General features: G+C 36.3%; 4 protein-coding genes across 8 annotated transcripts; 1 reads left to right on the forward strand and 3 right to left on the reverse strand.

Annotated features, from left to right (window-relative positions):
- Positions 1 to 13,377: 13,377 nt before the first annotated feature.
- On the reverse strand, positions 13,378 to 25,447 carry LOC121425010 (post-GPI attachment to proteins factor 2-like). The gene is made up of 7 exons (XM_041620980.1): positions 25,115 to 25,447; positions 21,212 to 21,444; positions 19,478 to 19,727; positions 19,101 to 19,213; positions 17,498 to 17,606; positions 14,747 to 14,885; positions 13,378 to 14,127 (listed from the first exon to the last, which is right to left on the reverse strand). Exons 2-6 carry the CDS (start codon positions 21,374 to 21,376, stop codon positions 14,752 to 14,754), a joined length of 771 nt encoding a protein of 256 aa, XP_041476914.1. The 5' UTR covers positions 21,377 to 21,444; positions 25,115 to 25,447; the 3' UTR covers positions 13,378 to 14,127; positions 14,747 to 14,751.
- A 2,927-nt stretch (positions 25,448 to 28,374) lies between these two features.
- On the forward strand, positions 28,375 to 48,523 carry LOC121425241 (WD repeat-containing protein 55-like). Of its 4 annotated transcripts, none has more exons than XM_041621352.1 (10): positions 28,375 to 28,506; positions 34,839 to 34,986; positions 35,767 to 35,934; positions 36,725 to 36,831; positions 37,028 to 37,125; positions 37,826 to 37,986; positions 38,373 to 38,479; positions 40,665 to 40,764; positions 41,830 to 41,999; positions 42,590 to 48,523. In XM_041621352.1, exons 2-10 carry the CDS (start codon positions 34,855 to 34,857, stop codon positions 42,840 to 42,842), a joined length of 1,296 nt encoding a protein of 431 aa, XP_041477286.1. In that variant the 5' UTR covers positions 28,375 to 28,506; positions 34,839 to 34,854; the 3' UTR covers positions 42,843 to 48,523. The 4 variants fall into 4 exon arrangements, with proteins under 4 accessions (XP_041477286.1, XP_041477431.1, XP_041477226.1 ...); XM_041621497.1 differs by having other exon boundaries at positions 34,839 to 34,977; XM_041621292.1 differs by lacking the exon at positions 28,375 to 28,506 and adding an exon at positions 30,495 to 30,512.
- LOC121425089 (cytoplasmic FMR1-interacting protein 2-like) lies at positions 43,825 to 97,605 on the reverse strand. 2 transcript variants are annotated; one of them, XM_041621102.1, is made up of 29 exons: positions 97,483 to 97,605; positions 93,590 to 93,854; positions 88,652 to 88,702; positions 78,445 to 78,522; positions 77,508 to 77,609; positions 76,949 to 77,130; positions 76,252 to 76,477; positions 75,470 to 75,574; positions 74,146 to 74,349; positions 65,003 to 65,122; positions 64,405 to 64,476; positions 63,636 to 63,850; positions 63,148 to 63,292; positions 62,427 to 62,586; positions 60,754 to 60,836; positions 59,602 to 59,675; positions 59,035 to 59,131; positions 58,486 to 58,562; positions 57,374 to 57,482; positions 57,019 to 57,138; positions 55,950 to 56,149; positions 55,501 to 55,588; positions 54,977 to 55,120; positions 54,523 to 54,613; positions 54,102 to 54,305; positions 53,677 to 53,771; positions 52,927 to 53,165; positions 49,615 to 49,762; positions 43,825 to 49,368 (listed from the first exon to the last, which is right to left on the reverse strand). In XM_041621102.1, exons 2-29 carry the CDS (start codon positions 93,803 to 93,805, stop codon positions 49,201 to 49,203), a joined length of 3,813 nt encoding a protein of 1,270 aa, XP_041477036.1. In that variant the 5' UTR covers positions 93,806 to 93,854; positions 97,483 to 97,605; the 3' UTR covers positions 43,825 to 49,200. The 2 variants fall into 2 exon arrangements, with proteins under 2 accessions (XP_041477036.1, XP_041477115.1); XM_041621181.1 differs by lacking the exon at positions 88,652 to 88,702.
- Positions 97,606 to 108,930: 11,325 nt separating this feature from the next.
- Positions 108,931 to 118,962, reverse strand: LOC121425503 (transcription factor AP-4-like). Its single transcript, XM_041621612.1, has 5 exons — positions 118,744 to 118,962; positions 113,228 to 113,381; positions 112,556 to 112,816; positions 111,500 to 111,643; positions 108,931 to 110,417 (listed from the first exon to the last, which is right to left on the reverse strand). The coding sequence occupies exons 1-5, from the start codon at positions 118,827 to 118,829 to the stop codon at positions 109,881 to 109,883; spliced, it is 1,182 nt and encodes a 393-aa protein (XP_041477546.1). The 5' UTR covers positions 118,830 to 118,962; the 3' UTR covers positions 108,931 to 109,880.
- Positions 118,963 to 136,530: the final 17,568 nt, after the last annotated feature.

Below are 136,530 nucleotides of genomic sequence, written 5' to 3' on the forward strand. Positions count from 1 at the left end.
TTGGGGTATGCTTTAGTGAAATACATGTGAATGTTGTGATACACACTACAAATTGGAGTGCAATTCACTACACTATGCACTCTAAATGATGTTGAGTGTTACCCTTTTTAAAAGAAAGTGTAAATTTGCAATTTTTGGATGTACAAAAAAAATGTTGAACCCTGAAAAATAAGGATGGTAATGAGCATTTCCAAGTGCAAACAAGAACAAAAAGTTATGTTTTTTTTCACTCAAGGTGCAAGATTGCACCTTATGTCACATGCTGCTGCATAGTGTGCAACTTAGGGTGCAAACTTAAACCTGTAAGTGGAGAGTATAAGATAATAACTTTATAATATTTCATTTTATACAAAGTAATACAATTAATTTCTAAGCACTTTTTTTATACACCTCTCTATCTTTCTTTCTTTTATTCTTTAGATCTATCAATAAATATGATTGTTTATTCTGGTGAGTTGTGGCAATTACAATCAATTCCTATAAAAGCCTCTTTTTGTTAATTTCAGAACATATAAGGATAATAAGCTATAAATTTCTTAGCCATGTTCCCTAATGCCTTTGATCAAGAACCTGTCTTCAGAAATTGGCAATACATGTATGAGTAATGTTTGCGTATGATAATAGTGAAACTTGCGTAGCAGATTGAATGCCTTGTATCATCTCAAAAATATATAATTGCATTTTGATCAGAACTTTAAATAAAAATAGACAGTTTATATAAAATGGCAAGCTAAAAAACAAAATGGATTGTATTGGTTTCTTATTACTCTAGATAAAATTTTGAAAGACTGGAACAGGAGATGAAATGGTCTAGATCATTATTTTTTTACTATAATTAGACCAAAGCTTTTGAAGACCTTTAACACGTTTTAATATTTTGCGTTTTCTTCACATCCTACATCCTCTTTTTTGTCATTGTTGCTACTTCTATAGCCGCCTTATCACCTATTCCTAGGAAAAATAAATAATTTTGAACTTTAAGCTCTAAGTAGGTAAATTCTATCTCAATGGAATTGGAAATTCCAATACTTCATTGCACTATCTATACAAATATTTACATAAATAGTCACTCAAAGCAGTGATAATGCATTCGTTGGGTAGTGCATTTCTTTCCTTCTTAAATATATGTATTTTTGTAACTTTGCATCTGAAACAAAAGGAACTACATAATGGGTGAAACAATGCACATCTTATCATCATGCAAATTTATATAAAAAGATAGTCAAGAATAAGAAGCATACTTTCAAACATGAATATATAGATAAAACTGTTTAAGAAATTAGATTGTCTGACTCTGTTAAACTGATTGTGCTACAACAGATTTGTAGAATGAAAAAGGATCTATAAGAGAAATATCCATAGATTAAAAAGGCATTGCACAGTGGAATATATTCCAATAGAAAAGTTCACATTTTCATCTAGTTCAAGCTTTATTTGTATATTAAAACAAAGTGCACCGTACACTCACCCAGCGCTGTGGCGCTGCCAATATAATTTACCGCGTAGTATACGCACATAAATGCGCACACGACAAACGCCTGTTCTTTGAGCAAACCTAATGTCAAAAAATAAACACCAACACCCATATAAAACATCATGAAAAATTCATTTAAAACGTGAGGTAGACCCGAGTTGGCTGTTAAAGCTTCACCATGGTAAGTTCTTTCCAACACAATAATATATCCGAAAAACAGTGAATTTTTTTTTATACAAGATGAGCGAAAAAATTTGTACGTGTTGTCACAGAACTTTATTCGAAGTAAATTATCGTTTGATTAAGTTTGTGTGGATGAATAATAAGACAAATTATTAAACTCCCTTTAAGAATGTTGAATAATCCATTCCTCTGAATGGTCAAAACTGAGGTCATGTCAACGACCATGCCTGCAAAACACAAACTAAAGTGGTAACCAAGGGCAATGGGCATAGTTGACAAGATTTCTGTCCGTTACCCCCTGTCCTGCCCCTTCACGATGGGCATAGCAAAATTTGGCTGAGATCCCCATTTGATTGCGTGCAAAATGTTGCTTTCTGCGGTGATTGCGGATACCATAAATGACCGCGCGATTTGATCGAAAGTTATCGTGTTTACACTTAAACCCCCATTCCACAGAGATCAAGACCGCTGAAAGACCTTTGAAAGACCGTGAATTTTGGTTGATCTTTCAGAGGTCTCTCAATGAACCTACAATGGTCTTTGAGGTCTTACTCGAGTCCTGACCAATCTTTCAGTGGTCTTTGTGGTCTTCATGGGCTCCAAAACTTTTTGAAATGGTCCAAAACAGTCTTACAACGGTCTTACAGGAAATGGGTCTTTCAGTGGTCTTTCAGCAATCTTTCAGCGGTCTTTCGATGAACTTTCAAAGGTCTTAATAATCTTTCAATGATCTTTCGGCAGTCTCTGAAGATTTTTGCGGAGATCACTGTAAGACTCATGAGAGATCATTCAAAGATCACTGAAAGACCAGGCAAAGTCCATGGAAAGAATTCAGAAAGATCACTTGTTGTATAAAAGATAAATGAAAGACCATTGAAAGATCTCTATAGGACTACTCTAGGACCAGTAAGATAATAAATATCCATCAGTCTTTCAAAGTTCTTTGAGGGGTCTTTCTGAGCCATTCCACAGAGATGACAAATTTCAGTGATCTTGAAGACCGCTCTAAGACTTCACACATTTTAAGTCTTTCAGTGGTCTTTCAAGTGTAAACACGGTGGCCCGTATTCTGATAGCAAGTTTAACTTAAACTCAGGTTTAGAGTTGTGGTTTAAGTATGGGAAGCCAAGAGTATCAAATTTTTCATTAAGTTGTATGTTTTTTATGTTTACTGTGCTCTTTCCTGATTCATCGATGGTGAAGACAATCATCTATTTATATACTTCCTATACAATTATGAATGATTTGAGAGCCAAATGAGCTGAAGAATGATATCTCTACTGTTCGTGATTTAGGAAACAATTGGCTTCCTATACTTAAACCACAACTTTAAACCTGGGTTTAAGTTAAACCTGCTATCAGAATACGGACCGGTAAGTTTTAGACAATTCGCGCATTTACGCGCTTATTTCACAAGTGCGCGCAACGGATATTACATATCGATGGAATGATGCCGATCTTTGACTTTTGGCATTATTGAAAAGAAGACTAACTTATTAAGGACATAACGGATGTATCAATCATCAAGTCTTGTAAAACAACTTGTCATTCTAACAAATGTAGGTCTATTTCAAATTTTAATTGAAATAATGTATCATGACAAATATCTACCCTTTGGTTGCAACTATCACCTATCTTCAACATTAATACAGTTACCATTCTACATTTACTGTGTTCTTTGCAGGCTGTGATGAAATTTCTGGACAAGAACGGATGCAAACTCCATTCATTGGAAACAGGCCAGGGGAAAAGTAATGGAGGGGATTTAAGAGGAGATAAAAAGATCTCGTCTTTAGAAGATCTCAGGTCATTGGAAAGGAAAGAGCCGTTGTGTCCAATTCTCGCATCACTAAATTGCTCGATGAATTTAAAAAAATATATAAACGAATCGATACTATTAGAGCTGAGTAGGATGTTCAACAGGGACGAAAGTGGTTTTGCTCTTGACGGCAGACAAAGAGATCGTGTCTTGGCAGAAAGAGGGAAGCAAAGAATTGATGAATGCAAAAACTCTGACAAGAATCAAGTAACAGTGTTGGCGGCAGTATCTACTGATGGTGCATATCTACCTCCAACGATAGTTCTGCCTGGAAAGGAAAGAGCCGTTGTGTCCAATTCTCGCATCACTAAATTGCTAGATGAATTTTAAAAATATATAAAGGAATCGATACTGTTAGAGCTGAGTAGGATGTTCAACAGGGACGAAAGTGGTTTCGCTCTTGACGGCAGACAAAGAGATCGTGTCTTGGCAGAAAGATGGAAGCAAAGAATTGATGAATGCAAAAACTCTGACAAGAATCAAGTAACAGTGTTGGCGGCAGTATCTACTGATGGTGCATATCTTCCTCCAACGATAGTTCTGCCTGGAAAGGAAAGAGCCGTTGTGTCCAATTCTCGCATCACTAAATTGCTAGATGAATTTTAAAAATATATAAAGGAATCGATACTGTTAGAGCTGAGTAGGATGTTCAACAGGGACGAAAGTGGTTTCGCTCTTGACAGCAGACAAGGAGATCGTGTCTTGGCAGAAAGAGGGAAGCAAAGAATTGATGAATGCAAAAACTCTGACAAGAATCAAGTAACAGTGTTGACGGCAGTATCTACTGATGGTGCATATCTACCTCCAACGATAGTTCTGCCTGGAAAGGAAAGAGCCGTTGTGTCCAATTCTCGCATCACTAAATTGCTTGATGAATTTTAAAAATATATAAAGGAATCGATACTGTTAGAGCTGAGTAGGATGTTCAACAGGGACGAAAGTGGTTTCGCTCTTGACGGCAGACAAAGAGATCGTGTCTTGGCAGAAAGATGGAAGCAAAGAATTGATGAATGCAAAAACTCTGACAAGAATCAAGTAACAGTGTTGGCGGCAGTATCTACTGATGGTGCATATCTACCTCCAACGATAGTTCTGCCTGGAAAGGAAAGAGCCGTTGTGTCCAATTCTCGCATCACTAAATTGCTAGATGAATTTTAAAAATATATAAAGGAATCGATACTGTTAGAGCTGAGTAGGATGTTCAACAGGGACGAAAGTGGTTTCGCTCTTGACAGCAGACAAGGAGATCGTGTCTTGGCAGAAAGAGGGAAGCAAAGAATTGATGAATGCAAAAACTCTGACAAGAATCAAGTAACAGTGTTGACGGCAGTATCTACTGATGGTGCATATCTACCTCCAACGATAGTTCTGCCTGGACGGCAACAAGTGGATAGCTATCAAGGAGCATCGATTCTTTAGTTTGCATTCTTTAACCTGTTTATCAATTCCGATAATCCTACGTACGGCCAAGTACACATCTATTACGATAATACTTTAGTATCATTAATAGTATTATCGTAGAAATCAGGTCAATAGGCCTATAAGTAGTTTTGAAATTTTAGTTTTATATTGTTATATTTTCTATTGTTTGTTGTACTGTTGTTTTTAACATGTACATGTTGTGATGATTTATAACTTTGCAGATACGTGTATATCTTTAGAGATTTGGCACTATTGGGTAAAACATTTCGGGACTTTATATGTTGCATTTTTTCTCAATTTTGGAAAGTTTTAATTGAAGAATGTGCATAGGATTGATGCGGAGTGTAAAGTATTTGAACTCCACCCATTATACATGTATTTCCTGGTTGACACGGTTCAATCATGACTAAAAAAAAAAAAAACAGTAATTTTTGTTTGAATATATAATCAAATTTAATTCAAACGTTTGAACAAGATGAAATTATCTCGGGCATATCATTTTGGTCTTTTATACTTTACATTAAAAGAAGTCAAATTATGAAAATATGGAAAAAAGAGTGATGATAACCAGTTGATCTTGAGCTCTATGTAGGCCTACTCAAGGAATGAGAGAGTGAGACAATTTTTTTTTCTTTTTTGAGTTGAGACAGTGTTTAAAAGAGTTTCGTGCTCATTTAATGGATACGGAATTAAAGGGGGGGGAGAATCAGGAAAGGGATTAGAATAAAGGAGTAGAAGGGAACAAAGAAAAGAAAAAAACAAAAAGGGAGGAAAACAAGAAAGTGGAAAGAAGTGCGCAACATTGAGAGTGGGGGAAATTAAAAAAGAAAAAAAAAGTGTCAAATTTACCCCAAACTGAACTGCATGGAAGAAATGCGAGTCAAATTGGCATTTAATTCAGGAGGATCTAATAAAAAACTAAGGAGGTGCTAAACAGAGAGTTATGAAAGAATTTTCCAGTATTTTTGCTTTCAGATGAAGTAAGGATAGATCGTAGCTAATTGAATGGAACATAAAGGAAAATAGGTAAACTGAGAGACGATTGGGCAGCGTACAGTAAATACATTTAGCAGAATAGACAGCTTATATATAAGGCTGTAAAATTATATATTTTGAATAATGACTTTATATCAGAGTCATAAGTAACCAGTTTTTATCACAATACTGTTTACACTTTGCACAAGCCATTTAAAGCCTCTTGTACATATATAAATAGGGGTTGCTAGATGCAATAAAGATTCTCTATTATTTTGCAAACAAAATACCTGAAGTTTGGCACATACATGTACATACATATGTGTAAAAAGTAATTTCTGCACTAAAATACTTGCTAATCTATTAAGTTTCACGGTCTCTGTTATAAGGAGCTCAACTATCGGTAAATAACATATGAACTGTTCGTGACAATGCGGATTTCCCCCTAATCATGCCTTTTTCTAGGGTTGTGGACAAGCAGTGTCCTTGTGCTTCACTGACTTTGATCAAAAAGAAGGATATTGTCACATCCATTAGTAGACATGCAAATCGAAAAGTCTCGAAAAGATCTTTTGATAATCAAAACGTGTAAATCTGTTGCAGATTTGTCAAGTTAACTTTTTTCTTTATTACTGAAAGATACCATAATTTTTGGTAAAGTTTTGTTTCGGCATATGATTTCAGCTTTGAAACATTTTAGAAAAGGCAGAGCCACAAATTTTGACCGATAACTTGAAGTTTCACCTTCATGATTCCAACTAGGAGGAAGATTGGTCAATTTGCATTACATAAAAGAAAGTTTATAGTTCCTGACTAAGAGAATGAATAGTATTGACTGGGTGCTGAGTGCATTAATTTGGCATTAAAAGAAATATCCAACGATGTAGCTCTGATTGGCTTCAACTAACGTAGTTTAATAGATTCTGTATGTGCTATCAGTGGTGAATCACCAACTGGACAGAGAGAGCAGTTAAAACAACATAAAAATGGCAACTACTGTTGGAACATCGCTACTGTCAATCCTAACTACAGACACCATCAGTAGTGAATTGAAGTAAATGTTCTCCAGCTAACAATAGTTTAATCATGGACCCGAGGTTCCATGGTTAAATCAAGATCAAACTATCAGAGAAAATCCACTAGAAGGGCACAAGATCCAAAATCACCATTAAAAAGCTTGGTGAAGTGGAAGCGGAGCTAGAGACATTCAACTATGGGGTGCTTATTCAACTTTCAAGATGCCAATTTGACAGAGAAGCACCAGATTATTAAAGATGCCAGTGCCTAAATCACAGATGAAGAAGCTGGTAGCGTGAAAGATCTCATAAAGCAGTTTTATATTCCTAACCTCAATAGAGAAAGTGGGCTAGCTGGAAATACCTGGTGAAGATAACCCACCAAGAGTGTCAAGAGGAGTCAAAGTGAACGAACTAATGGATGAATGGAATTAGAAGTATGGTTCTAGATTCTTGCACCTCAATGAAGCAGAATGGCAAGAAGACAAGGCTACATGTACTATCGACCAACCGCTTGGGAATCATAAGAAAAAAGACTTACCAGACGGACTAGGTTGCCAACATGAAAGTCACCCCAATCAAGAGTGAACATTCCTCATGTTGCCATAAGTATAGTAACAATGATTGCGTAAGTTTTAAGATTGGTTCCGATTATTTTCTACAGTCAAACCTCAAGAAAAAATTATATTCCAGGAGACTTGGTAACATTAGCCCCTACATGGTCAAAGAAAACTGGGCTATATGTTATCTTATTCCATATAATATCAAGTAGACAGCAATGGGGGTATAAGTCAGTATAATTTAGCCTAGAAGGTAACAAAACAAAAACAAGGTAAGGTAACAAAACTCAAATAATTGTTTGATTTCCTATGTGATACATAATTCATCTGTAAGGCGCATAGAGATCATATTGGAAAAAGGAAGCTCAGAAAGGTATGAAGAGCAGACATAAGGAAGTGGAATTCAAGACCCTCACTCCATTCCTCAACAAAGAAGCAGTATTCAGAGTAGATTCAATTTGGAGAAGATGGAAGAAGGAACAAGCAAATCAGTTTACAGTGCTAAATGATGAAAGAGATATGGAGGTAGATGTGGGTGATAACATATGGTTCAAAATCAGTGAGATTGTGAAGTTTGTGCTGACTGAACTTAAAAATTCATGTGCCACAACAGGAAAAAAAGAGAAAATTTACAGACCATTATGTATATCTCGAATCCCATTCTCATTCACTTTCCTATAACCAGTTCCCCTTAAACCGGTTCAGGAAACCAGTTTGCAAAATAGCTTCGCTAGCATTCCCATCTGATTTCCAAAAGTGGTTTTGAAAACCATTCGGTTATGGCAGATAACTCCTGATTCAAGGATAGGCTGGCCGTTGTAGTATGATTTGTGGACAAAGATGGTAAAGCAAATGAACGTATTCTTCAGGTGAAAAAAATGTGACAAAACAGATCCAAGAGCATTGGTTTTCAAGTCGTATGATGATACCTCGAATATGTCTAGATCAACAGCCGGTGCCCAGGCAGTGTTGTCAGAGGAACTTGGACGGGAATCCCTTACATTCCTTGCCAAGCACACCGATGTATTACGGTGGTAGAGCATGCTTGCGCGAGTAGTCCTCTCATCACAGAAATGTTCTCAATCAGAGAGGAACTCTTATGTTTTCTTCACAAGCAGCACTAGAGGAATGCTATGTTGAGGCAGAGTTTGGAAGGGATCACCAATGCATTACAACTACGGAATCTCTCAAAAACCTGTTGGACAGCAAAAGCAGTTTGGTCATCATATGATGGTACCATTAATGCACTGAAGGAGACAGTCTGGGAAGTCAAGTCCGATGGACATTCCATCAGTATTATAGGAAGGAGTGTAAGAATGTTCTTGATACTCTTGTAACTCTGCTGGATGATAAGAAGGCACCTACACTAAAATGAGGTTGCACCTATGGTACACTCGCTTCAACCACCTATCCCAGAAGAGCCGAGTGTATGTGCAAGCCTTATGCAGAATACTTCCAACTGAATTAGATCCCGGAGCAGTACAAGTAGAGTTGGAAGTATTTCATAAGCTGGTAGAGGAGGATGAGAAAGAACTGAAGAGTGATGAGGATGCTGCTACCCTGGCATTTGAAAATCATCATATGTTGCCTCTTGTCTGGGAATGCTACAAACTGATGCTTACAGCACCATTAAGTGTAGCTAAAAATGAAGGATCATTGAACTTCGTTAAACACTTCTACAGGTCAACAATGGGTGACAGCAGACTAGATGACCTCATGATCCTTAGTTGTGAGAAGGATCTTACTGATACCTTGAATCTGAGAGAGGTTTTTGAAGACTGGTCTTACGAGAAGCAGAGGCGCTAATTGAATCAAGGACGAGGATATTTTGTTCATCAGTATAACCACAGAATTGTTTCAACTCTCAAAGGGAATACTATGTACATTATAAATGCATGTTCGACCCCAAACTGCTCAAAAACGTGAATTCATGTACAAATCCAATGCAAACTGTGTATTTAGCCAAAATTCATAAATGTATCATTATTTCTAATTTTACTGATTAAAACTTAATTATTTTTGTCTTGTTTATGATCAGTCTGCAAAAATTTCCACTGAAACAATAAAAAACAAAGATATACATGTACATTAGAAATTAAAAAACAATAAAATACATAAGAAAAAATTGCGATACCAATTTTTTTTGAAGTACATTTGATTGGGATCCTACAAAGATTCTGTGAATCAAAAATTAGCAGTTTTGAGGTGATAGTTGATCAGAGCAAATGTTTCATTTCATAAGAAAATCAGTATAATTAATTCATTAAATGAAAAATCTTATCATTTTAAATCCAATTAACCATACAGCCTCGTAGATAATATTGCACACTACCACTATGCAAATTTTTGCAGCACTCACGCAATCGAAGGCCGAGATCTCAAATAACCCGACTCTTTTAGGATTAACTTACAGGAAGTATCAAGTGTGTGATTTAATGATTGGAATGCAATCATTGTTATACAGTATAATCATATAAAACTCAAGCAAGTGTAACCTTTTGGCCATATAGCCCCTCGATCCCCTTCCCATACTACGATCATTATTTTTTCTTTCTTATCCGTATAAAACTACAAATATGATGAAAACCCTGCTCAAAAGAAATATCCCCAAATTTAGCCAAAATAAGTGGTGAACAGATGTGGGGGAGGGGGGGTCTCTCGGAAAGAGAGAAGGGTAAAATATATTATTTTGTAATATTATGTCAAAATTTATCACAAGATTTGATTTTTGTAATGAAGGTGTTAAAATTTTTGTGTGCGAACGAATGCCAGATACGCCGTATCTGGCCCCTTCAATATTTTTTAATCATTAGGTCACTGCCTGAGATTGTAAATTTCTAAGAAATGTAGAGATTCCAGTCATACAAATATGAAATAAAAATATGCCCACTGACTTTGTTACGGTAGGGTCTATTGGTCCTCCAACGTCCGTACCATTATCTGACGTGAATCTAGGGTCTCCACATCCCCCCACCCCAACTGGAAAAGGGCTAGCGACGCCCCTGTTTACAGGACTCCTTCAATTCGAATAAACTCCCTGCGGACGCAATACATCATTATCATTGGACTCTTGACAAAACAAATTAAAGTTCATACAATACTGTGAGCCACTCCACACATAGCATGCTCTTCAAACTAAAGTTAGTGTGATTCCTGGTATTTAGCTGAATCAATGATTACAGATACAGATCTTACAGATTTTATAATGGTTATGATATTTGCTTATATATAATATTCTGTTTTGTTTTACTTATTCTTACAGATAAATATCATATACTGTACATGCCTGAATTTATTTTATCTGTATAAGTTCATTGTAATATTTTGATCACATTACTTTGTTCTTCTGTTGAAAATGAAAAAATAATTAATTGAAAATTGAAAAAAAATCTAAACATCTAGCTCTGCTTCCAGGTAGGCCTACCCTTCAAGTAATTCCTCTATACCAGCGCTTCTCAACCGGTGGGCCGCTTTCTCAGGTGGGCCACAAGAAGCTCCAGAGAAGAAAAAAAATAGGGGGAAAAATAGTATATTTAATGTCCGAAAATGGTTTGTTTGATCGGTCTCTGTGGGTCAAACAAAGCTAAAGGTACGCCTATAGATAGCATGTTACATGTATACACATTGTAAAATGGTTTCGATCTAACTTTGATGTAAACATCAGGCCTCATATGCATGCATATCGTTAATTATCGCCCATACAACGGACCTTTGCAAAATGCATTTATGCACTGATTGCTTCGAATGTGTTTAAGAGCTTTATGTTCAAATTTCACGAAACATACTTTCATCAAAATGGACCGTGTTTTGAAGCAAAAGGTTAGGAAGGAAACAACCTCAAAAGGTAACTGTAAGAAACTATGACCCTGAATACATTAAAATTTGGATTCATCTTAACTGCACACTGATGCAAAACCAAAAGCAATGTGTGTCGAATGTGCTGAAGTTATTGTCAAATATGGTGCTTATACCGTCAGAGCTTCAGAGACACCTAAACATAAAACACCTGAAAGACAAAATAGTCTTTCGAGAGGAAAAAGGCTGGATTTACTTCACAGCAGAACACTTGCGTACAGATGGGAGAGGGGGGGGGGGGCTCTTGGCCCCGCATATTTAGTGACAATGAAAAAAAAGAGAAAAGTAAAGAAAAGAAAAGAAAAGAAAAGGAAGGGAAAGGGATAAGGGTGAAATATGATACAATTTTTTTTAATATTGTGTCAAAATCTATCACAAACTTGGATTTTTTTAAATAAAAGTGTCAAAATGTTTGTCAAATATGGTTTAACCTTTATGTGTCGAAATATCCATGATGCAGTCTATCTTGATAATCTCAACTGATTGTTGAACAATCAAATTTCTTCAAGTTGTAAGGAAGTTCTTTGCAGTGGGAGGACAACCGGCTAAGATCCTTAGATAACGGGATGAAAGTTGATGGAACTAAATGTGCACTTCGCAAGATGATATCGGGTGCACAGTGGAAGTTCATTACCCCCAGTGCACCCCATCACAATGTGTGCACTAAATCAGTGCTCACAGCATTTTCTCAGCTTTATATTACGATTACTTTTCAGTATTACAGAGTCTCTTGATATGTGGAAAAGACTTCCTGATAATGTTGTTTAAGCACCATCTGTCAACTCACTCAAGAATTGCCTGGATAGACACTGGTCTAAGAGTAAGAATAATGACTTGCTCTGTGAGCCAGTACTGGCAGTATTATCTTTGTTTTCTTCAGTTTTGCAGACACACTTCTGACAATCCTTTCTCGAGTTGAGTCTAATTTTTTTTGTAAATATATGAATAGTGTACTACCAACAGAATATATTCTACGATCAATGAACAGGCACTCATGCCTGTAAAGTATTATATTTACTTGAAATAGCTAACCTTCTAAAACTAAAGAAATCTACTTTGTTTTAATATTCATACTGGGACAATTTCCACAAAATTTATGTAAAAAAAGATGAAGAAAGTTTTCACATGATTTCATATTTCTCTGACTCTGTTAAAATATGAAAATACAAATTTTCTGATATAAAAATACTATTTTTTAAAAGTTTTCTTTGAAAATTTCACTGTTCCTTGTTTGTACCTACCACTTGTACTGATAACCCCTCTTCTTCACCCCCATCCCTCCTCTCCCACCACTCCCCTTTTTATCTCCTCACCCCTATTCCTCCCCATTCCATCCCTCTTATCCCTTCCCTCACCCTAATCCCTCCTCTTCCTTCTCCCTTATACCCCCTCACCCCTATTCCTCTTTGTGCCATCACTCCTGTCCCCTACCCAAGAAGCCTCATAAAGCATTTCTCCCTTCCCTAATCCCTATAAGATCTAATTGCATGTTGCCTTTCAAGACCTAGATCCCATTTCATAAAACTTGTTATAATAACAAATTTTCAATAACAGTTTCAAGCTACTATAAAAAGCTTCAACCTTATACTGTAGACTGATAATAAATTTGTTATTGAAAATGAGCATGTGTTATTATAACAAGTCTGTATAAAATGGGAGCCATATATCTTTATTTTAAAAGCTAACTTTATTATATAAAAAAAACAGCTTTGCTTTCTTGAAACAACACAGATTGCTATTTACCCATACTGTATAAAATTACAATGTATAACAAGATGTTGCAAAAGATGAAGACATCCTATACTCTCCCAGAAGAAGAAATGTGATTTTTGTCACATTTTATCACATTTTTTGCAGATAAGTAGAGAAAATGTTGAATAGAGACAAGATTACTACGTGTACTTCATGAAACCATTAACAAACAAATATACACATTTCATAAATATACATTGAGCTGACTTTGGAAAAGATTTAAGTATTTTTCTTAAAAATTGTCTCTATTTACTCGCTTTTGCCATATCAACGAATCATTTCAATTCAACATCAAAGTTAAACCATCTTTTTCTTTTTTACAAAGCTATATGACATCATATAATATAATATGATTGAAAGACTAGCACAGCATGATCAAGTCTAATGTAGAGCCACAATAATCACAATATTATTACCTTTTGTTTTCTTATCATTGGTTTCATTTTATGAAGTCACAGAACAGTATTTAAAAGGTAAATGGATTCATATTACCTCATCAAATAATGGTCAATGCTTAGAGATGATTGTCTCCCTCTATTGTCAACAAACATATAATGATTCCAAGAGTTGAAGAGAAGAAAAAAGGAGATATTTAAAATTCTCATCACTTTTATGTGGTGTAAAGTAGTGGCAGTTGTGAGGGCAGTAAAAACTTGCATCCAACTATTAACCCTTTGGGCAAAGGAACAAATATTATCAACTTATTTGCTTTGTCCAACATTTACCTTCTGAAAAAAAAAATATCCATCTTCATGTCATCAACATTTGCTCCTGTCTTGCTACTGACAAGCTAAAAATGGAATAAGTTTCACTCTTTTATAAAACTATTTTTCTTTGAAAAGTTAATGTCTTAAATTTTACATCATGATTTTTTTGTTCTAGCTCTGCAAAGAAAGCCATACACAAGAGGCACATGTATTGCATTAGGTTATCTGGGTTCATAGAGTAATAAATATGGTATTGCTTACAGAGTTGAATGTCTCCCTCTAATGTCATGAACCATATTGTGAGTTAACACTTTTAGCAGAGATGAAAGAATCAGAGTTGGAAGCTAGAAGTGAAGCGAGTTGTCTGCGAAAGCAAATAAAAAAACACCAAGAATTTAGAAAAACAAACAGACTTAATAAAATTTGCTAAAGAGGGGTGACTATGCTTTCTAGTACCCAAGTGATGATGTAACAAAAAAGTTATTTTCAATTTCAGCGTTATTGATACCATATTTTGGTAGAACTTGATGAAAAACCCCCCACAACCCAAATTCGGTAGGAATCGGTCCATGGGGCCCACAGGACCTCATGTATACATGATTAGCCCCATTCAAGTCAATGTATTATTGGCCTGGGTCCAAGCATTTACAACCAGTCCAATTATAATACATTGATTTCAATGGGGCTAAAGATAATTGATGTCACACTTTGATATTCTATACAAGGCAAATGCACCATTTATGTTCCATGAAAGACTGCTTGGAAAGACGATTTCATTGATTATTCAACACTTACATACAACTACATGTATAATGAACACCAGCACAGAGTGTATAGCAATCACTAATCCTTCTCATTAGTACATTAAAATTGTTTTTTCATTTGTGGGTCTTTAAATTACTCAAAGTAATTGGTCAAAACCATTAAAAAGCAATCATTTCATCCCAAGAAAATAATTCAGCACAAGAGAGAAGAAACATTACCTTCATCAAAAATCTAATTTGCCGTGTATCCTGCTACCAAGTATAAGTTCTCTCTCTTGAAAGTTGAAAGTCACGATGTAGTGGAATGCTATGTTGCTAAGTACAACGATGTACTCGAAAAATGCGAATAGGGTGTACACTGTATAAAAAATAGAAGAAAATTCAATACAAGGTTTAGAGTTCTTATTCAGTAGTGGGAAAGGGATCAGGGTCCTGGACATTACATAACATTTATTATATTTGAGATCAAGCATTTATCCTCCTGTGATTGGTTGAAAGAGCTTCATGTGATTATGGGTATTTTCAACTAGTTTGTATGATTGACTCTTCATAGTATACCACTTCTAAAATGATGTCACTGTGAAAATTGACATTTCCAAAACAGATTCAAGTAGAATAAAATTTATTGAAAATAAACAGCATCATGCAATATTAAGTAAAAAAAAAATGTGGAGCATTCTGCAACTTGACTACAAACTTGCTAAATTTAACCCTTTCAAAAATCTGTTTTACCTAGTTTGTTATTTTGTGCCATTTTGAAGAACGTTTTAGTGCTGTAATCCATGGGAAACATCTGGTAGACATCATATACATTCTAAACCCCGGCCCCAGACATCAGAGACTACTACATGTACTTTCAGCAGCCATCAAACAATGGGAGCAGAAGTAACCAAGCTCAAACCCCCTGCAAGAAGACTACCCTTAACCCTAAACAGACTGGGCTATTTCGACGCCTAAGAAGACGGGGGGGGGGGGGGCTGGGCTGATTCAGCCCCCCTAATGATCTCGGCCATCGATCGCGACGAAAATTGACACGCACATTACCCATGGCATTATCTACAAAACTATAATATCAAAATCTACAAAAAATCTCATTGCTCATTAATTATGCTAACTTATGTGTAAAATCATAAGTTTGCTCTAATTAAGGGCAATTCCAAGCAAAAGTGGACATTTTTCAAAAATTCATATTGGCTCTATTCCAAATCAGGATCAAATTTTTCTATCAAAACTTATATGGAATTTCATAAATACAAAACTAAAGGGGAAAATAATTAGCCACAATTTTTTTCTTACGCATATCCTTATAGGAGAATCCGAACCATACAAGAAATTCTATATATGAGACTACATATATTGTTTTTTACTTAATTTCAATTTAACAGAAAACCATTGCTTGTTTTGTAAACTTTTCTTTTGGATAATCTGAAGGTCATCATTTTACATCATATCAAACAAAAATTTTTAAATTCAAGTTCATTTTATGTTGCCCGTGAGTGGATATTTTATCAAGTTCATATATTAATATGTCATTACTACAGTGGATCAAAAATAATGAATTTAATCATTTTGAAAAGTGGGTTTCAGCAACTACTGTCAGGTACCATTTCTTGGCAAATAACTATTCAAATATGGGTGATATCTTTGTTTGAATGCAAAAAAAGTTGTTTCTGAATGTCACTCCATAACTGTGGAACTGCCCTTAATAAAATAATGCCCCGAAAATGGTCATTTTTGTTTCACATACTCTAGATAGGCATCTGATCAAATTTATTTTTCAAAAATTTCAACATCACATTTATTTTTTATGCATTCTATTGTTTTTCTAAATTTCTCATGTACTTCTTTCTCTTTTGACTTTTTGTTTTGAATTGTTTTTTTAATGGAAATTTTTCGAGGATATTATTTTGACCATAAACAAGAAAAAAATAATTGATTTTAAGCAGTAAAAGGAAAAATAATGATACATTTTATGAATTTGGCTAAAAACGCTATTTGCATTGGATTTGTACAAAAATTCACGTTCTTGAGTAATTTTGGGTCTGCATGCATTTACGAAATGTTGCGTGATTTCAGGATCGCATACCCGGGGGTCACAATTTTGGTCTCAAAAATTGCGCGAGACTTGAAAGTAAATATTCTGTGAGCGACGCAGTCAAAAAATTTCGAGCGGCAAATTTATCAAGAAAAATGTCGCGGGGGGGGGGCTGAATCAGCCACCCCCCCATTCTTCTTTGGGTTGAAGACTCAATAGCCAACTGAGTACATAAAGCACAACAATACCCCAGTTGCTAGTTCGATAAGTCAACCCAAAGCTGGCAATAAATGCCTGTCATCGAGAAGATTGTGCTTACTGACACTCTCTGTACTATTTCATCTGAGGAGGTGATCACTACGAAACTGTCATCTTTAACAAAAACAAAATTGATTTCGGAAGTGGATAGAGCTATCAGTGAGTGCCTTTTTGATGGGGCAGAGAACAGGGAAAAAAATTGAAACTCAATGAATGTATCGTGGTATTGGTGTGCAAGATTGATGATGGGGAGCAGTATTCTCGTCGCAACTGTCAAGTTATCTTGGGCACTGATGTAACACTGAATGAGATTACTGAAGAAATTATCCACAATAATGTAATAATGAACTTGGTGTGAACACGAACGTCAGTGACATTGCCTGCTCACACTATCTTGGCCCTCGGAAAGCTAACTGAAAATTCACTGAATTGGTGAAGTATAGCAAAACATCAAAATTCTTGAAGGCAAAGTACTTTTAATTCCACCACTCCACTTTTTCTTTGAGTGTGTGTGCATGATTGAGTTTGTACAAATGCGTTTGGGACCCACCTATAATGTCACCATTCGAAAGACGTGACCAGGGCTAGATAGAATCTTTGAATCAATTAAAAACTTCCCCAAAAAGCTTGGATTGCAGGCGCACGGCACAATGCCTAGTTGTTTGTATTAGACTTACCTCCAGTCTCACAATGACTACTGTGTCTAAAGTAGAAGTAGATTGCAATAAAGAATGATGATATGTTGGTTGCACAGTATATATACAGCCAATTTAAAGTCTTTTTCTCCTGTAATACAATACAAAGATAGAAATGAAATTAGAAAGTGATCTATCTAGAGCTTCAATTTTGGGCAAAAAGTATTCATGCTATATCTGTATGATAAATTGAGGAAAAAAAGGGAATTGAGCATACCTAAAATTAATCATCCAATGTACTTCCATACATGTACATCTATAACCATTAATGACATCTTGTACATTCAATCACCAATAAACTTAAAGGTCAAGTCCATCTCATAAAATGTTGATTTGAATCAATAGAAAAAAATCAGACAAGCATAATGCTGAAAATTTCATCAAAATCGGATGTAAAATAAAAAAAGTTATGACATTTTAAAGTTTTGCTTATTTTCCACAAAATAGTTACATGTATATGCATAATCTAGTCACATCAAAACAAGAGAATCGATGATGTCCCTCACTCACTATTTCTTTTGTTTTTTATCGTTCGAACTGTACATTATTTCACTTTTTGCAGATTTGACAATAAGGACCAAATTGACTGAACCATAAAATGTTAAGCAATGGTAATTCAACAAGTTCAGGGAGAAATAAAACTTTGTTTCACATGACAATGAGGAGAAAATTAGAATATTTCATACAATAAAATACAAAAAAATAGAGTGAGTGATGTCATCAGTTCCCACATTTGCATAACAACTGGGATGTGCATATAACTGTTTTGTGAAATTAAGCGAAACTTCAGAATGTCATTTCTTTCTTATTTTACATCCGATTTTGATGAAATTTTCAGTGTTATACTTGTTGGATTTTTCTCTGTTTATTCAAATCAATTTTTTGTTGGGGTGGACTTGTCATTTAATATGCAACTGCTGGGCATATTCTTTTCTTAACCTCATTGTTTGGCAACATAATGAAAATTAAAAAAAAATCATTTGAAAATACATATTGGCAACTTTTCATTAAATTCATTAAAATTCGTATACAATGATTCATTCTATTACATTCAAATTTACTTTTTTTTGGAGATGAATAAATTTCAGAATTGTTGCCAATCTGAACAGCAAAGAAGATTTATCCTCTCATTATTATTACTATTATTGTTTGGAGTCACCTGTGCCTGGGGGGCGAAAAATAAACTGAATCGGGTGGACCTCTACACCGGGTTTCCCCCCTACTCATATACGAATAGTGTAGTGGGTTCTTAATGTGCAAAGGTGGTGACTCTCCTCTACGCAAGGCCTCCATTTAATGTCCTATCCGAAGTACAGAATGTTTTCCACTGTAACATCATGAAGCTATATACTTCTAGGGGCAGGAAGAAATAATCATATGCCAGCTTGGGGCAATTTCAACCACGAATTGCTGAAAAAAGCCCCGAAAATAAGAAACAGAGCCCAAGAAAATTCCCATTCACTGGAATGTTAAAAATAACCCGATGTAGTAATGTATTTCAATAGGTTGTGAAAAAATGCCCCAAAGATTAAAAAAAAAGAGAGAGATTAATATTTTGCCTGCTATTGGGTAACATGTCACTTACCGATCTTGATGGAGGAATCTCACTGCTTATCGCTAGTTTGTGTACCGTACACATCAAAAGCATGAAGACCATTGAACATACTTGGAAAAGAATGAACATGTTTTCATGTATAGCTGCAATACAAACAGAATGATATGTGAAGTTAATGGTTTTTAAAATTTGGTATATAAATAGAAGAAGTATAAATTAACATGTATTTCTTTTCTAAAAACTATCAACTTTCTATGGTTATAGAGCAAGGTATCCAGTTGTGTCTTCTCTCTTCTTTGTTTTTTTTTTAGCTGAAGAAGAAATTCTGATGATAAGCTACTACGTTCGGGAGATCTACTCAGTTCTATCGGATATTTTAATTGTAAAGAAGTATATATTATACTCACGAAAGTTTTCAGAGGACGACACACATGTCAACCCTATAAGGGCAAAGTTTTCCACCAGCTCACACCCAAAGCACACTTTACATAGGAGCGGATAGAATATATTGTCTGAGTTGACGCTCGCATACAAGCAGTAGTGGAATGCCACACAGAACAGCCTCTGTCCAGAGCATAAAACGATCACAAATCTCCAGACGTAGCTTGAGGGGGGCTCAGAGATGGCTGCACTGATCGACGGAAGGTAATTATTGACCTGATGTGAAAAATAATTTGAAATTTGTGTTAAAGATAAATGTCAGTTGTGGTAACGATCTCAAAATGAGTTCGAACAGAATCCAACAAAATGACCTCCCAGGTGTTTGTATTTATAAATAATAAAATATGTGGCAAATGGCTCTGGAGGAAAAAATGTGTAATTGCTAAGAAATGAGCAACATAAGCCCAGAATTCCATAAAATGTCCTGTATTTTTCCAAGCAATATTAATACATTGTCGCACATATGCCTTTTTGTGTCAGTTATCAATATCAATATCATCAGACTTATTGGTTTTTAGCCAAGATTTCACAATTTCAATGTACCAGATCTAGATCTATGTTAATATGACGGTAATTAACCTTGATTTTAAAGGTTTTCTCATAAAATAATGTCCACTGCAATTACTTTCTTTTACTTGTACCTTTATACTATTAAAAAAAAGTTTTTTTAGACCTATAATGAAGTTCACAATCAGCAATAATAGTGGAGGAATCACCAGAGAAAGTAATAGATTATGATAATATAGATGTATGCCTACTAGTGTCTGTTTCTCAGAAATATAGGAAAATAAACTTATATTGGTGCTACAAACATAGTCAAAGCTGGATCTATATGAATTAGCAATAACAAAAGAGATGTGCTATGTGCTATATAAAAACTGACTGTAATTATTATTATTAGCCTATTACTTGTTAGAGCAGATATGACCTAGAAGCCTTAATACCACAATCTCGAATACTCAATTACTTGAATCACAACAGGTTCCTCACCTATAATACATGATGAGCAGTGTAGTCTTGTATCAAAGACCTACTTGAATGGTAATACTGCAGTAATTATAGGGGGGGGGGGGGTAACCCAGAAGCAAAATCAGTACTTTTCTCTCAAAATAAATATATTTCTATATAGGCCCACATAGGCTAATTTATTCCTTTTTTTATTAGCAGATGTCTCAAAGGATTTTTGAACACTATAAATTCATAACCCACAGTCAATGACAGACCTGGGGCCCATTGCAGAAAGAGTTGCGTTTAAATGCAAGCCAAAAAATCAATCGCAAGTCCCAAATGCACGCTCTTGGTTGGTTGAAAAAAGTTGCGTGTGATTTTTAGAGTTGCGAATGATTGCAACTTTTTCTGCAATGGGCCCCATGGTAACAAGGCTCAGCAGCCAATCATTATCAAGGTTTCCATGGTAGTTGCCATAATGACAGCTTTATAACAGTTGCAAGTCCTTTATGAAGCGACCCCAGGTCTCCGTTTCATAAAACTTGTTGTAACATCAAAGTTGCAATAACAGTTAAAAGCTACTGAAATCCTTCTTTCTGATTGGCTGATAGTAAATTTGTTACAGAAATTGAGAATTTGTTACTACATGTATAAGAAGTCTTTATGAAACGGGACCCTGGAAGTTAAGTGTTGGTCCGTTCACTCCCTCTTTAAAACAACAAAGATAACATAAAATTTTACAAAGCCATTACATGGCAATGCGTAGATGTTGTCTTGTCGAAGCTGTAGATGAGGGCAAGAGCAATACTTGTGAAGAATCCGCCCACCATAATACTCATCAAGATGGTGATAAAACGAGATATTGTAAGGTGCATCCCTTTACTCGAAGAGAACCGTCCATCATTCAGCATCATCATCTTTCACACCAAAGTGTAGAATTTGAGTTGCTTCGTTGGCTTGAAAGGCTTGGTAGATCGAGTAGTACCTTGGGTAAAGCAAAAAGGAGGGGGTGAAATAATTAGGATAAATTAAACTATTAGGGCCTACCTTAAACTAAATTACACTACACTTAAACAAAGCCATGTAGAGATGACAGTATATAGGTCTACTTTTGGCAATGACAAGGATACAAAATTTGGCAAATCACAATGTGATAATTTCACACAAGGGGGGCAAGTGGGAGCAAAAGAACATTTTTTTTTGGGGGGGGGGCATAATGTATGCCACATTCCTATCAGACAAGTGCATTATCAAGAAAGCTATGCACTTTGTTTACAAACCATATAAAACTATATTTGAACAGATTGTCTTACCCTAATTTGCGATAAATATTCTAATGTCTTCATTGACCAAGAAGAATATATCACAAAACTCACTAAAACAAAAATCCTGCTGTGTTTTCCTAATAAACACCTCTTGATTTCACCGTTTAATGTAGAAGGGGGTCCTAAAACTACGCACTCCATTTATCATGCAAAGAAAAGGTATTTCCTGTGCCTCGATTTCTAAAATTGTTCATATTATTATAGGAATATATGAAGTTAAAGTGAATATAACTTTAATTTTCAAAATAGTTGTAGGTTTTCTATGAGTATGCATTTAGAGTGATTCATTGCGGCCTCCGTAGAAAAATTGTAAAGGAACCGTTCTTCACACTGCAGTCAGTTTTACACAAAGACTGCGCATTTCGCCATTTAAATTGCTATGCAAATGAGTGGTGCGTAGCTTTAGGAAACATAGATACTGTGGTCTTCCATGGCCTGGTCTGGGAGGCAGAGTTAGTATGATGGGGTGTCCAAACTTCGTGGACATTTCAAAAATATTCATCAGGCTTAAATTTGTTCACAAAACATTCACAATTTATCCAACGCAACGGAGTTCATTGAAACAACCAATGAATTATTGAGTTAACCCATACTGCCACGCACAGAAAAATCAAGCCATAGAAGTCGTGTGATGTGGACACCAGAAGTGGGGTCGCAGCACAAGCGACCCACTGGTTAAAAATCCACTGCCACACACGGTTCATGGTGCAAGGTTAGTATACTAATAGTGCTGCACATCTTTAGCCTCTTTGAGGTGTTCAAGTGCAGTATTGACGCGATAAGACAACCTCGCAATATGTGTGAGTGGTCGGAATAGCACTTCAAATAAAAGGGGGAAAAATAGTTTATTATGCACTTATGATGGTCTACATGTCACAGCTAATGAGCTATCCTGACATCAAGGCACAAACTGGACCCTCGAAAAACAAAAGGTCTGTCTCGTTTGTTTTCCTTCTGTCAAAATTAAAAATAAAATGGCTGATCAATACCAAAACGAACGTGGCATAGACGTCTAACTTTTCCTCTTTTTTTGAGTCTGTGTCACGATAGACCTTCATCGATATAATCGAGGTAAGTTCATAATTCATTTTTTCCACTTTTATTTGAAGTGCTATTCCGACCTAGTCTTGAGGACGCAATTCCGACCCCAATCTACCCCATTTTGGCGAGTATGGCAAGTTTCCCCAAATATATGCTGTCTCCCTTGTCTGCGCACACGTGTATCTGCGCGATTCTAGTAAAAGAAGATACGCAACGAACACCAACTTTACACATGCAATACATAGACTGATATTCATTAAAAAAATCTGACTCGAAATGGTGGAAAAATAACGAATTTTTGGCATTCCATGTGACGGCTTTGAAATGCAGCCTTTCTCATCAAAATCCCTGAATCGTGTGCAAAGTGAATGGGTGCGCAGACATGAGGTACCATTTTTTTTTCAATCTGAAAATGACTGAGTGCCCAAGGATTTTCCAAGAAAAATTCTAGGTTATATATTATATTTCTTTCAAATTTTTAGGAGATATTTGGTACAATGATAATAATATAATTAATAAGAAACATTATTATCTGAAAGATTTTGTGAAATAATAAAAAATATCATGTTAAATCTTAACTCAAATTGTTAGGTGTGCAGACTTTGGGACCACCATATGATATGTTTGACTAGAATATACCCAGTTGTTGTTGTGTGTCCGGACAGGTCATGTGTCCGGACGATCAATTTTAGAAAGTCATTTGGATTGGAAAAAAATACAAGCGAAGTTTCATCAATTTCTGGTTCAAAATATCAGGAAATATTATAAAGAACAAAATAGAAGATGATTACAACTATTGAATTTATATTTTTTGTGTAATCCAAAGACATAAAAGAAGGCTTCAAAAATATAAAGTGTCCGGACACCTGACCCCCATCCTACACAATCTCCTGCCTGGGCTCCGGTCCGCAGCTCCCTGGGGCTGGGTTACCAACCACTCACACAACATGCGAGGTTACCAACATGACCATGATGACCAATGATGATTGATAAACAGACTTAAAGGAGAATGAAACCATTGGAACAAGATAGCTTGTGTGAAAACAGAATAATCAAAGAAACAGATCAACAAAAGTTTAAAATCGGACAAATAATGAGAAAGTTATGAGCATTTGAATATCACGATCACTATTGCTATGGAGATAGCAAATTGGCAATGCGACAAAGATGTGTGATGTCACTGATGAACAACTCTCCCCATTACTACTAGTATATGTTTCACTTGAATTGCCTCTTTTATCACATCTATCCATAGATCGTGTGTTCTTTCTACATGAGGGCATGTAATACATATTTTTTAAGAATACATATTAATGGATAAAGAGTTTGTATCATCGTAAGAAAAAGCAAAATGAGACATTTTGAGGGTATTTTATAGTCCACCAAAGCCAAGGGAAAGTTGTTCAAGCCTATTTGTTCCAAAGGTTTTATTCCCCTTTAAAGTTTAAGAAGGGCAGTGTATACAGCCACACGCGTGTGTCTTTACCATCCAGCCACACGCGTGTGGTTATATCCAGAACACCTATTTGTGGATACCGCCACACGCCGCCAGTAATAACAGTAAAACGCGTATGTAGGTCTGACCGTCTATATCACGATCAAAATAACCTCATTTCTTCATTAAATTCTTACATTCTAAACCACTCTGATTTCTTTAAATCGTTTCAATTTCATTCTCACCGTCTTCTTTCCTTGCTTTTCTTGTCGTTACAAAAGGCCGCCTGTTAAATAGCAAATTTCCACACTTTTTCTACTTGTGTCAATTCTCTACTGACTCTAGGCTATGTGCGTGTACGTGCGTACATACGAAACTCGGGATTCGTGCATGCTTAACGCTTGGTACGAAAATTATTCGTACCAAACGTAAACGTAACCCAAACTGTGTATGTCTACTGCGCTGCGCTAACGCTGTATGGGTCTGCCACCGTACCGCGAAGGAAGCCAGAATCGACACAAGTAGAAAAAGAGAATTTGCTGTTAAACAGACGACCGTTTGTAACAAGACAAGAAAAGCAAGGAGAGAAGACGGTGAGAATGAAATTGAAACGATCTAAGGATATCAAAGGGGTTTAGAATCATGAGAATGTAAGAATTTAATGAAGAAATGAGGTTATTTTGATCGTGATATAGACGGTCAGACCTACATACGTGTTTTACTGTTATTACTGGCGGCGTGTGGCGGTATCCACAGATAGGTGTTCTGGATATAACCACACGCGTATGGCTGGATGGTAAAGACACACGCGTGTGGCTGTATACACTGCCTTTAAGAAGACTAGTTCAGTTTACCTCTCTAAAAGTCTGAGCCTCTATTGTCTTGATGACTGATGTCAATAAAATTTCAAGATTTTAAATAGCCTTTCTTATTATCTGAAAGAAAGAAGGATTGAGACAGACATTCATAACAGCGATGAGATGCAAATCCTGACCCTGACCGGCTCCGTCGAACTAACTCTTGCCCGATTGCTCCAATAAATAAGAACACAGTCGCCGGTAGTGATCCCCGCGGTATATACGGTTTGCGTTCGGTAAAGTTCCGGGTGCGGACACCGTGGGCTTTCGATCGTAGCTAGCGCCGCAGAAAGTTACGCACCGTGACATCTCGTCTGAATTAAATTCAGACACTGCCAGCTCGGAATTGAATTTTTGAATTGCCTGACTATACCACATGGGCAAATAGCCAGATAATCTCAAAGTACTGCTGGATATTCACTTAAATTTGCATTTTCGTTTATCATGAACAAGATATAACCGAATGCGCGTATTCTGGGAGGGGGGGGGGGGCTTCCGGGGCCCCGGGCCCCCGGGTAGGCGATCAAGGGGCGCCCGAAAAAAAGTAGGAAAAGAAAAAGGGGAAGAAAAAAATGAGGGAAAGAAGAAGAAAAAGGAGAAAAAACAAGGGGAAACTGAAAGAGAGAAGAAAAAAAGAAAGAGGGAAGGGCCAAGGGCGCCGAATCGATGATGTTCGAACTAGGAGGGGGGGGGGCGCCGAATTGATGTTCGACCCGGGGGCGCCGAATCCGTATTTCGACAGGCGGCGCCAAATAAAATTATGTTTTACTATAGGGGAGCCGAATTGAGGTTTGATGTAGGGGGGGGGGGGGTGCCGAATTGAAGTTCGACAAAGGGGCGCCTGAATTGATAGGCCTATTTAACCTAGGGGCGCCGAATTGATTTTCTAAAAAAAAGCTAGGGGCGCCGACTCTGATGTCGACCTATAGGGGCGCCGCAATCGATGTTCGACACTGTGGAAGTAATATGTTCGACATAGGGGGGCCGGCGCCGATTTGAGGTTTTACTTAGGGGCGCCGCAAATCGATGTTCGAAATATAGGTTACCAATTTGATGTTTGTCTTCATGAGCAAAATTCATTTCCAACCTATATAGGGAGGGGGCGCAAAATTCATATTCGACCTTTGGGGCGCCAATTTGATGTTTGACCGGGGTTGACCCAAAATTCATGTTTCACATGAGTTTGGCGCTCGCGCTGGCATCAAATGCATAGTTATGTATAGATGCCCATGTTCTTGATTACCAAAAGTGCTAGTATACTTTCCAAATTCATATCAATAATTTTCAGCTCGCGCTTCGCGCTCGAATCAATTTTAGATAGACATCCATCCTGTTTTTGGTTACAAAATGTACTATGTCCAGTTGGTGGGTCTGAAATTCAAAAGTTTTCAGCTGGCACTTCGCGCTCGCATAATGATTATTTTGTTAGACAACCATCCTGTTCATGATCACCAATAGTGCATTTTAGCAAGTCAAAAGTTTTAGGTCAGAATATCAAAAATATTCAGCTCGTGTTTCGCGCTCGCATTATTGTTTAGATATCATGTTCACGGCTACAAAATATAGTGTTTATAGAATGTCCGATTGGGACGCATCTTTTTTCGCCCCCCCCCCCCCCTCACTGCTGAATGCTGTATCCGTTCCTGGTAAAGAAATTACAGCTCCCGCTTACTTAAGGCCTATATAGCTAGTCTGAAGAGAAATTAAACTAAATTGAAACCCAATTGCTTAAAAATTGTATGCTTCAGCTGGGCGCATATTCTTTAATGGTATTACAACATAATATTTTTTTTGTCATGAACTCATTACAAAATAGTGATCTTCAATGGCCTTTTCATGCAGGTTCGATCAAGAGTGTTACTTATCATGATGTGAGTGGCGAAGCGATAGCCCAACTGAACAATTATTTTGATACTTCGATCTTAAAACGGACATTTAAGATTTTGTTTAAGGTAAAGAACCGTAGAACGAAAATGGTTTCAGAGTGCCCTATATGATATAGCAAAAGTTGTAAACATGAATGCGTTCAAAATAATGAATATGATGAAAAGTATCAAATTGAACTTGTGATAATATTCAAAAAAATTAATGGATTTAATTAAATTCTATATGATCTATCAGATGTGAGTAAATAGTTATAAAACATACCCATCTCAAAACGTGCGTTCCGTCAAACTGAATGCACACGACTTTCCCATTATGCTTGCTTTGTGGGATTGGGCGATCGAAAGCGTGAGTTGATTTTTTTTAAAAACATATATAAGTTTTTAAAAAATATTTTCCATTTCACATTTCACCTTATTTTTTTTTGGTTTACAGTCCTTTTCAGGACTATTCTCAAGAAAGAATACTCTATTCTCAAATCTCCACTTTCTCGCCTATCCACTTCCTCTCTTCTTCTATCCACTGCTTCTATAACACTCCACATGGTGTACCGTAAACCACATCAGCAATTGTACATGCCACCATGCAAACCTTCAAACAACATCCAAATACAGTTAAATTGAGAAGATCGAGAGAGGTGAGAAAAAGGGAGAAGTGAAAAGTTACTCTATATACCATTATCACTCCAATCTCTAGAAAAAAAAGGCATCTCCAACATTGGGCCTTCCCGGAAAAAGAAAATAAAATCGATCACTTTACCCGGGGGGCCACCTACATTGACGAGTGGATACCATGCGCGACCAAAAAAAAAAAAAAAAAAGGACGTCTTTTTCAAGTCTATATCGGGCACGTTACGTACGTAACGTGATAAGTGTGTCAAAAACACAAAAAAATAATGAAAAAGGGTATCTCTTTCGCTAGGAAAGGTACGTGTTTAGGGTCAGATTTGCGGGGATGATAAAACAATATTAAAATCTTTAATAAAGGATGTCTTTTGGGGCCAAGAGTAGCCTATGGTTTTGTTTCCAATACTTGTTAAGGGATAGGGTTTCACACGCTGAATACTTGTTAAGAGGTGCATTTTCAGAACTTATTAGGGTGCATTTCGAGACCCCATGGTCGCGCAGTGCCCGCCCCCAGTGGACACCCACTGATTTCGCTCTTTTTTTTTAAAACTGTAATCTGGTTGTATTATGAAACTTCTTCAACGGAGTCAAAATTTGCTAAAATTTCTAAATTTACCGACAAAGGAAAATGAACGGTGGCACCAGGCCATTTAACCCTTTGTACCGAGTTGGATGCATAATTCCGAGTCGATCTACGCTCGAAATATGAATGGCCGAATTGTCTAGTGATACCACAATATTTCAGTATACATGTACCATTTCAGTAAACATTGCATTGCGCAATATACACGTGCATTCGGATTGTGATGATGTGATTTGTTGTTCACCCATCTTTCTCGTTGCTGTTGGTGCTAAAACATTTCGAATTGTCAGTTTTCAGTAAGTTTAATTAAACATTTTTTTAAATTGGTTCTTGCCCTAACATCTCATTCAAAATGTCTGGTTAGTTTTTTTTATTTATGTGAGTGTAAAAAAGTGAAAAAAACCCCCTAAGTTCTGCCCAAAGAAAGTTTGACATGTTACTTCAAAGTCAAATGAATGTAAAAATAGTTAAAATAGCCAATCATCATTTTCTAGTTTTGATGGAAAGGTTAATTTGTGCATGTTTAATGTTGTGATGCAACAACTGATCATCTGATGCACTCATTTCAATGAACAAGGTTGGATCATAATCATTGTCATTATAGTTTACTTTCAAACTGTCAACATGGACTTACTCCAAATCGGTCCTGAAATGACACATTGAATGAGTTGAAATGAAATGCAAACTCGATGCTGGAATTCCTCCTATTGATGTTATTTATTTAGACTTTTGTAAATTATTTGACTCTGTTCCTCATGAGCAGTATTAGACCAAAAGCTTTGGTTTCTGTTAATGTTGGTCAGTAGAGGCGCACGGCCAATATTGGAGACTGTCTCCCATGAGAGAGATTATCTCCAATATCAGAGACTTTTGTAAAGAATTTGGGTATCCAATTTCAGAGACAGTCTCCAGTTTGGGAGACCAATTTCCTTTGTTTACATTTGCTGCAAAAGGATTACCTTGGCGGCAAATAAAAATGTGATAAGCAGATTCCTCATGAAAAATTACCCCTTTTCACCGTCTACTTTAAAAATTCACCGTCTACTTTTGTTTTGATAAGGATTTTTGTTGTCAATCACAAAGGTAAGCGATGAATTCCAATTACCAGAGTTAGAAATGAATATTCATTATGAATGACGTATTCTGTTGAATCCCGGGGGTGTTGAATTTCGGGAATTGAAGAGTCATAGCAGTGTCATAGCGCGTGTAATTTAATAGCGTTGTAGCTAGTAGAGACGTACAAACTATTATGTGGTGCCAAAGAGAACTCGTTTGGAGAACGGTGTAGAGAACTTATGTTGGTTACCAGACTTATTTTAATTTGTCTTCTCGATCTCGGTAGGTAGGTAAAATATTTTAATCTGGGTATACCCTTGAGCTGAGGGTCAAGTTTGAGAGATAGGCCTAAATAGCAGCTAGACTTAGCTGGCTAGCTAGACCTACTTAGTAGGCTACTGAGCCAGAACTAGTCTTAGCCTTAGGTATCAGAGCCTGAGCTGAGGTAGCTACCTAGACGGTATTCTAGTGAGCTACCTCAGCTCAGGCTCTGATAAGGCTAAGACTAGTTCTGGCTCAGTAGCCTACTAAGTAGGTCTAGCTAGCCAGCTAAGTCTAGCTGCTATTTAGGCCTATCTCTCAAACTTGACCCTCAGCTCAAGGGTATACCCAGATTAAAATATTTTACCTACCTACCGAGATCGAGAAGACAAATTAAAATAAGTCTGGTAACCTACATAAGTTCTCTACACCGTTCTCCAAACAAGTTCTCTTTGGCACCACATAATAGTTTGTACGTCTCTACAACGCTATCAAATTACGCGTGCTATGACACTGCTATGACTCTTAAATTCCCGAAATTCAACACCCCCGGGATTCAACAGAATACGTCATTCATAATGAATATTCATTTCTAACTCCGGTAATTGGAATTCATCGCTTACCCAAAACAAATGGGCTTCTGACCTCAGTGAGACAAAATTTGGGGTGGAAAAAAAATCATGCTTTTGTTGGTTTTGTTTCTTTTGTCCTTTTGCAAAGCAAGTCTCCAATATGGGAGATTGTCTCCCCTATTGGAGAGTCTCCCATATTGGAGAGTCTCCCCTATTGGAGAGTCTCCCCTATTGGAGAGTCTCCCATATTGGCTGTGCGCCTCTACTGTTGGTTGTTCCATAGAACTCCGTTGGCTCCACTCACCAAATACAGAGACCAAAGTTTTAGCTCGATCTGTACCTGGACTCAATGGCCATATGTTTTTGTATTAAGTTCAGATAAAACAGGGAAGTGAAGTTGCACGACAGCCAAAGTAAGTCACTGTTTTTCCCCTTTTTAAATTATTTTTACCCAATTTGGTGCATTTCAGGCCAAAATAGAATATTTATCTTTATTTTGATACAGTTCTTCTTACATATTTTTATGAAATAAAGATAAAAATCGATGAGCCCCGTCGGGGGCATTGCATTGTTGACCCCCTAATGTTGGCTGCACAATAGCAAGCCGTCTGTGTACGAGGAGATAAAAAAAATGTTACAAAACTCCTCGAAACAGACGGCTACCAGCTGTAGCTGTCTAGAGCAGTATAGGCGCTGGTCAGAAAATTGGGATCGTCCCATACTAACCTCGCAATACGTTTGAGTGGGATCGTTTACAGGGACTGTCTCAGTTTTCAAAGATTTCTCCACACAAGAAATCAATGAAAGTTCATTCACCTCACTCATTCAAATGAACAAGGTTACGATTCACCTGTCAAGTGCCGACATGAATTGAGTGCACGAGTCAATGTAAACATATCAGGTTTCATAACAAGATTATTGGAAGACAGCAAATCGTGAAAAATAGATGGTGAACTGGAGGGAATCGAGGTCGCTAAATTTATTTTGAGCACTCTCGATCCCCGTAATTGCCGTCTACATGTATGTCCCATAGGGTGAGCGAAAAGCAAACTCAATCCCAATTTTTGGACCAGCACCTCGATCTACTGATGAGAGGCTCCTTAATTATGCAGCCTTAAGAAATTAATGTTAGACCTACTAGGTGGAAAATTACTTGCTCGGATAAGAGCCTTTGTAAAACACTAACAGGAAGGGAACAGAGAGTGATTATCAATAGTGAAAGTTCAGAGATTGGAGTCAAGTAAGCAGCGGAATTCTGCAAGTGAGCGTGATAGTACCCATTCTCTTAATTGTCACCTTTATATATGATTCACCTAATATTTTGGATAATTATGTGTATATTTTTACAAAAATTCTCGGTGATGCTAGTTCTCGGGCCCGTTGCAGGAAGAGTTGCATTTAAAAGAAAGTCAAAAAATCAATTGCAAGTCCAAAATGCCCCCTGTTGATTGGTAGAAAATCAAATTACGCATGATTTTTAGAGTTGTGATTGATTGCAACTCTTTTTGCAACTGGCCCCTGTTAAGCAAAAGACTTTTCAAGCTGATCTTACTTGTGCTGCTGAATGGAGTGTAACCTGGCAACCATTGCAACTCAAGTGTAATAATAATAATAATAATAATAATAATAATAACTAGCATTTAGTACGCTCTCCATAGTTAACTATATCACAGTGTTTACAAACGAGTTTAAAACAAGAGTACATAATAATTACAATAAAAATACATTCAAAAGAAATTAATCGGAAAAGAGGTATGTTTTTAGAAGTTTCTTGAATTGATCTGAAGAGTTTGATGATTTAATACTTAAAAATGCAAGGTTCTACATATTGGAAAAAACCAATTGTTAAAAGAAATGAATTAGAACCATGTAACAGGAGAAAGATCTCGGTATCATGGATGAAGAGCTTAATTTTCACCAACATGTCTCAGCAGCTGTTATGAAAGCTGACCAAATAATGTACATACACTTGCACGCTGCACTTCACCAGACAGTGGACTGTACTGTTTCCAGAAGAAGAAATACTTGGAATAATACATGGGACTTTTTCTCAAATATTAACTTCTGGAATATTACAAATCTTGTTTGTAACTCTGGTTTAGACCTCATCTGGAATACAGGAGCATTTTATGGCATGTGAGATTAAAAATGGATGCAGACAAAGTATATAGAGAAGGTGCAAAAAGGAGAGCTACTGGCATGATTACAGAGAGTTGCGATTGATCCAATCAATCGCAACTATGTAAAGCCAGCAACGTCAAGACTTAAAATGCATGTTTGTTCAAAATATTTTCTAGAAATGATGTATATTCATACATTCAGCGTTTTCTTGACAATGAAGTTATGCTTCTCTTTGTTTTTGTCTCACCTGCAAAGCAGAGTGAGACTATAGGCGCCGCTTTTCCGGTGGCGGCGGCGTCAACATCAAATCTTAACCTGAGGTTAAGTTTTTTAAATGACGTCATAACTTAGAAAGTATATGGACCTAGTTAATAAAACTTGGCCATAAGGTTAATCAAGTATTACTGAACATCCTATTAGAGTTTCATGTCACATGACCAAGGTCAAAGGTCATTTAGGGTCAATGAACTTAGACCATGTTGGAGGAATCAACATCGAAATCTTAACCTGAGGTTAAGTTTTTGAAATGTCATCATAACTTAGAAATATATGGACCTAGTTCATGAAACTTGGACATAAGGTTAATCAAGTATCACTGAACACCCTGCATGAGTTTCACGTCACATGACCAAGGTCAAAGGTCATTTAGGGTCAATGAACTTTGGCCGAATTGGGGATATCTGTTGAATTCCCATCATAACTTTGAAAGTTTATGGATCTGATTCATGAAACTTGGACATAATAGTAATCAAGCATCACTTAACATTTTGTGCAAGTTTCAGGTCTCATGATTAAGGTCAAAGGTCATTTAGGGTCAATGAACTTTGGCCGAATTGGGTGTATCTGTTGAATTACCATCATAACTTTGAAAGTTTATGGATCTGATTCATGAAACTTGTACATAAGAGTAATCAAGTATCACTGAACATCCTGTGCGAGTTTCAGGTCACATGATCAAGGTCAAAGGTCATGTAAGGTCAATGAACTTTGGCCATGTTGGGTTTTTTTGTTGAATAACCATCATATCTCTGTAAGTTTATTGGTCTAGTTCATAAAAAGTGGACATAAGAGTAACCATGTATCACTGAACATCTTGTGCGAGTTTTTTTCGTGTCTTATTCGGAATACTTTTGCCTTGATATTGACATTAATGAAAAAATTATTATTATAGGATATGATATAGGCAACCGAAAAACAAAACTCGTCAATATCATCCTTAATTATGCCCAATATACTGTATATAAGAATTATGTCAAAGAATGTAATGATAAAAAGAAACATGTGTTACATGGTAACTATCTATTGAAAGATTTGAAAGCTGAAATAAGATTTCACCTAAGTTTAAAGTATAATCAGAAAAGATTTAATGAAACTGAGTTGCGGAAGATACGTTTTTACTTTGAGTGAATACACTACCAGTCACGGTTTTTATGGTCCGCTGTTAGCTGGCCTGTTGGAGCCGGAGAACAATGGATTCAGTCCACTGAATCTATTGTTCTCTGGTTCTCGACGGGTTAAAGCGGGCCGAGGAATAGTGACTGGTAGTGTAAGTAACTATTTTATTGTATTTTTTTTGTATTTCTTGTAAAATATTGTTGTGTGATATGTGAATTTTGTTAATGTAAAAACCTGTATCTTTTGATATTTTATGAATAATAAAGTACCTCAATTGAGGATAAATAGAAAAAAAAAATCTTGTGCGAGTTAGAGTAGTATTCAAAGTCAGCACTGCTGCTATATTGAACCGCGTGATGCAGGTGAGACGGCCAGAGGCATTCCACTTGTTAAAGGATATGTATCCTATAAAAGAAAAAAATTATGACTTTGATGGATTTCCATATACTTGAGGTTGATCGGAACAACTTTACACAGGACGATCTTGGTTGGAACTTACTCAACCTAGGAGTAAATTTGTCAGTCAAAGAGTAATTTCTGATTGGAACAGACTGCCTACAAAAGAAGTGAAAGCTAAATCAGTGGAAAGGTTTTTCTTAAAGATCTGTTGGAGAAGTTTTGGTGGGGGGAAGACTTAAAACCTCCATTTCTCAACGCACATAAAGTTTCACAAACTGTTCAAACTGTCTAAATAGTCATCAGTTACCAGAAGTAAAGACGGGGAAATCTACAGAAATCCTTCATTTCCGTACCTGATGTGATGTGATGAAAATCTGCTCATTAAGGCTGCATTTTTAAGTAGTAGATTTGCCGAGCCCACATTAAAAGCTTGATCTAGACTAATTCAGGTTTCTTGTTTTTATTTACCTCAGGTGATGGTTCATGTGCGCTCCATTAAGTACAAGTCACTACCGCTATGTACACTACATGTACCATCAGGACTTATCCAGGGAACTGACACTTTGATTCACAAAAGATGTGATTTTTTGTCAACTAATACTATAACTGATGCATAAACATGACCTCACCAAGGATCTTTGACATGTAATTCAGCATTTCACTCCTGTTTCACTCCTTAATTGTCCATGTTTCTATCTATTTGTTTAGCTGCATCGCTCTATTTGTGTTAAAATCCCAGGTAGGATTCTTGATAATTTGGTTTTGTCACAGTTCTGTGGGTATACATTCACTACATTATAAGATATTCATTATCTCTGAAACAGAACTTGAAAAAAGGACATGTCTTCAGAAGATCAAGATGTCTCAGGAGACTCCGACTTGGACTCAGAAAAGAAGTCCTCTTTGGACGAGGGTGAGGATGAGATGGAGAATCAGGCTGGACCGTCAACTTCCAATGGAGCAGTAAGTACGGTACTGCTGTTCTCTCTAAAGCATTTTTGCCCCCCGCCCCCGAAAAACCCATATTTTTATACAAAATGCTGTTTTTCTCCTTGGGCCAGGCTTAATTCTGGGAAAAAAACCAAAACTTTTTTACATTGCATGGTATGAATTGAAATACTGGCGTACAGAGGGGAGGGCTTGAGGGGCCATGGACTCCCAAATTTTTCAGGACTATGAAAAGGGGGGGGGGATTAATGATTAAGTATGATATTATTTCCTGAAATCTATGTCAAATTCTTTAAAAAAAAAAAATTTTGGCTTGCTCGCTCCGCTTTCTCACAGCTTTTGATTAATTTTGCCTCATACGCTATGTCTGGCTCCCTCAAAGTTTTTTGGCTCACTATGCCACTGAATATGAAAATAAACAAAGAAATATGAATTTATAGAAATCAATGTTGTTGGAATACAATCTATAATGATAATAATATGTCCATTAATATAGCGCAGCTACTATGCACTTGGTATCATATTATTACCATATTGATAGGCGCTAAAGCGTTCAAGGAAAAATCCTACTGGATACCCATTCCTCACCATACCTCACCTGGATCGAATGTAGCACAATGTAGACAAATTTCTTGCTGAAGGAAATTACGCCATGGCTGGGATTCAAACCCACGACCCTCTGTTTCAAAGTCTGGAGACTAATCCACTAGGCCACAATGCTCCACTATCTCCGCTCTAACTGTAGAAGGTTTGATAAAGTTTATTTGCTATTCTTGATTTTCGTCCCATTTGAATATATTATAGAATTTCAAAAATCCAGATGCATCGGCAAAAGATGAATCTAGTGAAGGCAGCGGTGACGATGACAGTGATGATGATGATGATGATGATGACAGCGATGACAGTGAAGACAGTGATGAGAGTGATGATGGAGAGGAAGAAAGGGATGATGAAAACAGATTTTTACCTGAGGTAAGTGTAACCTAGCTGGGCCCCATTATAAAAAGCTTAGCAATCGATAGTATATTTGCTGTTGTGGGCCTATCATTGATTACACTTAATAAATACAATTAGTGAAAATAAGCCCTAATCACTCGCCAAGTTTTGTATCTTTTGGCCCAGGCTCTCGTGCACAATTGTGGATAATATGAATTTTTGTTTAGTTTTATACTGTTTCAGCGGTGCCCTTGTGGATCTGGAAGCAACTGTTCTCATGTTGTCTGTCCATTCAAATTGTGAATGTTTTCTCAGGAATCAATTGATTTTACATTGGACTTCAGAGAAAGGCCTAATATTTTTCCTCCTTTGGGGGTCATAAGGTCAAAAGGAATAGATTGGAAAGTCTTTGAAATGCCATATCCTTAGAACTGATGACTGACTTTATATAGGTCAATAAAGCCATGAGGTAATGGCTTTCGAAGCACAATATCCTGGGGATGTCTGGATGATTATTGAATAGATTTCATGAAACTTTGAAGCTATAACATCATCCAAAATATTCATGAACTGTGAGCCAACAAAAAGAATGTTTCACTTTTTTTGTGCTTAATACATTGGGCAACATGTTAAATGCCTTATAGATACTATATAATATTACCTTTGCTATTCTGGCTCTTCCGCTGCTCTGCCGCTCACATTGTATGTACTTCCTACATAGTTGTGGGTTCCAGTATGTGCAATAGGCTACTTTAGAAGTGGAATACTAATTTTATTTTCTATTATTTAGATGTATACATGTATTGTATTTTCCCTTTTGCCGTAGGTCAAATTGCCAAAGACAATAACGTGTGATGAGAGTGTGATGTCCCTACAGTTTCACCCCAAGGGTAACATGTTAGCTGCTGGACTTATCGATGGGTCGATCACATTGTAAGTATGGATTATGATGGGGCCTTAAAAAGATTTTTGTCTCAGTAAAATGTTAAACTTTAAAAATTCATGACTCTGTTCTTCTTTGACAGACTTTCACCAAACCTTCAGCAATACTTTTATCAAATCTTTCTGCTTTTATTAAAACCAACTTTTTAACTGTCAGTTTTGTTTCTTTTTTTGGTACCATTCCTAGGTATTCTTACTCAGCAGAAGAACCCAACGAGGAGCTGATGTTTGAAGAAGTCCACAAGAAAGCTTGCCGGGCCATTGCATTCTCAGAAGATGGGAAATGTAAGTGAGAAATGAAAGGATGTTCAAGTTGCTGTTGATGTGGGATACATGTTTAGGTGTTTGAGCTCATGCTGGGCCATAAGAGTTGCTTGTGTAGACCTGGGGAGCATTTCATGAAAGGACTTATCTGACAAGTGACATTAAGTCCTGTGTTTCACAAAGATTTAATTATGACTTTGAGTCGTACTTAAATGCCGACGAGTACATGATATGCAATGCCCAATCTTATTGATTGATACGCAGTAGTGCACGTCCTCTTGGCAAGATCTGACCAATGCGGTCAAGCCTTTCATACTGCACGCAACTAGGTATTTAAGTGTGACTCTAAGTCATACTTAAATCTTTGTTAAACACCCCCTGTTTTATTTGACAGTTATCATAGTAACAGTGCTTCTCAGCCAATCAAAATTAAGGGAAACTGACAGATAAAACGCTCCCTAGGTCCCAGCATTCAGAGCTGCTCTGTCTGGACCGGATGGCATCTTTAAACTAAAAAATTATGAAAAATGGTTGAGATGTAACTAATTGACTGTTCTTATTGAAATGTCCTCATGATGTTAGATTTCAAACCTTAGATGAACATCAGCTGATATATGTACTATAATATACTTTAAATTAAATTCTCACTGAATTCAAAGTTAACTTCATTGTGAATGAGATCACCGTACAATATTTCTAAATCTCTTCTTCTAAATGGCAGCCGTCTTTTCCGTCTCCAAGGACAAGTCAATAAGCAAGCTTGACGTAGCCACTGCATCTGTAGAGCTGAGCTTGGAGAAGGCCCATGAAGATCCGATATACTGCTTGGCTGTGGTAGATGAGAACCTGGTCGCTACTGGCGATGATGACGGACATTTGAAGGTAAGAACTCAGAATTATAGGATATCTGGGGGAAGGGGGTACTCTCATTTGTATGCAGTGGATTAAAAACTAACCTCATACCAATTTCTAGGTTCAGTATTTTTCATCTCTCCATACAACAAAATCATCAAGCATCAGAATATTTTTGTAATGAAAATTATTGATTTTTAAAGTTTGATTTTGTGAAGTGTGAGCAACTCTACCCATTTGTATTCAATTTCCTAAATAAATAATTATGATATTTGTGGATTACTGTGGTACAGATTGAAATCAATTGTACCTGTTTGTAAGTAAGGCAGGGGCCCCGGTTCTTATTCAGAGATCTTTTAGTTGAACTATAGACTCATGCTAAGATATCTTTCTTTTAATTTGTTCTTGATCTCAAGGTTTGGGATCTCCGGACACAAAAAGCCATCATGGAGATGAAAGAAAATGAAGAATTTATCAGTAGTCTGATTGTTGGCAAGGACAAAAAGATACTCCTCTCAACAAGGTCAGTCAATATCATTCCTATTCTGAAAAATGGGATGGATAGGGAACAAAAAATCTTTTTCACCTGAATTCATCGTGTTGTTAATCAGTGTTTTATTCAATGGTGTCAGACCCAAGTCAACCCATGAGGACATACAATCATTTCTCACAACCAACTGTCACACCAAGTAACCCAAGAGGACATGAAATGAAATAATTACATCAACAATAAAACTTCAGTTCAAATAATTCAATAAAGCTGTATTCAGGTTCTTGTAGAATGATAATTCAATGGCTTTGTTTCAGAGTAACTATAAAATATAAGTTTTTGAAATAGCATACAAAGTAAGCCACTGTAAATGTTCGATAATGATGAATCATTAAGTAGTTACATCATTCGACGAATCTGTCTTCCCTCTCTGACTCTCTTTAGAAGTCTTGTTCATAGCGGGATGTGACAGTCAAAATCATATTAAAGCCGGAGCCGGGAATGGGACTGGAACGGCTACTGGAACGGCAATAGGAATGGCCATTGGAACAACAGTTGAACCAGACTTGGAATCCATCTAAAAACAAACATTATCCAAACTATAAATAATCTAAGGAATAATAATATCTTTAAATCTTCACAATATTCATATATCTACCTCCTTAGATAAATTCTGGTAAACTATATATAATTTAAGGAATGATATCTGTAAATCTTCACAATATTCATATATTATTTCCTAGATTGATTCCAGTATGCAAAGGAATACATTCTTCCAATCTTCAAAATACTCATATTTGTAATTTTACAACTGATTGATAAGCATGATCAGTCCTAAAAGTGTTTTACATATAAATAAGAAAATGACTTCTATCTAAAAACCATTTCTTTTAAAAGATCCTTTCCAATTTCTGAGATTCAAAAGTTAATAAATCTGTGTCCTCGCCTGGAGCAACTCAACTTCTTTATATTAATCATTAATTAACATGAAATTGATTAATTTTGAGATAGTTTATAACTCTTTTATATGAAATTCAATGGTCCTTTTATGACCTTGACTTTCTCAATGACACAATCAAAAATACAAAATGAACAGTAATCAAAATCATTTACAGTCTGACTTCTGTGACTAAAGGCAGAAAATCATTAGGAAGGCCTCAATTGTCAGCAGTAATGTTCTTGATGATTTGACATGGAAAATGTAGCACTATCTGCCCTAACTTCAAGTCTAAAAACTTCAATTTTCCAACAGCATTTCTGAACCAATAATTGACCCATAGGTCATCCCTGTTTGGCTTCTGAGCAGATAGTGAAGCCCAAGCGCTTGGTAAGGCAACACACCCAATGCAAAAATGTTCCACATGTTAAGCCAGAGAGACTGCACTGGAGCCTAACAATGGTTTATTCAGTCACAGGCCTTCATTGTGCAAGGGATAGCATAGGGGAAGAAGGTTGAATCCCCAACAGATGGTATTAAAAGAAGAGTCAAATCAAATGATTAGTCGTGTGCACATGGCCAGGCTTTAATTTTGCCTAATTTGTAAGCTTTCTTATGATCGGTGATGAGCAGTCAAGTGTAAAGTACATGTATAATGACCATCCATTGTTTTGAGATGAGGATAGTGTATCAATGAAAAATCGAAAATGAAAATCCATATTTTGTTGTCCGAAATAAACACTAGAAATGAAATACTCCCCAAAAATTTGTTTGCCCAATTGATCATGGGCCCAGCAGCCGATGTGCAGCTCCAGATCAACGAGGCTCTATCCCTTTAATCGTCTAACAGGGAAGCAGCAACTTCCATCTTTTAACTTCTTTTGGTCTGATGTGGCCGGGGTTTGAAACCGTGACTTCCCGGTTGTGAGACGGATGCTCTATCAACTGCGCCAACACACCGGTCAAACAACATATCACTACGATAAAAGAAAATACAGATCATTTTCTCAGTCATTTGCATTATTACCTGCACTCGTTACTTTTGAAATGTCCAAAAACCCTTGGTGTGTGTTAGTTAGGACAGTTTACCTGAGGCACCTTGTGCATATAATTATAGTAATGCCCTCACTAATGTTATATATTTGTATTTTTCCTCCTGATGGTACGAAGATTGCTCTGTATCGAGCAAAGCGATTGTTGTATTCATTTTATTCTCAATACCAAGAATTGGCCATGTGACACCTCACCAGATATTGCGTAATATTTTTGTTTTCATTACAGTGGTGATGGCACACTGTGTGCGTTCAACGTTCGGAGAAGACGTTTTGATCTCCAGTCTGAACATGTCAACAGTGAGCTTCTATGTGCGAATATTATAAAGGTAGGTTCAAACGTACAGTATGTAAAGACATAAGTATCAATACCTGAATGTGCTATTATATGTGTCCCTTCATACCCTGTTAAGACAAATTCACTTGATTCAAATTAATAGTTCAGAGTTGTATGTTGTGTCATGATAAATTTTATCAGTCCTCTATACACTAATCATTTTCCCTTGCCTTTATGAAGGGGGTACAGCGTATTGCTTTTTTGCAAGATCAGTGTTAGATTATTTTAAGCCCTAAGGTCTCTTGATATATTATTAAAAAAGACAAATATTTTCTAAACTTTACTGGCAAAATATGGAATTGTAAAATGTGTCTAAATGTTGTCTGGTTTTGCAAGATCAGTTTTCAGATTATTTTGAACCCTAAGATCTCTTGATATATTATTAAAAAAGACAAATATTTGTTAAACTTTACTGGCGAAATATGGAATTGTAAAATGTGTCTAAATGTTGTCCTGTATGCATACATAACGGAGTGTCAGGATTGATGACTTTGTTCAAGTGATATTTATGACCTGTGTTGGTGTTGACTAGAAAAGTACATCAAGAGAAACCCCATGTGTGCGTCCTGTATTATCACACTTTATGATTGATCATAGGACTGATTTTTCTAATGGATTGCATTGATAATTATGTGCAATCATACATTAAAATCAATCTGTGTTAAGTGACCCTGAATTATAGAGGGTCACGCATAGAGACCTGTAGGTGTTATGCGTATTTAAGAAATGTATTATTATTATTATTATTATTATGATAGGATTCCCAAAGCTTGAACTTTGCTTCAATGTCTTGTATGTTGAAGTCTGGTTTAACTTTGGCTATGGTGTACATGTAACTCTGTGCTATAATATGGAAAGCCAAATATGTCAGAATTTTATTTGAACTGTGAAGACAACTGTCATATTTATTATTCTCAGTCAGTTAAGAATAATTTTGGTGTCAAACAAGCTGACAAAATTCACCTCTACTGTTGGAGATTTGTGTCACAACTGGCTAACCATTGTTCTGAATAGGGGCCATTATATTTACATTTAATGTCATCTCTGTAATTTTTAGAAAGGACAGAAGGTTGTCTGCGGTGCCAGCGACGGCGCTTTGAATATCTTCAACTGGAACGAGTTTGGTAACATCAGTGATCGGTTCCCTGGTCACTCCTCCTCCATAGATTGCTGTGTACCCGTCACAGAGAATATCATCTGTACAGGATGTATAGATGGAACCATCAGGTAAAAAAAAATTTATTGCGGGGGGGGGGGGATCAAAAGGCAGCACCTAGGTGTTAGAACCCCCCACCCCCTTTTGGGGTCCACTCCTCCCAAGCTCCTGAATTATCAATTTGTGGTACATCATGCGTAATTTGTAATCCCAGCATTTTACTTTTGTCTATTACCCCCCCCCCCCTTCATAGTGCTAGTGCAGCATTAAAGGCTTTTGTAATCAGTAGTCTTAAGATTTGAGTTGGTGTTTTTTTTCAATATTCATTAAAAATTGTTTATTCCTTATTGGATTTAAATTTCAACCAATAAACTTTGAATTAGTAGTAGAGTAAGCAGGCTCGTATTGCATTATGTGGCTTGAATGGAAGTGCTGGGCAGAAGTGAATTATGCGTTGAGTGAGGCACATAAAAAGATGACTTTTAAAAAATAACACCTGAATTTTGTGAATTTAGAGGGGGGGGGGCAATGTCTCCAGAAATTCAGCTCAGGAGCTTGTCAAGAAAGGGTCAACATGTAGTGATGAGTACTTATGATATGTAAATTAATCTAAACTAGAAATTAAAATTCATGCTTCAAAATGTTGCTTTCATCCCTCCAGGGCAGTACACATGCTACCGAACCGTTTCTTAGGAATTGTTGGAGAACATGAGGAACTCCCAGTGGAGAGCATGACGGTTTCCTTTGACTCAAAGTACCTTGCGTCCTGCGCGCTCGAGGACAAGATCAGATTCTGGGGTGTGGAACATTTACAGAAAACAAACGTCGATCCCAGAGGCAAGGCAGGAAAGAATGACGCCTCGAAGAGACTTACGGGATCGGGAAAGGAGGACAATTTCTTTGCTGATTTATGACGAAAGCAAAGTAGTTATACGTTGCAAGGACAATATCTGACCGGTTTTGACGAGGAACAGTGCAACGTATTTATTCTTTCTGCACGTGGAAGTCCTTTGTATGACTACCAGATTTGTTTTTAATTCAGTCTCTCTATTTCTAAGGATCATATTGTAGGGAGCAATGCCATACACATATCATGAAAATCTTAGGGGGTGTTGCAAAAAAATATTTGTAATCAATTGCAATTTCAGTAGCAAATTTACAAGTGATAGATCGATTTTAATTTAAGTCAGTTTATTCTTGTTTAAGCAGACCAGTGATCAATAGTAAATTGGCAATTAATTGTGAGACTTACAATTGGTTTGGGGATCTAGTTTCAATTGCAATTTTCTCGCAGCTGACCACCATGCAATTTCAGCTGACACTGTCAAAAATATGGTGGCAGAGCCTGATTTCTCTTTTTTAACATTCATAGCTGCAGTACTTTATACATTTATATTCTTGTTTCAAACAAAAAGTGTAGAATTCCATGTCCTGGACCCACATTGCAAAAACCATCATGTTAACTTTGCCATCCAGTGGCAACTTCCATGGTTACAGGGTTATAGCTAATCAAAATTGGGGATTCCACTGAAATTACCATTGAATGATACAATTTCAATTATTGTATTAACTTTTGTGCAACAGGATCATGATCTTTCTTCTTGTCGATTGTTTTCCTGTGTTTTGATTTGACATTCATGACCAAGATATTTTTCTGTGTCAAAATCATGCATAACCTCATATTGTACTTCGAAAGAAAAACAATCCCCTTTATTGTAAAAATACTTTTTTTCCCCCTTCATTGCTATTATTGGAGTTTGGAACTACCACCATACACTGAAGATGAAACAGGAAAAACATGAGACATGAAAGGTTTGTAAAATCATATCACTCTACACACAACTTTCTTACACCCCTCTATGCCACAAAGATATAAATACTCAGTACAACACAATATATTTTGTGAAATTCATTCACTTTTAATATGAAAAACGGAAATGAATTGCTGTGTTGTTTACAAGTACATTTTATGATAAATGTTTACACTACATCAGAGTACATGATTATAAACAGTGAGTTTATTATTTTTTTACTTCATAATTGTACTCGGTGAAAAACTACAAAAATTTCATGCTTGCTTGCAAGTGAAGGCCATTGAAGCATATAAGAGCTCGACTTTTTTTACCTATGAAAAATCCAAATGTGTGGTTGTCAAATAGGCTAATCTGAATTCTTCTCCAAGCATATCCCAAGTTTCAAGTTTTTTTGTAGAAATTTTGCATAAAGATAGAAAACATACAAAAGGATTGGTTTGAAGAACAGAAAATTGCCGGATATTGATAATTTGAACGATTTGAATATGCATTGAAATATTTATTATAACTGTATAATGTGGCAGTAGGATGAATAAAATGATGTATGAATTTTCATATCTGTGATTTTATACTGATGTATGATTTTAATACATTATTACCAGCACAAAGTGCAAGTTGTATGTGTGATCTATTATCAAAGTGTAGTGCATTTATAAGTTATGCATTTTTTGTTATGCCTACATTTATCATGCAATTTCTATTCATCTTTGAAAAAAAATGAAACCCTTTATTTAATCCCTTTTGAGAGTGAGTGGGTTGTCAGCCTAGTTAAATGACCCCGGTGAAAAAAGGGAATTGGATAAGAAAATGAGAATTTTGCTGGTCTACATTGCATTAATCGCCTAGGAAATGTTGGCAAATGACCAATGATCAGTCTTACATTATAATAGCAATCCTTCACAGACCTAAATAAAAACAAATTAGGTTGTTTATGTATTAAAATACATGCCATCATAATCGACTAATGATACAACATGACATGGGATAAACCAAACATTCTTTTGAACAGCCTCACAAAGTAAATGTTAGCTACTGTTTATTTATACACATTCAAAGATTACTGAACTCACATAAATACTATTTCATTTAGATACACAATTCACACAGAGTAATACATTTACACAGAGCAAGATGGTGGATCAAGCAGAGACTTTTTTCCAATACACGTAGATATTGCAGTGATATTGATCCACATCAATTAAAAAGATGGAAGGGGGGGGGACTCAAATTAAAGGGACGAGTTAAGTTTGATGGAAGTACAAAAATTAACTTCTGACTGAATAATAGAAATAATATGCAATATGTATATAGTGCTGCATACTACTACCCCGGCTTTAGCACGGCTTCCCTGATCGAGTGCTCGAATACTCATGTAGTTCCTTCTTACCACATACTTACTTCACCTGGGTGGAGAGTGGCAATTGTAAATAATCGCCTTCTCTGTACTGTATCTTTTCCTGGTATTTGATCAACAATACCTGAACTTTTTAGACAAAATGGAAGTCATGAACTATTTAAAATGGCGAAAAATATTTGAGGTTCATCGTACATTATGCCTGATTATATTATGTAACTAGTAGGAGTAGTAACATTCGATGACACTCTTCAATTTCTCCAGATAGTAATAGACACCAGTCACTTTTGTAAGTTGGACTTTAGATGAGGCAGCCCATGCAACATCAAACTGGCCAAGATAAGGGTGCTGCGTACTCAAAAAGTATGCTGGGACAAAAATAATCCATAATTTGGCGCCCCTTGAAGCGTCAACTTGTGACCAAAAACTGCCCTCCTGTGTTCCAAACTTAGCAGCATGTTCATTTCACATTAAAATGTTAAGTTGCTTATAAGAAAATCCACTAAATCATAAGAACTTTGAACCTGATGTGTACTACTTCGCTCCTATACTTCACATTTCGTCTGCTGTGCAATACCCTGTGCAGCCTACAATGCTAGTCTTGTGCGAAGACCCACTTGTTGAGCAAAGTTTCAATCAGGGTCTGTGCTTGCAGACTAGTTCACAGTAGCACTCAAGGTCATTGTATGAAACTCTTCAAATATAGAAGGAACTCAGAAGTTACAAACGGATTCTATCAAGAAGAGATTGACACCTGGAACAGTCTCCCTTCTTTTGTGGTCTCGGAATCTACCTTGCATGTAGCTCTTAAAAAGAAGACTGGACAAAACACAGGTCCTCCTTACACCAAATCCTACATAGCCCAGCGAAAGTCAGGGTAATAATAATAACAGTGCCAAATGGGAGAACAGCTTTGGAACTGAAGTGGCTAACCTGGGTCCATATGCCATTATTACTGTTATTAATTCCTCCCATAAAGACCAACCTCCACACATGCGAGTTAGTCGTTTAAGGACTTACACAAGCTTTATTTCAATGGAGAGGCCAGAAGTGCGACGAGAGTCCTACTTCTTCCGTACAATGATGAGATTTTATATTACATGCATGTAGTTTAAAAATCTATTTCTTTATATAAACAAGTTATACCGTATCAAATGCATCCTTGCCTACGTAGTTTTCAACATTTCTTGATCCTGATGCAGGAAAAGCACTTCCCACTTCGCAACACCACCATACAGTACATACTAAACATAAACAATAAATATGTACATTATATACTTATACAATTGCAACAACATACAAACCATTGTTTGAAAATTTCACAAAGAACATGACCAAAAAATCCCACTCTCTCACTTCTGACAAAAATTCTGTAATAAATAAATTGTTTCATTTCTTTAAGCCACTCTAAAATCACAATTTAACATTTTGTGTAATACGTGTGTGCCACAGGGGAGCATTTGTTCTCTCTTCTTGCTTTTAATTTTAAAATCTGTTTGTGGGCAGCACACATGTAAGTTTTAGGTATATATACATTATATTTGGTTTTCAAACAACAATTTACAAATAATTCCCAGCCTTCATTCAAAGACTGACCAGTGAGTTCATTTCGTATCAAAATGATATCATCATAAAAAGCTATACTTTTCATCAATGGAATTCCACAATAAAGTCCCTAAAACACCCCTTTCTCTCCTATTCAATGCCTGTACATGTAAGTGGCTGAAAATTGCAAGTGACAAAAAAACATACATTTGTTTGATATGTAGTGATATTTTTACATATATTAATATATATCAATTAAAATCTCTAAGTGTTAAGGATCGAACATAAATAAAACAAAACTTTGACGAAACTAAGGGTGTAATTGTAAGGAAAAAAGGTAAACACTGCCACAGACAACTTCAAATAGGTACAGACTACAAAAGGATTGTACATCAAATACAAAGTATTTATGTGGGTGTGTACATACACTACATACCCTGTGCAATACCCGAATATAATCTGCATGCATATTGATCCCTTTGCATAACATCCTATTCTTTTTGGTGAACAATACCAGAAGTTGTACAAAATGTACCATGTACCATCGAACCCCTCTATTGAGTCATAGTGCTGAAATTGGAAAGTAAATTTTGAGTAGATCTCTTTAAAAGATTCGGGGATCACTATCAACCTCTTAAATCCACAAAGGTTGAATAAAATATAATGCCATAGGACAAAAAAAAACCCTAATAAAAAAATTAGAGAAATACTAATCTTTCCTCACTACCATCATCTACTTATGATATTGGCTGTTTTGGGGGATTTTATCAGCTCCCATGGTTATAAATCTGACAAATTGGTAGATATAAGCATCTTCGAGCACCATAAAGACTTATTTTACAAATTTAATCATCACATCTGTACATGGTGAATATCCCGCAATGTGCATAATATGCACATGTGGATGTTGTTTAGAAAGAAGTGCCTTTCTATGACTCACAGCTCAACACATCTCCCCTCATAGACATTTAATACAGGAAACACTACTGGGTCTGTATCCTAAGAATATATCCGCCGGGCATTTCTTGTGCATTCTCAGGGTTTCAGACGATATCCTTGCTTGCCTTTGGTGATTTGACTATCAGATTTGATGCCATATACAGCTTGTCCATTCAATAAAAAAGACTGAAGAACCTGAGTCAATCTCCTTTATCAGGTTGATAGGTCACATCCAAAATGCTCCCATGTCTTTTGGTCAAGAGACATTTCAATATGTAGGACTAGAGGCTCCATTTACATTTGTCAATGCATTTCAACTTGTCCACTTATCCCTTTTCAGAAAATGGTCAATTAAATTTGTTGAGCATCCTTCATGTTGACAGGTCTTTGAAGATTTTTTCCATGCCTCCTAGGCCTGACTGATTGGAGGGATGTTTAATTTTTTTTAAAGGGATGTTTCAATGTTCTCGCATCTATATGCAGTTCAAATTGTCCATTCAGTGAAAAATACCTTTGTAGGAAAACTTCACTTGAATTCCTTGAGCACCTGTCAGGTTGATCGGTCAATGAGGACATTCTTCCATGCCTTCAAATAGCCGACAAGTGGGGGGGGGGGGTGGTGTCAGTACCTATTCAGGAAATTTCTGGACTGGTATTCATGTTGAAAGGCCTTTGGAGACATTATTCCTTAACCTTCATAATGATTGGACTTTGGGGATATTCTTGATACTCATTCAGAAAATTACTGGAGTAGCTTTCAGGTTAAAAATCTTTGGGGATATCATTATCATTTATGGTGATAGGTCGTTGATGATATCCTTACATGCCTTTCATGACTGAGTGGTTTTGTGGATGGGAGCTTTTCAATAGTTTTCAGCTTGTCCATTCTTTGAACATACCTTCTCAAAAAATTCCTTTAGTGGCATTCATGTTGATAGGTCTTTAAGAATATCCTTACATGACTGTAAAACCTGGCTAATAGGAGGGAGGTTTCCATGTACATTTTTCAAGGATTTCAGTTGTCCAATCAATGCAGATGTACAAACACTGAAGAAATCCACTCTGGAAATTCCAAGAGGGAATTCAGGTTGTTGGACTTCAAGGATATCCTTACATGCCTTCAAGACCTGACTGGTTGATGGATGGGAGGTTTTCAATTTTTTTAAAGCTTGTCCATACATTGAAGATAACTATTCTGGAAATTCCTAGCGTAGCCTTCGGGTCTCTGATGATATCCAAGCTTTTCATGACAGGCTGGTTGATGGGAGGTGGTTTTCAATAGTTTTCAGCTTATTCTTAAATGTAAAGACATATTGGAATTTCCTTAAATAGCCTTCAGGCTGAAAGCTCACTAGAGATATCCTTACTTAGCTTTCATGACAGACTTCCTTGGTCGATGGGACATTATCAATAGATTTTAGTTTGTCTGTACAATGAACATGCATTTATCCAGGAATTTCCAAGAGTAGTCGATAGGTCTCTGAGGATATCCTTACATGCCTTCAAGGCCAGACTGGTTAATAAATTGGAGTTTTTATAACAGTTATTAGCTTGTCAAAATATAAAACAATCCTATCCAGGAATTTCCTAGACTAGCCTTCAGGTCTCTTCAGGATATCCTTACATGCCTTCCATGACAGACTGGTGGATGGGTGGCTTGTAGCATCGGATCTGCTCCACCGGAGGATTCTCACCTTCTCCAGCCTTCAGGTATTTACCAAGGACTGCAAAGATCTGTCCGTTGAGGATCTGGTACTTCCGGATACGGTCAACAAGTCGGCCAACGGGCTGTGAAATGGGAAGAAGAGATCAATTCAAAACTTGGCAAAGACTTTGTATGTACAATGGATCTGCATACGTCAACCTTCCATAAGTCAAAAATTGTCTAACTCAAAACATTATTTCAGACCGAAATATACATGTACAATATATGTGTTAATAACATCTTCTAAATCTAACAGATTTAATGGTGCAAAGAGATTTGACTTAGGCAGTGTCACCTGTATGCACAACATGATGAAGTGGTGAACTTACAATGCCATTGATGTCTTCATTCACATTGTCCACCTTATTGATTTTGAGGATATGGTAGCTGAAATCAAGAGCTTCAAACCGTCTCTTCTGATTCAACAAAGTGATCAGGGTACAGCCTGCCCAGTTAAGACCTTCTCCGTAACTCTCCCTGAAGAAAAATAAAGGTGAACATTGACATTATTATATTAATAGTGTCACGAGGAGCATTTCATTGAAGGACTTCCACATGTTTTAGCAGACAAAATCTGTTTTATCCAATAGTTAACATAGTAGCAGAAGGACACCTGTGCTTTTCAGCCAATCGACATCAAGAAAAGTTGTCAGATCTGACAACTTGTCAGACAACAGCATTGATAAGATGTTCTCCTGGTCGCACCTTTCCCCTAAGTTCTCCTTGGATATACATGTATCCACAAAATACCTTCCTCCCACACACATGTATAAATCTCAGATTTTCTACAATGAAAATCAAATTAGATTAGTTTACTAATACTACCCTGGCCACACCTTTCCCATTACTTGTATATATCATTGATAGAAATGACCTAAAAAACACATATTAAGTGGGTTTGCAGTATGACACTAAAAGCTGCTGTTATCCCCGAAGCTTTCAAGCGACATACCCCAATACATATTGATTTAAAGTAGAAATATATTGAAAATCGTAAAAATGGAGAATCATATATCACAATAAAGGAGAAAATAAGGAGAAACGATGGTGTACATCATTTATTGTGGAGACCGATGAAACTCAGTTAATTGATAGTTTAAAGTTCTCTCTCTGAATGCTTCAAACACGCAGAATTACGTCCGCGAAATTGGGGATTTTTTATGACGTCACTGTCTGTACGAGAGGCGTGATTGGCTCTCCCACGTGAAGCTCCACTTGCATGCAAAACCTGTTGCAAGGGTACATTTTCTCCACATTGTCACTGAATACTTCGATCCCGAAATGAAAGAAAACCCAGAATTTTATCTAGATTTGGATTTTCAAATTGATGATTTTGAGATGAAGAGAATGATGATGAAGTGAACAACACAGTGACGTAGTTGGAGGTAAATTGGGGGAATTACGCCGATGATGATGATGAAAATTCAACTTGCAACACGATCACAAGTGAAGTCATGTACATGCCGATTCGCTACCAATTCATGCTGCTGGAAGTGCTAGCTACACCGCGCGGGCCAAATTGAATTCATGCTGAACATGAATAACCACATCCAGACAGAGTCTATCATAAGAAGGAAAATAATGATATAACTGTACTTACAAACAAGTGAATAATCCGAACCTGAAGGCTAATCAACTCAACGAATAGTAGCAGACGATATGGCATATGCACTGACGATAAACTTCATGTGGCTGGGATAGATTGTCACTCATTCTGTTAGATGTAACTTTTATCTCATTAATTTGACAAAATTACGAAACTCGGGGAATTATTTATCTATATAAAAATATAGTAACATCTCTTATCATTTTTTGAATTACGATAAAACCTGTTTTGAAGGAAAACGTTGAGGTAAATTAAAATTAGATGTAAAAGATCATCCCCATCATTATGTGATCGTAAACAAACCATCACAACAACACATGCCGTATTGTTTGCTCGCCTTGGCTGAGACTGAGAGAATAGATCTATGCACGTGTTGCACAGCTCTCAATCAGCAAGGCGAGCAAGGAAGGAATACGTGCATGTTTGAGATGGTTTGTTTGCAATGACATACAAGCAACGCATGTTGGGGGATGATCTTTTACATGTAATTTTAGTTTACCTCAACGTTTTCCTTCAAAACAGGTTTTATCGTAATACAAAAAATAATAAGAGATGTTACTATATTTTTATATATATAAATAATTCCCCGAGTTTCGTAATTTTGTCAAATTAATGAGTTACAAATTACATCTAACAGAACGAGTGACAATCTATCCCAGCCACATGAAGTTTATCGTCGGTGCATATCGTCTGCTGCTATTCGTTGAGTTGATTTGCCTTCAGGTTCGGATTATTCACTTGTTTGTAAGTACAGTTATATCATTATTTTCCTTCTTATGATAGACTCTGTCTGGATGTGGTTATTCATTTTCATGGATTTAATTTGGCCCGCGCGGTGTAGCTAGCACTTGTAGCAGCAGCTGCATGAGTTGGTAGCGAATCGGCATGTACATGACTTGTGATCGTCAGGCAAGTTGAATTTTCATCATCATCATCATCGGCATAGTTCCCCCAATTTACCTCCAACTACGTCACTGTGTTGTTCACTTCATCATCATTCTCTTCATCTTTAAAATCATCAATTTGAAAATCCAAATCTAGATAAAATTCTGGGTTTTCTTTCATTTCGTGATAGAAGTATTCAGTGACAGTGTGGAGAAAACGTACCCACGCAACAGGTTTTGCATGCAAGTGGAGCTTCACGTGGGAGAGCCAATCACGCCTCTCGTACAGACAGTGACGTCATCAAATTCCAGTCAATTCAGAGACCAATGCGAGGCATATTTCGGAGGGGCATTTTAGCGTTTTTAATCGGCGATTTTCGCCTTTTTTGTATTATTTTCGGTATTTTTGAATGACCCACTGATGATCCCACATCACTACCTTTCCATTGATATATAATAAGACCACATTCATAATCAATATATTTCTCCGTTAAAGGTAAATTCCAGTTTTGGTAATGATATAAAAATGAGTTCGTACAAAATCCAATGAAATGACCACCAAAGTGTCTGTTTGTATAAATAAAGAATATGTGCCAAAGGATTCTGGAAGAAATTGTAGAAATGCTGAGAAATTAGCAAATAAGCACAGGATTCGGGTCAAGCGTTGTGCACGACACTCAAAGCAATAATAATACCCTGTCCCACGTGCGCTTATCTGTGTTGGTGATCTTCAGTGTGAATATTTTTCAGCGTAGATTTCAAGATTTCACAAAGCTCAGTTTATGTGACTGTACCAGATCTAGATCCTCGATGATATACTGACAATTAAGCCTGGTTTTTCAGACTTTCTGATGAAATCAGTGTTTACTGCAGCTACTGGCATTTCTCTTTAATGCAATTACAGGATTCCTGATTTACAGGTCCAGTTCTTCTCACATTTGTGATAATCTAAATAAATCATCTATAAATCGTGAACTTCTTTTTACCAGGTTGGACCTTAAAATGTCGGCTGTATTTTTTGCTTGACGAACTAACTAATTGATAACAAATATTCTCTTTAGCGGATAACGATTTAGTTATAATAAAAATTATCATAAGGATCATGCATATTTATGCTGGTATAGAGTGAGAGAGCAAAAAATAATCCTTACTCTGGTGTAAAGTTGTTCTCCTTGAGAGGTAGACAATAGACAAACTGAATAGCGCTCCAGAGCCGATGGAACTCGGTGCACTCGTCGATGTTCATCACTCCATTGATGGGTTCCTCACCGGACCAGACGGGATCGTCAAGGAAGCTACGGATCCGAGACAGCACCACCTCGAACATGCTCAACCCACAGCAGAGACGTTCACGCGTCAGCAGGTCTCCCTCTCGTGTGTCAGCAAGTTGCTAGAAGGAAAGGTTACAATGACACTTTAATTTCCTGGACATCACATTCAGACTTGCGATCCTCAAAAACTCCTAAAAGTTTTTCTAGGGACAGTCATCCCTTGTTGATAAGGTGACACAGCTTTGTATCTCAAATTTTTGGGAATATTGCTTTGTTATGCGGACTACACAATTCATCAAGTGATGTTCTGTTAAAATCACAAATTTCACTCAATACCTATAGGAATTACAGACTTCAGTAGTCAGTAGATTAATCCATTGCCTACTGGAACTGGGTGGTCTCTGTAAGAAGCCTATGGGAATTACAGAATTCAGTCATCAATGGGTTAACTAACCCATTGTCTATTGGAACAGGATGAAACCTGTAAAAGAACAATATAAATTACAGCATTAAGTAGTCAAATGATTAACTTATTGCCTACTGGAACCAAGTGGTTCCCAAAATGACTATGGGGATTACCAAACCTGGTGATCAACGGGTTAAGTAAAAAAATTGTGAGATGATACTTACCTCTTGTGATCCAAGTTTCTCTATAACAGGAACAACGTGGAGAGGAGCAAATCCAGCCTCCAATCTCTTCAGTTTTACCTCTAGCTTCTCACCGGCTGAAAAGAAACACACAATTTGAGTTTATCACAGGTGTTTTACAAACAAAACAGTGGAACCACTAAAACTTGTACCAGGGAGGCAAGAAGCGATTTGAATTATTGTGACCTGCGGGTCTCTTCTCCCCGATACAAACGGACATCAGACGAAATGAGTTAACATAAACTGGAAATTTAGAAAATGGTGAATGGGCTTCATGGCAATTAGACCAAATGGTTAGGTTGTAGATGAAGTAGACATAGACCAAACAGAAAGAAAACAAAGCGGTAGTAGACCAATTGGTACTGTACCTTTTACATGAAATTTTATAATGTAAATACAGTCTTTACCTTTGACATGCGGCTTTGGGATGATGTTCTGGAAGGGGGAGGCATGAAGAAGGTCACAGACCTCCTCTACGGCCAGACTCTGCTCAATCAGACGGAAGAAGATGATGGTGTTTCCGACCTCCTGGAAATTCCGGAAGAGGTTTACCTTGAGGTCCGGGTACTGGGCGATGTCCTGGAGATGCGCTGAGTAGTATGCTACCACACCTTGGGGTGTAACAAATACAGATACTATCACTCATATCTACAATTCATAGTAAACTTTCTGGACAAGGCTTGCCATGTTGACATAACATTTTATACTGCGACTATATAGTGGTTGCGCTATCTATAAAGTGCTATACAAATTTATCATGTCATTATTATTATTATTATTGTGTCTAATCCAGTTAGCTTCGCCTCTGATTCGACCGACATCACTTACCTTTGGTTCCGTATTCGTACTTCGGTAGCTTGCATTTCCTGGGCATCACTTCAATGAGTACCCTGGTGTACTGGAGGATTGTGTTCTGGAGCTGTGAAAAATAGAGAGAAAAAGTTACTGTTATTTCACATCCACAAGGAAAGTCAAGAAGAAAAAAACAATCACTATGAGTATTCATGTTTTTCTTCACATTATTTGGGAAATTTGGGAAAAATTACTCTTCTGAATGAACATTAAAAAATATTGACAAATGATTTGAAAGAGTTGCAAATGAACATCTTGCCAAAAGAGAATTTTGTTTGATGTGACTTACCAGACCCTTGATGATCTTGAGTTCTTTTCATGATGACAGCAATACCCTAATACTTTAAGAGCTTCACCATGCACCGTATATGAGGATCATCATCATCCTCATCATCATCATCATCATCCTTATCATCATCATCAGACTTACCAGACCCTTGACAATCTTGAGGAGTTCTTCCATGATGACGGCAATACCCTGATACTCTAAGAGCTTCACCATGCACCGTATATGAGGGATACCAACGAATGTGGTATAGAGACTGTTCACCCTGCTGTATGCACTGTTCAGAGCCTGTGGAAAATCATATGAATCAATTCTTATCATTATCATTATAATCACTACTAGCACCATCAACAATATCATCATTATCACTATTATCATCACCATCATTATCATCATCACTATTATCATCGACATTATTATCATCACCACCACCATAAAACTACCCAAACCATTCCACAGCTGCCATCATCATTCTAATCATCATCACCTTCATCATCATCACCATCTTCATCATAATAGCAGCAGTAGAACCAGCATCATCATCATTATCATCACCACTACCACCATCATCAGCACCATTATCATCACTACTATCATCATCTTCATCACCATCATCATTAGCCTTATCATCATCATCTTTTTCACCATCACCATCATCATCATGTTACCTTGGATCCAAACAGATAGGATGCCGCAGCCGTGGGTGGCTTGTCTCTGCTAGGGGGATCAATGAACGACAGCTTCGTCCTGACATACCTGTAAAACGAAAGATGCAAAAAGCATTTCAAATCATTATTGATAAGATATAACTGCATGATATATCCATTCCTTATTAGACATTTTCTAAGTGAACTGTAGAACAGCATAGTAGGTATACTGGGTGAGTAATATTTACAGTGCTTTACAAAAACATGGGCATAAATGATTACTGTTAGTTTCTTTTATAGTGGAATATTACAGCATAAGGGACATGAGATTCAGAGTTTCAAATCAGTTCTTGCCAAGTTTACCAGACACATTTAGCATTCAGTTGCATAAAAGTAATAATTTATTTGTGAATAATCAGACCTATAGAATAATCAGCAGTGAAATAAGAAACAATTTTTTATCAACCCACCTCTCTGTTGATCCATTGTAACAGAAGTTTGGTATAAAGTCATAATAGAGCTCCCAGAAGACATGAAGCGTGATACGGCCGTAGGGTGCCATCACGTTGTGGTTGGCCTCACGCAGCATGGAGTCAAACTCAGAAAGGGTCAGAAACTTGGACAGGAGTGAATGGGTCAAGCGATTGACCTCTACAAGTTGGTCAAGCTCCTGCGGGTCACAAATTTGTGATATATCATTAGCAGGTTAGGAAATATCTTTTTATTTCTAAGGGCTATTCATTCTGCATATTGGGGTATGGCTGAATATCTTGGGTTTTTCTTATTTTGTGTGCCACAAGCAATTATGTGGTAAATGCAAACAATTATTCTGCTGTACGTAGAATACTTATTTTTCTGAATTATCTGTGGTAGATCTTGGGGCAACACTAAGAAAAATGGTCCCCACAGGCAATTTAGGATGTGATAATGCCCTATGCTGACTATGACACCATTCTCATATTTTCTCAAACTAGTTTAGTTGAAACTGGTTCAGGAAACCAGTTTAGAAAAACGCTTTGCTAGCATTCTCATTTGATCATCCGAAAGTGGTTTCCAAAACCACTTCACGTAAAGAGATCTTGTTGCTACGGGAACAATCTCAGCGGGGTGACATGTTTCACGCGAAATTTGAAAATGAACTAGACATTCTGCACATAGTGTGGAGTAGCACGCTCTAAAATGTGCGTAAAATCCCTTCCCAAAGAATGGTTGTGTCCTCATCTTAATAGGCTAAAACAAGTTTAACGAGGAAAAGCGATCTTGAAAACTACATCGCAAGGTGGTTTTCTGAACATGTTTGGAAGATCGCTTCCAAGACTGCTTTGACCGTTCTTATTACAGGTTAAACTAGTTTCAAGTAAACTAGTTTTAGGATGGTCATAAGAACAGGGCCTATGAGGCAGTGACCATGACAAGTTTACACCTTTGGAATGGAAGAGAATCAGACAAAATACATGATAAAAAAAAGTTTTCCAGAATTTTTAGAGTTTAAAGACATACTAGGATGTACTGATAAGATAGGAAATGAAGATGTCTTACCACAATGGATGTGAAATCGCTGCTCTCAAAGCGGGCTATGGCAAGATCAAGACTACGTTGGAGTGAGGTTCGGATTCGCTGTGAGATCAGTCGGTTCAGGTCTATAGAACGACCAAGGAGCTATCAGAAAAGAAAAATACAATATTCATGAAGGCATCCATCCATTCCTTCATCTAATCCATCCATCCATTTATTCAACTATCCATTTATTTTTTAGGAATTTCAAATCAATTGAGTCATGGACATGAAATATGATCATTGTCGCTCTTAATACTTAAACATATTACAACTTGGTAAAAGTTGGTCAGAAGTATTTCTTTTAAACAGCACACCTAATCAGAAATGTGTACAATACCTGTAAATGCCTCTGTCTGAGTATTGTCTCGTACTTGTTTGGAGGTGGATAGAGTATGTGAATGCCAAAGTTCTGACACTCTGTCCTGAATCTCTTGTCCAGCAATATACTGTAGTAAAGAGAGTCAAAAGTAATAACAACACCCATGTTCATTCTGTCAATATTTAAGGAACATGAAATAATTTAATGATTCATAGCATTTGTATGTTGCCTTGTATCTGTTCAAAACGATCAAAGTACAGACTCCTAGAAAAAAAGATCATTTGAATGTCTGGGGTAAATTTTGAGTAATGAGGGAAAATTATAATATTATCTTGTAGATTATTATTTGGATTGAAAATGACAATTCCACATCGAAATATTGACATTTCATGCAGAGCACTACAATGCAGAGATTTTTTTTACATTTTTTTTTCAAATAAAGAAAGGTCAAAACTGCTTATATGACCACTTGTATAGAAGATTCATCTATCTGTACGACCAAAATTTAGTTTTCTCTTGAATGGCTTACACAATTGACACCGGTATTCCAGAACACGTTCATATTGGCCACTATTCTTGACTGCCTTAGGTAGTCTTTCTATATAGGTTGCACTGTTTTAAAGGAACCTGTCTGGAAAGACCACCTGCTCATAAAGATTGCTTTTCTGGTCTCCCTTGGTTGATCTTCATATACAGGTTTCACTGTAATTACCCCATTCATCAGTAACCTCTTCATAAAAACCACCTGGGGGGTGTTTCACAAAGATTTAAGTATGACTTAGTGTCACACTTAAATGCCAACGTGTACATGATTATGCAACGCGCAATCTTATTGATCAATACGCAATAGTACCTGTCCTTTTATGCCTTTTATACCGCGCGCAACTAGGCATTTAAGTGCAACTCTAAGTCATATTTAAATCTTTGTGAAACATCTCCCTGGCCATAGAGACCATTTATGACCCCTTGGGTGGTCATTCACTTCATGTCAACGAGACGGATTTAAAGCCTTTACCATTACCAGATCAGAATTTATAAATTAAACATCTAAATTCTACAATAAAGAATTTTTCTGATCCTTTAGGTGGTCTTTCGCTTTGATTGATAAACTATGATTAGTTACAGCATACCTTGCAGCAAGGGCCTTGTAGTAGGCAAAAATTTGCTCACTGAGTTTGTACACCAGCTGATCAAAGCACAGGTTCACCTATGAATAAATAAAAGTCAGAAAAGGACGAAAGATGTTTCAATTCAATTCACTCATTAAATTTTAAAATTCTAAAGAAAACTAGGATTCTCTAAGGAGTGCGATGAGCATTTACGCCTTCGCCATAACTGTCAAATAGAGACATCTGTTCCGTTTCATAAATACTTGTTATAATAACAAGTGCACAATTTTAATAACAAATTTACCATCAGCGAATCAGATTGAAGGATTTTTTTTCAGTAGCTTTTAACTGACATTTCAAATTTGTTTATAAAAAAGGCTACTGATCATTGTCATTCTGCTTACATGAGCCGAGTTTGAAAATGCTCCCTCAAACGGTTCTTCAGTTATCACAAGGAATATAAATAAAAGTATCATAAAATACAATCAAAATCACAGGAACATCAACTTCGTGAGTGTTTTATAAATGCCTCCTCTTGCACCGATAAGGCAGAATGAATGACTGACTGACCTCTGCTTCTATTTCATCGTAGAGAAACTGCTTCTTGAATTGCGTGAGTGCATACTGAGCACTGTCACTGTACAGATCAAGTGGATATAAGATGTACCTGGACAAATGGATGACAATGGGTACAAAAGAGTTAAATGTAAATGCCAGATGTGGTAATGATCTTCTAAAGAGTTTGCACAAAATCAAAAAGAATTAACACTCAAGTCTTTGTATGTACAAATAAAACAAATGTGCTAAATATTCTGTTAGAAAATACAAATATTGCTAAGAATTGAGCAAAATAACCATGATTTTCTTACTGAGTGAATGGTCTTCTTTATAGTGATCATAATATATACTGTTCCACATAAGAATTTATCTGTTTTAAAAATCTTGTGTTTGGTTGATTTTCAGCTTATAATTCACAATTTCACAGTTAGGTTCACATAAGCATACCAGATATATACTGCACAGGCAAATTATGCAGACTAAAAAGAATGCTTTTAATGCATCGTAAAAACACCCTTAACTAAAGAGACAACCTATATACATTCAGATAATAATAATCAAAATGATTATTTGACTTACTCCATCATTGAAGGTTCCTTTGTCTCTAAGATATGATCAGTCAGGATCCATGGCATTGACATTTCAATTGGAAACTATAGAAAAAAAGAAAGTATTTAAGGAATTAAAACCCAAGGTCACAGACACTAAGGTAAAAGAAAGGTAAAAGAAAGTATTTGCAGCAAACAATTATTTCATGAGAAAGTCTTTAAAATCAAGGTTTATTGTCACCATATTATCATATATCTAGATCAGGTACATTAATGTAAAATTATCTTTGTGTAATCATGACATCTTAGCTCATATCGATAACTCTGATGATCACTTACAGAGAAAAGCATATGTGGGACTGTGTATTAATGAGTGGAAAAATATCAGAAATTTGATGGAATTCCGTTCTTATTTTCTTCATTTCTCAGCAAACACGCATTTTCTTTCAGAGCCATTTGGCACATATTCTCTTTATTTATACATACAAACACTTGGGTGGTAATTATATTTCATTCTGTTTGAATTCAAAACTTTTGGGATGGTTACCTCAACTGGTATTTATCTTTAAAAAGTGCTATCACAAGACATAGAATACCTTATATGGAACCTTTCCCAGGATTCAGTATTCTCATCTGGGTTCGATTGCATAAAACTTATTTTGCCATCCAATGGTAACTTTTACAAAATCCTTGATTTTGATTGGTTGTTGAGCCATGTTACCATGGTAATCCCCATTGGATGGCAAAGTTAGCATTACAGAATCTCTTTATGCAACAGGGCACTGTAGTCTTAGAACATAATATTCAATACAATAAATAAAAAAAATCTTATCTTTACAACATTCATTCAACACTAATTTCCAAAAAATTAGATATTTTAAATATATTTTTAGTACACTCTTTCCATTATCAATTGACTATCATCTTCCAAAACGAAGATTGACAATAACATTATGTATGATTGCTCTACAAAAGGGTAAACATGTATACCGATATATCAAAATTATCCTAATATGCAAATGCCCATGGCAGGAAATATGAGTTTCGAGTTTGCTGCCCTATTAAAAAGTTTTAGCAGCCCAGCGAGTACATCCTGTATTGGAAACTATTTCCCATACAATACATGCACATATTTGATTTTAAAACTTCCAAGTTCTTTTAAAAACTTATTGTGTTAGTTTACCTGAATTCGTTCTCCCATTGTCATTTCAAGGAAGAACTCTCTATACCACAGTTGGGAGAGATCACAGCATGCTTGCAGTGTTTCTATTGAAAAACAAAAAATCATGATTAGATGAAAGTAATAAACAAGTGGAACACTTCTGGCATGTGTGGAAAAATTTAACTTGTATTGTTAGAGATACCTGTCACAATTCAGCTATCCATAGTTAACCCTATATAGTGTGGGCTATTTTGAAATTGCATAGTGCATAGGGGGGGATGCTTTGCCCCCCGCCCCCCCCCCCCCCCCCCGATCTTGGCCACTGATCGCACGATTGCGAAGAAAATTGGCTCGCACGTCACCTATGACGTAATTGCAGAGCTACCAAGTCTCACGCATTATGCGTGAGACTCACGCATTTTGGACTCTTGTTCATCCCCTCAAATCTCTGTCTCACGCAACTATCACAGCCTGTTCCCATATACATTGTACACAATGTCTATGATCTCACTCAGATTCACAGAAAATCTCACGCATAGCCGGCCTTTGAACTTGGTATCTCTGTAATTGCCAACAATTTGATTGTCAGTTGTACCAAAATCATTCAAATTTATTTATAATTGATTAACCCTAAATCTCCCGGGGTATTTTGATTCTTGTCATTCCCGGGGGGGGGGGGGCCATTATGGCCCCCCCTTAAGATCTCGGCCGCCGATCGCGCGAGCGATGCAAAAATTTGCACGCTGGTAGTGTGCGATGTAATCTACAAGGCTGTATGGTAAAATTTTCCAAAATAATGAGATTTTATTTTATATGAATTAATTATGCTAATTTATGCATAAATCATACTTTTTGCTCTAATTCACTAAATAAAGCTCCTAGAATGCTAATTTTTGGTAAAATTTTCTTTGTAGCATTCTTAACAATCGTAATTCAAAAAAACTTTGGTTTGGAAATAAATTTCTTATGTATTTTATTGTTTTATTAATTTCTTATGTATTTCTTTGTTTTTTTACTTTTTGTTTTTTATTGTTTTTTCAATGGAAATTGTTCCAGACATAATTCTGATCATAAACAAGGCAAAATTAATTAAGTTTAATCAGTAAAAGTAGAAATAATGATACATTTATGAATTTTTTGCTAAATACGCAATTTGCATTGGATTTGTACATGAAATCACATTTATGAGCAATTTTGGGTCTGACATGCACTTGCATAATGTTGCGTAATGTCGTAACCGCGTACCCGGGCGTCACAACTTTGGTCTCAAAATTTGCGCGAGACTTGAATGTAAAGTCAGTGAGCTGCGAGGTGAAAAAATTTCGCGCAGCAGATATATCGCGAAAATTGTTGAGGGGGGGCCATTATGGCCCCCCCTGGGAGAATTAGGGTTAAAGGACAAGTCCACCCCAACAAAAACTTGATTTGAATAAAAAGAGAAAAATTCAACAAGCACAACACTGAAAATTTCATCCAAATCAGATGTAAAATAGGAAAGTTATGGCATTTTAAAGTTTCGCTTATTTTCAACAACGATACTCTTCTTAGGATTTTTATTTTTTTCAATTCTAATTTGACCTGAGTTAGGAAGCATCCACAGTACATGAGTGAATCTAATCTCGAAACTTCAGACTCTGCATTATGAACTTTGCAAAAACTTAAGGTTTGTACCAGCAATATAACTTTCAACTGACCTGAGAAATTGAGCATACAGGTGAAGAAGAACGTCCTCTTGTGGAACTTCTCCAGGGGCTCCACCGTGAAGATGCTCTCTAGCTCCTTGCGTAAGGTCTTCCTGCCGGTGCCTCCCTTGTCAGCGGTCAGAGACTCCAGCATGGTTCGCATCATGTAGAGCTACGGTATAATACGTTCAGAAATACCATAACTACACATATATGAGGGGGTCTCCAAACGTTTAATGAATTCTATAATTTGCATAAGCTGTGTAAAGGAACTCCAAGGTGGGGGCTGTTTTATAAATCAACTGGTGACGCTTTCCTGTGGTAAAATGATATACCCCACATAATTTCCATTGGGGTTGACTCAGCTTTTAATAAAGTGTCATCAGTCGTGTGTTAATTCATTTGAAACTTACCAATATCTTTATGAATTTTATACAGTTGCATGCAGATTTTTTCAACAGAAACGGTATTAATGAGAATGTACATTTGCAATATTTTTCTAGTTTTCGTTCTTTATGGAATGCATCACTTGTGTAACACATTAAACTACTTACATATCTAATTGCTTTCAATAAGTATTTTAGTCTACGAAGATTGAATTGCAAACGATTCTCCTTCTATCACCACAGACAGGTCATTAGTCATGAATTAAATGTGCGGCACCTACAGACAGCTTATGAAACACCACTAAAGGCTTAAATTCTGGCTTTTGCCCCTATATGGCTTTCCATACCTGTGTACTTGATGGACCGACTGTTCTCCTGGGCACATCAAATGAAAATCCATTCTTGGGATCCTTCTCTCCTTTCAGGGCCGGGTCGTTGGGTTCTACCCCTCTAAGCCAATCAGCACAGGTCTCTCGAACGGCTCGGATAATACTGTGAATGTAAAGATGACAGATGTATGATCAATCTTAAATTGGCAGCCTACAACTTCTTTGATTTAATTTAACTAAGTTGAAGTTCAATCTTTGTGGCTAGGCGGACTTCCCCTTTAAAATTCAAGTCTCATCATTTCACACAACCAGTCAATCTTGGACATCTTCCTGACCACAAACATCTTTTTCTTCTTGGTGGCGACCGTGAGCGGATGCGTGAGTGAGATGAACAAAGTCTTGTATCTCTGCATACAACGTCTTGAAGATCCCCTCATAGAATATACACCAAAACACAATACTTATGTCTCCATTTTTCACCCAACCAATCCCGCTTTGACATATACCTGACTACAAGTGTCTTCTTCTTCTTAGTTGCCACCCTGAGCGGCTCTCGTAGAGTGAGTTGAACAAAGTCTTGCATCTCTGCATACACCGTCCTGAGGATGGCCTCACAGAACACACTTTCCATCCTGTTCATCAGGACCTGAAGGCCTTTGATCATAGCGATCACCTCGATCAGTGCAAACTTCTCCTGGCTCGTGTAGTTGTACCTCGTAGCCTGTAAAAGAGGAATGGGGATATCATTCAGATGCGATAATACCTTTTATTGCAATTTTGGTGAAAACTGTTGATTATTTTGTGGCCAGGGACACTCTGTACATGAGGTTGTTTTTTGTGATGGTTCTATATAAGGGTAGATAATATAAAAGGATGACAGTTGATTTTGACCTACTGACAGCACTAATCGCTCCTAGAATTCACAATGGAATGCTCTGGGGCAACCATCTTTTCTAGAGTCATCCCAAGAGTCTGCTAACGCAGTATTCAAGAGAATTTAGAACATCAATATTCTATATAATGGCAGGATAATATGCTTTGCTTTAATAGCCTAATTGCTCATTACGTGAAAAAAATAACCCACAAAAGTTCAGCAATCGCCCAAGTGTGGAAAAAAACAACAACCTAAATTTTAAAAAATCCTACCTTGTTCTAGTGACACAAATTTTGCGAGTCAATTCTATATTTAGAGAGAGAGAAAAAAGGAAATTATAAATCGAAAACCCAGTACTTTAACAACTAAAGAAATAAATACATGAACCAAAGAAAACTTACCCTCTCATACTCCTCGGCTTCTTGAGCTTTGATGTCCCTAGTCTCAGCAGGATGAAACAGTTTCCAAGAAAACTGAAAAACCAAACAAAAATGCAGTGTGTAAAATCACTTGAAGTTCAACTGGCTGGCTGTGATGATTATTATCATTTGACTATTTGAAAAATGTCATTACTCTTATCATCATCATCATCATTATCATTAGAAATGCTCTCTTTTTCCTACGTGGTTGGGGTAAAGAAATATCAAAATGAACTAATAAGAAGTATGAAAACTAATTTGTGGAAATTCGGATATTTACAAAACATCATAGGGAATGTTTCCGGAAGAATCTTTTCAATGAGTTTCACCGAGTATAAAGTTATTGTAAGTCAATTAGATGCAAAGATTTCAGTAGCTTATAACAATTGTTTTTATGACATGCTTACCAGTTATGTGAAGACGGACATCCACCATGACAATAAACCTATTTTCAAAATGTATAGGAAATATTTCACAAAGCATCTTGACAGTGATTTTCATTGACTAACTTGTTCTAAACCAATCAGGTGTGAGGATTTCAGTAGCTTATAACAAAAGTCTTTAAAAAACCTTGGCTTACCAGTTCTGTGACAAGGGACGTCCACCGCGACAATAACCTCAGTCCACGCAGAGCTATCTCATACAGTACACGATTCTCATCCTCAGTCCGACCTGTGTCTTTCTGTGCTGTGGTAACCTCCTGTAAAAGCATCAATACATGTACATGATACATCCATCCATTCTGAGTTACATGTATAAAATCAATGAGCTTACACTCTTAAGCAATACACACTTCAGGTATCTTGGACAAAATGGTCCATATTCTGAACATATTTTTAATTCAAACTCTAATCTTCAGTTGTTGTTTACTTGGGTACAGACCAATGTGACACTATTCTCTAACAGAAGAGGTTCGATTCATCAGGATGTTTAGTGCCCCACATAATTCATAACTATCCTGACACATTTTGCTATTACAGAACAGTCAAAAAAAAAAAAACATACATCAACAAAGCTTGACACTTTCAGCTTACCGTAATGTTAGCATAATGCTACAGTCTCACCAATGGAGCCGACTCTAGACCGATAAAAGTTATTGCATAATTTTTAATGGCATACCATCGGATGGTGTGTAGTCAGTTTCATTGGTGTGACTACATGAAATTAATGAAGTTTGTGCTACTCCCTTGTCAACAATTACTCAAACACAAGTATTTATATTCATCTGATCAAAAGGCAGTAGACCTACTTCTCAGATAGTCATATACTGGTGAAACAACATCTGCTTCTGTACCATTTGCTCCAGTCTTAATATCTCAGAGGCCATAGGATTAGCGTTAGGATTGTCATAGAGTTTTTTGTTCAGAATAATGCGAATAGTAGAGCGGATTAGCCGAACAATTGTGCAAAATTTGACTAAAGCATGAAACTTTCACAAGTATTAGTATATGCCGCAAGATTTATTTCAAAGATGGGAGGTAAATTTAAAAATGCCATTTTCGGCCGTTGCCATGGCAACGCAATAATTTCTCAAAAATGACATACATTTCCATGTAAATGGTAAATAAACATGATATAGATGAATAAAATGATAATTTTCAAGCTTCTAATTAAATATATATAAAATTTAGAAACATTCAAAATCAACAAGAAAGTTCCATTTGGTACGTTGCCATGGCAACGGCTTGTTTTTCCCCAGAAAAATAAAATTTTGATTAGAAAAACGTTGTAGAATATGATTAATCCTTAATTTCCCCTAATTTTACAGTGTTAAACAAAGATATTTTGGTTGCTAGATGTATAAATTATATCTCAAGCCATTGCCATGGCAACCAAATAACAACTGATTTACAAAAATAACATGGTTGACAAGACAATGGGCAGGTGGAAAAATCAACTGGAATTGACTTTTTATGTATGCTTTAGTTTTGACCCCCTCATTTGAACCAAAAATACAGAAAGTGTTCTGCAGGAGTTCTTTATAAAGATAAAACTTTATGTTGCATTGGTAATGCTTGAATTAAATTAAAAAAACAATATTGCAAAGATCCCGTTGCCATGGCAACAGCTTATTTCCCTTTAGAAAAGTAAAAATATTGATAAAAATGTAGAATACATGTATGATCATCAGTCCATTTTCAATCATTTTTGAGGTACTAATCGGGATATGCTTGTGACTAAATTTATAAATATAACATCTTAAGTCATTGCCATGGCAACCAGATAACATCTAATTTTAAAAAAAGAAACAACAGGGATTACAAGGTTATGGATAGGTGAAAAGTACAATAAAAATTAACTTATATATACATGCGTAAGGTTTGACCTCATCAATTAATTTAGGGGAAATGATACAGTGAGTGTTCTGCATGAACTAATTGGAATGATTCAGATTGATGTTGCCTTGGTAATACTTGAATTCAAGGATAAAAATCAATGTTGCAAATGGCCTGTTGCCATAGCAACGGATCATTTAGTACCAATTTTTATTAAAAAAGGACTATAGAATCTTATTTTTCTTGCATTTCCCCTAATCTTAGTGTGTTAAACATCGATATGTTTGGTGCAAAATGTTTAAATAACATCTAAAGCTATTGACATGACAACCAAATAATATCTAATTTACAAAAATATTAATTTGGATGACAATATCATGGACAGGTGGAAAATACAATATAACTCAATGTGTGAAAGGTTTGGCCAGTCATTTAATTTTGGACAAAAAATTTACTAAGTATTCTGCATGAGTTCATTAGAATAATAAATTGATGTTGCCTTGGTAATACTTGAATTTAATAATAAATATTAGTAAATCAAATGTTAGTAATTCAAATGTTCCCCTTCCCCCAGAAAAGTATAAGCAACTTTGATAAACAAAAACATGGTAAAATTTGATTTTTCTTTCATTTCACCTAATTTTAGGGTGCTAAGCATATATATGCTTGTTGTTAATATGTAGATAACATCTTCAGCCATTGAGATTAAGATGTAAATTATAAATACAAAAAAATTACACTGTTGAAATGATAATGGTCAGGTGGAATGTAAAATAAAATTTTACTTAATCTACATAATGTTTGAACAGTCATTAAGTTTTGAACAAAAATTACAGTGAGTGTTCTGCATGAGTACAATAGCATGATAAAACTGATGCTGCCTTGGTAACGGTTGAACTTAATGATATCAATGTTTGCAAATGTGTGTTCGGTTGCCATGGCAACGGATCATTTTTCCTCCAGAAAAGACCATCTTTGATTAAAAAAATACCTAGTAGAATCTTATATTTCATTTATTTTTACTAAAGTTAGGGTGCCAAAGATACGCGTACATTTTTGTTGTTTATAAAAAACATATTGAGGCATTAATATTGCAATAACATAACATTTAATTTACCCAAAAAAACTATAGCTGACAAAATAATGGACAGACGGAAAATACAATAAAATTAACTTAATATGCACAAGATTGGACCTGCTCTTTTACATGTAATTTTGAACAAGAGTTACATTAAGTGTTATGCATTGTTCCATTAGGTTGACAAAAATACTTATGTTTTGGTAATGCTGAACATAAAGATGAATATCAATGTTGCAAATGGCTCCAGAAAAGTACAAATTTCGATAAAAATATGTTTATTTATTTTTTCCCCTTTTAGGGGGGTGCTGAACATAAAAATGCTAAATGATAAGCACAATCTTGTTTCATTATACATGGCATCGAAATAAGACCAACAAAATTCGTATCAGAGTTTTGTGGGCTCAAATAAATGCCCGAAACTCGATGCTGGACAATTTCGTTCAAAGTATTCGCAGGCGGCCATTTTGAAGAAAGCGTCTTGGGGTGATAGGTGTTTTAAAGCTGTTCAACATATCAATATATAAGGGGATTATAGGGGTTGATAACTCAAAATCTTAGGTCTATGTTAGGAGTCGACATGGTCTTGATATCCAAATCAAGGTAAATACAGTAAATCATCTTTTACATGGAGATCATTGAAATCATGCCTTGTCTGACTGTTTTAGCATACTTGGCTTGAAATATGATAGCAAAGCACTATTAAGCATCATCTGCCAGGATATGCCTATTTCCTGCATATAAATATCAGAAAATTGTTACTTTTTGAAAATTCCCATCATTTTTTTTTAATTCCTGAAAATTGCCAAAAAATTAAAAAATTCCCACAAAAGTCAAATTTATTCCCATGGAAAGTTTCCATCAAGAAAATTCCCAGTAATTTAGCAACCCTCTCCCCCCCCCCAAAAAAAAAAAATCATTACTAAAAAAAATAAAGAGAAAGTGAAAGAGAGATGGATGAAATATTATTTTACGAATAATGTACCCAAAATGAAAAACAAAATGAAATTTTTTGCTCTGTCGCTGGCTCGGTGAGAACATTTTAAAGTAAATTTTGCTCGATACGTCATATCTGGCCCCCTCAAAATTACACTGCTGATTTTGACGAAGAAAATTTTGTAATACTGTGATAATTTTTAAAGTAACGTTTGAATCTATTCAACACGAAGTTTAATCTATTCACTGGTTATTTTACATGAAAAGTAGACTGGTCAAATACGATAAAAATACCCTTACTGGTTGAAAGGTTAAAAATAATTTAAGCACTCAAGGGTGTTCCAAGATGATGCCCTCACTGGCTGCCGTGAGCGAAAAATCCACAATTTATCCATTACTTGATAAAATGGCTTTAATTTGGTTTCTATTCATTGGTTTTAAAGATCAAGTAGTACATTTGGCCAAATACAAGGACAGCCAGTGGTTTGGAATGTCCAAAAATCCAAGATGGCTTCGAAAAATTGAATCTAGAATGGTTGCTGATACCTAAAGCGTACATAGCTCATTTCATATTGGCCTAGAGGATGATATATTGGTGTCTAAATCATTGGTTTCAAGAGTCTAACAATATTAGGACAAGTTACAATGACAGGTGTGTTTGAAAATCCAATATGGCTTCCAAAAACTATTCTAAAACGGTTGCTGATACTTGAAAATGGAATAGCTCCTTTTATATTCACTTGTGAGATATGATTTTGGTGTTGAAACCATAGCTTCAAGAGTCAAATAATAAATTAGGATATAGTTTGCTCAATATCTGTCTGGGGAATATGATTTGTTATTTCAAGGGTCAATACATAAGGACAAGCTACATGGACAGTCAGTGGTCTAGTATGTCCACATTTCCAAGATGGCTTACAAAAAAAGTTTTGTAAAACCATATCTAATGTTACTTACAAATAAACATTGTTTGTTCAATATCTGTCTGGGGAATATTATGTTGCTGTCTAAACCATGGTTTAAGGGGTCGTAAATGCATTAAGACAAGTTACAAGGACAGTTATTGGTCTGGTATGTAAAAAAAACGCAAGGTGACTTACAAAAATGGGGTCTAAAATTGACTGTTTTTAATCAAATCTGACGTAGATCATTCTATATCCGCCTGTGAAATGTGATTCTGGTGTCTAAAACATAGTTACAAGAGTTTGTTCAATATCTGTCAGGGACAGAATATGATCTTGATGTCTCAACCATTATCATAAAACCATTTTTTAATGCATAAGAACAAGTTACAAGGACAATCAATGGAATGATATGTTAAAAATCCAAGATGGCCTCCAAAATGGGGTCTAAATTGACTGTTGTTACTTCAAAATGGACATATAGTTCATTACTAATACACATTGGGGATATGATTTTGGTGTCTACAGAAGTGTATCATGGGTCAACTAATACTGTACATTGTGTCCAGTTGAACAGACAGTCAGGCGTCAATATTGTGTCCAAAAATTCAAAGATTGTTTGAAAATGGGGGTTAATGTTACTTAAAAGTGGACGTAGTACATTAAATACACATTGGGATGTTGTTTTGGTGTCTACACTAGGATTTCAAGGATCAAATGATACGTTTGGACTGGTTACAATGATGTATAATTGTCCATTTTGCCTGAAAATCCAAGATGGCTTCCATAAATAGATTCTAAAATGGCGACTGTTACTTTGAAGTGGATATGATATCCACTTGTGAGAATCTACCTTGGATTTTGGACAAAATTGAAAACTAACCATCCTTGTTACTTGTCCTTATGTAATAATGGACCCTTTATACCACAGCTAGTGTAGACACCAAAATTGTTTCTTACAGGTTTTATGAACTCTGATAATTTTTTAGTGATAGAAGTCATTTTGGATGCCATTTCGGAAAACCCTCTTGGATTTTTAGGCAAAATGGACAACTGGATATCATTGTAACAAGTCTAAACGTATCTTTTAAAACTTGAAACCAAAGTGTGAACACCAAAATCAGTTTTCCTTGGTGGATTTAAATGAACTATGTCAATTTTTAAGCAACAGGCTCCAATTCAATAGACTCCGATTGTTTGAAGCCATCTTGGATGTTGGAACATACTGGATTACTAACTGTCCTTGTGTCCTTGTAACTTGTTCCAATGTACATGATGTATTTACTGACTTTTAAAACCATGATTTAGATATCAAAATAATATGCACTTGGCAGATATTACACGAAATATGTCCATTTGTTAGTAACAGGGGCTATTCTATATTCCATTTTTGGAAGCCACCTTGGATTTTTGGACATACTTGAACACTAACTGTTCTTGTAACTTGTCCTTATGTATAATTTGACACATTTCACTATGGCATAAACTTATTCCAGGATATTAAAGAAACTACGTTTTTTAATGCAGCAACAGCAATTTTAGACTCCATTTTCAAAGCCATCTTGGATTTCTTTTAATATACAGGACAACTGACTGTCCGTGTAACTTGTCATAAATTACTTGACCATTGAAACCATGGTCTAGACACGAAATCATATAATTATCCCAGACGGATATGAAGTGAGCTATGTCCATTTATATATCAACAGCCGTTTTAAACTCCATTTTTGGAAGCCGTCTCAAGGTCTTGGACACATCAGACCACTACAGTTTTTCTTATCAAAACTGGTACTTTTCTTGGGAAAATGAGCAGTTGCTATGACAACAGATCATTTGCAACGTTGATATTTATCATTGAATTCAAGTATTACCAAGGCATCATCAATGTTTATCATTCTAATTAGTTCATGCAGAACACTCATTGTATTGTTTCCCCTAGATTGAAGTCAAACCTTATGCATGCACATTAAGTGAATTTTTCACCTGTCCATAATCTCCATACCCTTGTCATCCATGTTGTTTTTGAAAAAAATAGATGTTATCGGGTTGCCATGGCAATGGCTTAAGATGTTATATTTATAAATCTAGTCACAAACATATCTTGATCAGTACCTTAAAATAATTGAAAATGGAAAGATGATCATACATGTCTGTATTCTACATTTTTATCAATATATTTACCTTTCTACAGGGAAATAAGCTGTTGCCATGGCAACGAGCCCTTTGCAACATTTTAAAAAGAATTTAATTCAAGCGTAACCAAGGCAACATAAGTTTTTATCTTTCTAAAGAACTCCTGCAGAACTCATTCTATACTTTATGTTCAAATGAGGGGTTCAAAACTTAAGCATATACAGAATAATTCTAATTGTATTTTCCACCTGTCCATTGTGTTGTCAACCATGTTTTTTTTCAAATTAGATGTAATTTGGTTGCCATGACAATGGCTTCAGATATTTTTTGTATGTTAACAGCAAACATATCAATTCTTATCACAAAATTAGGAGAAATGAAAGAAAAATCAGAGTCTATAGTCATTTTTCTAATCAAAACTGGTACTTTTCTTGTGTAAATGAACCGTTGCTACGGCAACAGGTCATTTGCAACATTGATATTTATCGTGGAATTCAAGTATTGCTAAGGCAACATCAATGTTGGACATTCTAATTAGTTCATGCAAAACACTCACTTTATTATTTCCCCTAAATTAATTGAGTAGGTCAAACCTTATGCATAAAAGTTATTTTCATTGTATTATTCACCTATCCATAACCTTGTCATCCCTGTTTTGTTGTTTTTTAAATTGAATGTTATCTGGTTACCATGGCAATGACTTAAGATGTTATATTTATAAATTTAGTCACAAGCACATCCCGATTAGTACCTAAAAAACATCGGATTGAAAATGGAATGATGATCATACATGTATTCTACATTTTTATCAATATTTTTACCTTTCTAGAGGGAAATAAGCTGTTGCCATGGCAACGGGTTCTTTGCAACATTGTTTCTTTTTATTTAATTCAAGTATTACCAAGGCAACATCAATCTGTATCATTCCAATTAGTTCATGCAGAACACTCACTGTATTATTTCCCCTAAATTAATTGAGTAGGTCAAACCTTATGCATGTACATATAAGTTAATTTTCATTGTACTTTTCACCTTTCCATAACCTTGTCATCCCTGTTGTTGTTGTTTTTAATTAGATGTTATCTGGTTGCCATGGCAATGACTTAAGATGTTATATTTATAAATTTAGTCAAAAGCATATCCCGATTAGTACCTCAAAAATGATTGAAAATGGACTGATGATTATACATATGTATCCTACATTTTTATCAATATTTTTACCTTTCTAGAGGGAAATAAGCTGTTGCCATGGCAACGGGTTCTTTGCAACATTGTTTTTTTTTATTTAATTCAAGCAATACCAATGCAACATAAAGTTTTATCTTTATAAAGAACTCCTGCAGAACACTTTCTGTATTTTTGGTTCAAATGAGGGGGTCAAAACTAAAGCATACATAAAAAGTCAATTCCAGTTGATTTTTCCACCTGCCCATTGTCTTGTCAACCATGTTATTTTTGTAAATCAGTTGTTATTTGGTTGCCATGGCAATGGCTTGAGATATGATTTATACATCTAGCAACCAAAATATCTTTGTTTAACACTGTAAAATTAGGGAAAATTAAAGATAAATCATATTCTACAACATTTTTTTAATCAAAATTTTTATTTTTCTGGGGAAAAACAAGCCGTTGCCATGGCAACGGACCAATTGGAACTATCTTGTTGATTTTGAATGTTTCTAAATTTTATATATATTCAATTGGAAGCTTGAAAGTTATCATTTTATTCATCTATATCATGTTTATTTACCATTTACATGGGAATGTATGTCATTTTTGAGAAATTATTCCGTTGCCATGGCAACGGCCGAAAATGGCATTTTAAAATTTACCTCCCATCTTTAAAATAAATCTTACGGCATATACTAATACTTGTGAAAGTTTCATGCTTTAGTCAAATTTTGCACAATTCTTGTGATTTTTGGAGCTTATCCGCTCTACTAGAGGATAATGATCAGGGTTTATTTAGTTTGGAGGTTGGCTTAAAATCATGTTTGGCTTAACGTGCAGGTTTTCCATAAGACTAATTGTCGCCGGAGAAAATGTTGTGGAACCCAAATACCCCCTACTAGTAGGCTCAATCCATTTGGTCTAATTACTGTTTATTCTACACTTCATTTGGTCAAGTATCCACTTTAGTGTAATTCTATTTGTCAATCAATTATTTTTGCACTTTGACAGATGAGAATCGATTCATTCTCTATTCATCCATTCATATCAAGCTAGAAAATAATTGATGAAAGGGGTAAAGCTTAGCTGGAAATTACACAATGAAGTAAAATGGGCTTTAGGTCAGTTAGACCAAACGGTTAGTAGACGATCGGAAATTAGACCAGGCAGGTCTAGATCAAATAACGAAACACAGCTCCTCCCGGAATGAATGAAAGCTGAAACCCACCTTGTTGCTATGTCTGGCAAGCTCACTGATATATCTCATATGGCTGTCTCTGATTGGTTGCAGGTGCTCTAGGAGGTTGTACTGTGCAGCTGACGACATGTCGGGATTCCAAAAGGACTTGTGGGACTCGTAGTTGGCGCTCTTCTTTATGTAGGTGAACACAGGGATTTGGATATCACCATAGAGGGGCACCACTTCCAATTGCTGAAGGGTCAAAAGGGAAGTTAAGAAAATTTAATCTTAAAATGTCATAGCTATTTTATCACATTGTCCCTTTAAAAGGGTATCATTTCTAATTGCTAAAGGGTCAGAAGGGAATTTTAGGAAATAAATTCAATCTTAAAATCTCATATCTATTTCATCAAGTTTTGCCCGAAGAGGGAGCTCTTTGGAAGTAATCCTATTACCATATGCCAGAACGCTTATTTAGAACAGAGTTTCATTAAAATAATTCAGGCTTGCTTGAAAAAATACATTATTACCACATGCTTTTCATGGTGTAGCTAACACAGGAGACAGCATGTGGGACTACACTATAAATGGACAGACATTTTGCAGTAATTTTTCTGATATTCATTTGCTCATTACTCTGTAATAAAAAAAAATCCTTAAAAATCATTTGACAAACATCATTTATTTCCATTTTTTGTAATTCTGTGTAAGATCTGTTTAAAGTCTGTGAATATTTTGTTTTAACTATAAAAAGTACCAGTTTATTTCCTTAACCTTACCCTTCCGTGGGCTTCAGATACATTATTCATTTAAAGATAAATACCAGTTTTAATTATATGATCTCAAGATGAGTTCAACAGAATCCAATAAAATTATCACCTAAGCGTTTGTATTTATAGATACAAATATGTCGAAAATGGCTCTGGAAGAAAATGCATAATTGAATTGAGAAATTAGTAATTCGGTCGAATGTCAGTATTTTTCCAGATGTTAATATACTCTCCCATATGTGCTTTTCTGTGTTAGTGATCATCAGAATTATCGGTTAAGATTTCACGATTTCACAAAGATAAGTTTACATCAATATACCAGATCTAGATATATGATAATATGGTGGCAATTAACTTTCATTTAATAGACTTTCTCATGAAATGATTTTTTGCTCCAATTACTTTCTTTTACCTTTGAATATTTTTTTTTAATGGTGCTACAGATATACAGAAAGTAAGTGGATGACTCACAAAGAAAAATAGGCCTATCATGATAAAGAACATTGGTAGAGCTTGTATGATGAAACACATGACTTGCTATAAAGATAATGACATTCACAGAGCTGAAGAGACTAATTTTCCATTAAGAATGCATTACATACCTTGAAAATCTTGTCTACTTTGTTTAGATTAATCCTCTTCTTCTGGTCCAGCTTGTAGATGTTGTTCTCTTTGCTATCAATGAGGTATAGACCAAAGCCTATTACCTGTTGGAGGGTAAACAGCATCACATATGCAAAATTAGAGGGCAAGGTTGAAGTTTGATGTGTAATTTTGTGATATTCACAGCAGACAGGATATTTTACCTGTGGGGAGGAGGGGGGGGGTGCTATTCAACCTACTTCCTAAATCTGCAACACTTTATAAGCTTTAACATTGCATTGGATGGGGATTTCCTGGGCTATTTTAAAATTGGGGGCTCTTTTAAGCATTTTCGTGGGGGAGGGTTTGCCTGTGCTCGATGTTCCTGTTGCCCTGAGTCACAACACATGAACATATGATGAATATAAAGTATTACCATATTACCAATATATGCATGAGCTGTCAAGAAGCTTTATAATGTGGATCATAACAGCCCTGCTTGTATAATGACCATCTTCCAACATCTTTTACATCACCATTAATCTAAACTTAGATATTAACAAATGATAATATGTAACATTTACATAGTGCATAATACAATGTTTCTAGGTGCTATATACTATTACCCCTACTGTAGCGTGGCTATCGTTTATTGGGTGATTGACCATTCAAGGAATTTCTTCCTAGATAACTGCTTTGCCAAAGGATGCAGGTGCTGCAGGGATTCGAACCCCGGACATTGTGGTTCCAAGTCCTGAGACGTTTCCACTGAGCCACAACACCTCTAATCTAAATAATTTACCTTGAGAAGCATGTGTTTTTCAGCTGGCATGACATACTGGCGTTGTTCAAAGAGGTCCACGCAGAGATTGACGATGTCCATCAGGAGTTCCTCATAGCCCTGGATCTTCTCCAGGTTCTCCTTCAGAGTTCTGGTGATCTTGTCGTTGTTGGCCAGGAACAGGACCACCTCCTGTGATTCCCTCAGGGCCTGAGGATCAGCCATCACCTTCAGAAACTGGGCTGCCCTGGAGAGATCAACAAATACAAAAAGAAGTGATTACAGTATTTCAAGGGAATAAATGAATCCTAAGCCAAATCTCAAGATTCTCCTTCAGAATTCTGGTGATCTTGTCTGTCGAATGTCTTTTTCAGTTCGGAATAATGAAGTCAGTGGCGGACCGTAACCCGGAAGAGAAAAAGCATTGGAGGGGCCCAGCATTGTTCACTTACAATACCGTGCCCCTCCAATGCTTTGTCTCCTCGGGTCACGGTCCGCCACTGAATGAAGTGATAGCAATATGGGTTACGTTAAAAGTTTGGTTCTAATTTTTCACTGGGGCAATTATCACCAGAGCAGACCTCACAGACCCCTGGGATGGATCCAAGTCCACAAACAATCCCAGCCCCAATTCTATCATTGTATCAAACGTGGCTGGATCCACCACTGGAACCCCTTTGTCACACAGAATACGGTCACTTGGTTCAGAAAGACTTACCTCCTGTAGGCAGCATAGTCATTCTTGATGCTGGCTTTGACATTCTTAAGAGCATCCAGAACTGCAAACATGTTGATGAGACGTCCTAGCGTCAGGAGGTACGCCTCCGACACAAAGTCCTTCCTCTTTTCCGCATGGGATAGACGTTTCACATCTCTGCAGAAAACATCAATTGCTCTTTGCTGCAAGACAGGATAAAACAGAATGAAAAAAGAGCTTGCAGCATTAGAAAGAATCACAATAAATTCTGTAAATATTTTTAAATGTCAAACAAATGATCTTTTTTAGACCACTTCTAATAGATCCAACTGTTCCTCAATACTACTACTCTCCGCATCCAACATCCAATTAAACCTCTATCCTTAGCTGGGCTTTATGGCATGCACCTATAATCCAAGCTACATGTGTACATGGGGGAAGTTACCAACAGATGTAGAGGTTTAAAATGCAGGGGCTCTTTGGGTTTTATCTGCAGAGAATGCAGATCATGCTTTCAGAGAATTAAGGGAAAATGGTGCTAAATGCACATTTATGAAAGGTAACTTTCTTGAAGGCTTACCTGAAAGTACATGAAATTGACTAGCTTGGTGACCTCTGGTCGTAGAACATCAACAAACGTCTCATAAATCTGTTTCCTGTTGGGTTGGTTGTTTGATTTGATCTGGTGAAAAACAAGTGCAAGAATTTGAATGAAATAAACCAGTCATAACTCAAAGCAATCATATATTACTTAGAGTCTTTACAAATATTTGAAAATACTCTGTTGATAATGGCTTTATTTTGCATTCATATTAACCCCAAAAGTATTAGTGATTTTATATTTCATGCTTTGTATATTTGTATAATACTAGTTTGATATTCTTATTAAGTATTACTGTAGATATGTTTTGTATTGTTTTTTACTTATGTAAAAGTTTGGTACCATTCAGCTCTTTCTGCAGTCTTGAAATAAAATACAATTATATTATTATTACTAGTATTGTATATTCCTTGTGGCGACACAGCACAGAATGAGACCCCTTTCTGAGCCGCCAGAATGATTTCATGCTTTGCTATAATTTACAGCTGGTACTAACCTACAACCAATCACAACTCGCTGTTAAGTGTCCATTGTCTCTTTCCATATATTGTTTCGCTCTAGCGTTCTAGTCATTCATGCGATTTTCTGCATATCAAAAAGCTTTAGTATATCCGTTTTTAAGGCTATTTCACAATTTGCGTACCAAACACTTATTCATTTCATTATTATGTAGTTCTTGAGAACATTTTGAAAATGACCTTATCTCTTTTTTGTTCAAGTGGATAGGTACTGAATGAACTGATAATTTTCTTTAACAAAATGGGATAACAAGCAAATATTAAATGAATAATCATGCTGACCTCTGTGATTTAAAAAGCCCTAATTCTAGTTTACAGCCAATGTCGTGACAACTCCTTTTACATGTATTCCTATATCCTCTGAAGGAGGGCGCTAAAAGATTATGATGTCATATTACCTGTGGCATTGCCCTTGAGCAGCTTCTCCATGTGTACAGTGTGACTGCATAGCTCTCTCCCTCTTCCAATAATTTATTCTAAAGAAAAGAGAATATTCAAAAGATCTATCAAGTTAATTCAAGAACAATTTGAAGAAGTTGTTTCACACAGTATGATGTGAAAAGGGGTAAAACAAATCTAAACATAGCATATATACTACATGTATGTACTCTAGGTAGCATGAAAAACAACATCCTGTATTAGTGTATTTAAAGAGTGTTATTAGGAACTACACAAATCGTCATGGAGTTTTTTTTTTTAAATTCTTTATGTATGTAGGGTAGGATACATTAAGCTACTACAGCTGAACATGCAACGGTTAAATATTCAACAGTACTATTGTCGACTAATTAATTGTGTTTGTTTCCAGTGCAAATACAAAATTACACTGAACATGCCCAAGTAGATTTTAAATAAATATATATTTCATTTTAAAATATGACCATTTTACTGAAAAAAATAGTCATTCGGAAAGTAAAAGGGCAATATAGCTGATAATATTATCATTCTTAGTTTTTATACATTTTCTGATAGAGTACTGAATTTCTGGTACCCGTAGCACATAAATCTTTACCAAAATGTATCAAACTCATTGTACTTTTGTACAAATTCAATTATGAAGAAAAAACTGTGAAACTGCCCCAAAATGCAAAATTTTGCTAAATAAGGGGGAATATCGAGCTCCCCCTTATTCCACCCAGAAAATGAATTATAAAAAAATACACAAGCTGTAGACATAAACTAGTATTGGTTATGACAATCAGTACTACCATATTACCCTTTTACTTTCCAACCAACAAAATGAGGGTTCATAAATCTATGTTAATACTGGACCATGCAATTACATGCATCTAAATAAAGCTGAAGCCAGTGAATTATTTTCAAAATCCCTTTATCTAAATAAAAGGATTAACTTTAATGTACATGTACAAAGATCACAAAATTGTTTTCTCTTTAGTACCTTTACCTTATTAAATACCTATTCCCACTTTGGGGAAAAAATAAGAATATTTTGGAATTTACAAAACACTACTAGGATATTCCATTTCATTATTTTCAAAGAATGGGAATATATAGAAATATTAAAAAAGAATGGAAGGGTGGGTGGCAATGGGAAAGGGGGGAGTGGGGCATGCTGGGGAGGTGGGTAAGTGGAAGAATGGTAGGAGGGAGGAATAAGGTGGTGTATGTGGTACTGGTAGGTGAGGGGGTATGGTGTAATGCGGTTTAGGTACTGGAGAGGGGTAGAGGAGGGGCAGGGGAGAGGGAGGAGGGGGAGAGAAGGGGTAGGGGAGCAGTAGTAGAAGGGGAGATGTTGGACAGGGGAGAGTAAGGGCAGAGGAATGGTAGGGGAAAGGGAGATGAGGGAAGGGAGATATGAAGAGGCATGTAGTCAAGGGGGGACTTCAGACAGGAGAAACCAGGATGGCCAGAGAGGGTCAAGGGTTGGGGAAGGGGCAGGGAGGGATGGGGTTGAAGGGGGGGGAATGGAGATGGGAAAAGAAGGATGAGTGGTAGGAAGGGGTAGGGGTGGTAGAGGAGTAGGGTCAAAGGGGATGGAGGAGATAAGAGCATGGACCTACAATGATGGTAGAGAGAAAGAGAAGAATGATAGTGGGAAGGAGGGCAGCACAGAAAAGAAAGAGGGGCAGAACAACACAAGTGGAAAAAAAAACTGCTGATGGAGAGGAATATAGGGGTGGGGATATGTGTGGCAATAATAGGGAGAGTCAAAGCAAACAATTCTAATCAGTAAGTAATTTCCTCAAACACCGAATTACGGATCTTCAAAATAACAATAAGGGGGAAAGATTGACATTTGCACTGGTTAAGTCTGAACTGAAGCAAAAGTTTATTGTGCGTTTTCAGCCATAACTCTGCTGGCATGCTGTCAAGCCGTTTCCTGTTTCCAAAACATATCTTTTCCTCCCAACTCAGGTGTATGTTTCCTGGTTACCATCATTGTTGGCTCACAAATATTTGGTAAATTGCAACTTGGTCTACTTTCCATTGAGTCTCATCCCACATGATCTAATCTGATTTCATAGATAACCATTGCCAGTTTGTATGCAATTTTCCAATATATCCACTTGATCCGACACCACTAGTCTAAATGATGCGGCCTGTGTGAAATGTTCATGCACCTAATTTTCATTTTACAAATTAAACAAAATTAATGCAGTGGAACTTTGAAAAACTTGGCACTAGACTATTATACAGGTATATGGCGGTATTAGACCAAACAGCGATTAGACCAAATTGATAACAGACAAAATGGGTTTTTAGTCCATGTCATATTTATAGAGTGCAGACCATTATTAAAATCTGTACAGGTAAACCTCTTTAGAAAATTTACAACTTTACAACTGTGAATGCAGTACTATTATTTTGTAGAGCTTGTAAATGTACATCCTAGTTTCATTTCATTATTTTAAGATCAGTACTTGTATGAATATGAAGAAACAAGAGCTTCAAATTGGCTACAGAACTCCCCAAAAGACTTTGATCTTCCGGGAGATGAGCTTTAAGAAGGCACTAAAATGACTCACAAAGGTTTAATAGTAATATAACAAACATGACTCACTTATTACCACTATTTCAAAGAATGTGTATTATTTCAAAGCTTTGAATAAGACCAATACACCTAGCAGTAGTTCCAAAAATTGATCCTCATATTATTGATAGAGAACACCAGTAAATACTGTAGCAAAGTAAATAAATGAAATGAAAGGTTTACTCTTTTTCTAGAATGTTCAACAGTGATCAAAATTTGTTGTGTAAAGTGTACTGTATGTTACTATGGGTTTTCATTAGTCTGAAGGCACAAACCATTGGTTCTCGCAATTTGCACATGATGGAGCATAATGTAGAGTCTGAAGAAGTGAGACGAGGTTCACTATGTACAATGGCTTGCTCTACACAATTGACAGATCTCGTCTTCACTGCAGACATGGTAAAATTGGATTAAGTGTCAAATACGTATGAGCCTGTGCTTGCAGACTAGGTTTTAACTTTCAAGGTACCCCCCTCTAATAAGGCAAAGACCTGAAATTACTGTATCTCCTTGAAATTACCTGGACATTGTATTCATACAGCATGAAAACAAAGTATGTTCTTGAAGATATTACTAACTGCAAATTTGTGTACATGTACCTGCAATTGATAGGCTGTATCAGGATTACAAAAGGATTTTGATTCTAAGATTGCTGGGACATAATTTGCAGTAAACAAATTGGAAGAACTTTTTGGAAGAAAATGAGGCAAAAGGCTTAAATTTATAGGCAGTGTATGTGTAAAATCAATTATCTGGTATTTTGAAGCCTGAACAAGTTCTTGTCAGTTACTTATTACTGGACATGAAATATCCTAGCAACTTCAAATGTGAATATGCCTATCGTCTGAATGAACCAGCAGTGTAAATGAAAAATGCACCGCCTGCATTGTCACTTTGCAAAAAGGAAAATGAAAAGGAAAATGGGCAAAGTACAACTATAAGATGAATCATTGAAGAATGTAGGCCGACATATAAAACACAGCTTACATCAAGGCCTAATGTACACTTTGTTTAAAGTGATACTGATATTCCTTTCTTTTCATGAACTGCTTTCCAGATCATACTAGTTTTATTGAAATATTATTACCTCCCCCGGGGGGGGGGGGGCACTTCCATTCACAAGTGGATACCATGCGCGACCATGGGGTTTCGAAAAGCATCCTAAACACGTAATTTCCATATTCTGAAAATGCACCCCTTAACAAGTATTGGCGTGTGAAACCCTACCCTTAACAAGTATTGGAAAGAAAACGATACTCTTGGCAAATATTCCATGAAATGATCCCCTAAACAAGTACAGGAATGTTTTATTGTTACCCTTCGATCGTCAACTTTACCTCATTTGGTTATACGACCCCACCTACACCTCACGCCAATCAGACTCTAAACACTAAGTGTTGGGGCAAAAAGGACATCCTTTAATTATAAAACATTTTAATTTTGTTTTATCATCCCCGCAAATTCAACCCTAAACACATAATTTTCCTAGTAAAATAGATACCCTTTTTTCATTAATTTTGTGTTTTTGACACCCTAATCACGTTACGTACGTAACGTGCCCTATCGTGAAAAAGACATCCTTTTTACGTGTTTTTTGGTCGCGCATGGTATCCACTCGTCAATGTAAGTGGCCCCTCCCGGGTTACCTCCACCATCACTTTCTATACTACTCCTACCATAATACAGACCCAGATGGGTGTTTCATAAAGCTGTTAACTTAGGTCAATTCCACCTCAGAAAAACGTTGATTTGAAAAATCAGACAAGCACAATGCTGAAAATTTCATCAAAATCGGATGTAAAATAAGTTAAGACATTTAAAAGTTTCGCTTATTTCTAACAAAATAGATGAACGAGCCAGTTACATCCAAATGAGAGAGTCGATGATGTCACTCACTCACTATTTCTTTTGTTTTTTATTGTTTGGATTATATAATATTTCAATTTTTTCGAATTTGATGATTAGGACCTCCTTGCCTGAAGCAAAAAATGTTTAAATAATGGAATTCCACGTGTTCAGGGAGGAATGAAACTTCATTTCATATGACAATGACGAGAAAATCAAAATATTTCATATAATAAAATACAAAAGAAATAGTGAGTGATGTCATCAGTTCCCTCATTTGCATACCGACCGAGATGTGCATTCAACTGTTTTGTGAAATTAAGCGAAACTTTAGAATGTCATAACTTTCTTATTTACATCAAATTTTGATGAAGTTTTCAGCGTTATTCATGTTTGATTTTTCTCTATTTATTCAAATCAACTTTTTTCTGGGGTGGACTTGTCCTTTAACAAGTTAGTAGTGACTTTATGAATGACTGGTTATCCTTTCTTGTGCTAAATAATACAAACCAGAATTTCATTGGTGTTGACATTAGTAGTTACTAAGAAAGGATCACCAGTCATCTGTAAAGTGGCTTGTAACATACGAACAGCTAATAAAATGAAACCAGTATCATGAAAATGATTGTATCTGTTTTCAAATGCAAATAATGCTTCTGCAGGTATGGACATGCGTAGAGAAACAAAGTAGGTACTTTCTCAGAGTATTGCAACATGGAGAACCTGATTTCTGATTTTTTTTTTTCTTAATTTCTATTAAATTACTAACAAAATAACAGATAGAATAACTTTAAGAATTTTAGCCCAGATGTACATGTACAACATGCAGCATATGTACATGTAGGTGCACCCCCTGAACTCTACCTACAGCGTGTTCCCTTGGCAAAGCATGGGATGGCATGGGGCGAAGCCAAGGGGGGGGGGGGGTAGGTGGTTATGGGTCCTTTCAAAAGCATTTACATTTGTAAATAAGGACTGTCAAAAAGGTAAACTTGAAATGTTTGTCAGAGATTTTTCAGCAGATCATGCAAGATTTAATTTTCCTTGGAAGAAAAGAAAAGTTAGATCAAAATTCAGTTTTCAAGTGTACTTACAAATTTAATATTCTGCAGAGAAATAAGAAATATTCACAAATGAGCATTGATGCATTTATATTTCCTTTGATTTTTCATGGTATCTTTTTAAATTGTTTGAATAATTTTGACCACCTTTTCCAAGGTAATGTATACATATCACACAATGACCATAGTATCTATTTGGTTGATCTCAAATAGAAGCAATCAACAGCTCTTGGCAGAAAAATAAGTATCTGTTGAATACACATAAATTTCATAACAAAAATACCAGTGTTGTAAGTCATAATAATTTGCATTGTACACAAATTGAATACAAATAGTCATGCAGAATATGGACTATGTACAATAAAGGCCTACGTATCATACAATTACTAAATGATTTTAACACTTAAGGACAAAATTTTTTTTGGAAAGATCAAAACATTTTAAAGAAAAAGTCTGTTCAAAGTTTCAAAACCTTGAAAGTAAAGGGGACACATTTATAAAAAGATATGCAATCAAACATAATTCAATTTTAAACCAATTAAATACAATCTTTAGGGACTTGCACTTGATATTGATTCAAAGTTGCGATTAAACACAACTCTTTCAGATCCCTGAACACATTCTACTTTTATCACTTTTCGCTTGAATGTCTTTTTTTTCACAAATGCATTAAAGGACAAGTCCACCCCAACAAAAACTTGATTTGAATAAAAAGAGAAAAATTCAACAAGCATAGCACTGAAAATTTCATCAAAATCGGATGCAAAATAAGAAAGTTATGGCATCTTAAAGTTTCGCTTCATTTCACAAAACAGTCATTATGCACATCTCGATTGGTATGCAAATGAGGAACTGATGACATCAATCACTCACTATTTCTTTTGTATTTTAGTATATGAAATATGAAATATTTTTATTTTCTCGTCATTGTCATTGGAAATGAAGTTTCATTCCTCCCTGAACACATGGAATTCCATTATTTTAACATTTTGTGCTTCAGGCAAGGAGGTCCTAATTGTCAAATTCGTAAAAATTGAAATATTGTATAATTCAAACAATAAAAAACAAAAGAAATAGTGAGTGACATCATCAACTCTCTCATTTGGATGAAACTGGCTCGTTCATATGACTATTTTGTTAAAAATAAGCGAAACTTTGAAATGTCATAACTTTCTTATTTTACATCCGATTTTGATGAAATTTTCAGCATTGTGCTTGTCTGATTTTTCTCTATTGATTCAAATCAACATTTTTCTGAGGTGGACTTGACCTTTAAAGTCTTCATCATTTTATCGTAAATTTCAAATTTCATGGGGTTTATCTGAGCTGGAAAATTGGTTCATACAGTGTACATGGTTATTATTTGAAGAATTGGAAAGAATTTGTTCAAAAACTCACATGAGTTTCCATTTTAATTATTATCTATATCATGATGTACATGTAAATTTCATTGTTGGCCGGGTCTACATGTACATAAAGCTATTGAGAACTAAATTCAATGAACAATTTAATTCAAACCTTCTACATTTGATAAATGAAAAAAAATGTTATTAACACTGAGTCATTGCAAGTTTTGTACTTCGTTTGATAACTTTTGGGGTTTTCTTTTTTTTTTTGAACAGCAAACTGATATTTAAAATGAGAAGGATTGCCTTAAAGTAAGACTAAACCAGGAAACGTGCTTCTCTGACATTGTTGAGAGAAAGGAATTCCATCTTAAGAGAGTTAATAGTGCTTTTTCACAATTAACAAGGGAGATTAGAGTTGGACAATACCCAATGAATAGATCTAAACCAACGTGGCACAATTCAACTTGTAGCTGCTGTTTACATCCACATACTGTGAATAATTTGCATGTATATTACATATTGGCCATACAATTTACATGTACCAGAAGTAGATGCAACTTGCTATATATATGACCATTGGTGCAAATTTATCAATTTTATACCTAAATGTTTATTTAAAGGTCAAGTCCACCTCAGAAAAATGTTGATTTGAATCAATAGAGAAAAATCAGACAAGCACAATGCTGAAAATTTCATCAAAATCGGATGTAAAATAAGAAAGTTATGACATTTCAAAGTTTAGCTTATTTTCAACAAAATAGTTATATGAACAAGCCAGTTACATCCAAATGAGAGAGTCAATGATGTCACTCACTCACTATTTCATTTGTTTTTTATTGTTTGAATTATACAATATTTCAATTTTTACGAATTTGATGATTAGGACCTCCTTGCCTGAAGCACAAAATGTTAAAATAATGGAATTCAACGTGTTCAGGGAGGAATGGAACTTCATTTCACATGACAATGACGAGAAAATAAAAATATTTCATATTTCAAACAATAAAAAACAAAAGAAATAGTGAGTGACATCATCGACTCTCTCATTTTGATGTAACTGGCTCGTTCATACAACTTTTTTTGTGAAATGAAGCGAAACATTAAAATGTCATTACTTTCTTATTTTACATCCGATTTTGATGAAATTTTCAGTGTTATGCTTGTTGAATTTTTCTCTTTTTATTCAAATCAAGTTTTTGTTGGGGTGGACTTGTCCTTTAAGGCATACAGGACAGTACTATAGTTGCAGCATATTGAACATGAATTTTTTGTTTCCCTCACAAACCAAACACAATGAGTGAATGAATGACTGAATGAATAAAATAAAAATATAAATAAATACATAACTAAATAAATGAATAAATAAATAAATAAATAAGTAAATAAACAAATAAACAAATAAATATATAAATAAATTTTGTGCAAATTTATGAATTTTAGACCTAGATGTTTATTTCCTTCAATTAAGGAATGAATGAATGATTGACTGAATGAATAAAAAATAAATCATTGAATTAATGAATGAAAATATAGACAAACAAATAAACAAATAGATAAACTGCATTTGTCTTGAGCTACGCAAAAGTAATTGGATTATATATTATGAGACCTGAACATGATTGCTTGATTAATTGATTGACTGACTGATTTATGGAATGAATGAATAAATAAAAATAAATAAATAAACAAAGTACTGCATTTGTCTTACATTACGCAAAACATATTCAGTGAAACCTGAATCCTGTACATTGTATTGTAGAGAAGCTGCTTATTGGTTCCTGTCACAATTAGAACGACATGTGTATTTGAGGGCAATGAAAATGCTCTAGTTACAATGAAATTGTTAAAGGGATTCACATTGAAACTGAATAATGAAGATCATATTCATAATACACATTTTTGTTGTTGTTTTTAATCACTTGAGTGTGGTGCATAAAAGAGAGATTACATGTATTAGTCTAAATGTACTGGATAGTGCTACATGTATGTACATGTATGTCCAACCTCCGAGTTCAAATCACATGCATTTACATTGTTATAAATTTTTCTTTTAGTGTGCTCAATACCTTATAGCTAACATTGGAGGACTTGTAATTGTAATGGTAACAAACTCTTTAGTGATTTTGGCAATTTTTTTCATCATTAAATATCATTATTTTTTTCCGGGGCCACTTTTAACAACAGGGAAAAAATTACACAGCTGGGCTACTTTTGCTCCCGAAATGCTCAAGAAAGACCAAGAAAATAACTTTAAAAAAGACCTGGAAAATTCACATTCACTGTTACACGTACACTGTATCAAGATGTGTGCTATAATCAAAATGTTGAAGATTTAGGTAGTTACAATGAAGGCTTTAAAAAGTAGCCCCAAAATGAACAATATTCCGTTGCCTGCCACAACCTACATGTACTAAAATTTGGAACATTGGGTAAGCTTTAAAGGTCAAATCCACACCAGAAAAATGTTGAGTTGAATAATACTAGCATAACGCTGAACAAATTTCATCGAAATTGGACGTAAAATACGAAAGTTATGAAATTTACAGTTTCGCTTATTTTTCACAAAACAGTGAAAGGCACAACTCAGTGACATGCAAATAAGACATTCAAAGATGTCCCTCACTCACTATTTCTTTTGTTTTTATTGTTTAAATTAAACAATATTTCATTTTTCACAGATTTGACAATAAGGACCAAGATGACTGAACCATACACATGTAGTATTAAACAATGCTAATACTTGACAATGAGGAGAAAATGTGAATATTTCATATTTCATATAATAAGATACAAAAGAAATAGTGAGTGGATGACGTCATCAGTCTTCTCATTGTGTACCGACCAGGATGTGCATTATGTTAAATCATGGAGCTATTATGGTTAAATCAAGCAAAGCTTTAAAATGTCATTACTTTCTTTTTTTTTACATCTGATTTTGATGAAATTTTCAATGCTATACTTGTTGGATTTTTCTATATTATTTCATTCAAATCAACTTTTTGATCGGGTGGACTCATCCTTTAACATTGTTGTGTATTTGGATATTCCGGGCTCTTTTTGAAAATTTTCCATGGCTATTTGAGCATGGGGGGGAGGGGCATAATCGCCCTGAGACACTGTATAATATTTTTCCATATAGTGAATACCACTCTAAAGAGGGAAATTTGTAAAATCTAGACCTTACAATGTGTTGACTGGTACATGTCAAGGTGTGCTGATTGCTATTCTACATTAGATACTGTGGGCTAAATTCCAATAATTTGGTAAAAAAAAAGTGGTGAAAAATAAGTATCCAAAACCAGGCCAGAGTGCCGTTCTATTTTTATTATGAGTTGCAGAACGGCTTGTCAATACATACCAGATCATTGTGGGTTTCAGCATCTTGAAAATATTGGACAATTGCTGAAAGCTAAAAAGATGTTTGACTTTGAAAGCAAGCATGTTTTACACCAAATTTCCTACATTTGTTTACCATTAATGATTATCATTGAACTTTATTGAAGATTGTGGTCCTGTTTGGAAAATATATGAAAATTATCATACTAAAAACAACAGAAATGTTAAAGCTTTCCAGTTTGATAAATTGAATATGTAGTCATAAATGTAAAATATCTAAGGGAAGTAAAAATAATCAAAATGGGTTAAGTTTCTAATAAAATAATAATAATTTTGCAGGCCTGGGGACTGTTTCATAAAGCTGTTCGTAAGTTAAGAGCGACTTTAAGAACGACTGGTGATCCTTTCTTACGCGCTAAACCATCACCTATGAATATACCATTTACAACAAGAAAGGATCACCAGTCGTTCTTAAAGTCGCTCTTAACTTACGAACAGCTTTATGAAACACCCACCAGATCACTTTGCATTGTGGATGATCATCATTATTCATTACACCAACAGTCATCATCATCATCATCACCACCACCACCACCATAATTACCATCACCATCATCACCATCATCATCATCATCGTCATTGTCATCGTCATCATCATCACAACCACCATCACCATCATCATCACCATCATCATCATCATCACCACCACCACCATCACCATCATCATCACCACCACCACCATCATAATTACCATCACCACCACCACCATCATAATTACCATCACCATCATCACCATCATCATCGTCATCATCACCACCACCATCACCATCATCATCACCATCATCATCATCATCACCATCATCATCATCATCACCATCATCATCTTCATCATCATCATCACCACCGCCATCACCATCATCATCAACATCACCACCACCATCATAATTACCACCACCATCATCATCATCATCATCATCACCACCACCACCATCATCATCATTACTGTAGTAGGATTCATCACCACCACCATCATCATCATCACTCATCACCATCACTTTCAAAGACTGCTGACATATCAAAACTGTGCACTACAAAAAAGCACATAATGTACATTGTACTACAAAATATAGAAACACCAAAAATTAAATAATCATGTACATGTAAAAAAGTAGTACAAAAGTGCATTTAAATGGACACATAGTTTCACTTTCTTGCTCTTGCTACATGTACATGTTATATGCCAACTGCAAGAGACATGCATACAACATGGTTTACTTGTACGAGTTCTATGCCATCACATGAATCCTGCACACAAGGAGGTCTACAAATGGAGATTGATAATTATTGTAGACTTCATACTTGAGATGATAATTATATGACACACTATCATAAACTGTTAGCGTAATATTAGTACGGCAGTGTTAATGATACTCTTAATTCAAGTATGTTCCATTTTATCACATCCTTCATCATAAATGAAGCAATTGAAATGAACTACATGTAGTACTAGGGTGTTTCACAAAGCTGTTTGTAAAGTTGCGCACAACTTTGTGCACAACTGAACGGACAACTACACAAACATGCAAATTACAATGTACAAACAGCTTTACGAAATGCCCCCTCCCCCATATTATTACATGTACATGTACTACAGTATATCAATCCACTGGGTTGTTACACTAGTAAGAGTTAAAGGATAAACTTCAATTTCTAGTGATGAAATTGAAGATTTAAAGATTGATTGGAGAATATTGATAATAAATGAATAAATGCACCAATATGTAATACTAAAATTTAGGAATCATAAGTGGATTAAGAAACTGAAATTGACTCAGGAGGCTGCTTCACAAAGCTGTTTAAAGCTAAGAGTGACTTTAAGAACAACTAGTGATCCTTTCTTGTGGTATATCATTCACCATTAAATGTTCGTTTGTGATTATTTAGCATGTAAGAAAGGCTCACCAGTCATTTGTAAAGTCTCTCTTAACTTACGAGAAACTTTATGAAACACCCAACAGGACCCGTTACATAAAACCTTTGCCAAAACTCTGGCAAACTTTTCGCCAGAGATTTTTATGTGTAATTTTCAATGGCATAATTTTGTTTGCCAGAGTTATTTATTTGCCAGTTTTTTTATGGTAAAAGTTTTATGCAACGGGTCCCAGGTTTGCTAAACAGTCTCATGCACTACACATAATTATGGAGTGGTTTGCGATATACAGTGCGTATCAAAAAAAAGTTTACACTTTGAAAAAGCCCTGGGAATTAAAAAATATGCAATGTGTGGATGATTTTTTTCACATACAATCTTGTGTTTGGGTCTCATCTATCTAATGAAAGTAAAAGTTTGGACAGAATGTTTCACTTGAGTGAGCACTGTCCATTTTTGTAAAGTTCGCAGAAATCTGTTTGCGCAGAAATGCTCGTTTTCACGCTGTGTCAAGGGGAAATGGCGAAATCAAACTTACTCTGTGAAACATCTCTCTTACATTTCCCTTGCTCTTGTAGTCAATTGAAATAAAACAGATTCATTCAAGCATTTTGTAACACTTTTGCCACCCAAATTGAAATTACAACACTTTGTAAGCACAACCTTTATCCTTTTTGCGCCAGCTGGATCTCAGGACATTACTGAATCTGAACAAAAGTTTATATCAGACATCTCCAGCATTTTGTCACTAAGTTTTTATCATTTAAAGTGGGTTTACATTTCATTTTTCATTTAATACTTATTTCTCCACACTTTTCCCAAGCTTAAGAGTGATTAGCAAAATGAAAATCAAGCCTAAGCCATTTCATGTAAATCACAACTCAGTGTAAAGCAAATATCGTCACGATGGCTTCGGTGTGTGGGGAGTGGGGTGGGGCGCAATACACTCTTCGAAGTGTTTGGGCAATGAAACAAGTTAAAAAAGGTAAAGGATATCTTCAAATCAATTTTAATAGCTAAATTACATGTGTTCTTCATGATTAAGGTCTACTTTTATTCGCATAGCTATTTCAAAGTTCTGCGCAAATCATTTTTCACCAACTTTTCAAAAGTAAGTGGTGCTCACTCAAGCGGAAATATTTTTCGACATTTTAAGTGTCATTTGCTTAAATGGATCTGTACCAAGGTGTAAATGTGGAAAAATCTTCAACAAGTCACTTATGTATAATTTTACAGGATATTTTCTAAGTGTAAACTTTTTTTTGATACGCACTGTATAATAAGATCCTATCAATCAATAAACATGTTCAAATTTAGACTAAAAACCTAGCTGTTCATATATTTCCCATACATGTACATTTCTTTTTCCCCTTTTCTAAATTTGTTCTCAAGCATTTCACAAGCTCTTAATAGCAGTGCAGTAGAATACATGTATGCAAAATTGCAAATAGTTTCTGCGCTATATAAATCAGTATATCATTATTATCATAATGGGAATAATGCTAGCGAGAACATTTCAGCAGTTTTTTTAATCATTGTAGCTTGAATATGTACATTATATGCTTCTGAGATAAAAAAATTATTTGCAATGGACCTTTCTAATATTCTTAAATATGATATTCTTTTTAAAAAAACATTATAAAACTTGAAAGTTCACCAAGTACACTGGATATTGTTTTCATCTTTTTAATACCAGGGCCCCATCTTAAAAAGAGTTACAATTTATCAAAACAATTGTAACTCTATGGAAATCCGTCAGTGTCATAAGGCCTGGTCACACCGCGCGACATTGTTGGAGCGGTCGTGGAGCAGAGAGAAAAAATCATCACCGCGGGCTACCGTTCACCATTTTCTATTTCTATTATTTTTTTTCGATTTTTTCCACAATTTTGTGAAAACGAAATTCGACCCTCTCTCCCTACCGCTCCACGAACGTTCAACAACGCTCGGGCGGTGTGACCATGCCTATAATTTTTTTTAAAGGAAATTTGCAAAATGTCTCTTGTAAACAAAGGAGAACACACCAAATTGTCAAGAATTCAATGAATTTATGGATTTTTTTAACATACATGCATTTTATATGTCAACTTTGCTGGCTTTCCATAGTTGCGATTGATCGGATATATCGCAACTCTTTGAAAGACGGGACTCAGGAGTCCCCCCTTATGTCGAAACAAATGTTTTGTGAAACATCCCCCCTGATCAGATTATATGACTGATATTTTCAATTAAAAGAAAATTGAACCAAGACATTTTCCTGTATGGTTGCCACAATAAGGATGTACCCCACCCAAAAGCATTCCCACAAAAAAATCTTCACATGAATATCAATTGAAATGGAATAATGGAATTTGAAAGTGATACTCAAAAACATCTGTCTAAAAATGGTATTAAAATACATGTAGAAAGTATCTAGGCTCTGTGTTTACATGAATAGACAAGATTAAACACCAATCAAATCCATACATTTGTGCCTTTAAAAAAATCCTTAATAAAATGTGAAAGTGATTTTAAATTTTTTTGAATGAATGTGAATTTGGAACAGGACTTGTACATTTGCAGCTTGTAATATATGATCAACACCACTTTTTTATTTTCCTTGTTTAAAAATTCATGTACATGTAGAAGAGACAGGCAGTTGTTAAAGCTAGTTCAACTCAAAGTTTTTTTTTCTGTTATGGTAACTCCAGTGGGAACTCAGAAGGACAGCTTTCTTTCTTTTTTGTTGTGTTGTTGTTGATATAACACCAAGCTGGTGTAACCAATTACAGGAGACATATTAAGTCAAAGTTAATCAGGCAGATGTTGACCTCATAAAAGACAGAGACTACCCTTGGGTCTTTTTATCTAAGTGGAAACAAAGGCAGAGCACGGATTCAAACTCACAACCTTGCGATTATGAGTCCAATGCTCTAACCACTAGACCACATGACCCGAACTTACAAAAACATAGTTTTGAAAATGTTACTTCATGTGACAGCCAAACAGCAAAATTGTGTATGATTGACTTTTAAAGAAAACATAGCTTACCAATTCCGAATGAACAGTGGCCTCTTCTATGTACTTTGCTATCCCAGTAACATAAGCTGTTCTGTCCTCAAAGTTGGTATCAAAGTTTGCGCGATACGTCAGGGAAACGGCCGTTGCTTCGATGCAAGGTTGTTGGTCAGGTAGAGGAAGCTCCTCGAGCAGGTCGACGTTGGAGAGGGCGTCCTCCAAGGTCACGGTGACATTATGGGAGGACATGGCGGGGGTGTCGAGGGAACTCTCTCAAGTTAGAATAAGTAGCGGTAACCTACAGAATAAAAGAAAAACCAACATTACAGCTTGTTTCTGGTATCATACAACACAGCTCAAAAACAGTTTCCACAGTCAAGAGACTCAAGACTCAACAAAAGCATACAGAAACGAGAGTCCTCAATGAAAGAATGACTGGGTGGTCCAATTCGCAACACACGAATGTGGGGGGGTACTTCTATTGAAGAGTGGACAGAATCTGCAAATAAAAAAAACTGATAAGAAAAAAAAAGAGTAGAGAAGTCTTTTCAGGGACGAGATGCAAATAGAGTCAATGATGACAAAAGATGAAGAAAATAAAATTGATCTACAACTGTAAATCACAAGAATCTAAAATACAAGAGAGGCATGTAATTTGCAGAGCTGTAGGGAGTGGGTACTGACTATAATAAGCCCTGTAAAACAACATCAGCCCTACAAAGATTTAAAGTTTGAAATGTAATCCCTAATCCACACCTCAATCCCAAACCCCTAATTCACAGCATATAATGCTTGCAGTTGCAACTCGCATAACCTCTTTGCAGGAGAGTGCTAACCTTGTGCGTACATGTAATGAAAAGTGAATTAAAAGGCTACAGAAATTTTAATATATTATATGAAAAAATGGGAATATACATCCTGGTTGTGGTATTGATTATCCCAAAACTTCTATGGAATCCCTGCAAATCTGTGTTTATGCTGTCATACAATGTATCTGCCTTCTGTTGAATCTTTGTTTAATGTGTTCTCCTTTCCAAGGATAAAAAATCCTTACGGATGCTGTCCACTCTTCAATGAAAAGGAAGTGCTGCACCAGCCTGAGTTTGCTCAATCTCGAGATTTTCGCCCGATCAAACCTCTTCGCGATTAATCTTGAGATTCAAGAAACCCTGTCTCCATCATCGCAAGAAGAGCGATTCCTGCTCAAGCGGGGCATCAATTCATTGTGGTCTGACGCAGTGAATAAATCCCGAGTGCGTCTGCACCTGCGAATTAACGGGATAATTCGTAAAATAGCTCGCTATTTTGCAAATAATCCCAAGTTGACTTGGGATTGCAATCTCAAGATTAATCCTATTAACTATGAACAATTGCATCTCCATTGATACAAATAATCTACAGATTGTTCAGATCGGGATAATTTGCCGCATCAGAAAATGCGCACTAATTTGAAAACTTGGGCTGGTGCAGGTGGCCCTAAAGTGTCCTCCCCTAGCCATGAGGACTCCATGATGATATTTTTAAATATTTTGACATATACTTCATCATAGAGCCTTGAACCGCCTCCCATATATGCATAAGCGAAACCTCCACATCCGGATGGATTTCCCTAGGAAATCCATATTTACAGGGTGAAATAATAATCATTATTATAATAATTATTTATAATCATGTATTCAATTTTAGTATTTGTTACATAATAATTTTTATCCATAAATTGTTCTTCAAAGCGGCATTTTGTAACATCGCTAATCCAAGGTACGTTATAACAAAGCGGTTCAAGGGTCAGACCTATTGTATAAATTTGCTTTGTTGACAAACGGATCTACACGAGATCGGTCTGGTAAGAAACCTCTCATTTTTGCCATACATAGTGAAATAATTTTTATCCCTTCATACACATTAGCCGTTTGAAGGTTAAAATATCAATAAAATTGACACTTATTAACCGATTTCACCCTGTAAATATGGATTTCCTAGGGAAATCCATCCGCTTGTGGAGGTATCGCTTATGCATATATGGGAGGCGGTTCAAGGCTCCATGATGAAGAAGTATATGTCAAAATATTTAAAAATATCATCATGGAGTCCTCAAGGCTAGTCCTCCCCCCTCCCACTACAGCACCGTCTGGGAATCCCTTCCTGCATTGCTGCGGGCATCAGCCCCTAGATAGATCCGGCCAGTGGAGATAGATGTACATGTAGTCTCAGGCAACATGAAAGAGACTTAAAGAGGAAGTTCATCCTGATGAAAAGTTTGTTGTAAAAATAGCAGAAAAAATAATAACAAATATTGGGGATAGTTTGAGGAAAATCCATTATAGATGAAGAAAGTTATTACATGTATAAGTTTTGATTTGTGACATTAACAAGCAGCTGCCCCATACGTTATATATAAGGGAATGCATGAATTTAATATTTCTAATGTTTCATGATTATTTTTTTCTTTTTCATGAGAGGATGTGAAATGATTTGTCTATTGATATCAGAAAACCATAAATACTATTTCAAATTTTCTGAGAAATGACATTTCATTGATTTTTTACCACACGACATGTGGGACAGCTGCTTGCAAATGACTTCACAAATCAATAAATTTTGCTGTTTGTTTAGCATCGCTAGTTCAAGATAATATAATGTCATTTAGAACCTAGACCTAAAAAAATAAAAATCTAGACCAAACACTATAGGCCTGAATTGGGCAACATGATAACACGCGCAGGCTTGCTAGCCAATGCCCATCATCAATCATGCCCATGCGAAGCCATACTATTAAAATTACTATAGTCAGAATTTTCTATCGTGATACCAGTGAAACCCTTGACCTACTTCATAATTCTGTCATGCAAATTTTACTCTTGGATCTTGCCTTCCGTAATGAGCACTTTTAGAAATGCACGTCGACATAGTCAACTGGTACGAGATGACGTCATTTTTTAGCATTCCATATGCCTCAGGTCCTCACACACGTCCACTATCAGAATCGAGAACCTCGCCACATCCATTTTGCGGTTCTCCTAAATCATAGTCGACGTGCACGTGAGTGACGTCATTTAACCGCTCAAGCTCAGCATGAAGTTCAACCTTTCCCTTTTAAAACACAGTTTTCAGTGACTTTTTCACAAAATTAATGTAAGTTGTACGATGCATTATGTTTATCATATTTGAAATTGCTTTCTGATCTCCAAAATTTATATCGATATATATCCTAACTCGCGTAAAAAGGAATCAAAGCAAGTGAAAGGGCAAGTGTGCACAAGTTGCACCTTCGCATCACCCGACCGGGTCGCCAGGCGATGGTACGCCCAGATCTTCCGGGTCGGGCAGCGTGTCATGACCCGCTGGTTATCGCGCTGTTTCAAGTGGACGTACGTACACGTACAAGTCGAGTGAAATCTAAAGTCATCCGATCTGTAGTGAACGAGGGCAGACGACGACATTGACTCGAGCGATCAGAGGACTGCTACGACGTTCTCGTTCACTACTCCTAAAAGCCTCTAATGTCAATTTTGTGTGAACAGTGAGAAATTAATTATAAAACATGCACAACTCCCCGGCGGGGCACAACTTCAATCAAACTTAAAGTCTTCATGAAAAAATTTTGAAAATATAGTTACCCTCATCATTGATTATAATTTCTTCTCCTCATTAAAGCTAATATAATACAGTGAATAGGAATTTATCAAAACTTAACATGCAGACTCTAACTTATTTAGACTAAGGCAAGGGTATAATAACAAATTTATGCTTTCTGTAATGGCAATGCAACACAAGTTTATTCAGAACACCACACAAAATTGCACGTCTGGGACTGTTCTCATTATTTTGATGGAAATAAATGTTTTCTTTTCATAACGTATGGAAAAAAAAATTTGGAGAATAAGAACGAAAAACATCAACCCAAATATTTGGATGGATAAGCTTACCAAATATCTTGTCACAAAAGAATAAAAACAGCCATCGCTGGAAAATGGAAAGCGAATCCCCGGAAGCTTTTTGCCCTGCCTATCCCAACATGGCGAAAACAACGCGAAATTTGTAAACTGTACATAGCGGCCGCGTAAACAGCGAGCGCGCGGTGTACGTGTATGTCGACGTCGCGACGTCGACATACGACGCGGCGACAAGTTTCAGAAGTACAGGTACGTTTAAAGGGCGCGGCCAACCCGGGGCGGCCAATGGGTGTGATCATTGAACCCCATCGGTCATCATTAGGTACTAGTATAGAAATTGACATTATTTTGTACGGCCTGGTACCACAAACCTAATTTGCCAAGTCACTATCCGAGATGCCGAGATCCCCTGCGTCTGCATAAAGCGACCACCAAAATATATAAAGAAATCGAGTCGCACCCCCACCCCCAAAAAGTAGGCCTATATATATACTGGTAGGCCTAATGACATTTATAATAACTTTTCGATCAAGGGAGGGGGGGGGTAGGCCTATCATAAAGAATAGGTATCATGCTTGAATCTAGTTTCCCGGCCCGGCTGAAATGAAAACCCTTCAAAATGGGAATAAGCACTAATCATGATCATTGCAAATTATTAATTTTGCTTCTCAAAGGGGGTGGGGGGCACGGCCCCCTAGATCAGTTGTGACTCATCAGGGGGGGGGGGGGCAGGGATACGTCCCCTGCATGAGTTACTCGTCGATCGGGGGGACACGCTAGTGGATCTCATTAACAAGTAAATGGAGAGTGAAGAGCGACTCTGGCCCCCATCCATATTCTTCACTTTTCATTTTTTCATCCGGCTTTTTACCCCTATTTCTCTTTTTATCAAACTATGGTCCGGGCTGAAAATATTTATATCTTAATATTTTAGAGGAGAATTCACAGAGCAAAATGTCGAAATTTCATCAAAATCGGATAATAAAATAAAGTTATTGAAGTTTAAAGTCGCCATGAATATTCATTAGGTGGGCTGATGATGTCACCCACTTTCCGGTTTTTATGTTATTACATAAAATCACATTTTTTTTTCATTTTTCTTACTTGTGTGAATAATATCTCTCCCTTTATATAATGAAAGTTGCAGCAATAAATATCTAATGCACTAAGTTGTCCGATGATCCAATTTTTCTAGTTCTTGGTGGAAAAAATTTAATAAACCTAATTTCATATAATAAAATACAAAAGAACAAGTGGGGATGTGACATCTTCAGCCCACCTAATGAATATTCATGACGACTGTTTTCACAAAATATTGCTAAACTTTAAAATTCAATAAATTTGTTATTTGTTATCCGATTTTTATGAAAGTTTCGGCATTTTGCTTAATGAATTCTACGCTATAAATACTTTCAGCCCAGACCATCCCTTTAAGCCTCGCCATGCGGCCATGTTGGTCCCCCTGGATTCGCTATGCTGCCAAAATACAAAGTCAAGTTCTCAGAAAAGCAAAAAAAAAAAAAAAATGGGTGAGAAAAGCAGCTACAATAAGAAAAATAAATTGATAATTTCACGAATTGAGCACTACCAAAGTGTTGAACTCGATCTGAGCGACAACTATTTAGAAAAAACAAAATGCTAAAATCTCATACATTATACATGTTATTAGGTCCACCAGTGCACTGTGACAGAAAAACGTTGATTTGAATCAATATGAAAAACTAAATCAAGCATAACCCTGGAAAATTCATCAAAATCGGATGTAAAATAGTTCGGTCTTTGTTCTTTTATTGAGTTCCTCGTCGAAATAAAACATTCATTATAAGAACGCAAAATTCATTCACTAAAATGCCGTTTTTCATAATTATCATTCACCCCATAACAATAAAATAGGACAAACAAATTGCAGAAATAAATATTGAACAAAGCTTTGGGGATTACCGAAACCTGAAAGAGGTGAAAGTGATGGCCATGAGAACATCGTCAATATCTATAAATAAACTTTATCTAATTTGATTGAAAAACCCCAATAAGCCTGTTCACGGTTGTAAACTGCGCACAAGCAGTAAAAGGTCATTTGAGATCAACCATGAAGTTGGTTTTCAATTCTCTGACATATAGGCATTAGTGATTTGACGATTTTTCAGGTATTCCTTTTAAAATGTTCTTTTCATCACCTCCAAGCTAAAGAGTAACAAAGTCTTTTTAATTACTTGTATTTGACTTTAGCCAAAAATATTGTCAAAATGTTCCGGGACCAGACAACAAAACAAATAGATAAAAAAAATACCCCTGATGTACTATTCTAGTCACCTGCTCTATATAATGCCTTTCATTCTTCGAATTTGAATGCTTTGCCGGGAACACTTACGCAACATCTTCATTTGAAAATGTTAGTGCTCATCCTAATGAAAAATCGCAAAGGTCATTTGAGAAAAGTTGATCATCAGCTAACAGTGAACTGGCTTATTCAATTCAATGGCTAAGGAAAAAAAATTGCTTTAGCGCCATCTCTGTTCATTGTGCAACAGCTTGCTCAGCACATAAATTTCTCACTTGACTTCAGTAAAATTTTTATCTTGTCTTTGGACGACAGAAATGAAAACAAAAGTAGATATTAAATTTTACTCATTAGTTTACTACACTTTTAGTTCCGAAAATTTTGATTACCCATCGTCCACTGTCTTTAAAATTACATACATGTAGTTTGATTATTATTTTTTAATGTAAATATCTTGTTTTCCACGACTGTGTACATTCAACCGATTCTTCTATCCATCTGTACATGGCTTGAAGACCTTTATGGTATTAACGTCATGCACGATCATAAACTTCACTGTACATTTTTTTGTTACATGTCAAAGTTGCCAATTTCGGAAAAAAATACATGTATTTGGAAAAGGTATGCCTGAATGAAACAAATAGACGGTAAATTGCCAATTCGTCTACTGCCATCCCGTCCACTCACCACATGGTCTACATTCATTTCGTCTAATGCCATTTCGTCCATCAACATTTCGTCTACCACCCATTTCGTCCAATCACCATTTCGTCTAATAGCCATTTAGTCTAATAGCCAGTTAGTCTATAGCCAATTCGTCTACAACCATTTCGTCTACCAACCATTTCGTCTAAATCCATTTGGTCTAATGCCAAATCGTCCATTAACCAGTTCGTCCACCGTTCATTTGGTCCAATAGCCATGTCGGCTATTTTCAGTTGGTCCAATATCCACATCGTCTACTTATCAACTCGTCCAATTGCCATTTCGTCTAATAGTCATTTCGTCCATCAACCATAAGGTCCAATAATCAGTTCGTCTACCAACCAAATCGTCTACTAACCATTTCGTCCAATTCCCAAATCGTCCAATAGCCATTTAGTCTAATAGCCATTCGGTCCAATAGCCATTTCGTCTAATACAAATAATTTGCGTTATCCGAGGAGGGGAGCGAAATGACTTTAATACCTTGAAATTATTGATGATATTAGTTTAAAAAAAACCCTAAAAACTATGATGATAACTACTATCGCAAGGGTCGATTCAGTGGGTACAGCAATTCAGGCACCCCCACCCCCCTAAAACGCACACACACACGCACACACACACCCATATAAAAGGGGGAACTAAGATGGGGAAAATGGACAAGGGTCCTTTTATTTTAATTTGTCGCTCAATTTTTATTTAAAAAAAAGAAAGGAGAATATTGTATTCCGATATCAAAATACGATAAACAGATGAAAGACAATATAGCCTTTTAAAGAAATATTATTGATCAATATACCCCCCACCCCAAAAAAAAGAGCTCTTCCCGATCTGTCCTATCTTCTTTCCCTGTACTATCCTCTCCCTTTTTGTTCGTTTCCCGTCGCTAGAAGCCCGCCTGCGCCTAAAATAAATGTAGGCCTAGTAGTATTGACAATAACGATGAGTATAATGTTTGTGATATACTCATGCTGTAGCAATTAATGGATATAATAATAAGAATGATAATCATCATAATGATACTAATAAATAATAATATTAATAATAATAATAAAATTCACAAGTACTACTAATAATAATAATTATGATGATCATATTACTAATATTAACAAAAATGATAATAATAAGGATAATCATAATAGAAATAATATACATAATTAAAATAATTACTACTACGTAGGCGCGGATCCAGGAGTTTACAGGAAGGGGGGGGGTATTGAAATCACTAGAGTAGATTTTTGGTCGCGAGTATATAGGCCTGCCGGGTATAATTATAACACATCCCTTTTGCGGATCTAGCTTTTGCTAATGGGGGCAGGGGGGGGCTGTTGCTCGAAAAATGTTCATTCATTTATATATTCCCCTGTCTGCGGATCGAAGAGGGTTTTTTCCGTGTTTTTTTTTTTTTTTTTTTTGCTTGCGCGAGCTGATCTTTTTTTTTTTTATAAACATTTTATTTCATGTAGGCCCACTATTATTTTACACATAAAATCGTAAGTCTTGACACTGTTTGAAATCCTGAACATTTCTCTAGATTAATAACTAATGCGAGGATTGCAAGCGCGCAGCGCGAGCTGAGAATTTTCCATATACTGACATGAAACAGGGGCGTTTTAAGGACTGCGTTTAGGAATTCTTGAAGATACATATTTTACTTTTGTAAATGCAACATCACAGTGCGAGCTGAAATTTTCCTATATTCAGACCTCAAAACGGGGCACTTTAATCACTTTTTGTAAATTTGTACATAATACACATCTAAATAAACAATGCGAGCGCTGGTCGAAATTTGTGATATTCTGACATGAAAATGACGTTTTTCCTCGCCCGTATCGTGTATGTATAACCTCGATAAGACACACATTGCTTCCCCCTTTGGGTGGAAAACACTTCCATAATGCAAAGTAATCAATGACGAACAACACTAGTCAACAGTGATAAAATAAATCAAGAAGTTGAAGAGAATTGGTAATTAATTAGGCCCACAATCGCGAATAGAGTCGACTCGGGTCGTATAGGGCGCTAGTGCAGCATAGTAGACCAGTATGCGTATTAGACGAAATGAATATTAGACGAAATGGTGATTAGCCAAAATGGCAATTGGACATATTGGCTATTAGACCAAATGGCAATTAGACCAAATGATTGTTAGCCGAAATGAGTTTAGACCAAGTGATAGTAGACCAAATGCAGTTAGACCAAATGGAACATGGACGAAATGAAAGTAGACCAAGTGGTTATTAGACCATTTGCCTTTAGACCATTTGGCTATTAGACCAAATGGGAATAGACGTAATGATAGTGGACAAAGTGGCTATTGGACCAATTGGCAAAAAAATACCATTAGACCGAATGGCTATTAGACCAAATGATAATAGACGAAATGGCTATTAGACGAAATGGCTATTAGACGAAATGGTGATTGGACGAAATGGTAATTGGACCATGTGGATAGTGGACCAACTGATGGTAGACGAAATGATATTAGACCATGTGGGTAGTGGACAAAATGGCAGTGGACGAAATGGCAATAAACCAAATAGACAACCCTCTCCCAATATTCTCAGACAGCTATTATTTCCCTCTATTATCGTCTCAATTCTCTTCTCTCTTTCTTCCTCTCTCCTCTTTTCTCCATTTTCTTTTCGTCTCTCTTCCAATTTTTCTCCTCTAATTCTTCCCTCTTTCTATTTCCAGTTTTCTTCTCTCATCTTATGTTTCCATTTCTCTACTCAGTACAAATCCCACTTTTTATCTCGCTTTTAATTTCCTTCTCATTACATATTTTCTTCTCCCACCTCTCCCTTCTTGTCTTATTCCTATATTTCATCATTCTAATTATTCCTGTCCTCTCCTTTTTTCTGTTTTCCCGTCCTTCTCTCTCCTTCGTTGTTCTCCACTTTCTCCTCTTCCTCATTACTTCCCCCCATTTTCTCTCCTACATCCTTCTTACCCAACATCCTGCTTGCTCCAACACATCACAATTAACAAATACAAGGACACATGGTATTACAGATATCCTTTTGTACAATTTATGATTTTTTATCATTTTATTTTGTCAGGTGTTGTAACACAAAATGTCGACACGACAATACATCCAGCACACAGAGCCTCCAAGGGCTTTCGGGAGAAATAAATGTACTAAAACATTTCAAAGTTATATATCGCTATATAGACGGTCATTTGCATATTTTGCAATAGGCCTATGTAACAGGGTATGTATGTGGATAACTGCGTGCAGTGCATAGGGATATTGGTTAATACCATACAGAATCCAAATTGGCAACAAATATATTAATTCTGGAATGTAAAATTACGACTAGGTAAAAGGAGTTATATATTTAACAATTTCAAACTTAAAAGACAGATGTGGGAAAATTGGTTTTCATTAAAAAAAATTTTTTCTGTTGAGATTTATGCATTGTGTGTTGAACTAGTGCAGTTTAACGTCTACAAAAATTTATATAAAGATGGACTGGTCAGTTCAATAACATTAAAAAAGCATATGCTCTTATCTAGCATACAATTATTCACTTTTTTATGTCACTGTTCATTTATGCATGCCAATCTATAACTTTAGCAAGATAAAATAATCCAGAAGCATACATATATTTTGTGCAGTATTATACATGCTTTTTCAGTTAAATAATAATTTTGACAGATAATGAATGAATTTCAATGGAATGATATAATCTCTTTACAGTAATACAATACAGTCCCTGTTTTGGGTATATAAATAAGATTACAGTAATGGAATTTATCATTTCTTGATTAAATACATTTTTTTTTTGGTTTTCCTTTTACCCCTTATATCATTGGGGATTCATAAAAGTCACTGTGCCTGGAGTAGAAACAAAGAGTCATTTATATCTCTTTTTCTTCAAAAATGAAATGCATAAAAATGTTCCAACCTTCAAAATAAACAATTTCATTCCATAAGTTATATATGAACAACAATAGATTACTCTCTTCATGTACAATACACAAATGAACAAAGCGTATACACCGACATTATATGCCATGTACAATAAAATACAACAGTAACACTATCATGAAATATATCGGTCCATCTCGGACCCCCCCCCCCCCCCATTTGCAAGGTGCTACATAACATAGAACCCTAACTACAATTAACCAGAATAGCAGCAAGTTTGGCCCTCCATACATATCCCATAAGTTGTCGTAGAAAAAATACAGTATTATGTTTTTCAAATTACCATTAACTAATTGAGATGACGGACATTTCAAGCTTCCTACCCCCCCGAAAAAATATTATCAGTGTTCATTTAAACATTAACAATTAAATCAATATGGACAGTTTTATACTTCCTGTTGATATGTACAAGGAAAATTTGTTGTTTTTCAAAGCAGCAAGTTTACAAGGGGCAGTCTGAGAGATCATTAGCTATGTAGCACCTGCTTCATTTGAAATATGCATTTATATACAGCAAAATTGTGTTACTTGACATACAAGATTTCAAAAATGTTATGCTACTAACGGTATATTTAGTGACAAGACAGAGGCTCTATAGTTAATGAATTTCATATTTTTTCCTAAGAATATAATTTATTGGTAAGAAAAAGACCAGAAATATTCCAGGACTAAGGCCTGTATTACCGGGCGAAGTATTAAATCGGAAGTCTAACATAGAATACAAATAACGAGAATGCCTCTTGGAACACATTTTCCAGAGAAAAGCATTTTTCACAAAGTGTATTTCAGAACTACTTTTATAAAAGAAAATTGTACCTTACCAAAAGTCATAATCAATTTTAACATGATTGTCCAATCTGATAATATACTGATAAACTCCCCAAAAGTCTAACATTACAAAAGTCAATCTCTTAAAATATATTCTTTGGTTTTGATATGTTTGTACGGACAAGGGAGGGGGAGAAATATATGTAAAGAATAAAACATGAACTCTGAGATAACCATAATTATTTTGGAAAAGGGAAACGTGGGGTGGTTCAACAAAAGCAATAAATAATATTGCTAATTTTATAGTCTACAAGTACATCAGCTGCTTTTCTTGAGCAAACACTAGATACTTTTGACATTTGAAAATTCAATACATGGGGATTAGGTACCTCAACCCTGTCAACTTTACTGAGTTTTCCAAAAACACATACGAACAAAGAAAGTATTGCAAGTACCACCAATGAATACATAAACAGGAAAAAGTAATAAATAATCACATGGAAATAAAAGAGAATAGTATAGAGGGGGAGGTATTTCATTCAAAATTCATTACCCTTTTGCTCTTAATACAAATATTCTTTTTTCTACGTCATGATGAAAATAAATGAGTTTTTGAGATGGCAATTAAACATTTTAAAAGAAAGCAAAATATTTTATATCAAATTCTATCGAGACAGCAATATGTTTTTTTTCCCCATTTTCGAGTGACCACATTGACACGATAAAGGCAATAATATGGACCGTGAAAACTATTCAACCACATCCAAAATCTTAAAGTCTTCATCAGTAAACATCTCCTGAACCCAGATATGATGCAAAAATAATGACAAACTGCAATCTTACTCCACATAGAACTGGTATCACAAAACAGAGAAACACGAAGCAGCCTTTGTACAGTATTTACAATACAAGCCTATTCATTTCTCAGCTATTCTACCCGACTTGCTATGAGTTTTTAAGTCATTTCTTTTATTTGCCTTCATCACTTTATCTATTCACTTTTATCATTTTTTTTATTTTTTATTTTTTTTTGGTTTGGTTTGAGGCACATGGCACTACCTGCTTTAATAGGTAGTAGAAATGCATTCCCTTATCACAAACTCCCCAAACTCCCTTTTATAATTCAAATATACATGAAGTCTATATATTCTACTGGCAGTGTTTTATCTACCTACAATAAGGACTAAGTCAAGTTCTATAACTACTTCTGGATATTAAATTTGTTTTTAAACAAACTTTTTTCCTTCTATTTTGCGGCTATACTATTTGGTGGGTCACTTTGCATTGAATTTAGCATGCTTTACAGCATGCAGAAAATGTAATATCACAGGATATGTTGTAACATAGTAGCACAGAGTTGGTGGAAATCAACACAGGAATATGGCTGACCTAACATTGCAACCAGAACTACTTTCTTTTTCAAGAATTTGGCTCCTCCTACTGAATCCAATACTGAAGAGTACAAGAGAGAAAGCGAGCAAGAGAGAGACAGAAGGTTGGACCCAAGTGACAGTGAATGTGTAAGTGAGAGAGAGAGGGAAATGAGGGGCTTATGCCTCATTTCCCCCCATATGGAAGTGGCACCTTCCTGCCAGTGATGGCCCGAAAGGAAGCCGGCCATGAATGACTGTCTAACACCATGGAAAATTACAGGCAAGTTGTCAGTCAGCCAGACCAAGCCAAACTAGGGGGAGCGCCAGTTGTTCCAAGGCACTAATCCAAAATCAGTGTGTCATCGCTCTCGCAGCATGACTTTTCAAAAAAATGAAGAAAAAAAATTAAATAAAAATGGGTGTGAAATCTGCAAAATAATGCTCCTTTTTTCTGACAGTGAGAGAAAAAGTACACAGGTATGTAGAACTAAATTGACAGCACTTATTTATGAAAGTAGCAAGATTGGTTCTAAGGTGGCGGCATTCTCCAAATGACCAGCTGGCCACTAATGAAGTAGTTGCAACATTCTCTGCACAGATCATTGTCTTTGTCAAAGCAGCATATTAATATGATAGAATCGATTGAGATAAAATGATAAGATTCTAAAAAAGCTCATTGTTTTCAGGTTCTCATGCCAAAGACGAAGAAAGGACAAGAAATGACACATCCAACTTCGATGCCTCGTCAAGAGGCATTAATCCCCGTCTGTCACAAAAACCTGAGCATGTGCCTCCCAAGTTCAGCAACTTCGGTTTGAATCACCCCAATCCAAACGGAACGCTTTCCGTCAGGGGGGTAAGCAGTGAACTCTGGGAAGGTCAACAAGACTTGTCCCCAGGCCAAGTTCACAGACAGTATCATCAGACCAGGGAGAGTGAGTAGGGAAAGACAGAAGGTACAGAGATGATAGAAAGAGAAAAGTTACTAATGTACCCCTTACAACTTTCCATGAGTGATTAGCGGTACCCCTGTCATCTACGCGAGTCGTAAAGCAGGGGTACGAGCCAGAGAGTAACCGCAACCTCGCTGACGAAGGCACAGAAACAAGATGCCCGTCGCAAGACCTAATCAACATACTTTCATTCTGAACTGTTACAATGACATCATGTAACCTGATTAGGTAGCAAGACTTTGTCTTTGCTGACCCAATCTAGCTCCAGGTGCTTTGTGTACAAAGGCCAATTGATAGAAACTGTTAACCCGTTCCTAATGCTCTTGGCGAGTTATCAAAATATTCTGACATGTTAATCTGTAAAAGAGGGTTATCATATCAGCCATCAAGCATTGCTGTCATTAGTTGTCCTTAACCTATTAAAACTTTTTTTCAGTCAGGATATCCCAAACTCGTTGTGCCGCAAGTAAATACTTCTGTCATCTGTTTCCGACAGGAGATTACCAGGTGCCTTGCACATTTGCTTCTGAAGCCTTTTGTGTTGCTTATCATGTTTAATCCAACTAATTGAAAGTTAGTTTTATATAGACAGCTGGCAGCCGTCTGTTTCGAGGAGTTTTTTAACATTTTTTATTTTTTAAATTTCTCCTCGTCGACAGACGGCTCGCTAGCGTGTCCCCGCCATTAGGGGAGGTACAATGCAAAATCCCCCCGGCGGGGCTCATCGATTTTTATCTTAATGAAAAAGATATATATAAAAAGAAGCTTACCAAAATGCAGCTTGTTATTTCCTCTAGACATTAAGTGGCATCAAAGTGGTAAAACATCAATTCGAAAGGAACAAAAACAGTGACTTTCCTCGGCTGTCGTGTAGCTCCCCATTCACTCGTTCCTCCGAAGTCGATAATGTACACAAACATATGAGGTGGGATGAACTTCCGGGTCAACTGCTTATCGAAACCGTTGGCCAATCAGATTATCTCTTTTACGTCAGGCTTATGAATATTAATATTCTTTTCCTTTCAACGTTTGCTCGCGCTCGCCAAGCAAGCTGATAAAACTTCAACATCCGGGCACTGTATATGTGTGACGTAAAGGTCATGGGGCGGAGTCTAACTTTCGCCGGCCACTTTTCATGAATAATTCATTACCAAGATGGCTGCCCACTCTCTCCGAGTCGCAAGTGTCAACTTTTAGAGACAATCCTCTGAATGCCAGTTTCAAAGCGGGAATTTAGGGTAAGAAACTGTCGTTACTTAAACATTATCACCTAAAGGTGCATATGAATGCACTGTTTGTGTAAAATATCACGGTATTGAGGAGAAAAACAAGAAATTAGCCGTGGCCATTGAGCCCCCGTACAGACGACGGTTAAACTTCGGTCTATGTATTTGGTGAGTGAAGCCAACGAAGTTCAGCTGAACAACCAACATAACAGAGACCGAAGCTTTTGGTCTAGTTTTATACTGCTTGATAATAGAGGTATCAACATTTTACAGTCTGCTCAATTTTAACTGTAGAATGATGGGTGTTAAGTTAAATCTTGCATGAACACAAATTTAAGAATATACTCTGGTTGGCATATCTCTTTAAAAAAAAGAATCAGCAAATTGCTTACTTTCCTTTCATAATGAAAACAAAAGACCCCAAAAGAAAGTCAACCTTTATATAGCACTGATGGTAAAATTTGGCACAAAATAAGGTAATGAGAAATCCTTCAAATTTACATTTAAATTATACAATGGAGAAAAGAGATACTTTGGGCCAAGACTTATCTTGTGAAGTTCAATATTAGTTTAAGGGCAGTATCGATGAACCTCAAGTAATCATTAATATCCCATTATATCAAAGGCGTCCTTATCTGATAAGGACTTTGTTTCCTGTAGGAGGAGGGAGAGAGGCGGAGGCACCAGCTGCCAAACCGTTATCTGGGAATTTCCCCTCTTCCCTGTGGTCTTTCAGTTCAGGACGAGGAAACTGAAACCAACAAGGGCCACTTCCTACCGGATGCCAGACTTCCTCCAGTTTCCTGTTCTGGCAAGATACCCTATCCCTGGCAAGCCAAGCCAGCTACTGGGCTTAGCTCTCACATTTACAGTATTAATGAGATGTTTTGTTTTTTTCTTCTCGAGTTTCAGTCATAAAGTCGCACTATCACATGCTCGCCGATAGGACAGAGGCTGATTTCAAATGCGACTATCTAAACCTCTTGGACAAATAAATAAAAAAAATTCAGACCTACTCTCCAGTCAACTACAGACATGTACTACTTGTAGATATCGAGTGCACCATAAGCTACAGAATAAATATATGTCAGTGACAAAATAATCAAGGTAATTCCTAGTATTGTACAGTCCTCGCTCTTTTTTTTCCTTTATTTTTAGTTTTTTATACAGAGATATGATACAGAGCAGACCTCATGACACGATAATACTTGGTCTTGCGGTGAGCTTGTCGAGCGGATGCACAAGTTCAATTTTGATACCTCGACCCTTTGTGTACTCTGACACTTTCCTCTCCTCCAGGCTCTCCGATTTGAACCGCGACTCTGTCTCGCGGATGACAGATCGCTCGTCCGCTCTTCGCAGGATGTCGTCGCACTCGTCACGGCCCTTCCGCGCCTCGTCCTCCGGGGTCGGGGTATGGGACGGTGTCTGGACAGGGGTGTTGCCGGGGGTCGGTCTCTCGCCCTCCAGGTGTCTGATGGCCTGGAAGATGGTTTCCAGATTCTGCCGCGATGTCGAGGTGGTCGGCGTCATGATTGGGGCAGGTGTTGTGATAGGGGCGGGCGTTGTCATGGTGACGTACGGGTACGACATCATCCTCACCCTATGCTCTTGAATACGAAGCTGTTGCTGCTGCTGTTGCTGCTGGTGGAGCTGCAACTCGGCCTCCTCGTGCCGCCTCAGGTCCTCTGCGAGACTCGTAGTGGCAGGCACTTCTTCCGGTTTCACCTTCAACAAGGAAATGACAAAAACAAACCCTTTCAATAAGAGCACACTCCATGTTGCACAAGGACATGCATACTAGAGTTTAAAAGTGGATTTTATAAAGCTTATTGGCTAACATTTATCATAGACTTCCTGTCATGACATGTCAATTCCAAGAACAGGATTGATATCCAAAACCACAGGAGGAAATTACAAATCTGCGAAGCACTTGCAAATGCCTGCACATGCATGATACATATATTCCATTCCCTGGTTCTGTACTGCAATCTTATTTTCCTGTAAAATGCAGGGTTTTAATACTGAGGATTCTAATTTAAATTGGATGTATGCTGTATCTCTAAAGACCGAAAGATGTGGTTCAGAGTTTCAAGATTTGGAAATATAATCCAATAAATATGTAAGATAGAGAGTATTTAAATCGAAAGCACTGATGATTGTTTATTATCAATAAGTATTTAAAGGGGAAGTTTACCCTGACAAAATGTTAATTGCAAAAATAGCAGAAAAAATAATAAAAAATATTGCCGAAGATTTGAGTAAAATTCATCAAATATTAAAAAAGTTATTAGAATTTCAATTATTTTATTACTGACGTCATATGCGAGCAGCATTCCTACATAGCGAATGGTAAAATCAATGAAATGTCATTTTCTCAGAAAATTGAAAATGGTTTTCACTGTACCTTTTGTATATGAATAGACAAATCATTTCACACCCGATCATGAATAGAAAACAAAATTAAGTCATCAGGAACCATACAAAATTTGAAATTCATGCATTTTATATTACATAACACATGGGTTAGCTGCTCGTTTATGAGGTCACAAATCCCAAACTCTAATAACTTTCTTACTCTTCAACTGATTTTCCTCAACCTTCACCAATATTTTTTTACTATTTTTTCTGCTATTCTTACAACAAAGTTTTCTTCAGGGTGAACTTCCCCTTTAAGATCATTTCATTGAAAACACCATCTTCAATTCTCTCCTCTGGTTAAAAAGAAAAAGAAAAGAAAAAATCCCATTTTGCAAAATCTTTTTAAAATTCTTCATTTTTGGCAATCCATGAGACTTTATTGAGCATACCTTCTTTGAAATCTCTTTGAGTTTCTCTGGGTAAAGTTGAGATTCCAGCGATCGATTTCTCTCTTCGACTACCATGCGGTAGTGCCTTTCACGGTCCAGCTTGGCCCGAAGGTCCATGATCTCACGATGGTTGTCTTCCATTATCTGAAAAAAAATTGGTAAACTTTCAACTTCAATAGGGTATTCCAAAATGTACAATGATTCAATACTAACTTGAATTTGCGAAGCTGGGGGAAAAATCTACTGACTTGGGTTTAAGTTATTAAATCTATTGCTAACTTAGAAAATGCTTTAAATAATGAAAAAATGGAAAATAATTTGACATTAATTTTTTTTTTTTGGGGGGGGTTGCTAAACTTCAATTTCCTTGCTATTCTGGACATGCTCAATGACGTCACATTCAGTATGGGACTATGGGTAAATTATATTAAACATTTGCATTATATGTACACACAGAAAAGAGAAGGTAAGAAAAAGAAAGATCAGGAAAGAGATGGAAAGAAAAATGAGTGAGAAATAAAAGGTAAGCGAATGGAAGAGAAAAGAGAAAGAAAGAGGACGGAGAAAGCAGTGAGAGATCCAGGGAGTGTATGATTGATGTCAAGCAGAGTTCAAAACATAAGATGACTACTTTTCTTGGTGTCTCTGTTGTGACAGGCTTTCCTGTTTTCTCTTATCAGTCAGGGTTCCTTGTCTTGTCACCACTGACCTATCTTTCACATACTAGTTTGTGGAACCAGAATCTGCACGTTTATTCCTATCAGGTTGGGGTCCCAGATATGAAAATCTACAGTTTAAATTTTGATACTTATTGTTTTGTATTTATCACGGCAAGGGTCTCAGAAAAGTGAGAATCCAAAAGCAAAGCGGGCTTTGCATGGGACAGACTACATCAAGGTGAAAGAATAACTTATTTTGAAAATGCACAAGTTTCATAAACATGAAGAATCGTAAAGAGAAGGAAACAGTAAGAGATAAGGAGAAGGGAACCAAGAATGAGATAGAAAGGGGGGGGGGTAATCTCAACCCTAAACAAGATACATTTTAAAAACGTACCTTCTTAGAGTCCAGCGGCACGGAGGCAGTGCTCCTTGTGTCGTCAAACGACTCCGGACTCCCGATACCTTCATCCATCATACTGTCGTAGCGCTTCCGCTTTTTGGGAGGTATGGGCGACTCCGGGTCGCTGTCCCCACTTCCTCCATTGCTCTCGTACTTGACCAATACCCTCTTGAGGTTCAGCACCTGACTCATGAGGTGCGTCTTCTCCTGCTCCAAGCGGCAGATGTAGTCTGCTGTCTGTTGCAAGATGGCGGCCTGTAAGTTAAGATGGGTGTGAAATGCAAAATATGAATATCAACTACAGTAGTATGAATGAAATTGTTGACAAATTCTGGACAATTCATCCTGAAAACTAAAGGCTTGATGATAAACTTTGATTCATCTAAAAAGTACTAGTATGAGATAGTTGTTCTGTACAATTTTTGTTGCTGCACGGTCGACATTATAAATGTGAATGATGTAAAAAGAATATACATTTCTAATAGTTTGACAAATTATTGAAGAGTATAATACATGTATATAGATGGGGAGAGAAATTTGGAATTATGAAATTTTCTGACTTGACATTGGAATACAGATTACAGAACAATGAAAAGATCATTTCGTGTATCTTATTTCGTTATTTGTTTTTACAAATTTTGTTAAAAATTAGTTCAGCAAGTATACCTTGCTCAATTTCTCTCCTTCATTGTGTGGAAGAAGTAGTTTGAGTGACTGAAAACCGGCGTTGATGCTCTGCATACGCCGTCTCTCATTGCTATTTGCGATCTCTCGTCTTATCCGCTTCTCAGCTTCCTTGGGTGCTCCAGATGGAGAAGGGCTGCAAAGAGACAGAAAGAGGGGAAAACAATGGTTAAATCTAAATTAAATTGAATCAAATGCACTTTGTGAGTTTGTTTGGTTAAAAAACATTAAAATATTCACAACACACAATTAAGAGAAGAGGTCAAATCATATGCAACCAATGAAAGACAGAACAGAACTTCCTGATCAAATTGAAAGATCAAAAGAGAGGAATGATTCGCATACTTCTGACTTTGATGTACATGTAAAGTTAAACAGGCATTTAATTTTTATATTTATTCGGGCAAGGCCGCTTTTGCTATAATAATGCTATAGGACACATTTCTATATTCCAGCACAAATGGGGGAAAAAAATCTGAATAGCAATGAAGATTGGTACTGAGGCCTATCAAAAGTTTTGATGGTGACCTACTCTACCATGCGAGGTTGCCTGTACGGAAATCTACTAGTACTACACAATGAAAATAAGAAAAGGGTTATTAGTGGACAACTGTTACATCCAATCTACAATAAATTCAATAAGAGAAACCGACAAATGATTCCTTCAATCCTTTTCCAGACAAGTGATCCTAGTTCCAACATGGCATACAGATGTCAAGTTTGCTTGAGAAGAAATAAGATTTCCACACTTCAATTGTAAAATTTCAAGAGTTCTAAAAATGTTAATCAAGCAGCCAGTGCATAATTTGTACCCTGATACAAATGCAATTCATTATGTTCATTTTGATTGTAAAAATAAATCAATAAATGATCATTACATTCCAAAACTAATAAAAAAGTAAACACCTTCCGAGCTCAAAAAGAGCAAAATGATAATGAACAATAATTGGTAAAAACTAAAAGTTTGGGGACGTGTATTTTCAAATGAACGATGCAGCAGTATGCAACCTTTTTTTCCCTTTTACTTATTCCATACTTTTCATGAAAACGAAACTAAAAGCTCATGAAAGAAATAGACCCTCAATGTACACTATAGTCCAAATTCTGAGCATTCTTTTCGTTTTGTCCTTCTGAAACCATGTGTATCATCAAAAGAAAAGATTTCCAAAGGCTAGGATTACCTGTAGGCAGACAATGAGTCTGAGGATTAAGTGGTCTGATACAGTTTGCTCTGAGAAACAGGGCCCCAAAATTATCATTTCTAGGAAGGGAAAATAAAACCTAGGTGAAAGGAGTCAAATACAAGTACCTCTGGTTTTATGATATCCCTTGAATTGTAGTCCTATATTTCATTACTTTGGATTGAATAATATTAAGATTACGAAAATGAGATGTCTGACAGATCTTGTCCAAGGAAGCTATTGGTGAAGAGCACTTACAACAATGTAGTCTGCAGGCAGACCTTTTCATAAAGTTTTTTTTCTTGTAATTCGCATAGTCACATAATGCAGAGTCTGAAGTAGTGAGACTAGACAGTGCCTGTAGGCCTCATATTTGAAACAAGCAAGTCTAGTCTTCACTCTAAAGACATGTACGTAAATTAGTTAAAATGACATATTTGAATCTGAGCTTGCAGACTAGTTACAATGTACATGTAGTAAGCAAACATTCACCTCCTTTTCTTTGCACATAACATGTACATGTACATGTATGTCTGTCATATATATTTTGGTAAAAATATAACAGGCCATCAACATACATTTATACAAAATAAAATGAACGGCAAACACAGACCTACATGCTTCTTTTGGGTGAAAGCTAAGGACGCACAAAATAAAAGAAATATAGGATGTGCAACTGGCTCGCCGGAAAACGTGTGGGTACCACATCAGACATGATTCACGGTGACGTTACAACAGTCGCTTGGGTCAGGCTAATTAAATACATCCCTTCGACTTGTCATCGATTTGCCATCCGAATGAGTAGGCACAAGAAAAACTGTCAAGAGGGGGCGAGGGTGGGGGCACAAACACATGCGTGTATATTCAAATTTCCTCATGTTGGCCCATAATTAATATTAACAATCGTAAAAATGTCCCTCTCTCAACTGAGCATCTCATATGCAAACATACATGTACCCTGTAGGTCTATTATGTAAACAAAGCCAACTTTCAGTTTTACCTGTTTCCAGAGTAACAATAGATAAAAACTTGTTTTTTTATCATTTCATTTACAAGTATCTTGCGCAATTCATAACCTAGTTTCATAGCCTTCATGTTCCCTATATACATGTATATAATAACCATATATTTCCATTCATAAAAGCAGGCCTACACCTTGACAATACAATTGATTCAAGCTACATGTATGAATAAATTATCAACAAGTTAAATTACATCCATATTATACATAACATATGGTACTACACTGAAATTTGAATGTATTTACAAATTCAATCAATAGCCTACATATGGCTACAAAAGCACATTTGCATCATCAAGGGGACCTTGCATTAACAGCAAAATGAAACCAGAGCCCCTCATTGTGTAAGCAACATCCGACCCCTACACATACAATGGTAGAACCCCTTGCCCAGGCCTTTTGGCTCATTGCCAACTTTGGGCAGCTGCCCACAAACTCTCCTCCCACACACACACACACACACACACCTAAAACATGCTCTGCAGAAATATAGTGACTGACACACACACATAGTAGAATGTACACACAATACCAGACATGGAAGTACATAGCATTCCAGACAGTTCTTCTTGATCTTGTGTACATGTACTAGTAGTTGAATGAGGAACTAGTACTACTAACAAATCATGTGATTTCGCTTATGGGTGTAAGTAGTGGTGTAAATTAAAGTGGTACTTGTATCCATTTATTAATTTGTTAGTAAATGTCTGGCTTCACGAAAGTGCAACCATACAGTGCCTTGTTCATTTCTGAGAAAAGACGATGGATTCAATTTCAATTCCAGCAATGAAATAAGGAAAAACAATCTGCAGGTTATGAATATGACCAGGCAAGTAAAAATATGGAAGAAAATAATCCACTCTCGTTTCCCCAGTTTATTTAATCTAGGTCAGCATGTCCATATACACTAAGTAAATTGAGCAAAATTTTGAAAACAATTATTATTTTCAGTTGACAAGTTAACATTTTGGGGAGTTAAAATGTACAATGTAGGCTATCCCATAATAAACAGCTACAACAAGCCTGAAAATTTAGGACATTCTCAAAAGGCCTACATGTACATACATGTAAATGTACATTTCATCATGACCTCAAGGCTCAAACATCTGTAATTGTAAATTGCCTCGGTCAATAATGAAATAATGAAGTTCCAAACAGAGTCAAGTCTAGTAAAGCTACAACAGTACATATCGGCTAATGTAAGTCGATCAGGCTCTCCAAAAAATAAACAAAAATAAAAATATTGATGAGAAATGAAATATTAGAGCTCGCTCAGCAAGTTGTGTACGGTAGGGCCCACTAAACCTGTCTAGGCGCAATCTATGATTTGATATAACAATTCAGCCTACATGTACCATCAAAGTGTCATTAAAAGTCATGTCCAGAACATTTTTTTTAGGTTTTATCATGGAGCTGTTGAATAGCTCCATGGTACAAAGTCTAATATTAATAATGGGTAAAACTTAAATATGTTGGGTCTATGCAAGTATATAAATAAGTCTTTACTCTCTGATAAATCTTTCAGAGGCCTCTGGATAAATACCAAATTTTAGACAGACTTGAATTTACCCCCACAATTGAATAATTCTAATTCTCAAGAAATCTAATTTCATCATTAAAAGTAGATTTTGAAAAATAAACACAAACTAAACCAAATTTTGTAGGCCTACACATGTATTATTACGCAACTTGCAAGCCTACATTTTATGTGATTTACAGTCCAATCTTTGAAGCAAATTAAATGTGGGTTGGGCTGATCTGCAAATTACAAGATATTTGGGGGGGGGGGCATTAAGTTTTTGAGGTATTTAACTGAAGGTGGAAAGTTACAGCATATACATTTCAGAAAGCACAGTTGGGAGCTAGTTCTATGCCCCGAGTCCAAGTGTTGGACGGTGAGGAGAAATAAAGAAAAATAAAGGATATGGCCTAATTTTTATGAGTGAGCTACAAATATACAAATAAACAAGAACCCATACTCAACCTATCAAAACCTTCAAAAAACCATGTAAAACGTTCATAACATTAGCAGTTTCTTATTAGTTTTAATAGTCAGTATTCTAGTCACTATTTGATATGTAACTCGACTTTTACAGTACAGTAAAAATAAGGAGCAGAGTGCAGCCCACAATGTAAACAATGATTGTCTGGAAATGTGTTAAACCTAATGTTTTCTAAACTTTGCTTACTGCACCAAGTCTCAAGGCTCAGCCGTAAATTTTACACTTTTCAATACAAGAAAGGGCGACCTAGTTTTAGACGTATATTTGAAATTAAATGACTAGAGGTATACAGCAATTATTGATATTGAGAATCTTTAAATCAGTTTCAAGGAGTATATGTGAACTACATAAAAACCACGTGGTTCTAAAACGCACAATAAAACACATTCCACACCCAAACGCTTGTTGTCCATGTAGATGATGTATAACAAGCGAGATGGGATCAGCAAGGCACTGTACTGTTTCTGTATACACACACACACGATACACACAGAACACGGCGGGGCTCATTTGCATGAAACCCACCCACGCAAATGCGGTGTGTATCGCGCGAAGCTGGGTGGCCCCTGATTACGAACCACAACACAGAAACACGTGCCCGGCATTTAAAAATTAAAAAAATCACATAAAATCTGTCGATGGAACAACAACTGTTTCATCGATGTTCAACCTTAGTCAATATACTGACCTACGGAAATAATTCAATTTTCATTCCGCAAGCCCTGTAAAAACATCCAAAATATTGGCCAACAATGTATCAATGAATTTGAAAATTGCCAGATGCAGAGTGGCTACCCTGGCCAAAACGAAGTCGGAGATCTGGAACCGGCGCCGACGGATGAAGAAAACATGATTATAGTCAAACACCAATGTGGACTTCTCAAAATAATTAATGGAATTCTAACACGAGTATCCTTGCAAAATATAATTCCTGAAACAAGATTGGATTAATTATATCAACAAAACCTATGGCTATGTTACAAAAATGAAAGACCACGTGGCGTGCGAGACAATCGCGACTCGCTCAGCTGGATCTCACACCAGCTGATCAGTCGCTCGTACTCCGCAAAAATAAAAAAAATAACTGCTTTCTCAGTCGATATAAGGCCTAAACAATTATCACGATTCATACTTGTTCTTCATGTGCTTGTGCTGCAACTTAAAATAAGTTAGAAAACAGAAATAAAAATGAATCCATTCATTCATAATTCACTCAGTTCATGAGGCCTGACTCAGCATCTCGGTTTGCCGGCGAAAAATAATAACGCAATTTTGATGAAAAATACAACTCACCTTCCACTTGGGCTTATCATGTCGTTGGGAATTCGCAAAGGTCCAACAATACCATCTTTCTCTGGTTTCAATGTAAAAAATGCCATCTCATAGAAGTGTGACGTTTTGAAGTGAAAGTCGATTGCTAAATGATGTTTTTTCCTTTCAGAATTTTCACAACAAACGCTGCGTGGTCAAAATGTGTACAACCTGAATGTGTGGCATTGTGGCGGGAAACAGCTGGTCACAGTCAGCTGCGAGGATGTCAATCTCATAGTAAAAATTCATCCGCTTACCATAACAAATACGTTTAAATATATAAAAATGCATTTAATGTCAAGACTTTGTCATCAGTATATTTTCTAATAATTTTCATTATGAAATATTTATTGTATACCTTTATACAACACATCAATACAATTTTATTAGAATAAACATTGCTCTATATTATCTGCCCACGAATATTTGATAGTATTGCTGCTATCCGTACGGTAATCAGCTGACAGTTGGCATGGCGCGAGCGTTTTGTAAATGTGTCAACAGCTGCGTGAAATTCTTAGGTGCAGTACGACAAGAACATAGAAAATCGGAAGTAAACAAATAATAATGAAAATTCGCTAAATGAAAAAGATCAAAAGTTGATTCATTTATATATTACAATAAACATTTTGATATCAAAAATATATTTATTTAGTTTTAAATATCCCCAAAGGTGAATTACGATGCAATATTTATATCGGTTTATCTACAATTCTCCCAACCCTTAGTAGGCGGGGTTTTCGTCAATGGTATGCATCAATGGCCAATCGTGTTTCGAGACAGGGATCTCGTGTCAATCATTGATATATTTAGCTCTTGCACCATTGACGGTCTTTCCTGAAAGATTTTGATTGGTCAATGAGGAGGGCGGGTATCCCTGGCCACTTCGAGTTGTGCGTAAATTTACTACTATTTCGTAGTAATATTTTCTTTTTCCATACTCTTGTATTTCATATGGTAAAGAAATTTTGTAAAATTGGGTGTGAAACAAATAAACAGACAAATTAGGACAATTATAAGATGATGTTTGGGAACAATGCTCGAGAAACCAAAAACAAACAAAAGAAATTTATCGAAACAAAACAATCACATGAGCAACACAAACGGCGTGAACAAGCTCATGAACTCCTATGTCAATCACAAACAACAACAATGTCATAAACTCGTTTTACTACCCGGCCTCTTTACTAATTTTTTTTAAATTCCAGGTATATCTATAGTCATTTGCAGATCTAACGAACTGATAGGATATATGAAAATATACAAATCCACAATTAAATAATTTTACAAAAAAAAAATCAGTTAACGTTTATATTTCGTGACTGTGTCCGAAAAAAAGATCACAAGCAAACTCGAGGGAGGGGGGGGGGGTAGGCGGTATACTCAGAGGTACTATCTTTGAGAAAAAAAAAACCATGACAAGGATCACTCTAATCACAGATCCAAGGGCAGCGATCCGCTGCCCTTGTGTAAATGCATCACTTGGAGAAATGTTCAGGATGAGGCGGAGTGCCGAATCCCTTGACCCCCACTGTTGACTTCTAATTCAATGTGTAAATCAGTGGTGTTTTTGGTAACAATTTTTATGTTTTATAAACAATAGGAAGCACAATGGGTCTCAATGTTTAAGCAGAATGATCATGGCGTATGGGGAAAAAATTGAAAAACTTGCGAGCGAGCGAAAATTTTGACCTAAATAAAATCTATTTTTGTAAATTTTTAACATAAAATTCAGAAAAAAATTGTCCCCTTTTCTAACCCCCTTTGGTTATAGAACTTTTTTTTTTTTGGGGGGGTCACTATTCCTAAAAAGCCCCCTATATAGGCCTATGCGAGTGCTATGTGGGAGAGAATGACTTTTGCCCCGCCCCCATTAACATTTAACAAATAATGCGAGCGCGAAGCGCCATTTAATTCTTATTCACATTTAGACCTAAAAAATGGAGGCATGATGCGTATTTAAACTAATGAAATAAAGCGCGAAGCGCGTGGTAGAGCATGTGTTGTACTGCATGTGACTTTATACGTATATTTCAAACGCTGAGTTATCTTCGTGAACAGAATGTATATCTCACATTGCGAACGCCAATAAAAAGCTGATGATTTTTATCATTCTATCAATTCCTCCCCTCCCCATTTCCCTGATTTTTCTGTTTATTTTTTACTCTTCTCTTTCTCTCCTCTTTCCCTTTCTTCTTTTTCCATTCTTGCTCATCTTCTTATTCCATCATTTCTCCTTTTTTTTCCTTTCAGATTCTTTGCGCCTCTCCATCTGAAAACAAAACGCTGCCCCTAAAAAAAGTCCTGAAACTGAGATCAAACACTTATCCATTTTGATTGTATCAATGGTATAATATTTTCCAAAGATTTGTTTAATTGCTGTATTTGTTTGTTTGGTCATTGTGGTCGATTGATGATTGATAAATCTTGCCTTTATTACTCAAAGTCACTGTTTGGCGTAAATCCGGTCTGAGCAGTGGTCGATGATAGCATTATTATTGACCTGAAAATTCAACATTTAAGGAATACCCCCAAACCGAGGGCTATATGCATACGGGGGTATAATTATGATCGTCTACATAATTCTAACATCTTTTTGTTAAAGGTCTCAGACGATTTTATCAATGACCATTAACATTGGAATGACTTGTGATATAAATCAATGAATTATAGGTCAGTTACATTATGCGAGCGAGCAAATTTTCAGTATTATTGGAAGACAAAATGGTGTAATATACTGTAAACATGGTAAATGCATGTCCATTACCACGATTACCATCTTTCAGTTCAAGGTCTGTCACATTTTTTTTTCGAAGGCTATATTGTAATGGATTTGTTGGGATATAAAGTAATGAATATCAGTCAATACAAGTATCAATATGCGAGCGAAGCGAGCGAGCAAATATTTAATACAGTAGTTAGGAGATAGAATGATGACCGAAATCGTCTTTCAAGGGGTGTATATTGGAGAAATGCAGCCAGTGAGCGTAGTGAGCGAGCATTGAATAAAATTTGTTTTAGTCTTTTGAAATGATATGCACACAGAGGATGATAAAAGGTGAATAATCAAATGATTAAACCGCTCAGAAGAAAAGAAAAAATCAATATAAAAAATAAATAAGCATTTAACAGTCCATATTTTGTCCAATGAAGCTCATTCACTCACTGGCTTATTAAGGTGAGCAATATGAATGAAACAAATGGATCTTATTAGGATTAATAGGCCATCACAGACCATATTGTAAGCTTCCGCGTGGAAAGAGCGCAAAGATGCAAATTAAAAGGAAAATATTGCAGAAAAGGGAAACATTTTGAATAATCTTATTGGAATATTGGAAGATATTAAAAATATGGAACAAAATTCATATTTGAAATATTAATTTTTATTAGATTGTAATGGTATGGAAAGTCTCCTATGAACGGATGAAATGAGTAAACTACGGGGGGGGCGCGTGCCCCGCCCCCCCAAAAAAAAGCAGAGGAAAGGGAGAAAAAAGACGAAGAAAGACAAACGTAGCGGCGAAGAAGAAATTATTGTAGATAGTATTGTATTTAATATTATATAACATAAGAAATATTTTTTCATAAATTTTTAAAACATAATTTGCGTCAGGGCCTATGTGTTCATCATTCCAGGTGCGGCTAGTATATGTTATCCCGTTTTCAAGTGAAAATACACCAGATATATTTCCTCGCACTTCGAGTTATTATTGTGTTATGAGTGACATATTATGCTAATTGACCCTCTTAAGGTCTGAATATAAAACATTTCCAGTCCGTGTTTAGTTCGCATCAGTGGATTGGTGAGATATGTCTGCTCTACATGAATTCCTAAAAACAGTCCTTAAAAATGTCCCATTTTTTGGTCTGAATTTAAAAAATCTTGAGCTCGCGCTAAGCGCTCACAATATTTGACTAGTGAGATACGTATCATGTTCATGATTGCAATGACTGCAAAAAGTGTTCATGTGTCGAGGTGTAATTCTAATAAAATCAGCAAGCGCTTGGCTTTCGCATTAGATGATTATACTGAGGTAATGCTCTTCATGAATTCCTAAAAATGTCCCTGTTTGGGGTCAATATATACAAAAATTTCAGCTCGCGCTTCCCGCACTCATTGTTTGTTTAGTGAAACAGGTATACGTACTACATATCATGATTACAAAAATTTGCTTATAATGTCCCTTTTATTATATCTGAATAGCAAAAATTTTCACCTCGCGCTTCGCGCTCGCATTATTACACTCAATAAGTTAGACATTCGTTTAATGGCACAGTCTTCAAAATGTCTCTATTAGCTCAGTACATGGCAATTGAGCGCCCACTTAGTGACTCGAATTTTTGCTAGTGACCCACGGCACGCCACACGGGTATTGGCCTATGTCTATATATTTTGTACAAATTATCTCCCGCTTCCACATGCTAGGATAATGACCCCCCCATTCACGCCAGTGGATTCAAAGGATGTTTTGATTGGTTATATGATCATTATTCAAAAGATATTTGTATCATGGAATCCATACATGGACGTGGTATGCCAATAACCGTACGCTATGGTGCAGGGAATATAATAAGCTAACAGGATATGATATACCAGTGGCCATATAATCTTCCAAGACGAGATTGAGCGCGCGAGCGGAGCGACCGCGCGAGAAATTTCGCATTTTTTAAATTCAAAATGGGCAAATTTATGCACTTTGACCGCATTTAAAGATATATCCACGCATTAACAGTAGTATTAATCATTTGATAATTAAAAAATATCGTTTCTGTCTTGAAAAAGGGGGAGGGTCAGTTGCGTAGCTACGGGGGGGGGGCCTGGGGGGGGGCACGTGCCCCCCCAGAAAAAATTGGCTGAGCAAAAAAAAAAGAAAAGAAAAAAGGGAGATAGAAGAAAGAAAAGGGAAAAGAAGAAGAAAGACAGAAGAAAAAAGAAGAGGAAAATAAGAGGAGGAAGACGAGTGAATGAAATAATGTGAGGGGAAGACTTGCAATGAAAAAAAAATATTTTCATGTTACTATATAAAATTTTTGCTGGCGCTTCGCGCCATAATTGCCTGTTCGATGGGATTCATATCTTGCTCAATAGGCTGATGTGGAGCAAGTTTTGAAGTCAATATGCAAAACATATTTTAGCTCGGACATCGAGCTTTCATTATTTTTTTTTCATTTACAAATTTAAGTGCTCTGTAAAATGTCCGTTTTATGGTTTACATATCAGCATTTTAAGCTCACGCTGCGTGGTCACATTGTTTGATTTGCCAAGTTCATATTGTCTACGTGTATTCCATAATGTTCCATTAAACAAATGTATTCAGAATGCCCAGATTTTAGGTCTAAATATAAAACATGCGCGATAGCGTGCATGTTCTTTATTTAAAATGTATTATCCAGTTTTACATCAGAATATCAATCTGCTCACGCTTCACGATCGCATTATTAATGATACCCAATTGACTATATCCTATTTATGACTTACAAAATATGAATAGAGTGTCCCGCTTTTAGGTCTAAAATCTCAATTTTCTTCCTCTCGCGCTTCGCGTTCGCATTAGTTGTTCAGTTACATACCTATCTCATTAATTAATACAAAAAGTGCATAGAATGACCATCTTTTTTAGGTCGGAATGTCAAAACATTTCCTCGCGCTTCGCGCTGGCATATGTACCGTCTTCGTGGGTAACTGTAAGCAGTCCTTAACAGGTCCCTTTTCGATAATGCTAGAACAGTTGATAAAAATTTCTGTTCGCGCTTGGGGGTACATACGAATCTTGTTCAGGATCACACATAACATTGCCCAGAAAATTAAATTTCAGGAAAAAATACATTAAAGTAAAAAAAAAAATCGCTCGCGCTTCGCGCTCGCACTTTTCATAAGGCTTATGAGATTATTTTATGTTTATGTTGTTTTATAAGAATAAAATTAACAAGTGACTGATATACGTGAAGATAATTTCGGGCCCCGTCCCCTATTGGCGAAAGTCGGGTCCGCCCTTGTGGACACATACACCGGAAAAATGGCCGGTGCCCCCCCCTGAAAAAGCAAGAATCCCCCAGTGCCCCCGGGAAAAAAATCCTAGCTACGCCACTGGGGAGGGTGTACATGCCACAACCTCCCCGAAAAGTGTGGGGAATGATTCCCCCTACCCCCATCCCCCGGGATTTGCGCCCGCTCTCAAATTACTTTCTTTGTCGTTTCAGTCATGATCACTCGACAGACTCACTTCAAATCATGATTAAATTACATAATCTTCTCTATCCTATAGGAGACAATCCGATTAAAAATTATGTGATTCCGGAAGCAAACTCGCCATTTTACGATCACTCGCTTGCTTCTCCGAACAAATTTATTATTCATGAGCGTTCGCAGGGCACTTGGCATGCATGTGCATGTATAATAGGTCCATGAAAATAATCTACGCACGTTTCGAGTTATAAGTACAGTCAATAGTAGTACCAGTAGTACATTGGATGTCTGAAATGTCAACCTTTGCATAGATTAAGTCTGTCTGCTCATAATGAGCCTGGTCGCATAGCAACGAGTTGGGTGCAAATGAAGATACTGTGTTGGTGAAGCTGTCGCTCGGAAATGTAGGTACGAGTTCATCATGTCCATAAGAATGTGAAATAATCGTTCTACATATTCTCCACTTTTTCATTGTTAGCCATTAATATTGACCTCTATTCGGTGGAAAAGGCGCCCCCCATCATAATTGGTTGGACATTAAATGACAACGACTATTGTGTTGCAAAATAGCGTATTGCCGTTTAATTTCTCATTTCTTTCCTCCACGCCATAAAGTGAGAATATTTGCACTTTATATAAGGCTACAGATAATTTTCAATTTCTACTTCTTTATTTTAGGGAGGGATGTTTTTTTTTCACTTTATATATGCCCATTATATTTCGTTTTATATTAAGGACAGACCCATTACCCCGCCCATTACTGTCAAACTGGGGGGGGGGATTCATTCGATCACATCTGCCCTATTTGATAAGCTAAACATGCTTACAGCTCATTTTTTTCGGTGTGGGAGGGAGGGGGAGGTTGAGGTAGTAAAAAGGACATAAGTTCTACATTGGGTATCTCATTTGGCCTGAGTAAATAATTCGAGCGCGAAGCGCGGGCTGAATTTTTTTTCATCAATTGCCTTGAAAATGACATTCTTATAGGACATTTTGTATTTAACAAAAGAACAAGATGCGTTTATAAGCCAGGGGTGGATCTGGCTTTTTTTCGGGGGGGGGGGGGGTGACCAGAAGGATCATCACCGGTGAGCTGATTTATTTATTCATTCTTTTTTTTTTTGGGGGGGGGGTATTTTGAATTTTGAACCCTGTTAAGTGATGCTTACCTGGCATCTACCAACGCAATGGAGACCAAAAGGGAGTTCATGAAAACGTCTTTTCAAAATCAAGTCACAGTTTAATACACAATTATCTCCAGAGCTATCATGTGTTTGGTTATTTACAAGATAAAAAAGCTGAGAAATTTCTCCTAAATTATCTGTTTTATTTTTAATAATTTGATGTCAAGCTACATTTTTCGTGAAACTTTTCATGGTGGGATAATATTGAATAAACATAAACACGTGAATTGTTATACTGACCTGCAAAAGTACCCGTTTGCAGTGACTCTTGAATAGAATACATGTCTCATCAATGCCGCGAGCTGAAAACTGGGTTTTCCAAGCATATTTTGTGACTTTGAATAGAATGGTTAGGCCTGATTAATTGATGCGAGCGTATAATCATGAACAATATACGTATAGGCCTATATCTCACTAAAATTTCATGCGAGCGCGAAGGTGAGCTGAAACGATTAATATAGACATGAAAATATTTCTATTTGTAGTGACTTAGTATATATCCTCAATCAAATAATGCGAGCGCGAAGCGCGTGCTGAAAACTTTTGAGATTCTGATTGAAAACTGGAAAGGTTAACCACCTTTTGCAATCATAAATAGGATGGGTATCAAAAACCTGAGCGCGAAGTGTGAGCTGATTTTTTTTATACTTATTACCATGAAGAGGGTGAGTATTTTGCTAAATAATTGACTTGACAGCGAAGAGCGAGCTGAATTTTTTTTCAGACATGAAAACTGGACATTCTAAGCACGTTTTGCAATCATGAACAGGATTGGTGTATAACGCAACAATCGATGCAAGCGCAAAGCGCAAGCAAAAAAAAAAATGATTTACCGACCTGAAAACTGGACCGTTGGTAATCATGCACATCATTTTTTTTTACTTCGCAGCCCAAAGGGAAGGGGATTGAACCCCATACCCCCACCCGTAGATCCGCAACTGTAATGAAACGAACTTATGCGAGCGCGAAACTCGTGCTGAAATTTTGATATATTTCATTAAAATGACAAAGCAAGTGCGGAGCGAGCGGGTTGTTTATTTTGTCAACTTGTTTCATTTTCCGATTCTCCCACTTTTTTCTTCATTTCCTCTTCTCCCCTGCCCCTCTTTTTACGCAGCAAATATAGGGTAGAGGGGCGATGGTTTCACCCCCCCCCTCGAATCCGGCTATGTGTTCTGAGCAACATTGCATCTATGATTGGCAACCTGTATTATACACCAATCACTCAATTTCTTTGAATATTTTTTTATAACTCTATTAAGTGTTTAGTAGATCACCGATTTATCAAAAAAGATATGGAAAATGAACGCCTATAGCTAATTAGTCCGATCGCAATGAATATTGTGGTTCTTCTTGTTTGCCTACACACTGCGTCCCCCCAAAAAATATACACTTTTGAAATTGCTGCCAAATAAAAAATGTAGCACTTTGGGGGAAAAGAATTATAGGTTATTTATGTTCACTCATGCATTAAAGTTCAATTTAATAATTAATGGAAAGCCAATAAAGTCAACTTTCAAATGACACCAAAAAGTTGGGAAACTATTCATGCTTGAGCGAGCATGCCCACTGAAACAAAGGGTATACGTTTTTATGAACATTAGGCTGAGCCGGAATCAGCCATCCAATTATTTGGTACTAGCAAAGTTGAGGGTTTCTTGGTGAAAGATCAGATGTGATCAGTTTGTTGTTTGTGAAAATTTAATGCGTTATTGAATTGAAATTTAATGCATGAGTGATCATGAATTGCAATTTTTAGTGCAGCATTTTGTCTTTATCATGTGGATCTCAACAATGTGTTCATGACACTCAGGAGAAGAGGATGGAGGGGGTTGGGGTAATATGACTTGGGTAGGTGAAGTACGTTGATGGGATAAGGTCAACAGAACATTTATCAACCCCTCCCTCCATCTCTACCCCTCCCCCTCCACTTCTCTCCTCCTGCGAGAGACTAAGCTTAGCTAGGCTGGGCAGGAATTAGCCTTACAGTTGTTTTGAGAGGTTAGTGTATTGGAACTTACAAAGCTATAAGGGTGTTATGCTATTTAGGCAAAGTTCATGAGTTACTAGATTGAAATGTATTGCATGAGTGAACAGGAATTGTAATTTTAGTGTAGCATAGTCATCGTGTGGACCTCAGAAGTGTGCTCGTGAGAGTCAGAGTCCCTGTTACAAGCAAGAGGGCGAGATATGCTAAGACTTGGTTAAAAGGGCTTTCCTCTTCTTATTGTCCTTTTACAAATTAAAAGTCATAATTATGTACCCTCCCCTCTCCACCTCCATTTCCCAGCCCCTCCCCCTCTCTCTCGCTCTGTCTCACTTCCTGGATTGTAGCATATTAAACTGTCAAGTGACCGGTGGCTGATGATGGTAAGTTTTTTTATTGAATGATTACTAAGAAATTTGATGATAATGATGATTAATGAAGTTAATTTATCTATAAATCAATCAATCAATCAATCAATTTCTTTATCACAACGCCCTTAACTTTGCAAGTTCGAAAGGATTTGCCTCTCAACAACTGACATAAATTGGAAGGCTAGGCAGCCCACCCTAGTTTTCATACCCTTTAGTGCTCGTTCAAGCATGAATAGTTTTCCAACTTTTTAGTGTCATTTGAAATTTGAATTTATTGGCTTTCCATATATTATGTAAGTCTTTTTCCCCAAAGTGATACATTTTTTTTCATTTGGCAGCCATTTCAAAAGTGTAGTTTTTTGGACGCACTGTACACAGGCCTGCCGTTAAAATAAAGATAAAATTATTGTCTAAATAGAACTGGTCGTCTGACCAATTAGTTACCAGCACACTCTTTTTGTTACTGGGCCCTGAACACCTTCCCCTCTTCTTTTATTTCAGTTTGAATTCACCATTATTTGGTTACTGTAATGTTAACTTATACCCCATGCACCCAACCCCTCCAACATTTTTTGCTCCTCTCACACTGGCTATGGTCCATTTTTTTGCACACGGCACGCTCGAAACATCTTTAGGGCTTGGGTTTTCCCAGATACAAAAATAGAACAGATGTTTTCATTTCCAAAATTTTCAACACAAAGATCATTTATAATTTTCTATGTTGTCAAACAGTGGGAACGTTGTCTGTTTTTCGAAATTGTAGGCCTATAGTTTTTAGAAATTCGGAATAAAACAATATGACATTGAATTTGGGCCTAACCAATGTGTCGGTGGATATGATGTTCGCCGGACCCCCCCCCTCCCCATTCCGCCAAATAAAAACGGCCGAAATCAATCGAATTATTGGTTAGAAAGGGGAAGTGGGAATTTATAAGAAAATAATAATCTCGGCCATTATTTGTTGGTAACATGCATATCCAAGAACTAACTTATTTTTGTATAACCATTCCTTTGAAGATCTCCAAGAGTATTCCCCTGCAAATAATAAAGTAGCCCCTATGACATCCTATCGGATAATAAATAGGCTCAAATCCTTGGTATTAATAATTCAAAATGAGAAAAATTATGTTGTGCAGCAACAATACATCGGTCATGATAAGAGTTAATCGAAAGTAGATTAAGTCAAGTCTCTTTTGAATGTTGGGAGTTCTTCGGGACTTTCCCTGTTTTGGTCTCTCGAGTTCGAGTCACAATAAGCCTTTATATCGGTCTATTAATAAATCGAACTAGATTATCTTTTCTTATATTGATACTTTCGCATATACATTATTGTTGAAGTCTGTTTCGGTATTGTATAATGCGACTCTGCACAGAACTGGCGACGCTCCGGGGAGGGGGTGCAGGGACATCGTGCCCTCACTTCTTAAATTTCTCTACAAAAATGTCAATTTTGGTGCTCTTTTCATTTTCTATAATGTTTTTTTGAGGTACAGTCACAGTGCAGAATTTTCCTTTTTTTGTTTATATAAGAACACCTTCCAGTTTAAAGGACTATAAGTGGATGTTTTCCATTATGTTAACCCGGTCAACTTTTTTTTTTTTTTACATTTTCACATTACAAACTTAAATTGGGCCTCTCAAGGGGGGGGGGGCACGGGTCGGTTTTGCCCCCCCCCCGGATCCGCCATTTATGATTGATTCTATAATATTCTAATTCTAGACCTGATCAGGGTGTACATCTATATAATTTTATATGGTATATGTCTTGCAATTACACTGCGATAAGAAGTGCCCCGGCCCAACCCCGTTTGAACCCCTTCACTGTGATATTGTAAAGAGCCCATCCATAGAGTGAGGACCCTTTGCCATGTCCCCTATTTTTGTTGATGCTAATTATATAAAAACCCATACAAAATTGAGTAATTTGATGCTTATATTTCTGTCTCTCAATATTAAATTAAGGATCCACCTATATTTTCAGTTTCACCTTATTTTGATCAGTTCACATGTTAATGAAGCTACATTTTTATCCGATAGCCCCCGCCCCTCCTATTTCTTCTATCAGCGAAAATAATAATTGACATTATGGGCGAATAGGCCTATGATCCTGCACCCAACTGGAAACTTTGTCATCAAGCTAGCTATCCACCTGTACTCTTCGAAATTTTGCCACTGCGACTTCCATATAAATTCTAATGTGATCTATGGAGAGAAGGGGGCCTATACATGAACCCGATACAACAAATGGACGAAATCCATTTTTTTTATTATTCAATCTGATTGTAGGGCAGCATTGGTGTGGGAAACTCTTCATTTAGGCCGACACAAGGTGATAGCGGCATTCCAATTCCTAAAATAACCCGTTCTGTCCTTGCTCTCACCTTTATTTACCAGGTAACCTTTATGTCAACAAATCTCTCTTTTGTGTTTCGAATTCCAAACTTCGCATTCCAAAGGCCTCTTCCGATTTGTCTTTCGTCTCTTTTGTCGCAACTTCCAGAGTTGCCGAGTTGGGGAATAATCAGAGATTTCATGTCGGGAGAATATGTTTTGAATATGTCACACCCTTGATGTTAGCTTAATTAATTTGTTATTATGAGATGATTATGTTGCATCTCAATAAATCGAGAAAAAAACCGACACAGCGGACATTCTTATCATTTAATATTTCATTAAAATTGTCTAAATGGTAGCAATTCGATTTTTTTTCTTTCCCACGGCCGGCCAATGCCACAAGTATTGGTAAACATGATTTCGAAAGCAGTGATATATTGTGTATACATACGACGTGCTCAATCGAACGAACTTTTCACATCCCATAATTCTCTTCCAGAGTTCAAAGCCGGGATGACTGTGCAAAAGTCGATATTAAAAATTCGAGCCCCGGAATCGTCCATTTTTTCAGGTAGGGAAGAAAGCACGGTTTACACGGAGCGCATAATAATTATTGTGACTATACCCTTCCGAATTACGATAGCAAGCTTGGGAATCACAAAATTTCAATCGCCGAGATTAATTTTGATAGTCAGAATTTAGATAAAATATTTTCACAGTGGCGTATACTTTTATCTAGTTCTATCTTTTATGGTTCGCATCCACGGGACTCCTTGTTCATCATGTTCATGTTGACATAATGGAGGGAGAATTCTGAGTGCGATAAACTTTTGTGCGCACCTCACAGAAAATGATATATTCATTACTTAAATTTCATTAGTCATTGAGTATGAATATATCGAATATATTCACTTCAATATAACGCAAATAAATTAAAGATGGGATACGTATGAGATGATCTTTGAACTTTCCTCTCCTTTTTAAAATATATCGACGCCCGTTTCCCCGGTGTAGTGGGATTGAGCCAGTGTTAATTAATTGGAAAGTGGCGACAAAACGAAACAGGTGCAAGGTTGGGCAATGCATCTGCCTAATTTACCTATCCTTTCCACGCTATGTCACACGTGTCTATTTGTTATAGGAGATGAATGATTGAGGGGACGATTGATGTGCCCAAAAGTAAAAGTTAAAAAACAACATAATATTTCTTGTTCCAATTAAGTTATACTAACAACAACAACAACGGGGGGGGGGGGGTCACATGTTGTAATGAATGCAGTATAGATTTCCAGGCTAGATTTTCGTTAACTGATTTTTGAATCACAATACTACTACTACTACTACTACTACTACTACTACTACTACTACTACTACTACTACTACTACTACTACTACTACTACTACTACTACTACTACTACTACTGCTGCTACTGCTGCTACTGCTGCTACTGCTGCTACTGCTGCTACTACTACTACTACTACTACTTCTACTACTACTATACTACAACAACAACAACAACAACAACAACAACAACAACTACTACTACTACTACTACTACTACTACTATCTATACTACTACTACTACTACTACTACTACTACTACTACTACTACTACTACTACTACTACTACTACTACTACTACTACTACTACTACTACTACTACTACTACTGCTACTACTGTTACTACTGCTGCTACTACTACTACTACTACTACTACTACTACTACTACTATACAACAACAACAACAACAACAACTACTACTACTACTACTACTACTACTACTACTACTACTACTACTACTACTACTACTACTACTACTACTACTACTACTACTACTACTACTACTACTACTACTACTACTACTACTACTATTACTACTATTACTACTACTACTACACTACTACTACTACTACTACTACTACTACTACTACTACTACTACTACTACTACTACTACTACTACTACTACTACTACTACTACTACTACTACTGCTACTACTACTACTAGGCTACTATAGGCCTATAGTACTACCAGGCGCGTATGTTCATTTGAATGAATAGAACAAAATCAAACTAGCATAACGCTGAAAATTTCATTAAAATCGGATTTAAAATACGAAAGTTATGGTATTTTCAAGTTTCACTTATTTTTCACAAAACAGTGATATATGCACAACTCAGTGACATGCAAATGAGTCAGTCGATGATGACCAACACTCACTATTTCTTTTGTTTTTTATTGTTTGAATTATGCAATATTTCACTTTGATTTTTACAGATTTGACCATATAAGGACCGACTTGACTGAGCCATATAGTATTAAGCAATGCTAATTTCACATGTTAAGGGAGGAATTAATCACTGTTTCAGTTGACAATTAGGACAAAATTAGAATATTTCATATTTCATATAATAAAATACAAAAGAAATAGTGAGTGGATGACGTCAACAGTCTCCTCATTTGCATACCGACCGAGATTGTGCATATATTTTTACTGTTTTGTGAAATGAAGCGAAACTGTCATAACTTTCTTATTTTACGTCCGATTTTGATGAAATTTTCAGTGTTGTACTTGTTGGGTTTTTCTCTTTTTATTCAAATCATTTTTTTGTTGGGGTGGACTTGTCCTTTAATCAGGGTTCTGCCGTTTTATTTCAAAATGCCCCACATTCTGTCATGTATACTGTGATTTTGTAAACTCATTCCGCATAATAATGATTTCTTGAATTTAATAAATTTGATTTGGTGAATGATAGTAAAGGCGATTGGGCAACCATGAATATAGAATTTCCGGAACGTTATGATCACAAACATCGCGGATAGCATCTTTATATGACCATTAGATGACCTCGCTAATACAACCTGAATGTAGTCTCCAAGCACAGACTAATATTTGACACTTTGACCAATATATCATGTGTAGAGTGAAGACTAGGCGGCAAAATTTCTATCTGTGCTATATAAGAGCTCGGTAGAGCCATCCATAGTACACAGGGAATCTATAGTCTCACTTCTTCAGACTCTACATTATGCATTATGCGAATTGCGAGATCAGGGGTCTGTGCATGCAGACTAACCTAAATAAGCGAATGGGAGGAGGAGGGAGTGGGAGAACAAAGAAAGCGGGTCATTGGGTCATTTTGACCAGCTGACCGTGGACCATAAATACAAAAGACTGACCCTGGACGTCTTTTCAACGACATAATTAGTATTTACAAATCCGAAAATTACAGTGCAAAAAGAAGGCATCATTATTAATACCACACTCGGTAGCCGATTAGTATGTTTTAAATTTGATAATAAAAATGCAAAGTAGGACTATACAGGACTTGATATAAAGATTTACATAGGTTCAGGTCTGCTCAGAGAATATTAAAAATAGAGAGATTAAAAACAAACGCGTGCAGTTTTAATTTAAGTCTTTAATTTCATTAATACCCTTGAAAATTAATCGGGAAGACTTTGTTCAACTCAACAAACCAGCTTCCAAATGTAGATCTTGTCTTTACGTATGCGAAGATCACCATTGCTCATCTTTTATGGTAGGACATTAGTCTTCAGATATAGACCCTTATTCGATGTAAGTTGAGGACAAATCGTTACGCCTACACTGTCAGGCCACGCTATATGCCCATTCAATACCTGATTTGGCCATATTGGTTGTGGTAGGTCCATGGTAATGTGCCTTGCTATACATTTAGCGAAATGATGTGTAATTATAAATTCATGTCTGCATTGCAAGACTAGTATATGAACGTATAGGAGAAAGCTGACTGAGCAGATGCTACTACGAGTTCATTACCGGGTGAGCCAGCGTCGATTACGAGTTCATCGAACGGTCAGATACTTAGCTCGGATTCGGTTCGAGCTTCGAACGTCTTCTTTCTGCATTCCTTGACCCAGTTTGTCACCGCTATAATTCACTCATCTAGGGGTCATCTTTGGCCTTGTTTCCAGACACAATGATACTATTTGGAAAGTGTTTAGGAGGAGGCTTGATCGAGCTACGCTTGCTCAGTACACGAGGTATGTATGGAACGAGGTACGGGGGGGGGGGGGGTCGACCCCACCCACATTTCCTCCAGAATAATGCAGAGTCAACGTACCCTTGTCCCTAGTCTCCAGGCAAAGACCCTGATTGAAACTTTGATCAACAGTGTCTCTACGCAAAGACTATTGTTTTAATTCAGGAGCGAGAGGGCCTTCAGTACGCAAGGCATCAGTAGACTGCACATTTAGACCCTTAACTCGAGTGAAGGGTTTGCACAGCAGACCTCATCCCTCACCTTGCCTCCCCACCCCACTCTAGAAGTTTTGGTGCTATGCGGGGGATGTCAGCACCAATGTCTTTTTGGAGATTGACTTCAAAATCAATTTTGATTGAGATTTTCAGTCTAATTTGAATTGTACGTGGTTCCTCATGCAATCTGGAAATAATAAGTTACTCCGAAGAAAATGTAATATTGATAAGTTATAATCTTAAACCAATTAACAAAATTCTCACCCCATTGTGTGTCTGCATGGAAACAAAGAACAAATTCAATGATTTTTTAAAAACTGGTATGGAGAAATGATTGGTTGTTTTAAAAATATCAAGAAAAGTAACAAAAGCTTGGTGAAGGTTTGAGGAAGATGTATCAAAAATATTAGAAAGCTGTTAGAATTTGAGGTTTTGGATTTGTGAGGTAAATTATTTAATTGGAGCACATAATTACGTTATGTAATATAAAATGCATAAATTTCATTTTTTATCGTTCATGATGAATAGAATTTATGTTCTTTCAGGAGCGGATGTCAGTTAAACAATTTGTCCGGTGTTATATTGAAGGTACGATAAAAAATATCAATTATTTAATTAGAGGAAATAACAGTTCATTGATTGGGAAGCTGCTCGCATATGACGTTACGGGCAAAATAAAAATAAACTTCTAACTTTTTTAATCTTTGAAAGATTTTCCCCAACCTTTGCCCAATATCTTTGATTATATTTTTTTCTGCTCTTTTTACAATTTTTGTCAGGTGAACATTCCATTTAAGAAATTTTGTATAAAAATTCAAATTTTCATTTTATTTCATTTCATTTATTTCCATATCCATGATATCACAAAGTATATAATATAACTCGTACATACAAATTACATTGATGTTACTGAACGATAAAGCATATAATAATAATGAACAGATTTGGATATGGGGGGAACATGCAAAAAAAGCAAAGCTTGTTACAAGGCAAGTTCCCTAAAATAACAGTATGTAATAATCATAAGTTATCCTTAAACAGGAAATAAATCAATAAGAACGGACATTCTTGCTATAGGAAATACGTGTACAGTTTGAAAAAAAGGAAAAAGGAAACAATATATATATATAATATATATATATTCCCAGAACGGACGAGGTCATGAAACCCATCGCTATAGTATTAATCATGTATATTGATTTTCGTACAGTAAACAGAAATTGGTGTCAATTATTACATGGTTAATTCAGTACTTATAAGTAAAAATAATATTCTGCCTTTTATCACATATACAATTTTTTTTAGTGATTTCATCCATGGTTATGTCAATCATTTATATGATTATGTTCTTTTTTTACGGCTTTTCTAATAAAACATTATAAAATAACTAGGGCACATGAGACGGAAGTTTGGGAAAACATTTTCACTGGGAGAATATTCTAATTACATATCACGGTAATTGAACC

This window comes from Lytechinus variegatus, chromosome 1, assembly GCF_018143015.1.
Source record: "Lytechinus variegatus isolate NC3 chromosome 1, Lvar_3.0, whole genome shotgun sequence".
NCBI lineage: Eukaryota > Metazoa > Echinodermata > Echinoidea > Temnopleuroida > Toxopneustidae > Lytechinus > Lytechinus variegatus.

Bases quoted from the DNA above. Each gene is read 5' to 3' on its own strand.
- LOC121425010 (XM_041620980.1), bottom strand. From the start codon at position 21,376: ATGATGATGCTGAATGATGGACGGTTCTCTTCGAGTAAAGGGATGCAC. The intron at 19,728-21,211 runs GTAATGGCTTTG...TTTTCACATCAG, and splicing joins CAACATCTACGCATTGCCAT to GTCAATAATTACCTTCCGTC. The intron at 17,607-19,100 runs GTAAGTGACATG...ATTGTATTACAG, and splicing joins AGATTCCTCCATCAAGATCG to GAGAAAAAGACTTTAAATTG.
- LOC121425503 (XM_041621612.1), bottom strand. From the start codon at position 118,829: ATGGCATTTTTTACATTGAAACCAGAGAAAGATGGTATTGTTGGACCT. The intron at 111,644-112,555 runs GTACGTTTTTAA...ATTTTTTTTCAG, and splicing joins TGCCGCTGGACTCTAAGAAG to ATAATGGAAGACAACCATCG. The intron at 110,418-111,499 runs GTATGCTCAATA...TCCTTGTTGAAG, and splicing joins TCAAAGAGATTTCAAAGAAG to GTGAAACCGGAAGAAGTGCC.
- LOC121425241 (XM_041621352.1), top strand. From the start codon at position 34,855: ATGTCTTCAGAAGATCAAGATGTCTCAGGAGACTCCGACTTGGACTCA. The intron at 34,987-35,766 runs GTACTGCTGTTC...AATATATTATAG, and splicing joins CCAATGGAGCAGTAAGTACG to AATTTCAAAAATCCAGATGC. The intron at 40,765-41,829 runs GTAGGTTCAAAC...TGTAATTTTTAG, and splicing joins TATGTGCGAATATTATAAAG to AAAGGACAGAAGGTTGTCTG.
- LOC121425089 (XM_041621102.1), bottom strand. From the start codon at position 93,805: ATGTCCTCCCATAATGTCACCGTGACCTTGGAGGACGCCCTCTCCAAC. The intron at 59,132-59,601 runs GTAAGTCAAATA...CCATTTGTCCAG, and splicing joins AAGGAACCTTCAATGATGGA to GTACATCTTATATCCACTTG. The intron at 55,589-55,949 runs GTGGGTTGATAA...TTCGTTTTACAG, and splicing joins TACAATGGATCAACAGAGAG to GTATGTCAGGACGAAGCTGT.